The following is a 144,179-nucleotide window of genomic DNA, read 5'->3' on the forward strand; positions in this document are numbered from 1 at the left end:
ACTTCGATTGGCTTTTTCTACAAGGTAACTTTAGTGTGTACGATGTACTTATGCAGCTTTCCATAAAAAACGTCTTGATCTACATTTCATTAAAATCCTCTAAAGGGGACCGGTATTTGCTATCAGTCGGTCTTTAAATGAGTCACAGATCAGAATGCAGCTTTTTTTTCCTCTTAGCTTGTTTATCAGGTTTCCATTATGTTTCCACAAGGGATTAGCTTGCTTCCATTTTAGTGAATAGCGAAAGAGGAACTTCGAAGGAAGGAATACCAACTGTTAAAATATCAGAGTCAATGAGCCAAAGTTCTCCCAGAGAAAATTCCCCGTGAATACGTTTGAAGCTGCTCGGCCTTCCATTAAAAGCCTTTTTTCCATCGCTCTTCGAAAAAACGCTTACATTCATGAAGTTCATACTCTATTACCCAATTTGCAAATGTACAGGTCTAAATGTTTTGCAGATGCATCACGATCAACAACGGCAGAGCCAACATCTCTCAGAAAAAAATACAAAAAATTGGAAAAATAATTCAATTGAAATGGTCTCTGATCAGACCCACTTGTGTTCAAAATCGTTTCTGATCCGACCCAGTTGTACTCGAGCCGTTTATGATCAGAGCCTTTTGTGCTCGAATCTGTTATGATTAGACTCAAGTGCGCTCGTGCGCTCGAAATTGCTCTGTAATTTTGAGGGCAAAATGGTCAGAATTGAACTCGAAATGGACTGATCAGGACAATTTCGAGCGCACACTTCAGCCTGGGATCCATTCACAAAAATTGTGTTGTGCTAATTAACATAATAAATTCATTCAAACCTCTATTATTGTGTCGTAGTACACACGACCGACTAAACCATATCGAAACAAGAATGTAATATTCCAAGTTCCAGTCACAATCAGTAGAAATACGTATATAAGACACATGTTGTAGAATCCCACGACGTCATTGATGTATCCACCAACCACAAAAGCCCCGAATGTTTGACCACATGACAGTGCGAAGTTGAATGAGGAAGCAGACATAGTTTTGACTTGTTCCAAGTCAGTGAAGCCTTCGGAGAGTAATGTTCACGGCGCTTTTTGCATCTAATTTCATTATCAATTTTGTGTTTCCCGAAGCTATTCGAAAAAATTTTTTGATGTGTACAACTTGAGAATGTGGTACCCTTCCCCCTCTATTGTGGTACCCCCCCCCCCCCCATTGTGGTAACCTTCCCCCTCTTTAAAATGAGATTTTTAACTGGAAAGTCACCAAGCGACATTGCTGATTGCAAACTATAGGCTCTGACGAAATATATCAGCTATATACGGAGAAAATGATTAAGTTCAAACTTTTTGGTATTCTTTTGGTTCTGCATTTACAACACATATAATCAAAATTACTTAGTTAGATAATTGAATGATAATTTCGATAACTGCAGATACGACAGATTCATGAACACAAACTATCTGTAATCTGTTCGATTTCTTAGCCTTAATACCGAATGCCCGGGTTGACCTTTCCCGTTAATCCTACAAGGATCATATATGATGTCATATAAATCATAACGTATTTCCTAGTACGATCCTTGTATGGAACTTAAGATATCATATATGATCCTTGCATGAAATCAGGGAAATCATACAAAATCCTAGTGTGACTTTTAAGAAAAAAAACAGAAGAAATGTTCAGGAGCACTCAAAACCCACAATAAATGATTGATGAAAGTTGTATGAAATCAGAGAAATCATATATGATCCTTGTATGATTACTAGGAAATCATATATGATCCTTGTATGATTACCAGGAAATCATATATGATCCTTGTATGATTACCAGGAAATCATGTATGATTTCCTTGTAATCATACAAGGACCTTATATGACCCTTGTACGATTACCAGGAAATCATATATGATTTCCTTGTAACCATACGAGGACAATATATGATCCTTGTAAGATTGCCAGGAAATCAGATATGAGTTCACCATAATCAAAAAGACTCAATGTTGTTTCTTAGTAATCGTGCAAGGATTATTGATAGTCTCTGCTAGGATTGCCAGGAAAAAAGTACATGATTTCCTAGTAATCGTACAAGGATCATATATGATCCTTGTACGATTACCAGGAAATTATATATATTATGTCCTGGTAATCCTAGCAGAGATTCTCAGTACCCCCTGTTCGATTACTTGGAAATCGTTTACTGCCTTGGTATGATGACCACTTAACCTTGCAGGATACTCGTAAGCTAATAACGAAGCCATATGTGATCCCTATGTGAAAGGCTCCAAGGCATAGTAAGTTCAAAATTATCTTAGCCTGTTTAATGATCAGCTCGTCTCTTACAAAAGACTTCGAAAGTGAATCAATTAATTCAACAATGAAATGAAACTTAAACCAAGAGCAATGAAAAAACTATTATTTTTCATAAAAGATGCACCCTTATTTGACTAAAATACAAGGTGTAGTTTTCAAACTGTACTGGTAATCAAAATTTTCAATATATAAAGTTCAGCTACCTAAAAGCCACAATCAGCTTTGCAACCACATTAGGATCACAACGTCCGATCCAAGGAAAACTAATTAGAGTTTGCTTTTGCTTCTCTCAGGAAGAAAGGAAATCAAGCAAGAGGAAATTTGAAAAGTGCAAATAAATGTCTATCAGTTTTGTACTTGTCCAAGCCGCAGTCGGCTTTACTTAATTCTAGTTGTTTAGTGAGTCTCCATAATTGATTTGATTTTTTATCACTTGAGGACTGTCGTTTTCTTTGAAGCCTCAATGGGGTGACTTTTCAGCTTTAGCTATTCAATCATGTTCGAAAACTTTTATGTGAGGTATCAGAAAAACTTTGTCTGCTAAAGCCATGTGAAAGAACTTGTCGCATACAGCTTTAACGTTAACGGATAGCCGTTCCGAAGAATCCTCAACAACGTGATAAGTGTAAACTTCACAGGACGAACCTATTGGAGAAGAATGAGATTTTATCATCTTCATTAGTTCTATTGCCACAAATTCTTCGTCTTGTTCCCTGAAAAAGGCCCGTATCTTACCGCAGAGAAGGTTGCCATCACAACGAGCCGAAGTATAGCAATCTTTTTTGTTAGGCAAAGCTTCAAAGTAGAAAAATTCCAGATGCCTGCTTCGATAAGAAAAAAACTCGCCCAACTTTTCTCAAGTCCTCAGGTACTTCAAAAAATTGCATATAAACATCTGTGCGCAACTTTTCAGCTTGCATTTTTTGGCAAAACGGAGCAAGCTGATCTTCAACAATTGCTGATCGGAAAACTTCTTTGTTTTTCTGGTACCTCTATTATAAAAGTGGCAAGTTATTGACTGTGCCTGTGAACTTTGAGCATAGTAGGTAATTTCCAGATTCAAACATCATGCTTGACGTTGTCCATAGAGGCCCAAAGTTCTGCACTTGCCAAACCATATGTGACAACGAATGAAAATTTGCGGAAAAAACCTGTTCTGTGTACTCATCTTTGGTCTCACGCAAAAATTGATTGATTTGTCATTCGGCCTCTTTGCAAAATCTTGAAGACACCAACAGGAGTCGGATTGCACAGCTCAGCAGCCAGAACCGCTGCGCTCTCACTTCGTTTATAGTTAACCAAAAAGTGCGGGGCCAACATACAGCAACCAGACATTTAGCTGGTTCGCTTTGAAAAATTTCAGATCATCCAGTGGACGAATAGACCTTTTAATTTTTACAGGAGTAGCTAACGTTGCTACTGTATGTTTCAGGCATAGTAATTCACATCTATGAGTTTTCTTTTCAATAACTTCAAGGAGAACCTTAGTCACGCCGAGATAAACCTGATGCATTACATCCAATAGTGCTGTCAAAGGCAGTTTTGGTACAAATTTGAAAAAGGGCTTTTCTCTTTGACACCTTTGAAATGAGCTAGATTGCCGTTTCCAAGAGCTTGCAGATGAGATCTGTGAGTCTCAGGTCTTCTCATTTGGAACTTTTTGATAAAAAAAATATCTTGACTTCCCTATTGCTTGAGTTTCCGTTAAACAGAGTGTGCATCCATACTTAGCTCGACGATGCTGCATGTTGAGCATAGACGCCCTTGCCGGGATATCCGCAACTATTAGAATAATTTTGACAACTAACTTGTACTGGACTTTATTGTACTTAATCGTGAAATGCTGAGAAAGATTTTCTGAAAAATCGCTGACAAGCTTTTCCCAATCGGGTTTAGTTGTTCCACGCCAAAGTGCGTCAAGAAAAAAATTTTTGTATGTAGAACGTTTTATTGGTGGTAGATTGGCAATGGCTAACCAAAATGGCCACAGTTGCAATCGACACGACTTAACAAAGCAAACACCATAGGAATTCAAAATCAAGGAGATTGTCATTAGTTTTTGTTCTGAATTAAAACACGGCTTCACTATCAGGTCAGCCATTTCGTCTCTCGTGGAAGAATACTTGGCTATAATTTCTTTGTTTGAGTTAACTGTTTCATATATCTCTGACTTGAAGTTCAGTATCCTGTATTGACTATCGGGACAAGTCATGAGGAAACCCTCATGCTTGTCTTTCGTTAGATGGAAACGTCTCTTAAGGCTATTGAAACTAGGAATTAGGGCGTCAGGAAAAACTGTTTTCATGAAAGATAACCAGTCTTTGGCCTCCTCATCGGCAGTTCCGTGTTTCGCTAAAATTAGATTCAAACCCGTCAAAAAATTATTTCCTTTCGCTGCAGCACAGTTTTCATTGTCCTCTAAATCACTTGATGACCATCTTCTTTCACTTCGGTACCCACCAAATGTTTCCTCAGCTAATACAATGGGAAAATGTGCAATTGGTGACGGCGGGTGATCACTCAGTGTGTTGTGTGCACCGTCAAAATCATCAATTGCGACACCAGTGCCGACCCCAGATTCATTCTCAAGTGTCGATTCATCATTTTGAATTATATTTTCTTCATTCTCGATTGTAGTTTCATCATTTTCAAAAGTAGTTTCATAGTTATCAGTCGAACTACTGGACTCACTAGCATCAAAATTACGCATCTCCATCATTTTCCGTTTCTTATTCTTTATATCTTCCCGTTTTTTTCTTCTAAAGGTCCTAACAAAGCGCTTTTCAAGGTTAGCAGAAATCAATTGCATCTGCTTGTTGCTAAAAACAACTGGAGGCGCGCCATGCATATCAAAATGAGGACACCTGAATTCCCAGTTTTTAATACCGAAAAAATCTTCTCCGTAGAAAACGGTCAGTTCCTCATTTTTTTCGCGGTTTCTGATAGCTTTTAACTTTACGCATTTTTGTGTTTAAAAAAAGAAGCAACGTACTCCGTGTTGGGTTTGCAGGAGTGATTTGCAAAACTAACAGGCCCAACCATGATTCGGCTCTTTTTTACAAATATCAGTTCCGGCAAAAATAGAAATGGGTGTGAAATTTAGCAAATCCTTATCGTCAACTGTTTGTAATAGTGTATGTAAGCCGGGCAATAAAATATCGCGCTTCCTCGTAATTTTGATACTGTCTTCCAGGCCATAGAACAACCCATACCCCCCGAAACAATCGTGCTCAAAAAATAAAAAAATAACCGGCTTTCAAAGCTTCGTCATAACACGACGAAAGAAGTCGAAAAACTTTGCCGTAATTAGTATCCGTTATAAGCAGCCGCTGGGAAACATCTCGATCAACTTCGTCTACCATTGATTGAACATGTCTATTATTCTTCTCTATAAGCGTGTTCGATATCTGAGCATCACACTGGGCAAAGATTATCGACTTGCTTTTCGTTGCAGCTTCCACATTTATTTAATAAAAGCCTCCACATTCATTTTTATGTAATCAACGCATTTACTGAACAAAAGTTAGGCAGACCTTCGGCGTGGAATAACGTTGAAAAAGCTTCTTTTTTCAGCGCTTATGCACGGGCCAAATTGTCATCTATACTCCGAAATCGTAGATCGAATACGCAAGATTAATTGGATCGAATATTTTATCGCTGGTGCTCAAACAAAAGGTTTAACTCTGAAAATAATATCGAAAGAAAAAAATTTCAAAATCTGGAGTCCTATTAGCCGAACCCAACTCTAAAACGTCTGAATCCTGTTCGTAATTTAATCTCAATCATTGCTCATTTGTCTCAAACCTATTAGACAATTTTCTCAAAACAAAGTCAAAAAACATACCAACAACAAAGATAATCAGCCTAACTAAATGATTGGATTTCCGGTTATTATGACCTGTTTTCCCTTCACAACCAAAAGCTCATGAGAATCAAGTTAATTCAGCATTAAAGTCACATTACATCAAGAGCAATGAACAAATTATTAAACAACAAAAAGCACTGCTTTCAACAAATACTTGAAGCTAACATTTAAGATTTTTGATAAAAAATACCTACTGACTCCTTACGAACACAACTAAGCAGTATTATATGTGTTCAAATCAAATTTTAAACCAAATTTAACAAAAATTTAGAAAATCAAGAAGTCATGGAAGCCGTAAACAGCTGTGCAAAAACTTTGAACTCAAAGTCTGCTCATAGCAAACTACTAAGAACTACTAAGAAACTACTAAGAAAAACATCTGGACGACTGTGCAAAGATACTTTTCAACATTTAAAGAAAACTAAAAGGGAATTTTAGTGAAATATATGACAAATGAATCGAGCTAAAAGTCTGAGTCGGCTGCTCTTGCTTCTCTGAAGCAGTAATCGGGCTCCTTTGGATATTTTTGTCGAACGACTGTTGTGAATTCCAGAGAAAGTTCAACACGTGGTCGCGAGTTCATCTTGCTACGCTGTTGGCCAATCATGTAATTTTGTAGAAGGCAATCTTCGTCCTCGCCAAAAATAGCTTTCGCAAGATCACAACCAAAACGACAGGGGTCACTAACCGCAACAATGTCCAAAAGATTACGACCATTATGAATCACAGCCTTTACATTCTCATTGCTGTATGCCACTTGTCTGCCATAAAGTTCACCTTCAACGACACTCAAAAATTCGGCATTATCCGCTTTCAACTCATGTCGCAGCTGTCTTAATCTGTTTTTGTGCGCCTCAATATGCGTATCAAGACGAACTTCTAATTGCATCAATTTATCCGTTCGCTTTGGGGTTGAAGTCATGCTAGTCAATGGGGCTAGAGTTTTATTCGGCGTTGGAAGAGTAGAATTAATTTCTTGAGTACAAACATAGCTTTGACATTGCGATTCTGGGCCTATATTATGAACTTGAGAGTCTGCGATTTCTCCATCACTTTCAGATTCGGAGCTCGAAATCAACCTTTTACCATCAACTCGTGGCATTTTCAAGTTTCTCAAAAAAAAGTTGGCTTTGCTATCAGACAATCAACGTATGTAGTTTTGAAAAAAGATGTCTATTGACGAAAGACAGAGTTTTGAATTTATAGTATAACTAACACATCTATCGTTAGTGAAAATAGAATGTTCATTAAAGTCTACTCATTTTCTTGTTCGGCCTCTGAATCCCAAGTTATGCAAAGCAACATTATCTGTTTCGAGTTAAAATTGCTTTTGTAACAACAACACTCGATGTGATAAACTCTGCCACCATGCTGTTTTCTTCCAGTTAATCAAAAAAATCCGTTGTTTTGCAAACTTTTTCTAACAAACTGAAAAGTATCCGGTTTAGACAAATTTTTGAGAATAGACCTGAAAGCTGTTAAAAAACAAGCTTTAAAAAAGCAACTCAAACTAAGCGATAGACAAAATATAAAATAGAACTTGAGAAACTGCAAAATAACCGCAACTCTCGAACTGCTTTTAAAATTAGTACAAAATATTATTCTCTTCCAGTATCTCCTCATTTTATCAATTTTACAGCAAACAAACTGAATATAGAACCGAAAAGCCAAAAGCAATAAAACAGCACCTTTCAATTCAGAACAAACTCATGAAAATAAGTAAAAACTAAACACAGACTAACCAGTCAGTTTGCGGCTATGAACAGAACAAACTGCGTGTAGCAAAAATGTATTGTTTAAAAAATATCAGTTTAAACCTGGGCCACAGTCAGCCTAACATACGTCTATTTTCATCGTGGTAAAAGTCAACAAAATAGCATTGCAAATTTAGGATTGAAATTTAATGAAGAGGAAGCGAAATACATTGTTGTTGCAAAACTAATAACGCAAGGCCACAGTCGGCCATACAAGATCTTTATTCGTCATCAGAATTATCATCCGGCTCAACATATTCGTCGATCTCTGAGAGTGATGCATATTTTGTTTTCATATCTGTTCCATATTGATTCGCACCACGAATTGCGTCACGTAGGGCCCTAGCAGCATCTTTTGAGAAAAAACGCCCCACACACTCTTTGAACAGTGCTTCTTTCACGGGATCAGCTGCTTTGCGGCAGTTGTTCTTAGTGACATTTATATCCAAACGATGAGTAATCAAATTGTAGCTGCCAAGATCTGCCGAACGCAGACGGTCCACCAACAGTCGTTAGGGTCATCAGATCGAAGCCGTTGAAATTTAGCGGCGCAGAGTTATCACTCGGCACTGGCATAACAGTCTCCTCGCGCCTTTGCTTTCTCAGAAGATCAGTGAAACGTGCTCGAAAACGGTTGTTCTCGAGGGCAATTTTTCTTGCATTGTCTTCATGTACAACAAGTGGTTGTCTGAATTTCTCATCAAATAGATTGACAAGGTCGTCCGACAAAACTTCAAGGCAATCCGGGTTTGCAGTTTCATTTTCGTCCTCTGTCCCGCGAGTCTCATTGTCGTCAACATCCAAGTCCACACGAGGATCTTCAGTCTCCGGCTGCACGAACTTGATCATCTTCTTTGCCTTAGAAGGACCAGGTTGCGGACTCGGTCTTTTCAGACTAGGCGCCGGCGACGGCTGACTCTCATGGATACTAACGTCACTTAATTGACCACCAGCATCCACCATCTTTTGGTGTGCCTGTCTCATGGCTTCATTTATAAAACCATTGCCGATCACACCAATGAGAGAGCACCCGATCGGTTTTCCTTGGTAGAGGAGATCAACCTTTGACTTTGGGGGTTTATATTGAAGATTTACTTTTTGCCGAGTAGTCATCGTGGTCGGAAACATGACGCTATTGTAAGGTATTACAATCGGCTTAAGGTCACTTTTTTCGCTAAACATCCACCACAAACTTTGAGCGGTGCGCATTAGGTCCTGGTCGAATTCCTCGTAGTTTTGGGATGAATGACCCTTGGTTGTCCTTACCGGTCTTTCCATTACACGTCTAAAGAAAAGCTATAATTATTACAAGTTTTTAAAAGACGGAATCCAGAAAGTTGGCCTATTTCGAACAGTAAACTTATTTTAAATCATCGACTTGAGGGCCTTAAGATACATGACCCGACATAAAGCGAAATATAGAAAAACTTACATATTGGATACAATTGTCAATTTTTAGGCCCATCTAGACTCATATACATTGGCTTATCATAGCTCAGGTTTCGTAAGCATCCCTTTCAAAAAACATATGGAACAATTAACGCCCAGAAAAACCAAGAGAAACCAATATAACTTCTCAGTCAAATTTTCAATAAATGACCCGTTTGTTCTGCACAGCAGCATTTAATAGTCTGGTAGAGAGAAGCCACAACCAGAAAACTCCAAAAAACCTCAATTGCTATCAGATTTGAAGCATTTAAAACATTCAAAGACCTTCTGAAAGAAACGTTTTGGCGAGAGAAACACATCTTTTGACACACCATTGCAAGAAAAAGCTCTATTACCTCCAACCAATTCATAATTTTGTATGGTTGATTCCCCGCAGGGTTCGAAGAGACATAAGGCACTGAAAAGTCAAGTGGTAAGGGAAATTAGGCAGAAACGAACAACAATTGAAGTGAAAAGCTGACCTCATTCAGATAAGTTGCAAAAGAAGAAGATGAAGTACCTGTTGACTCAGATTTCGTATGCACCCTTTTCCATTTACATACCGAAAGATTCACGTCCAGAAAAACCATCAGAAACTAATATAAGTTATCCCAGGTTGGCCTAAAGAGGACAAAATTGCATCTCTCAGACAAAAAAAGCCAATTTCCAAAGAAAAACAGAACTTCTCAGCCAAATTTTCAATACCTGACCCGTTTCTTCTGCACAGCAGCATTGAATAGTCTGGTAGAGAGAAGCTACAACCAGAAAGCCCCGAAATCTTCAATTGCTATCAGATGTGAAGCAATTTAAAACAATCAAAGACCTTCTGAAAGAAACGTTTTGGCGAGAGAAACACATCTTTTGACCAAAACTTGCAAGAAAAACCAGCCCTATTACCTCCAACCAATTCATAATTTTGATAGTTGATTCCCTGCAGGGTTCGAAGAGACATAAGGCACTGAAAAGTCAAGTGGTAAGGGAAATTAGGCAGAAACGAACAACAATTGAAGTGAAAAGCTGACCTCATTCAGACAAGTTGCAAAAGAAGAAGATGAAGTACCTGTTGACTCAGATTTCGTATGCACCCTTTTCCATTTACATACCGAAAGATTCACGTCCAGAAAAACCATCAGAAACTAATATAAGTTATCCCAGGTTGGCCTAAAGAGGACAAAATTGTATCTCTCAGACAAAAAAGGCCAATTTCCAAAGAAAAACAGAACTTTTCTGCCAAATTTTCAATACCAGACCCGTTTCTTCTGCACAGCAGCATTGAATAGTCTGGTAGAGAGAAGCTACAACCAGAAAGCCCCGAAATTATCAATTGCTATCAGATTTGAAGCAATTTAAAACAATCAAAGACCTTCTGAAAGAAACGTTTTGGCGAGAGAAACACATCTTTTGACCCAAACTTGCAAGAAAAACCAGCCCTATTACCTCCAACCAATTCATACTTTTATATAGTTGATTCCCCGCAGGGTTCGAAGACACATAAGGCACTGAAAAGTCAAGTGGTAAGAGAAATTAGGCGGAAACGAACAACAATTGAAGTTAAAAGCTGACCTCATCCAGACAAGTTGCAAAACAAGAAGATGAAGTACCTGTTGACTCAGATTTCGTATGAACCCGTTTCCTATACATACCGAAAGATTGACGCCCAGAAAAACCATCAGAAACTAATATAAGTTATCCCAGGTTGGCCTAAAGAGGACAAAAATGTACCTCTCAGACAAAAAAGGCCAATTTCCAAAGAAAAACAGAACTTCTCAGCCAAATTTTCAATACCTGACCCGTTTCTTCTGCACAGCAGCATTAATAGTCTGGTAGAGAGAAGCTACAACCAGAAAGCCCCAAAATCTTCAATTGCTATCAGATTTGAAGCAATTTAAAACAATCAAAGACCTTCTGAAAGAAACGTTTTGGCGAGAAAAACACATCTTTTGACCCCACCTGGCAAGAAAAACCAGCCCTATTACCTTCATCCAAATTATAATTTTGTATAGTTGATTCCCCGCAGGGTTTGAAGAAACGTAAGGCACTGAAAAGTCAAGTGGTAAGGGAAATTAGGCAAAAACGAACAATAATTGAAGTGAAACGCTGACCTCATTCAGACAAGTTGCAAACCAAGAAGATGAAGTACCTGTTGGCTCAGATTTCGTATGCAACCGTTTCGATTTACAAACCGAACGATTCACCTATAGAAAGACCACCAGAAACCAATATATGTTACCCCAGGTTGTCCTAAAAAAGGACAAAATTGTACCTCTCAGACAAAAAAAGTCCAATTTCCAAAGAAAAACGGAACTTCTCAGCCAAATTTTCAAAACCTGACTCGTTTCTTCTACACAGCAGTATTTACTAATTTTGTAGAGAGAAGCCAAAACCAGAAAGCCCCGAAAAACTTATATTGCTATCAGATTTGAAGCAATTTAAAACATTCAAAGACCTTCTGAAAGAAACGTTTTGGCGAGAAAAACACATCTTTTGACCCCACCTGGCGAGAAAAACCAGCCCTATTACCTTCATCCAAATTATAATTTTGTATACTTGATTCCCCGCAGGGTTCGAAGAGACATAAGGCACTGAAAAGTCAAGTGGTAAAGGAAATTAGGCAAAAACGAACAATAAATGAATTGAAACGCTGACCTCATTCAGACAAATTGCAAACCAAGAAGATGAATTACCTGTTGGCTCATATTTCGTATGCACTCGTTTCCATATACATACCGAACGATTCATGCCCAGAAAAACCACCAGAAACCAATATATGTTACCCCAGGTTGGCCTAAAAAGTGACAAAATTGTACCTCTCAGACAAAAGGGCCAATTTCCGAAGAAAAACGGAACTTCTCAGCCAAATTTTCAAAACCAGACCCGTTTCTTCTGCACAGCAGTGTTTACTAATTTTGTAGAGAGAAGCCATAACCAGAAAACCCCGAAAAACCTATATTGCTATCAGATTTGAAGTAATTTAAAACATTCAAAGACCTTCTGAAAGAAACGTTTTGGCGAGAGAAACACATCTTTTGGATCAAACTTGCAAGAAAAACCAGCCTTATTACCTCCAACCAATTCATAATTTTGAATAGTTGATTCCCCACAGGGTTCGAAGAGACATAAGGCACTGAAAAGGCAAGTGGTAAGGGAAATTAGGCAAAAACGAACAATAAATGAAGTGAAACGCTGACCTCATTCAGACAAGTTGCAAACATAGAAGCTGAAGTACCTGTTGGCTCCGATTTCGTATGCACCAGTTTCCATATACATACCAAACGATTCACGTATAGAAAAACCACCAGAAACCAATATATGTTACCCCAGGTTGGCCTAAAAAGTGACAAAATTGTACCTCTCAGACAAAAGGGCCAATTTCCGAAGAAAAACGGAACTTCTCAGCCAAATTTTCAAAACCTGACCCGTTTCTTCTACACAGCAGTATTTACTAATTTTGAAGAGAGAAGCCAAAACCAGAAAGCCCCGAAAAACTTATATTGCTATCAGATTTGAAGCAATTTAAAACATTCAAAGACCTTCTGAAAGAAACGTTTTGGCGAGAAAAACACATCTTTTGACCCCACCTGGCAAGAAAAACCAGCCTTATTACCTCCAACCAATTCATAATTTTGAATAGTTGATTCCCCGCAGGGTTCGAAGACACATAAGGCACTGAAAAGTCAAGTGGTAAGGGAAATTAGGCGGAAACGAACAACAATTGAAGTTAAAAGCTGACCTCATCCAGACAAGTTGCAAAACAAGAAGATGAAGTACCTGTTGACTCAGATTTCGTATGAACCCGTTTCCTATACATACCGAAAGATTGACGTCCAGAAAAACCATCAGAAACTAATATAAGTTATCCCAGGTTGGCCTAAAGAGGACAAAAATGTACCTCTCAGACAAAAAAGGCCAATTTCCAAAGAAAAACAGAACTTCTCAGCCAAATTTTCAATACCTGACCCGTTTCTTCTGCACAGCAGCATTAATAGTCTGGTAGAGAGAAGCTACAACCAGAAAGCCCCAAAATCTTCAATTGCTATCAGATTTGAAGCAATTTAAAACAATCAAAGACCTTCTGAAAGAAACGTTTTGGCGAGAAAAACACATCTTTTGACCCCACCTGGCAAGAAAAACCAGCCCTATTACCTTCATCCAAATTATAATTTTGTATAGTTGATTCCCCGGAGGGTTTGAAGAAACGTAAGGCACTGAAAAGTCAAGTGGTAAGGGAAATTAGGCAAAAACGAACAATAATTGAAGTGAAACGCTGACCTCATTCAGACAAGTTGCAAACCAAGAAGATGAAGTACCTGTTGGCTCAGATTTCGTATGCAACCGTTTCGATTTACAAACCGAACGATTCACCTATAGAAAGACCACCAGAAACCAATATATGTTACCCCAGGTTGTCCTAAAAAAGGACAAAATTGTACCTCTCAGACAAAAAAAGTCCAATTTCCAAAGAAAAACGGAACTTCTCAGCCAAATTTTCAAAACCTGACCCGTTTCTTCTACACAGCAGTATTTACTAATTTTGTAGAGAGAAGCCAAAACCAGAAAGCCCCGAAAAACTTATATTGCTATCAGATTTGAAGCAATTTAAAACATTCAAAGACCTTCTGAAAGAAACGTTTTGGCGAGAAAAACACATCTTTTGACCCCACCTGGCAAGAAAAACCAGCCCTATTACCTTCATCCAAATTATAATTTTGTATAGTTGATTCCCCGCAGGGTTCGAAGAGACATAAGGCACTGAAAAGTCAAGTGGTAAAGGAAATTAGGCAAAAACGAACAATAAATGAATTGAAACGCTGACCTCATTCAGACAAATTGCAAACCAAGAAGATGAATTACCTGTTGGCTCATATTTCGTATGCACTCGTTTCCATATACATACCGAACGATTCATGCCCAGAAAAACCACCAGAAACCAATATATGTTACCCCAGGTTGGCCTAAAAAGTGACAAAATTGTACCTCTCAGACAAAAGGGCCAATTTCCGAAGAAAAACGGAACTTCTCAGCCAAATTTTCAAAACCAGACCCGTTTCTTCTGCACAGCAGTGTTTACTAATTTTGTAGAGAGAAGCCATAACCAGAAAACCCCGAAAAACCTATATTGCTATCAGATTTGAAGTAATTTAAAACATTCAAAGACCTTCTGAAAGAAACGTTTTGGCGAGAGAAACACATCTTTTGGATCAAACTTGCAAGAAAAACCAGCCTTATTACCTCCAACCAATTCATAATTTTGAATAGTTGATTCCCCACAGGGTTCGAAGAGACATAAGGCACTGAAAAGGCAAGTGGTAAGGGAAATTAGGCAAAAACGAACAATAAATGAAGTGAAACGCTGACCTCATTCAGACAAGTTGCAAACATAGAAGCTGAAGTACCTGTTGGCTCCGATTTCGTATGCACCAGTTTCCATATACATACCAAACGATTCACGTATAGAAAAACCACCAGAAACCAATATATGTTAACCCAGGTTGGCCTAAAAAAGAACAAAATTGTACCTCTCAGACAAAATAAGGCAAATTTCCAAAGAAAAACAGAACTTCTCAGCCAAATTTTCGAAACCTGACCCGTTTCTTCTGCACAGCAGTATTTAATAGTTTTGTAGAGAGAAGCCACATCCAGAAAGCCCCGAAAAACCTATATTGCTATCAGATTTGAAGTAATTTAAAACATTCAAAGACCTTCTGAAAGAAACGTTTTGGCGAGAGAAACACATCTTTTGGATCAAACTTGCAAGAAAAACCAGCCCTATTATCTCCAACCAATTCATAATTTTGCATAGTTGATTCCCCGCAGGGTTCGAAGAGATATAAGGCACTGAAAAGTCAAGTGGTATGGGAAATTAGGCAAAAACGAACAATAATTGAAGTGAAACGCTGACCTCATTCAGACAAGTTGCCAACCAAGAAGATGAAGTACCTGTTGGCTCAGATTTCGTATTCAACCGTTTCCATTTACATACCGAACGATTCACCTATAAAAAAACCACCAGAAACCAATATATGTTACCCCAGGTTGTCCTAAAAAAGGACAAAATTTTACCTCTTACACAAAAAAAGGCCAATTTCCAAAAAAAACAGAACTTCTCAGCCAAATTTTCAAAACCTGACCCATTTTTTCTGTTCAGCAAAATTTAATAGTTTTGTAGAGAGAAGCCACAACCAGAAAGCCCCGAAAAACATATATTGCTATCAGATTTGAAGCAATTTGAAGCATTCAAAGCCCTTCTGAAAGAAACGTTTTGGCAAGAGAAACACATCTTCTGACCCACCCTGGCAAAGAACAGCCCTATTAACTTCAACTAAATTATATTTTTGTATAGTTGATACCCCGCAGGGTTCGAAGAGACATAAGACACTGAAAACTCAAGTGGTATGGGAAATTAGGCAAAACGAACAATAATTGAAGTGAAACGCTGACCTCATTCAGACAAGTTGCAAACCAAGAAGATGAAGTACCTGTTGGCTCAGATTTCGCATGCACCCGTTTCCATATACCTACCGAACGATTTACGTAAAAAAAACCACCAGAAAACGATATATGTTAACCCAGGTTGGCCTAAAAAAGAACAAAATTGTACCTCTCAGACAAAAAAAGGCCAATTTCCAAAGAAAAACAGAACTTCCCAGCCAAATTTTCAAAACCTGACCCGTTTCTTCTGCACAGCAGTATTTAATAGTTTTATAGAGAGAAGCCACAACCAGAAAACCCCGAAAAACTTATATTACTATCAGATTTGAAGCAAATTGAAACATTCAAAACCTTCTGAAAGAAACGTTTTGGCAAGAGAAACACATCCTTTGACCCAAACTTGCAAGAAAAACCAGCCCTATTACCTCTAACCAATTCATAGTTTTACATAGTTGATTCCGCGCAGGGTTCGAAGAGATATAAGTCACTGAAAAGTCAAGTGGTCAGGGAAATTAGGCAAAAACGAACAATAATTGAAGTGAAACGCTGACCTCATTCAGACAAGTTGCAAACCAAGAAGATGAATTACCTGTTGGCTCAGATTTCGTATGCACCCGTTTCCATATACATACCGAACGATTCATGTTCAGGAAAACCACCGGAAATTATTATATGTTACCCCAGGTTGGCCTAAAAAAGGACAAAATTGTACCTCTCAGACAAAAAAAGGCCAATTTCTAAAGAAAAACGTAACTTCTCAGCCAAATTTTCAAAACCTGACCCGTTTCTTCTGCACAGCAGTTTTTAATTGCTTTGTAGAGAAGCCACAACCAGAAAAACTCGAAAAACCTTTATTGCTATCAGATTTGAAGCAATTTGAAACATTCAAAGACCTTCCGAAAGAAACGTTTTGGCGAGAGAAACACATCCTTTGACCCAAACTTGCAAGAAAAACCAGCCCTATTACCTCCAACCAATTCATAATTTTATATATAGTTGATTCCCCGCAGGGTTCGAAGAGATATAAGTCACTGAAAAGTCAAGTGGTAAGGGAAATTAGGCAAAAACGAACAATAATTGAAGTGAAACGCTGACCTCATTCAGACAAGTTGCAAACCAAGAAGATGAATTACCTGTTGGCTCAGATTTCGTATGCACCCGTTTCCATATACATACCGAAAGGTTCATATCCAGAAAAACCACCAGAAACCAATATATGTTACCCCAGGTTGGCCTAAAAAAGGACAAAATTGTACCTCTCAGACAAAAAAAGGCCAATTTCCAAAGAAAAACGGAATTTCTCAGCCAAATTTTCAAAACTTGACCTGTTTCTTCTGCACAGCAGTATTTAATAGTTTTGTAGAGAGAAGAAACAACCATAAAGCCACGAAAAACCCATATTGCTATCAGATTTGAAGAAATTTAAAACATTCAAAGACCTTCCGAAAGAAATGTTTTGGCGAGAGAAACACATCCTTTGACCCAAAATTGCAAGAAAAACCAGCCCTATAACCTCCAACCAATTCAAAATTTTGTATAGTTGATTCCCCGCGGGGTTCGAAGAGATATAAGTCACTGAAAAGTCAAGTGGTAAGGGAAATTAGGCAAAAACGAACAATAATTGAGGTGAAACGCTGACCTCATTCAGACAAGTTGCAAACCAAGAAGATGAAGTACCTGTTGGTTCAGATTTCGTATGCATCCGTTTCCATACACATACCGAACTATTCACGTATAGAAAAACTACCAGAAACCAATATATGTTACCACAGGTTGGCCAAAAAAAGGACAAAATTGTACCTCTCAGACAAAAAAAGCCAATTTCCAAAGAAAAACAGAACTTCTCAGCCAAATTTTCAAAACCTAACCCGTTTCTTCTGCACAGCAGTATTAAATAAATTTGTAGATAGATGCCACAACCAGAAGCCCCGAAAAACCTATATTGCTATCATCTGAAGCAATTTAAAACATTCAAAGACCTTCTGAAAGAAACGTTTTGGCGAGAGAAACAAATCTTTTGACCCAAAATTGCAAGAAAAACCAGCCCTATAACCTCCAACCAATTCAAAATTTTGTATAGTTGATTCCCCGCACGGTTCGAAGAGATATAAGGCACTTAAAAGTCAAGTGGTAAAGGAAATTAGGCAAAAACGAACAATAATTGAGGTGAAACGCTGACCTCATTCAGACAAGTTGCAAACCAAGAAGATGAAGTACCTGTTGGTTCAGATTTCGTATGCATCCGTTTCCATACACATACCGAACGATTCACGTATAGAAAAACTACCAGAAACCAATATATGTTACCCAGGTTGGCCTAAAAAAGGACAAAATTGTACCTCTCAGACAAAAAAAGCCAATTTCCAAAGAAAAACAGAACTTCTCAGCCAAATTTTCAAAACCTAACTCGTTTCTTCTGCACAGCAGTATTAAATAGTTTTGTAGATAGAAAACACAACCAGAAAGCCCCGAATAACCTATATTGCTATCAGATTTGAAGCAATTTAAGACATTCAAAGACCTTCTGAAAGAAACGTTTTGGCGAGAAAAACACATCTTTTGACCCACCCTGGCAAAGTACAGCCCTATTACATTCAACCAAATTATAATTTTGTATAGTTGATTCCCCGCAGGGTTCGAAGAGACATAGGGCACTGAAAAGTCAAGTGGTAAGGGAAATTAGGCAAAAACGAACAATAATTGAGGTGAAACGCTGACCTCATTCAGACAAGTTGCAAACCAAGAAGATGAAGTACCTGTTGGTTCAGATTTCGTATGCATCCGTTTCCATACACATACCGAACGATTCACGTATAGAAAAACTACCAGAAACCAATATATGTTACCACAGGTTGGCCAAAAAAAGGACAAAATTGTACCTCTCAGACAAAAAAAGCCAATTTCCAAAGAAAAACAGAACTTCTCAGCCAAATTTTCAAAACCTAACCCGTTTCTTCTGCACAGCAGTATTAAATAGTTTTGTAGATAGATGCCACAACCAGAAGCCCCGAAAAACCTATATTGCTATCATCTGAAGCAATTTAAAACATTCAAAGACCTTCTGAAAGAAACGTTTTGGCGAGAGAAACAAATCTTTTGACCCAAAATTGCAAGAAAAACCAGCCCTATAACCTCCAACCAATTCAAAATTTTGTATAGTTGATTCCCCGCGGGGTTCGAAGAGATATAAGTCACTGAAAAGTCAAGTGGTAAGGGAAATTAGGCAAAAACGAACAATAATTGAGGTGAAACGCTGACCTCATTCAGACAAGTTGCAAACCAAGAAGATGAAGTACCTGTTGGTTCAGATTTCGTATGCATCCGTTTCCATACACATACCGAACGATTCACGTATAGAAAAACTACCAGAAACCAATATATGTTACCCAGGTTGGCCTAAAAAAGGACAAAATTGTACCTCTCAGACAAAAAAAGCCAATTTCCAAAGAAAAACAGAACTTCTCAGCCAAATTTTCAAAACCTAACTCGTTTCTTCTGCACAGCAGTATTAAATAGTTTTGTAGATAGAAAACACAACCAGAAAGCCCCGAATAACCTATATTGCTATCAGATTTGAAGCAATTTAAGACATTCAAAGACCTTCTGAAAGAAACGTTTTGGCGAGAAAAACACATCTTTTGACCCACCCTGGCAAAGTACAGCCCTATTACATTCAACCAAATTATAATTTTGTATAGTTGATTCCCCGCAGGGTTCGAAGAGACATAGGGCACTGAAAAGTCAAGTGGTAAGGGAAATTAGGCAAAAACGAACAATAATTGAGGTGAAACGCTGACCTCATTCAGACAAGTTGCAAACCAAGAAGATGAAGTACCTGTTGGTTCAGATTTCGTATGCATCCGTTTCCATACACATACCGAACGATTCACGTATAGAAAAACTACCAGAAACCAATATATGTTACCACAGGTTGGCCAAAAAAGGACAAAATTGTACCTCTCAGACAAAAAAAGCCAATTTCCAAAGAAAAACAGAACTTCTCAGCCAAATTTTCAAAACCTAACCCGTTTCTTCTGCACAGCAGTATTAAATAGTTTTGTAGATAGATGCCACAACCAGAAGCCCCGAAAAACCTATATTGCTATCATCTGAAGCAATTTAAAACATTCAAAGACCTTCTGAAAGAAACGTTTTGGCGAGAGAAACAAATCTTTTGACCCAAAATTGCAAGAAAAACCAGCCCTATAACCTCCAACCAATTCAAAATTTTGTATAGTTGATTCCCCGCAGGGTTCGAAGAGATATAAGTCACTGAAAAGTCAAGTGGTAAGGGAAATTAGGCAAAAACGAACAATAATTGAGGTGAAACGCTGACCTCATTCAGACAAGTTGCAAACCAAGAAGATGAAGTACCTGTTGGTTCAGATTTCGTATGCATCCGTTTCCATACACATACCGAACGATTCACGTATAGAAAAACTACCAGAAACCAATATATGTTACCACAGGTTGGCCAAAAAAAGGACAAAATTGTACCTCTCAGACAAAAAAAGCCAATTTCCAAAGAAAAACAGAACTTCTCAGCCAAATTTTCAAAACCTAACCCGTTTCTTCTGCACAGCAGTATTAAATAGTTTTGTAGATAGATGCCACAACCAGAAGCCCCGAAAAACCTATATTGCTATCATCTGAAGCAATTTAAAACATTCAAAGACCTTATGAAAGAAACGTTTTGGCGAGAGAAACAAATCTTTTGACCCAAAATTGCAAGAAAAACCAGCCCTATAACCTCCAACCAATTCAAAATTTTGTATAGTTGATTCCCCGCACGGTTCGAAGAGATATAAGGCACTTAAAAGTCAAGTGGTAAAGGAAATTAGGCAAAATTGAACAATAATTGAAGTGAAACGCTGACCTCATTCAGACAAGTTGCAGACCAAGAAGATGAATTCGTATGCACCCATTTCCATATACATACCGAACGATTCATGTCCAGAAAAACCAACAGAAACCAATATATGTTACCCAGGTTGGCCTAAAAAAGGACAAAATTGTACCTCTCAGACAAAAAAAGCCAATTTCCAAAGAAAAACAGAACTTCTCAGCCAAATTTTCAAAACCTAACTCGTTTCTTGTGCACAGCAGTATTAAATAGTTTTGTAGATAGAAGCCACAACCAGAAAGCCCCGAATAACCTATATTGCTATCAGATTTGAAGCAATTTAAGACATTCAAAGACCTTCTGAAAGAAACGTTTTGGCGAGAAAAACACATCTTTTGACCCACCCTGGCAAAATACAGCCCTATTACATTCAACCAAATTATGATTTTGAATAGTTGATTCCCCGCAGTGTTCGAAGAGACATAGGGCACTGAAAGGTCAAGTGGTAAGGGAAAATAGGCAAAAACGAACAATTTTTGAAGTGAAACGCTGACCTCATTCAGACTAGTTGCAAACCAAGAACATGAAACACCTGGTGGCTCACTGTTCGTATGCACCCGTTTCCATATTTATACCGAACTCTTCACGTCCAGAAAAACCACCAGAAACCAATATATGTAACCCCAGGTTGGCCTAAAAAAGGACAAAATTGTACCTCTCAGACAAAGAAAGGCCAATTTCCAAAGAAAAAAAGAACTTCTCAGACAAATTTTCAAAACGTGACCCGTTTCTTCTGCACAACAGTATTTAATAGTTTTGTAGAGAGAAGCCACAACCAGAAAGCCCCGAAAAACTTATATTGCTATCAGCTTTGAAGCAATTTAAAACATTCAAAGACCTTCTTGAAGAAACGTTTTGGCGAGAGAAACACATCTTTTGACCCAAACTTGCAAAAAAAAACCAGCCCTATTACCTCGAACCAGTTCAAAATTTTGAATAGTTGATTACCTACACGGTTCGAAGAGATATAAGGAACTGAAAAGTCAAGTGGTAAGGGAAATTAGGCAAAAACGAACAATAATTGAAGTGAAACGCTGACCTCATTCAGACAAGTTGCAAACCAAGAAGATGAAGTACCTGTTGGTTCAGATTTCGTATGCATCCGTTTCCATACACATACCGAACGATTCACGTATAGAAAAACTACCAGAAACCAATATATGTTACCACAGGTTGGCCAAAAAAAGGACAAAATTGTACCTCTCAGACAAAAAAAGGCCAATTTCCAAAGAAAAACAGAACTTCTCAGCCAAATTTTCAAAACCTAACCCGTTTCTTCTGCACAGCAGTATTAAATAGTTTTGTAGATAGAAGCCACAACCAGAAAGCCCCGAATAACCTATATTGCCATCAGATTTGAAGCAATTTAAAACATTCAAAGACCTTCTGAAAGAAACGTTTTGGCGAGAAAAACACATCTTTCGACCCACCCTGGCAAAAAACAGCCCTATTACCTTCAACCAAATTATAATTTTGTACAGTTGATTCCCTGCAGGGTTCGAAGAGACATAAGGCACTGAAAAGTCAAGTGGTAAGGGAAATTAGGCAAAAACGAACAATAATTGAAGTGAAACGCTGACCTCATTCAGACAAGTTGCAGACCAAGAAGATGAATTACCTGTTGGCTCAAATTTCGTATGCACCTGTTTCCATATACATACCGAACGATTCACGTCCAGAAAAACCACCAGAAACCAATATATGTAACCCCAGGTTGGCCTAAAAAAGGACAAAATTGTACCTCTCAGACAAAGAAAGGCCAATTTCCAAAGAAAAAAAGAACTTCTCAGACAAATTTTCAAAACGTGACCCGTTTCTTCTGCACAACAGTATTTAATAGTTTTGTAGAGAGAAGCCACAACCAGAAAGCCCCGAAAAACTTATATTGCTATCAGCTTTGAAGCAATTTAAAACATTCAAAGACCTTCTGAAAGAAACGTTTTGGCGAGAGAAACACATCTTTTGACCCAAACTTGCAAAAAAACCAGCCCTATTACCTCGAACCAATTCAAAATTTTGAATAGTTGATTACCCACACGGTTCGAAGAGATATAAGGAACTGAAAAGTCAAGTGGTAAGGGAAATTAGGCAAAAACGAACAATAATTGATTCAGACAAGTTGCAGACCAAGAAGATGAATTACCTGTTGGCTCAGATTTCGTATGCACCCGTTTCCATATACATACCGAACGATTTATGTCCAGAAAAACCATCAGAAACAATTATATGTTACCCCAGGTTGGCCTAAAAAAGGACAAAATTGTACCTCTCAGACAAAAAAAGGCCAATTTCCAAAGAAAAACAGAACTTCTCAGCCAAATTTTCAAAACCTAACCCGTTTCTTCTGCACAGCAGTATTAAATAGTTTTGTAGAGAGAAGCCACAACCAGAAAGCCCCGAATAACCTATATTGCCATCAGATTTGAAGCAATTTAAAACATTCAAATACCTTCTGACAGAAACGTTTTGGCGAGAAAAACACATCTTTCGACCCACCCTGGCAAAAAACAGCCCTATTACCTTCAACCAAATTATAATTTTGTACAGTTGATTCCCTGCAGGGTTCGAAGAGACATAAGGCACTGAAAAGTCAAGTGGTAAGGGAAATTAGGCAAAAACGAACAATAATTGAAGTGAAACGCTGACCTCATTCAGACAAGTTGCAGACCAAGAAGATGAATTACCTGTTGGCTCAAATTTCGTATGCACCTGTTTCCATATACATACCGAACGATTCACGTCCAGAAAAACCACCAGAAACCAATATATGTAACCCCAGGTTGGCCTAAAAAAGGACAAAATTGTACCTCTCAGACAAAGAAAGGCCAATTTCCAAAGAAAAAAAGAACTTCTCAGACAAATTTTCAAAACGTGACCCGTTTCTTCTGCACAACAGTTTTTAATAGTTTTGTAGAGAGAAGCCACAACCAGAAAGCCCCGAAAAACTTATATTGCTATCAGCTTTGAAGCAATTTAAAACATTCAAAGACCTTCTGAAAGAAACGTTTTGGCGAGAGAAACACATCTTTTGACCCAAACTTGCAAAAAAACCAGCCCTATTACCTCGAACCAATTCAAAATTTTGAATAGTTGATTACCCACACGGTTCGAAGAGATATAAGGAACTGAAAAGTCAAGTGGTAAGGGAAATTAGGCAAAAACGAACAAAAATTGATTCAGACAAGTTGCAGACCAAGAAGATGAATTACCTGTTGGCTCAGATTTCGTATGCACCCGTTTCCATATACATACCGAACGATTTATGTCCAGAAAAACCATCAGAAACAATTATATGTTACCCCAGGTTGGCCTAAAAAAGGACAAAATTGTACCTCTCAGACAAAAAAAGGCCAATTTCCAAAGAAAAACAGAACTTCTCAGCCAAATTTTCAAAACCTAACCCGTTTCTTCTGCACAGCAGTATTAAATAGTTTTGTAGAGAGAAGCCACAACCAGAAAGCCCCGAATAACCTATATTGCCATCAGATTTGAAGCAATTTAAAACATTCAAATACCTTCTGACAGAAACGTTTTGGCGAGAAAAACACATCTTTCGACCCACCCTGGCAAAAAACAGCCCTATTACCTTCAACCAAATTATAATTTTGTACAGTTGATTCCCTGCAGGGTTCGAAGAGACATAAGGCACTGAAAAGTCAAGTGGTAAGGGAAATTAGGCAAAAACGAACAATAATTGAAGTGAAAAGCTGACCTCCTTCAGACAAGTTGCAGACCAAGAAGATGAATTACCTGTTGGCTCACATTTCGTATGCACCCGTTTCCATATATATACCGAACGATTCATTTCCAGAAAAACCACCAGAAACAAATATATGTTACCCCAGGTTGGCCTAAAAAAGGGCAAAATTTTACCTCTCAGACAAAAAAAACAATTTCCAAAGAAAAACAGAACTTCTGAGCCAAATTTTCAAAACCTAGCCCGTTTCTTCTGCACAGCAGTATTAAATAGTTTTGTAGAAAGAAGCCACAACCAGAGAGCCCCGAATAACCTATATTGCTATCAGATTTGAAGCAATTTAAAACATTCAAAGACCTTCTGAAAGAAACGTTTTGGCGAGAAAAACACGTCTTTTGACCCACCCTGGCAAAAAAACAGCCCTATTACCGTCATTCAAATTATAATTTTGTATAGTTGATTCCCCGCAGGGTTCGAAGAGACATAAGGCACTGAAAAGTCAAGTGGTAAGGGAAAATAGGCAAAAACGAACAAAAATTGAAGTGAAACGCTGACCTCATTCAGACAAGTTGCAAACCAAGAAGATGAATTACCTGTTGGCTCAGATTTCGTATGCACCCGTTTCCATATACATACCGAACGATTCATGTTCAGGAAAACCACCAGAAACCAATATATGTAACCCCAGGTTGGCCTTAAAAAAGGACAAAATTGTACCCCTCAGACAAAAAAAGGCCAATTTCCAAAGAAAAACAGAACTTCTCAGCCAAATTTTCAACACCTGACCCGTTTCTTCTGCACAGCAGGTTTTAATAGTTTTGTAGAGAGAAGTCACAACCAAAAAGCCCCGAAAAACCTATTTTGCTATCAGATTTGAAGCAATTAAAAACATTCAAAGACATTCTTAAAGAAACGTTTTGGCGAGAAAAACACATCTTTTGACCCACCCTGGCAAACAAACAGCCCTATTACCTTCAACCAAATTATAATTATGTATAGTTGATTCACCGCAGGGTTCAAAGAGACATAAGGCACTGAAAAGTCAAGAGGTAAGGGAAAATAGGCATAAACGAACAATAATTGAAGTGAAACGCTGACCTCATTCAGACTAGTTGCAAACCAAGAAGATGAAGTACCTGTTGGCTCAGTGTTCGTATGCACCCTTTTCCATATACATTACGAACGCTTCACGTCCAGAAAAACCACCAGAAACCAATATATGTAACCCCAGGTTGGCCTAAAAAAGGACAAAATTGTACCTCTCGGACAAAAAAAGGCCAATTTCCAAAGAAAAACAGAACTTCTGAGCCAAATTTTCAAAATATAGCCCATTTCGTCTGCACAGCAGTATTAAATAGTTTTGTAGAGAGAAGCCACAACCAGAAAGCCCCGAATAACCTATATTGCTATCAGATTTGAAGCAATTTAAAACATTCAAAGACCTTCTGAAAGAAACGTTTTGGCGAGAAAAACACATCTTTTGACCCACCCTGGCAAAAAAAACAGCCCTATTACCTTCAGTCAAATTATAATTTTGTATAGTTGATTCCCCGCAGGGTTCGAAGAGACATAAGGCGCTGAAAAGTCAAGTGGTAAGGGAAAGTAGGCAAAAACGAACAATAATTGAAGTGAAACGCTGACCTCATTCAGACTAGTTGCAAACCAAGAAGATGAAGTACCTGTTGGCTCAGTGTTCGTATGCACCCTTTTCCATATACATTACGAACGCTTCACGTCCAGAAAAACCACCAGAAACCAATATATGTAACCCCAGGTTGGCCTAAAAAAGGACAAAATTGTACCTCTCGGACAAAAAAAGGCCAATTTCCAAAGAAAAACAGAACTTCTGAGCAAAATTTTCAAAACCTAGCCCGTTTCTTCTGCACAGCAGTATTAAATAGTTTTGTAGAAAGAAGCCACAACCAGAAAGCCCCGAAAAACCTATATTGCTATCAGATTTGAAGCAATTAAAAACATTCAAAGACCTTCTGAAAGAAACGTTTTGGCGAGAAAAATACATCTTTTGACCCGCCCTGGCAAACAAACAGCCCTATTACCTTCAACCAAATTATAATTATGTATAGTTGATTCACCGCAGGGTTCAAAGAGACATAAGGCACTGAAAAGTCAAGAGGTAAGGGAAAATAGGCATAAACGAACAATAATTGAAGTGAAACGCTGACCTCATTCAGACTAGTTGCAAACCAAGAAGATGAAGTACCTGTTGGCTCATTGTTCGTATGCACCCGTTTCCATATATATACCGAACGATTCATTTCCAGAAAAACCACCAGAAACAAATATATGTTACCCCAGGTTGGCCTAAAAAAGGACAAAATTTTACCTCTCAGACAAAAAAACCAATTTCCAAAGAAAAACAGAACTTCTGAGCCAAATTTTCAAAATATAGCCCGTTTCGTCTGCACAGCAGTATTAAATAGTTTTGTAGAGAGAAGCCACAACCAGAAAGCCCCAAAAAACCTATATTGCTATCAGATTTGAAGCAATTTAAAACATTCAAAGACCTTCTGAAAGAAACGTTTTGGCGAGAAAAACACATCTTTTGACCCACCCTGGCAAAAAAAAACAGCCCTATTACCTTCAGTCAAATTATAATTTTGTATAGTTGATTCCCCGCAGGGTTCGAAGAGACATAAGGCACTGAAAAGTCAAGTGGTAAGGGAAAGTAGGCAAAAACGAACAATAATTGAAGTGAAACGCTGACCTCATTCAGACTAGTTGCAAACCAAGAAGATGAAGTACCTGTTGGCTCAGTGTTCGTATTCACCCGTTTTCATACACATACAGAACGCTTCACTTCCAGAAAAACCACCAGAAACCAATATATGTAACCCCAGGTTGGCCTAAAAAAAGGACAAAATTGTACCTCTCAGACAAAAAAAGGCCAATTTCCAAAGAACAGAATTTATCAGCCAAATTTTCAACACCTGACCCGTTTCTTCTGCACAGCAGTATTAAATAGTTTTGTAGAGAGAAGCCACAACCAGAAAGACCCGAAAAACCTATATTGCTATCAGATTTGAAGCAATTTAAAACATTCAAAGACCTTCTGAAAGAAACGTTTTGGCGAGAAAAACACATCTTTTGACCCACCCTGGCAAAAAAACAACCCTATTACCTTCAACCAAATTATAATTTTGTATAGTTGATTCCCCACAGGGTTCGAAGAGATATAAGGCACTGAAAAGTCAAGAGGTAAGGGAAAATAGGCATAAACGAACAATAATTGAAGTGAAACGCTGACCTCATTCAGACTAGTTGCAAACCAAGAAGATGAAGTACCTGTTGCCTCATTGTTCGTATACACCCGTTTCCATATAAATACCAAACGCTTCACGTCCAGAAAAACCACCAGAAACCAATATATGTAACCCCAGGTTGGCCTAAAAAAGGACGAAATTGTACCTCTCAGACAAAAAAAGGCCAATTTCCAAAGAAAAATAGAACTTTTCAGCCAAATTTTCAAAACCTGACCCGTTTCTTCTGCACAGCAGTATTAAATAGTTTTGTAGAGAGAAGCCAGAACCAGAAAGCCCCGAAAAACTTATATTGCTATCAGATTTGAAGCAATTTGAAACACTCAAAGACCTTCTGAAAGAAAAGTTTTGGCGAGAGAAATAAATCTTTTGACGCAAACTTGCAAGAAAAACCAGCCCTATTACCTCCAACCAATTCATAATGTTGTATAGTTGACTCCCCGCACGGTTCGAAGAGAAATAAGGCACTGAAAAGTCTAGTGGTAAGGGAAAGTAGACAAAAACGAACAATAATTGAAGTGAAACGCTGAACTCATTCAGACAAGTTGCAGACCAAGAAGATGAAATACCTGTTGGCTCAGATTTCTTATGCACCTGTTTCCATATACATACCGAACGATTCATGTCCAGAAAAACCACCAGAAACAAATATATGTTTCCCCAGGTTGGCCTAAAAAGGACAAAATTGTACCTCTCAGACAAAAAAAAGCCAATTTCCAACGAAAAACAGAACTTCTCAGCCAAATTTTCAAAACCTAACTCGTTTCTTCTGCACAGCAGTATTAAATAGTTTTGTAGAGAGAAGCCACAACCAGGAAGCCCCAAATAACCTATATTGCTATCAGATTTGAAGCAATTTAGAACATTCAAAGAACTTCTGAAAGAAACGTTTTCGCGAGAAAAACAAATCTTTTCACCCACCCTGGCAAAACAACAGCCCTATTACCTTCAACCAAATTATAATTTTGTATAATTGATTCCCCGCAGGGTTCGAAGAGACATAAGGCACTGAAAAGTCAGAAGGTAAGGGAAAATAGTCATAAACGAACAATAATTGAAGTGAAACGCTGACCACATTCAGACTAGTTGCAAACCAAGATGAAGTACCTGTTGGCTCATTGTTCGTATGCACCCGTTTCCATATACATACCGAACGCTTCACGTCCAGAAAAACCGCCAGAAACCAATATATGTAACCCCAGGTTGGCCTAAAAAAGGACAAAGTTGTACCTCTCAGACAAAAAAGGCCAATTTCCAAAGAAATTAGAACTTCTCAGCCAAATTTTCAAAACCTGACCCGTTTCTTCTGCACAGCAGTATTAAATAGTTTTGTAGAGAGAAGCCACAACCAGAAAGCCCCGAAAAACCTATATTGCTATCAGATTTGAAGCAATTTAAAACATTCAAAGACCTTCTGAAAGAAACGTTTTGGCGAGAAAAACACATCTTTTGACCCACCCTGGCAAAAAAACAACCCTATTACCTTCAACCAAATTATAATTTTGTATAGTTGATTCCCCGCAGGGTTCGAAGAGATATAAGGCACTGAAAAGTCAAGAGGTAAGGGTAAATAGGCATAAACGAACAATAATTGAAGTGAAACGCTGACCTCATTCAGACTAGTTGCAAACCAAGAAGATGAAGTACCTGTTGGCTCATTGTTCGTATACACCCGTTTCCATATACATACCAAACGCTTCACGTCCAGAAAAACCACCAGAAACCAATATATGTAACCCCAGGTTGGCCTAAAAAAGGACGAAATTGTACCTCTCAGACAAAAAAAGGCCAATTTCCAAAGAAAAATAGAACTTCTCAGCCAAATTTTCAAAACCTGACCCGTTTCTTCTGCACAGCAGTATTAAATAGTTTTGTAGAGAGAAGCCAGAACCAGAAAGCCCCGAAAAACTTATATTGCTATCAGATTTGAAGCAATTTGAAACACTCAAAGACCTTCTGAAAGAAAAGTTTTGGCGAGAGAAATAAATCTTTTGACCCAAACTTGCAAGAAAAACCAGCCCTATTACCTCCAACCAATTCATAATGTTGTATAGTTGACTCCCCGCACGGTTCGAAGAGAAATAAGGCACTGAAAAGTCTAGTGGTAAGGGAAAGTAGGCAAAAACGAACAATAATTGAAGTGAAACGCTGACCTCATTCAGACAAGTTGCAGACCAAGAAGATGAAATACCTGTTGGATCAGATTTCTTATGCACCTGTTTCCAAATACATACCGAACGATTCATGTCCAAAAAAAACCACCAGAAACAAATATATGTTACCCCAGGTTGGCCTAAAAAAGGACAAAATTGTACCTCTCAGACAAAAAAAAGCCAATTTCCAACGAAAAACAGAACTTCTCAGCCAAATTTTCAAAACCTAACTCGTTTCTTCTGCACAGCAGTATTAAATAGTTTTGTAGAGAGAAGCCACAACCAGAAAGCCGCAAATAACCTATATTGCTATCAGATTTGAAGCAATTTAGAACATTCAAAGAACTTCTGAAAGAAACGTTTTGGCGAGAAAAACAAATCTTTTCACCCACCCTGGCAAAAAAACAGCCCTATTACCTTCAACCAAATTATAATTTTGTTTAGTTGATTCCCCGCAGGGTTCGAAGAGACATAAGGCACTGAAAAGTCAAGAGGTAAGGGAAAATAGTCATAAACGAACAATAATTGAAGTGAAACGCTGACCACATTCAGACTAGTTGCAAACCAAGAAGATGAAGTACCTGTTGGCTCATTGTTCGTATGCACCCGTTTCCATATACATATCGAACGCTTCACGTCCAGAAAAACCGCCAGAAACCAATATATGTAACCCCAGGTTGGCCTAAAAAAGGACAAAATTGTACCTCTCAGACAAAAAAGGCCAATTTCCAAAGAAATTAGAACTTATCAGCCAAATTTTCAAAGGCTGACCCGTTTCTTCTGCACAGCAGTATTTAATCGTTTTTTAGAGAGAAGCCGCAACCAGAAAGCCCCGAAAAACCAATATTGCTATCAGATTTGAAGCAATTTGAAACATTCAAAGACCTTCTGAAAGAAACGTTTTGGCGAGAGAAACAAATCTTTTGACCCAAACTTGCAAGAAAAACCAGCCCTATTACCTCCAACCAATTCATAATGTTGCATAGTTGATTCTCCGCACGGTTCGAAGAGATATAAGGCACTGAAAAGTCTAGTGGTAAGGGAAAGTAGGCAAAAACGAACAATAATTGAAGTGAAACGCTGACCTCATTCAGACAAGTTGCAGACCAAGAAGATGAATTACCTGTTGGCTCAAATTTCGTATGCACCTGTTTCCATATACATACCGAACGATTCACGTCCAGAAAAACCACCAGAAACAAATATATGTTACCCCAGGTTGGCCTAAAAAAGGACAAAATTGTACCTCTCAGACAAAAAAAGGCCAATTTCCAACGAAAACAGAACTTCTCAGCCAAATTTTCTAAACCTGACCCGTTTATTCTGCACAGCAGTATTTAATAGTTTTCTAGAGAGAAGCCCCAACCAGAAAGCCCCGAATAACCTATATTGCTATCAGATTCGAAGCAATTTAAAACATTCAAAGAACTACTGAAAGAAACGTTTTGGCGAGAAAAACACATCTTTTGACCCACCCTGGCAAAAAAACAGCCCTATTACCTTCAACCTTAGTATAATTTTGTATAGTTGATTCCCCGCAGGGTTCGAAGAGACATAAGGCTGAAAAGTCAAGTGGTAAGGGAAAATAGGCATAAACGAACAATAATTGAAGTCAAACGCTGACCTCATTCAGACTAGTTGCAAACCAAGAAGATGAAGTACCTGTTGGCTCAGTGTGTTCGTATTCACCCTTTTCCATATACATTACGAACGCTTCACGTCCAGAAAAACCACCAGAAACCAATATATGTAACCCCAGGTTGGCCTAAAAAAGGACAAAATTGTACCTCTCGGACAAAAAAAGGCCAATTTCCAAAGAAAAACAGAACTTCTCAGCCAAATTTTCAAAACCTGACCCGTTTTTTCTGCACAGCAGTATTTAATAGTTTTGTAGAGAGACGCCACAACCAGAAAGCCCCGAAAAACCAATTTTGCTATCAGATTTGAAGCAATTTGAAACATTCAAAGACCTTCTGAAAGAAACGTTTTGGCGAGAGAAACGCATCTTTTGACCCAAACATGCAAGAAAAACCGGCCCTATTACCTCCACCCAATTCAAAATTTTGTATTGTTGATTCCCAGCACGGTTCGAAGAGATATAAGGCACTGAAAAGTCTAATGGCAAGGGAAAGTAGGCAAAAACGAACAATAATTGAAGTGAAACGCTGACCTCATTCAGACAAGTTGCAGACCAAGAAGATGAACTACCTGTTGGCTCAGATTTCCTATGCACCTGTTTCCATATACATACCGAACGATTCATGTCCAGAAAAACCGCCAGAAACCAATATATGTAACCCCAGGTTGGCCTAAAAAAGGACAAAATTGTACCTCTCAGACAAAAAAAAAAGCCAATTTCCAAAGAAAAACAGAACTTCTCAGCCAAATTTTCAAAACCTAACCCCTTTCTTCTGCACAGCAGTACTAAATAGTTTTGTAGAGAGAAGCCACAACCAGAACACCCCGAATAACCTATATTGCTATCAGATTTGAAGCAGTTTAAAACATTCAAAGAACTTCTGAAAGAAACGTTTTGGCGAGAAAAACACATCTTTTGACCCACCCTGGCAAAAAAACAGCCCTATTACCTTCAACCAAATTGTTTTTTTGTATAGTTGATTCCCCGCAGGGTTCGAAGAGACATAAGGCACAGAAAAGTCAAGTGGTAAGGGAAATTAGGCAAAAACCAACAATAATTGAAGTGAAACGCTGACCTCATTCAGACAAGTTGCAAACCAAGAATATGAATTACCTGTTGGCTCAGAGTTCGTATGCCGTCCAGACAAACCACCAGAAACCAATATATGTAACCCCAGGTTGGCCTAAAAAAGGACAAAATTGTACCTCTCAGACAAAAAAAGGCCAATTTCCAAAGAAAAACAGAACTTCTCAGCCAAATTTTCAAAACCTGACCCGTTTCTTCTGCACCGTAGTATTTAATAGTTTTGTAGAGAGAAGCCACAACCAGAAAGCCCCGGAAAACCTATATTGCTATCAGATTTGAAGCAATTTGAAACATTCAAAGACCTTCTGAAAGAAACGTTTTGTCGAGAGAAACACATCTTTTGACCCAAACTTGCAAGAAAAACCAGCCCTTTTACCTCCAACCAATTCATAATTTTGTATAGTTGATTCCCCTCAGGGTTTGAAGAGATATAAGGCACTGAAAGGTCAAGTGGTAAGGGAAATTAGACAAAAACCAGCAAAAATTTAAGTGAAACGCTGACCTCATTCAGACAAGTTGCAAACCAAGAAGATGAATTACCTGTTGGCTCAGATTTCCTATGCAGCCGTTTCCATATACATACCGAACGATTCATGTCCAGAAAAACCACCAGAAACAAATATATGTTACCCCAGGTTGGCCTAAAAAAAGGACAAAATTGTACCTCTCAGACAAAAAAAGGCCAATTTCCAAAGAAAAACAGAACTAATCAGCCAAATTTTCAAAACCTAACCCGTTTTTTCTGCACAGCAGTACTAAATAGTTTTGTAGAGAGAAGCCACAACCAGAAAGCCCCGAATAACCTATATTGCTATCAGATTTGAAGCAATATAAAACATTCAAAGAACTTCTGAAAGAAACGTTTTGGCGAGAAAAACACATCTTTTGACCCACCCTGGCAAAAAACAGACCTATTACCTTCAACCAAATTATAATTTTGTATAGTTGATTCCCCGCAGGGTTCGAAGAGACATAAGGCACTGAAAAGTCGAGTGGTAAGGGAAATTAGGCAAAAACGAACAATAATTGAAGTGAAACGCTGACCTCATTCAAACAAGCTGCAAACCAAGAAGATGAGTTACCTGTTGGCTCAGATTTCGTATGCACCCGTTTCCACATAGATACCGAACTATTCATGTCCAGAAAAACCAACAGAAACCAATATATGTTACCCCAGGTTGGCCTAAAAAAGGACAAAATTGTACCTCTCAGACAAAAAAAAGGACAATTTCCAAAGAAAAACAGAACTTCTCAGCCAAATCTTCAAAACATGACCCGTTTCTTCTGCACAGCAGTATTTAATAGTCTCGTAGATAGACGCCACAACCAGAAAGCCCCGAAAAACCTGAATTGCTATCAGATTTGAAGCAATTTGAAACATTCAAAGACCTTCTGAAAGAAACGTTTTGGCGAGAGAAACACATCTTTTGACCCAAACTTACAAGAAAAACCAGCCCTTTTACCTCCAACCAATTCATAATTTTGTCTAGTTGATTCCCCGCAGGGTTCGAAGAGATATAAGGCACTGAAAAGTCAAGTGGTAATGGAAATTAGGCAAAAACGAACAATAATTGAAGTGAAACGCTGACCTCATTCAGACAAGTTGCAAACCAAGAATATGAATTACCTGTTGGCTCAGATTTCGTATGCCGTCCAGACAAACCACCAGAAACCAATATATGTAACCCCAGGTTGGCCTAAAAAAGGACAAAATTGTACCTCTCAGACAATAAAGGCTATTTTCCAAATAAAAACAGAACTTCTCAGCCAAATTTTCAAAACTTGACCCAATTTTTCTGCACAGCAATTTTTAATAGTTTTGTAGAGAGAAGCCACAACCAGAAAGCCCCAAAAAACCTCTTGCTATCAGATTCGAAGCAATATAAAACATTCAAAGAACTTCTGAAAGAAACGTTTTGGCGAGAAAAACACATCTTTTGACCCACCCTGGCAAAAAACAGACCTATTACCTCCAACCAAATTATAATTTTTTTTAGTTGATTCCCCGCAGGGTTCGAAGAGACAAGGCACTGAAAAGTTAAGCGGTAACGGAAATTAGGCAAAAACGAACAATAATTGAAGTGAAACGCTGACCTCATTCAAACAAGTTGCAAACCAAGAAGAGGAAGTACTTGTTGGCTCAGATTTCGTATGCACCCGTTTCCATATACATTCCGAACGATTCATGTCCTAAAAAACCAACAGAAACCAATATGTGTTACCCCAGGTTGGCCTAAAAAGGACAAAATTGTACCTCTCAGACAAAAAAAGGCCAATTTCCAAAGAAAAACAGAACTTCTCAGCCAAATCTTCAAAACCTGACCCGTTTTTTCTGCACAGCAGTATTTAATAGTCTGGTAGAAAGAAGCCACAACCAGAAAGCTCCGAAAAACTTGATTTGCTATCAGATTTGAAGCAATTTGAAACACTCAAAGACCTTCTGAAAGAAACGTTTTGGCGAGAGAAACAAATCTTTTGACCCAAACTTACAAGAAAAACCAGCCCCATTATCTTCAACCAGTTCATAATTTTGTACAGTTGATTCCCCTCAGGGTTCGAGGAGACATAGGGCACTGAAAAGTCAAGCTGTAAGGGAAATTAGACAAAAACGAACAATAATTGAAGTGAAACGCTGACCTCATTCAGACAAGTTGCAAACCAAGAAGATGAACTACCTGTTGGCTCAGATTTCCTATGCACCTGTTTCCATATACATACCGAACGATTCATGTCCAGAAAAACCGCCAGAAACCAATATATGTAACCCCAGGTTGGCCTAAAAAAGGACAAAATTGTACCTCTCAGACAAAAAAAAGGCCAATTTCCAAAGAAAAACAGAAGTTCTCAATCAAATTTTCAAAACCTGACCCGTTTTTTCTGCACAGCATTATTTAATAGTCTGGAAGATAGAAGCCACAACCCGAAAGCCCCGAAAAACCTGAATTGCTATCACATTTGAAGCAATTTAAAACATTCAAAGACCTTCTGAAAGAAACGAATAGACATAAGGCACTGAAAAGTAAAGTTGTAAGGGAAATTAGGCAAAAACGAACAATAATTGAAGTGAAACGCTGACCTCATTCAGACAAAATGCAAACCAAGAAGATGAAGTACCTGTTGGCTCAGATTTCGTATGCACCCGTTTCCATATACATACCGAACGATTCACGTCAAGAAAAACCACCAGAAACTAATATATGTTACCCCAGGTTGGCCTAAAAATATGACAAAATTGTACCTCTCAGACAAAATAAGGCCAATTTTCTAACGAAAAACAGAACATCTCAGCCAAAAGTTCAAAACCTGACCCGTTTCTTCTGCACAGCAGTATCTAATAGTCTGGTAGATAGAAGCCACAACCAGAAAGCCCCAAAAACCTGAATTGCTATCACATTTGAAGCAATTTAGAACATTCAAAGACCTTCTGAAAGAAACGTTTTTGCGAGAGAAACACATCTTTTGACCCAAACTTGCAAGACAAACCAGCCCTATTATCTCCAACCAATTCATTATTTTGTATAGTTGATTCCCCGGTAGGTTCGAAGAGACATAAGGCACTGAAAAGTCAAGTGGTAAGAGAAATTAGGCAAAAAAGAACAATGATTGAGGTGAAACGCTGACCTCATTCAGACAAGTTGCAAACCGAGAAGATGAAATACCTGTTGGCTCAGATTTCGTATGCACCCGTTTGCATATACATACCCAACGATTCACGTCTAGAAAAACCACCAGAAACCAATATATGTTACCCCAGGTTGTCATAAAAAAGGACAAAATTGTAGCTCTCAGACAAAAAAAAGGCCAATTTCCAAAGAAAAACAGAACTTCTCAGCCAAATTTTCAAAACCTGACCCGTTTCTTCTGCACAGCAGTATTTAATAGTCTGGTAGATAGAAGCCACAACCAGAAAGCCCCAAAAACCTGAATTGCTATCACATTTGAAGCAATTTAGAACATTCAAAGACCTTCTGAAAGAAACGTTTTTGCGAGAGAAACACGTCTTTTGACCCAAACTTGCAAGACAAACCAGCCCTATTATCTCCAACCAATTCATTATTTTGTATAGTTGATTCCCCGGTAGGTTCGAAGAGACATAAGGCACTGAAAAGTCAAGTGGTAAGGGAAATTAGGCAAAAAAGAACAATGATTGAGGTGAAACGCTGACCTCATTCAGACAAGTTGCAAACCGAGAAGATGAAATACCTGTTGGCTCAGATTTCGTATGCACCCGTTTGCATATACATACCCAACGATTCACGTCTAGAAAAACCACCAGAAACCAATATATGTTACCCCAGGTTGTCATAAAAAAGGACAAAATTGTAGCTCTCAGACAAAAAAAAGGCCAATTTCCAAAGAAAAACAGAACTTCTCAGCCAAATTTTCAAAACCTGACCCGTTTTTTCTGCACAGCATTATTTAATAGTCTGGAAGATAGAAGCCACAACCCGAAAGCCCCGAAAAACCTGAATTGCTATCACATTTGAAGCAATTTAAAACATTCAAAGACCTTCTGAAAGAAATGAATAGACATAAGGCACTGAAAAGTAAAGTTGTAAGGGAAATTAGGCAAAAACGAACAATAATTGAAGTGAAACGCTGACCTCATTCAGACAAAATGCAAACCAAAAAGATGAAGTACCTGTTGGCTCAGATTTCGTATGCACCCGTTTCCATATACATACCGAACGATTCACGTCAAGAAAAACCACCAGAAACTAATATATGTTACCCCAGGTTGGCCTAAAAATAAGACAAAATTGTACCTCTCAGACAAAAAAAGGCCAATTTTCTAACGAAAAACAGAACTTCTCAGCCAAATGTTCAAAACCTGACCCGTTTCTTCTGCACAGCAGTATTAAATAGTCTGGAAGATAGAAGCCACAACCAGAAAGCCCCGAAAAACCTGAATTGCTATCAGATTTGAAGCAATTTAAATCATTCAAAGACCTTCTGAAAGAAAACTTTTGGCGAGAGAAACACATCTTTTAACCCAAACTAGCAAGAAAAACCAGCGCTATTACCTACAACCAATTCATAATTTTGTACAGTTGATTCCCCGCAGGGTTCGAGGAGACATAAGGCACTGAAAAGTCAAGTGGTAAGGAAAATTAGGCGAAAACGAACAATAATTGAAGTGAAACGCTGACCTCATTCAGACAAGTTGCAAACCAAGAAGATGAAGTACCTGTTGGCTCAGATTTCGTATGCACCCGTTCTCATATACATATCGAACGATTCACGTCCAGAAAAACCGCCAGAAACCAATATATGTTAACCCAGGTTGTCATAAAAAAGGACAAAATTGCAGCTCTCAGGCAAAAAAAGGCCAATTTCCAAAGAAAAACAGAACTTCTCAGCCAATTTTTCAAAACCTGACCCGTTTTTTCTGCACAGCATTATTTAATAGTCTGGAAGATAGAAGCCACAACCCGAAAGCCCCGAAAAACCTGAATTGCTATCACATTTGAAGCAATTTAAAACATTCAAAGACCTTCTGAAAGAAATGAATAGACATAAGGCACTGAAAAGTAAAGTTGTAAGGGAAATTAGGCAAAAACGAACAATAATTGAAGTGAAACGCTGACCTCATTCAGACAAAATGCAAACCAAAAAGATGAAGTACCTGTTGGCTCAGATTTCGTATGCACCCGTTTCCATATACATACCGAACGATTCACGTCAAGAAAAACCACCAGAAACTAATATATGTTACCCCAGGTTGGCCTAAAAATAAGACAAAATTGTACCTCTCAGACAAAAAAAGGCCAATTTTCTAACGAAAAACAGAACTCCTCAGCCAAATGTTCAAAACCTGACCCGTTTCTTCTGCACAGCAGTATTTAATAGTCTGGTAGATAGAAGCCACAACCAGAAAGCCCCAAAAACCTGAATTGCTATCACATTTGAAGCAATTTAGAACATTCAAAGACCTTCTGAAAGAAACGTTTTTGCGAGAGAAACACATCTTTTGACCCAAACTTGCAAGACAAACCAGCCCTATTATCTCCAACCAATTCATAATTTTGTATAGTTGATTCCCCGGGAGGTTCGAAGAGACATAAGGCACTGAAAAGTCAAGTGGTAAGGGAAATTAGGCAAAAAAGAACAATGATTGAGGTGAAACGCTGACCTCATTCAAACAACTTGCAAACCGAGAAGATGAAATACCTGTTGGCTCAGATTTCGTATGCACCCGTTTGCATATACATACCCAACGATTCACGTCTAGAAAAACCACCAGAAACCAATATATGTTACCCCAGGTTGTCATAAAAAAGGACAAAATTGTAGCTCTCAGACAAAAAAAGGCCAATTTCCAAAGAAAAACAGAACTTCTCAGCCAAATTTTCAAAACCTGACCCGTTTCTTCTGCACAGCAGTATTTAATAGTCTGGTAGATAGAAGCCACAACCAGAAAGCCCCAAAAACCTGAATTGCTATCACATTTGAAGCAATTTAGAACATTCAAAGACCTTCTGAAAGAAACGTTTTTGCGAGAGAAACACATCTTTTGACCCAAACTTGCAAGACAAACCAGCCCTATTATCTCCAACCAATTCATAATTTTGTATAGTTGATTCCCCGGTAGGTTCGAAGAGACATAAGGCACTGAAAAGTCAAGTGGTAAGGGAAATTAGGCAAAAAAGAACAATGATTGAGGTGAAACGCTGACCTCATTCAGACAACTTGCAAACCGAGAAGATGAAATACCTGTTGGCTCAGATTTCGTATGCACCCGTTTGCATATACATACCCAACGATTCACGTCTAGAAAAACCACCAGAAACCAATATATGTTACCCCAGGTTGTCATAAAAAAGGACAAAATTGTAGCTCTCAGACAAAAAAAGGCCAATTTCCAAAGAAAAACAGAACTTCTCAGCCAAATTTTCAAAACCTGACCCGTTTCTTCTGCACAGCAGAATTAAATAGTCTGGAAGATAGAAGCCACAACCAGAAAGCCCCGAAAAACCTGAATTGCTATCAGATTTGAAGCAATTTAAATCATTCAAAGACATTCTGAAAGAAAACTTTTGGCGAGAGAAACACATCTTTTAACCCAAACTGGCAAGAAAAACCAGCCCTATTACCTACAACCAATTCATAATTTTGTACAGTTGATTCCCCGCAGGGTTCGAGGAGACATAAGGCACTGAAAAGTCAAGTGGTAAGGAAAATTAGGCGAAAACGAACAATAATTGAAGTGAAACGCTGACCTCATTCAGACAAGTTGCAAACCAAGAAGATGAAGTACCTGTTGGCTCAGACTTCGTATGCACCCGTTTTCATATACATACCGAGCGATTCACGTCCAGAAAAACCGCCAGAAACCAATATATGTTAACCCAGGTTGTCATAAAAAAGGACAAAATTGCAGCTCTCAGGCAAAAAAAGTCCAATTTCCAAAGAAAAACAGAACTTCTCAGCCAATTTTTCAAAACCTGACCCGTTTTTTCTGCACAGCATTATTTAATAGTCTGGAAGATAGAAGCCACAACCCGAAAGCCCCGAAAAACCTGAATTGCTATCACATTTGAAGCAATTTAAAACATTCAAAGACCTTCTGAAAGAAACGAATAGACATAAGGCACTGAAAAGTCAAGTGGTAAGGAAAATTAGGCGAAAGCGAACAATAATTGAAGTGAAACGCTGACCTCATTCAGACAAGTTGCAAACCAAGAAGATGAAGTACCTGTTGGCTCAGATTTCGTATGCACCCGTTTTCATATACATTCCGAACGATTCACGTCCAGAAAAACCGCCAGAAACCAATATATGTTAACCCAGGTTGTCATAAAAAAGGACAAAATTGCAGCTCTCAGGCAAAAAAAGGCCAATTTCCAAAGAAAAACAGAACTTCTCAGCCAATTTTTCAAAACATGACCCGTTTTTTCTGCACAGCATTATTTAATAGTCTGGAAGATAGAAGCCACAACCAGAAGGCCCCGAAAAACCTGAATTGCTATCACATTTGAAGCAATTTAAAACATTCAAAGACCTTCGGAAAGAAACGTTTTGGCAAGAAAAAAACATCTTTCGACCCACCCTGGCAAAAGACAGCCCTATTACCTTCAACCAAATTATAATTTTGTATAGTTGATTCCCCGCAGGGTTCGAAGAGACATAAGGCACTGAAAAGTCAAGTGGTAAGGGAAATTAGGCAAAAAAGAACAATGATTGATGTGAAACGCTGACCTCATTCAGACAAGTTGCAATCCAAAAACGTGAAATACCATTTGGCTCAGACTTCGTATGCACCCGTTTCCATATACATACCGAACGATTCACGTCTAGAAAAACCACCAGAAACCAATATATGTTACCCCAGGTTGTCATAAAAAAGGACAAAATTGCAGCTCTCAGGCAAAAAAAGGCCAATTTCCAAAGAAAAACAGAACTTCTCAGCTAATTTTTCAAAACCTGACCCGTTTTTTCTGCACAGCAGTATTTAATAGTCTGGAAGATAGAAGCCACAACCAGAAAGCCCAGAAAAAAATTAAACATTTAAAGACCTTCTGAAAGGAACGTTTTGGCGAGAAAAAACCATCTTTTGAACCAAACTTGCAAGACAAACCAGCCCTATTATCTCCAACCAATTCATAATTTTGTATAGTTGATCCCCGGTAGGTTCAAAGATACATAAGGCATTGAAACGTCAAGTGGTAAGGGAAATTAGGCAAAGAAGAACAATGATTGAGGTGAAACGCTGACCTCATTCAGACAAGTTGCAAACCAAGAAGATGAAAAACCTGTTAGCTCAGATTTCGTATGCAGCCGTTTCCATATACATAACGAACGATTCAAGTCCAGAAAAACCCTCAGAAACCAATATATGTTACCCCAGGTTGGCCTAAAAAAAGGGACAAAATTGTACCTCTCAGACAAAAAAGGCCAATTTCCGAAGAAAAACAGAACTTCTCAGCCAAATTTTCAATACCTGACCCGTTTCTTCTGCACAGCAGTATTTAATTGTCTGGTAGATAGGAACCACAACCAGAAAGCCCCGAAAAACCTGAATTGCTGTCAGATTTGAAGCAATTTAAAACATTCAAAGACCTTCTGAATAAACGTTTTGGCGAGAGGAACACATCTTCTGACCCAAATTTGCAAGAAAAACAAGCCCTATTACCTCCAACCAATTTATAATTTTGTAGAGTTGATTCTTCACAGGGTTCGAGGAGACATAAGGCACTGAAAATTCACGTGGTAAGGGAAATTAGGCAAAAACAAACAATAATTGAAATGAAACGCTGACCTCATTCAGACAACTTGCAAACCAAGAAGATGAAGTACCTGTTGGCTCAGATTTCGTATGCACCCGTTTCCATATACATACCGAACAATTCACGTCCAGAAAAACCACCAGAAACCAAAATATGTTACTCTAGGTTGGCCTAAAATAGGACAAAATTGTACCTCTCATACAAAAAAAGGCCAGTTTCCAAAGAAAAACAGATTTTCTCAGCCAAATTTTCCATACCTAACCCGTTTTTTTTTGCAAAGCAGTATTTACTAGTCTGGTAGATAGAAGCCACAACCAGAGAAAGCCCCGAAAAACCTGAATTACCATCAGATTTGAGGCAATTTAAAACATTCAAAGACCTTCGGAAAGAAACGTTTTGGCGAGAGAAACACATCTTTTAACCCAAATTTGCAGGAAAAACCAGCCCTATTATCTCCAACCAATTCATAATTTTGTTCAGTTGGTTCCCCGCAGGGTTCGAAGAGACATAAGGCACTGAAAAGTTAAGTGGTAAGGGAAATTAGGCAAAAACAAACAATAATTGAAGTGAAACGCTGACCTTATTCAGACAAGTTGCAAACCAAGAAAATGAAGTACCTGTTGGCTCAGATTTCGTATGCACCCGTTTCCATATACATATCGAACGATTCACGTCCAGAAAAGCCACCAGAAACCAATATATGTTACCCCAGGTTGGCCTAAAAAAAGGACAAAATTGTACCTCTCAGACAAAAAAAGGCCAATTTCCAAAGAAAAACAAAAGGTCTCAGCCATATTTTCAATACCTGACCCGTTTCTTCTGCACAGCAGTATTTAATAGTCTGATAGATAGAAGCCACAACCAGAAAGCCCCGAAAAACCTGAATTCATATCAGATTTGAAGCAATTTAAAACATTCAAAGACCTTCTGAAAGAAACGTTTTGGCGAGAGAAACACATCTTCTGACACAAACCTGCAATAAAAAGAAAAACCAGCCCTATTACCTCCAACCAATTCATAAGTTTGTACAGTTGATTCCCCGCAGGGTTCGAAGAGACATAAGGCACTGAAAAGTCAAGCGGTAAGGGAAATTAGGCAAAAACGAACAATAATTGAAGTGAAACGTTGACCTCATTCAGACAAGTTGCAAACCAAGAAGATGAAGTACCTGTTGACTCAGATTTTGTATGCACCCGTTTCCATATACATACCGAACGATTCACGTCCAGAAAAATCACCAGAAACCAATATATGTTACGCCAAGTTGGCCTAAAATAGGACAAAATTGTCCCTCTGAGACAAAAAAAGGCCAATTTCCAAAGAAAAACAAAACTTCGCAGCCATATTTTCAATACCTGACCCGTTTTTTCTGCACAGCAGTTTTTAATAGTCTGGTAGATAGAAGCCACAACCAGAAAGCCCCGAGAAACCTGACTTTTTATCAGATTTGAAGCAATTTAAAACATTCAAAGACCTTCTGAAAGAAACGTTTTGGCGAGAGAAATACACCTTTTGACCCACCCATGAAAAAAAAACAGCCCTATTACCTCCAACCAGTACATTAGTTTGTTACTGAATAATTGAATTGCCTTGAGGATCTCAAGGGACCAGAACCGACCTAGTTTCAAAACATAAGTGAAAATGCAAAAAAAACCTCTTACATTTTTTACATCTATTAGGCAATGTTGTACCACAATCGGCACTACTCCTGTTTCTGTGAGAAACGCATGAAAACCCAAAACGTTTGATTGTTAAACATGTTTACTAAACAATCAATCGACAGCACATCACGGAAAGTATTAATAAAGTAAGTAGAAACAGTTTAATGTCAATCAATAATAGCGCTCATTTTACCTCTTTTAGGCAAAGTTGTGCCACATACGGCACTTCAATTATTGATTTGCGGACAATTTAAGTTCAAAGGGCTTGGATTAATGGAAACTTTTACTGATGCTTCAAAACACAAAACATAAAAGAAAAGAAAATGGCAACGTCAATCAGAATAAATAAGGCCTCAATCGGCCCTTCAGTTGACCAAGTTACCTATTGCAGGGCTTCAAAATCGATACGCATCATGCAATCTCTGAACAATTTTGGCCTCCAGGAGCTCCCATAACTTGTCATAATTTTCTAGGTGCACAGTGTCGCGTAGCATTCGGAAGTTGAAGCAACCTCTCATAACAAGCTTGAATCTTTTCAGCAGCCGTTTGTGGGTTAAATCTGTGCCAATTTCGTTGGCATCCCGAGGAATGATGTCGCATGTCAACACCATGACGCCGTAGGACCTTGCATAGGAGAACAATGACTTTATATCATGTACTAAGTCCTTCAATTTAGAGGACGCTGGAGAGCCGTTCTTGCCAGTTATGTCATTTCCTCCAATAAAAATAACAAGTATGTCCAGCTGTCTGACTTCCTGCAAATATCTAGCATTGTTCACAGCTCTTTCACCAACTCTGCCAAAAATGCGATTTTGTGGTTGCATGAAGGGAGAAATTCTATTCAGATGAGAATCGCCTATCAGTCCAACGTTGAAGTTACGTAGCAGGTTATTCATTTCACCTGAAGTTATATAGTGAGTACTAAACATTTGTAATAACACGCAACTAGAAACTTCATTTACTGTTAGCCTACTATCTTCCAGACAGGTCAGGTCGCTGACCTGACTCTAAGAGTGCTGTTTCGACCGATGCAACCTATAGTATCGACCTATCCCCATAATGAGGTGCACAAAACCAGCGGGGGGGGGGGCGTGCCAGAGGCGTCTCAACGGGGCATGAAGGGGGGTGCACCTCATGGGGTGAAATGCCCTCTCCTTAGACTAATAGTAATGTAATAATAAGACATACATTATGCACTTTTTTCAAGCATATTACGTCATTACAAGCCCATAGTAAGGGGGCTGGGGGGGGGGTCATCTGCAAACCCAAAATTGACCCACTGAAACCCAGAAAACACTACATAAACGATATATGGGGAGATTCCTCGTTAGAAATGGAGTCCAATGCGCCTATTCGTGCAACTAAAATTGACATTTTTCGCTATTTCGCAAGTCAAATGACAAAATAGGGCCAGTACGAGTAACGTTTCGCTAAAATTCACCACCTGAACTACGTAAAACTACATACAAAATATATATGGGGAGACTCCCCACTAACTGAGGATTCCAAAACACTAACTTTTATCACACGGGTTACAGGTGTCAAAGGTGTCAAAGGTGTCACCGGATGGTGTCAACCGCTTCATGGGCTAAAACCGAGGGCAAGTTTACTGGCCAATTTCTCCAAAACGACAAACAAAAACAAACGCCCTTGAAAGTTTGTAGCACTGCTTGAGATACGCATCATATTAAAAAGTGAGCTCAATCGGTGCACTCTAGAAGAAGTTATAGCAAAAAGTAGGTACCCTGCCAAATGCCCTAAAAAGCGAGGTGACCGCTGTTCAGAGCCAAATTTGAATGTCTGAACTACATAAAACACCATATAAAATATACATGGGGATACTCCCAACTATCTGGGGACTCTAAAACACCAACATTTGTTCGTTAACTTTCGTGTTTTGTTGTACCGAAATTTGGGTCACTCAAGGGAGCCCGAAAATTCGCCTTTTTTCAAATTTAAACATTAATAACTTTTTTGATTAGGACGATTTGAGAAACCAACCAAAAACTACAAGCAAGAAGGGTTCAGTGCTAACAAAACGGGACCACTCCCGTTTAACTTAGTCCAGAACTTTAGAAAATATTAACAAAATACTGTTTTGTACCCCATTTTTCGGGCTAAAAGCGAAGCCAAAAATCTCCGGAACTGACGTAAAACAAAGTGAAACAGAGTTGCCGCCGTATTTGTGGTTTCGATTCTGGTCCACTTCGACGTTCTGGGTCACGGAAAAAAAATTGCCCACCTCACCATGAAGGTTATGATGTTTTGTGTGTTTTGACATAAAACAACATCCACAGAAATCTGATGAAATTGTGAAAAAAAGAAAAATTGTTGAGTTAACCCCATTTAATGATACAAAATAGCTTCAAGAACTTAAATACTTTTCAGAAAACACAAAAAGCACGCCCGAAAACTTGTTCAATTTGCAAAAAATCACCACTCATTCATTTGGTCAAATGACCTAATTTGACTACCCAATTTCACGTTTCGCTAAAATAGACCGTCAAAACGTCGGAAAAAGGGGTACAATATATATATATATATATATATATATATATAAATATATATATATATATATATATATATATAATATATATAAATATATATATATATATATATATATATATATATATATATATAGTGATACTCCCCATCAAATTAGCAACCTGAAGCACTATAATTTACGAACCGGAGGGATAAATTATTATCTTTTCTATGTCACCGCCGAAATAGCCGAAAATGGGCCAAAATCCAGGTTCGGCCCATGCAGAGCATTAATTGGCCCTTCAACTCAATAAAACCCTATAGAAAATATATATAGGGAAGATCCCAACTATCCAAGGAATCTAAGAAGCCCATATATGTAGGGTTACTTCGCTAGTTTGAGTTAACAAATTTTGGTGACTCCAAAATTAACTCAATTTTCGACTTTTTTGAATTTTGATCTTTAATAACTTTTCTGACATACCAGTTATAAAATCCACTCATCAGGACAATTAAGAAGGGTTCAGTACAACGAAACGCGCCTATGCATGTTGAATTTGATACAATAGTTTTGGAGAAATTATTAAATGAACGAAGCGTACGCCAAATTTTGCGTTATCTAGACACCCAAATTTTTCGCAAATTCTTGCACCACGACAAAATACAGCGTCTCGGATATGATTCTTGGGGCAAACGGAGACAACTGGATGCTTACCGGACACCGAAGACCTCAACAGCGAAGTAGGAAACCAATCTCGCTGTGAAGGCCAGGGTGTTTTGTGAGTTTTGAAAAAGAAAAAGAATTGATTTAACTTTTTTTGTTAGTTTGAATAGCCTCGAGAGCTCAACTGAAAGCTAATTAGGACAATTTCTACGGTTCAGGAACGCTCAAATTGAGAAAAGGACCGAAATTGATACAAAAACAGATCGGAAGTGTTTTTTGCATGTTTAGAGATCAATATGTGTTAATGTCGGCCGACTAAGTAACCAATCTCGATTTTTTAAGTCAGACTAGCTGTAAATGACAAAAAACGATAAAGTTGTTTCAATTTGGTCCAGTAGTTGCGGAGAAAACATCAAAAAACTAAAATGAACTCAGAGACCACATTTTATTCATTTGATGTATTTTTGGCCAAAATTTGTCGAAAAAGCTTCTGTAAAAACTCTAAACTTGTTTATGGACCTCTATTGGTTACATATAATTACAACTAGAATCAGATATCAGCCAACTTGTAGTACAACGATTGACGTAATCTTTAAATTTAGAGTGTTTTCTATGTTTTGAAAATTCTTTTTCTCAGTTTAAACCTGCAAAAACTTTCCCTACGTGTTGTTTAAGAAGAGTTTTGGGAAAACAGAAGAAAATTACACGCAAAGGCATTTTATACGTTGAATAGTCAGTACAATGTCAATTTTACTTGTTGCAACGCACGAACAAAAAGGTTTTTTCTGAAAACACTTCTAAAGTAATTTGTTACGAATAGGGCAAATAATAAGCCATGACGATGTGCAGTCGGCATTTTTTCCGTCGAAATATCATGGATAATTGCAAAAGCCCCTGGCTAAGTAGAATTGGGGACACAGCAAATCTTTAAGACTTTTGAAATATGGAAAACAAAAGAAGATTCAATAGTTCTCTTTCGCTTACAAAATTCAGAATTTAGAAGTAAACTTCGCTTTGTCACTCCCAGACCTGGGTTTTGAATTTATCAGTGACCTTTCCAAAGTTTCTTACTCAGAATTGTCATTCGTAATTGAATTATTGTATTTTTACTGGATAGCATTCATTCGGCTAGAACACTGGAAGGCCTCAACTAAGGTTTAGAGAGCGTTTTTCGAAGTTGGCATTGTAATAAATTTTTTGCCCGGCCTGTTGGTAAATTCAGGACCAAAATTCAAGAAGAAAGCTTTAGCAGAAGTTCAAGGCGTGTACTATTTACAAATTTGATACAATATTTTGGGAGATATGGAAAAAAATCACTTCCGACAACCAATAGATAAAAATCATTTTTGGAGAATTGCTTTGCGATTTTTTCATTTTTCCAAATCAAAATTGCCAACAGGAAAACTTCATATACAATACAAAGCTCTCTTTTGTTGATAATTATACAGTACTGCACGAGCTACTGAAAACACTCAACGTTGTCAACAAACGAGTAACACATTTTTTCAGAAATTGCAATGATGGACCTCTTTCGCATAACGGATTAGGAAAAAAAGCAATAGAAAAACAAAAATTGGTTCACCGGGATAAAAAGAACACAATTAGGCAATTGAGCTTGTTGATCTTGAGATGATTATTTTCGAGTAATCATTACACAATTGAAGCGTACGCGAGTATCGGGCTATTATGACGCACAAAGTTCTCGCAAACTCTTGCAAAACAACTAAAATCTTTGCCTCGTACTTGATAATAGAAGAGTTCAATTCCAACCAGCAGTTGCTGGATGGCAAAAAACATCTACTGCAAAGTTGTAAAAAACGTTGCACCTCGCCATAAAGTTTATGGTGTTTTGAGTGTTTTAATAACAAAAACAAAAACAGGAAATTACTGAAAATAAATGATTGCTGTTTTCGTTGTTTTGGATAGCTTCAGTGAAATCAAGTGATGGCGTTAAAAATTATCTATAATGACAAGTGTGTTTGTTTCAACGAGCCAATAGTCATCTTTTTGTGAATAGTTTTCAAAAGTAATTTGCACGCTAGAATAGGAATACGGCAAAAAGTAAACCATGACGATGTGCAGTTGTTATTTTTTTGTCCAAATATCAAGACTGATCTCAAAACGCCCCTGTCTGAGTACATTTGTGGAAAAGAAAGCGCAGCAACGCTTCAAAAAAGAAAAAACTATTAATTCTATTTCCATACAAAATTCAATACAGAAGTAAAATTCGCTTTGTCACTCCCAGACCTAGGTTTTGAAATAACTAGTGACATCTCGAAAATCTCTTACTCACAATTGCTACTCACATTTGAATTCCTGTAGTTTGACCGGATAAAATTCCATCGGCCAAAACACTGGAAGGCCTCAACTAATGTTTAGAAAGCGTTTTTTGGAGTTGTCATTGTAATAAATTTTTTGTCCGGCCTGTTGGTAAATGCAGGATCAAAATGCAATAAGAATGAATTAAGAACAACTCAATGCGTGTACAATTCACAAATTTGATGCAATACTTCGGAAGATATAAGAAAAAAGTTCCGACGTCTATTACATAAGGAAAAAATGTTCAATTTTCTGAATTGCTCAGTGATAATTTTGCAGTCGGTTGCAGAAATACAGCTTAATTTTGCCAGCTATAAGACTTCATTAACAGGGCAAAATGCTCTTTTGTTGAATTTGATTCAATACTGCGGGGCTATAAGAAATACTCAAAGTTGTCAACTTACGAGAAACAATAAAAAAATATTGCAATAACAGATTGCCAGGAAAAAGAAAACTCAAGATCTCGTCGTTCAGTTGACTCTGGTGTATTTTTTTACCGATTGAGCGTTATTGCTTCTACTATTTGAGTAGTTTACAACGAACTTGCACTTTTCTATGAAACTCGCATGATTACCAGGAAATCATACAAATCATATACGACATTGTATGATTACCGGGAAAAATGAAACTCAAGAACTCATCGATTGAGTGACTCTGGTGTGTTTTTTATTGAAAGAGCTTTATAGTTGTTACGATTGGAGTCCTTTACTCATCTACAGTTAATTTTTTTTGTATGAAACTTGCATGATTACCGGGAAATCATGCAAATCCTATATGACCTTGTATGATTACCGGGAAAAATGAAACTCAAGAACTCATCGTTGGTTGACATTGGTGTGTTTTTTTTTTGATTGAGCGTTATAGCTGTTACGACTAGAGTGGTTTACAACTATTTTTTTTTTGTATGAAACTTGTATGATTACCGGGAAATCATACAAATTATATATGACCTTGTATAATTACCGGGGATCAGATATGACCTTGTATGAAATCAAGGAAAGTTGTATGATGGGCAACCTGGGTGTTTTTTTAAACTTAATACTGAAATGATTTCAATCTAACTGTCTCTAAGTCAATCTCCGGTGAAACCACGACAGATCCCGCAGAAAACTTGAACAAAATATCAGCAAAATGATCAGGCATACCCGGGCACACCAAAATCATATATGATCCAGAATTTGGCTCATTCAAGGTTTCGGTGCGTTCATGTGCTCTTTCAAGAATCCCTAAGAAAAGACCCGTCAAGAACAAAATTGGATATGATCCAGACTTTGGCTGGTTAAAGTTATGAAAAGGTCAAAGTTTAAAAAAGATCCTGCCGAGGACCTTAATATGTCTTCCTAAAATGGATTAGGTTTTCAACGTTTGGTGTAAATTTTGGTCCTTTCTTTTATGATTTGAATCGAGTGCTCTGTTCACAATTTAGAAAACTCTGATCCCAAGAAATTTTGGATAGAGCTTAATTGGAATCAAAAACGCCTGGATCAAATTGTCAGTCGAAAAGGTGTATAAGCGAGCCTTTGGTGTATAAACGAAAAAGTGTATAAACGAGCCCCCGTATTTCCTTTGGCTAAACCAAAAATATGCAATCATTTTTTTGTGGCCCTGGACAGTAAATAGAGCTCTTTAAACAATATTAAATAACTTAGACACTCAAATGGTTTGAAATATTGCATCCTATTGGTTGTTTTACACCTTCGATATGAGTGGTTGATGCTTATGGTTTAAAAACGAAGATTAAAAGTGCATGGTGAGACTATTTTAAATTCAATTAACACTTTTTTCACGAAAGGACTGTAAATTTCCAAATTTTTCTGTGGTAATAGACAATTCTCTTCAATTTTGAATTTCATGGTGGTGCTTTCAAACCAGTGATTTTTGTAATACTGGAAAGATAAAAAGCTCAAAAGACTTATTTGTTCCCAAGCATAAATTCTCACAGATTGCGCTTGAAGGGGAGAGAAATTTTATAAAAACAAATTTTTTAGTTCAAGAGATAATTTATCTTCACGTTACAGCTATTTTCGATAGTATTACCCTTGATTTTCTGGAAATGATCTTCAAAATTATACATATGATCAAATGGTGCGTAGATGTTGTTCTTTGAAACCATCAATAGACAGCAAACGTTTTTTTATACCTTTGAACACAAACGTTCTCAAGAAAATCATTTTTTGCAGGTTTCTTTAGTATTTGTTCTAATCTTTGTCAGTTCCCTTCGTATTTGTTGTAATTTTTGTGACCTTGCTACTTAGTGTTATTAAAGATAGGACACATAGGCTGATTTAATAAGAATGAGTAGATATATTTCATGTTCTCTATAAGCAAATAATTTCTTTTACGATTTCGTCATTAGGATCTTGTAAAAATTTGGTAAATTTTTATGTTTAGACTGTGTCTTTTCTTCTGTTTTTCGAAATCTGACATTTAATCTTGATCCACTATAGGGTATTGGTTTCTGTTGAAAGCATAATTGAACGTACATTGTTTTTTTTAGTCAAAAAATTTTTGGATTCTATGAATGACACTATGCGTTTTTTTTTTTTTGTTTTTTTTTAAAAATTATTTCGAAATTGAACTTTTGCTATAATATTTGTTCGTTTCTTCTTATCATTAAATCTAATTAATGATATGTACTATTGGGTTATCAAGTGGTGGTAATTTGTGAGGATTGTGGTTGCGAGAACATGCATTTTCGTTTAGATGTTTCTAATTTTACCTGCATCTAGTTTTGCTTGTTTTCTAGTATTATCTTTTTTGGTATTTTTCCTAAGTCTCACTCATGAAATGACAATTGGTGTTAATAAGGAGTGGTCAATGATCATTCAGTTTGTTTAACGTCTCTGATTTTATGCTTTGATATTTTTGAAATCGTTTGTCTTGAAAATTATAATTGGTTGTTAAATTTTCGCATTCCATCGTTTTTTTCTACCTGAACATTAGTCTCAAAAAAGACAACCTTCAGCTGTTTTCTATTTTTAGCAAAAAATAGTTTCACCAGAAAATGTTTCATTTGTGTAAAAGATTGCGTATTCTGAAGCAAATAGAATTCTTTTCGAGCTGACTTATGTTCTTTTTGTTGTGCTCAATATTAAATGCCGAGATAGAAGGCTTAGTTTTCAGCTTCTGGTTTCCGCTGGGATTTTTTCTCATCAGCAGAATTTCTCGATGTTATTTTTGACCATAGAACATTGCATCACTAATTCTCAGAGCAATCATACAATAGAACTGATTTGTGTTTTCATCCAGACAGAATTGAGCATTAAAACTTTGAGTTAACTTTTGTTGTTAGTTTTTGGCATTTGCCGTATTACAAAATATTGAGTCTAACAGATTTTAAAAGTATTTTGTTTTGTGATTTTGCAGATGATCATCATGTATCTGTCCAGATTTTACTGACTGCTCTTTTCCATTCCAAATGTCTATTATGTTTACTATCGTTAACCAAGCGCTGTACTATTTGCTTCTAACAACTGCTGCTTTTTTATATTCGCTCAAATCAGCTAAAGGACTAACATCTTTGATTGATCAGTTGAATTTTTTGAACTCTGGAAATCCGCAAATGTAAAAACTGATTAAAGGTTAATTTTACTAAAGCTATTTACTTCAAAAACATTTTTTAACCAATCACTTAAAGAGTTTGAAGATGAAAAATAGTGTTAGATGTGTAATTTTATAGATACAAATGCTAAATCAAAAACATTAAATAATGTTAAAGATACTAAATAACACGAAAACATTTATGATAATTCTGACAGTTGCAATGACTGACTTTTCACTGATAGACCCGAATTTCGGATTGCGTTTTTCGAACTAATTGACAGCTAAAAAATTTAATCAAGCAAGCCTTCTAAAAAAGAACAGATTGCAGCAGTTTTTATCATGAATTATTCGTTCTTTTCTGAACTCCTGAAAAGTAACTTTTTTCTGCTCAAAGTTTACAGGAGGGCCATTTTTGGAGCTAAAGGTGTTGAATAATTTCCATATTCGTTTGAGGTGCAACATAATTTTGTTTTGTTTTTTACCATATTCTTTTTTTTCAAAACATTTTGTTCATTATTTGCTAATATAGTTTAAAGTTAAGTTTCTTTTTGCATTAAATTTCTGTAGAAAAATCATTAGTTGTTTGCAGTAAATTCTGAGGTAATGATTTCCGTTTTGTTGTCTGAGATATCGGGAACTTCAAAGTCTGTAAACTTAATTTTCATATTTTCCTTTCGGGATGTCTCAACAATTGCGTCGCAATTAGCTCCTGGATATTGCGTCATTAAGTTTCTTTTCATTGTGTTCAAACCAAAATTGCAATTGACTGCTCACATTTAGTTTACGATGGTTTTCTCTAATAAACCAAAGAGTAACCAAAATTTGTGCAATTTAAAAAGATATACATATGGAGGGAAATTACAGATGCGCTTACCTTTTCCCTGTTTCTAAAGGCTCAAATAATTATCTTTTAACAAAAGCCAATCATAAGTTTTAACCAACCAAAAATTGTAGAAGAATAATTAAAATTTGTTCTGAGAAAAAAATCAAACCAAATGTGTAACCAGTAAATAAGCGGGCGAGGAAGAATGCACTATGAGTTCACAATTTTCTATAAACGTCACTGAAATCTGAAATTGCTCTCCGCAATTCACTATAACTTTCGTTTGAGTACTACAGAAAATTGACAAAAAATTTATGAACACCATTAACTCAAAAATTGATGAAATCTATCAGAGCTCTTTTTACAGATTACCTCCATTTCCTCGATGTCGTTTCAGAGAAATCAAACAAACTCAAGAAAACGCAGAACAAAATAACGATACTTATGTTTTGAACAGCACTCAATATCAATTTCGTAACAATGGAGAGTTTGAATAAAAACTATAAAACTAAAAGTTTTTCATGAATTTGAACCGTTTTGAGGCACTGCGTGATTTTCAAGGTTTATTCTTTCAAGAAGATGATATTTCCCAATTTGAATAGTGAGTTTGGTGGTGCCGAAATAGGATCAAAGCGTGAGTTGTTTAAGGGGTAACATTTTCTCGTCAGAAACTTAAATTAGTGTAAACAAGGAGGCTCGGTAAGGTGCATTTGCATACAATTTTCCGACCCAGCTCATCCCAATTTTTTTTTACTTTTTTGTCTAATATTTGAAAAAATGTTTGACAATTTTTAGATCTATCAGGAAAAAAACTTCAAAAAAATACAGACAAGTAAATAACAAAATATAAAACACTTTTACGGCAAAAACTCAATATCTAATTTCAAAAGCACTTATTAAAATGTCAAATGCAATCAGATAAAACCTCGAGTATACAAAATCAATCGTCCATGTTAAATGGAAAGAAGATATGTCCTGAATGAGAATAAGTAAAAAGTGGACAAAAACAAGAAAAAGATCAAAGTTTAAAAATCCATTTAATATTCTTAAGCTCATAAAAAACATCAGCTTCAAAATAACAAATTCTAGATAGCTTTCATTTAACTTTTGACAAACAGTAGCACCCATACTTGGTGACATTAGGTCATAGGACAGAACTAAAAAAAACCAAACGTATACAGAAGTACTCCAAAAGTTACAGACGGTTTATGAAGTTACAAATTATTGAAACCATTAGAACCTTAGCTATCAGCTCAGTATTATTGTATTATTACTTCAGTTGTTATTTATTTTATTTCACATAAAAAATACCTGGTAGACTCAATGGGAACTTTTACTAAAGGGTATACCTTAAAGTCCATTTGAAAGAAAGTTACATATAGACCATTCACAAATTTCAATAAAACGGATAGTGTTCAGAATATGAAACGTCTCTTATAACATAAAGACAATAGAGAGGTTAAAACTGGAGTCACAAGAAACAAGAAGGTACCATCGATGAGAATAATTTGAAGATAAACAAGAGAACAGAAAGGGAACAAATCATAAGTATTCTGAGTTTTTTGAAGATGATTAAAATACAAATCTTTAAAAAAAACCGTCGGCTGGCATTTTGATAGTTTCAATAAGGTTACAAAAAAAAAACAAATGAAACCTGTCAAAAATTAGAATAATTCTCATGACCTCAAAAGAACGAATAATGTTCAATTGAGCACCTTTTTGCACTACAATTGAATCCGTCTTCATTGCCGAATTTGAAAAAGCGTATAAAAAGAACCAAAATTTATATCCAAATAATAACAAAATTTTATGGAAACGGGACTTGTCGTGTCAAAACCATTAAAAACATTATTTTCAGAAAAATTTCTACTATGATAATTTTAACTCAAATTGAAGCCAGTGATACATTTCAGTAATCACAGTAAGTCTTACGACCTCATGAAAAAATATAAGCATGCAAAATGAAAAAATTCAATAGAAAAGTGTCAGAAGACCTTAGCCAATGGATGGAACAATAAATTGTTCGCTGAAAATTTTTAAACCTTGTCATTGTCCTGATGAGGTGACGCGACTACAAAAAACCAAAATTAAGCACCAATATCCGATTTTTTAAAAAAATTCATAGTCTCAAAGTCATAACGACAAAATTTAAATATAAAACCACAAACCAGATAGTTATTTTTTGCCAGCTAAATAGAACTTGTAATTAATGAGACCTACTTACAAGTTCACAGGAATAAGCTTAAAATTGAAGTAAAGTTCAAAAGCTTTCATTTATTTTTTGAAAAAAAATTTTCATAATCATACAGCCATTAGGCATTTTCTCAAAGCATTAGCTAGTATCAATTAATTCGTTTTTGGGAAGCCAGTTGCACTTTCAATTAATGTGATTATGTAATACTACTACAAAAAGTGAAAAAATGCAGCCAAATTCCAAAAATTCATTAAAAGTTTACGAAAAAAAATTCGGTTGTTGGTGCTTAATTTTTTGATTTTTTGTAGTCTTTCTATCTATCTAAAGTTCCTATCACTGATCATCTATTAAGAACATCCAATTCTACGCTTTCAAGTTTTTTTCTCATCATAACACATACGACTCTTTACGATTAATATATCGATCGGTGATAATTGGCTGAACAAAAAAAATCATTTGATTAGATCGTCCCTCCCCCCCCCAATGTCTTTATGTCTTTACATGCGGCAATTTGACTTCTGTTTCACTGTTTTTGAGATTCGAGTTTTTTATTCCTAACCATTTTGAGATCTAGCTTTTTGTCTGATCAATGAAAAATTTTTGAATTGTAGTTCAGGACTTGTCCTGCTGTTTTTTCCCTGATTTAAATGTTGCACAAACGATTTGACAGATTCTACTGGACGTAAGCAGGGAAAAGCGGCTGCCAAACGTGAACGAGAGATCAGTTCGAAATCCTATTGCCTAATTTTTATAATTCTCATTTCACTCGGATCCATTTTGTTTACAGGAGCGATCGTTTTTATAGCGACAAATGTGGGGACTGGTGATGACATAATTCGAGATAATCTTGTTCAAAAAACGAACACGCAAAATAATGAACATTCCGATCCAGAGCAGACTCAAGCAGGAAGTTACTATGGTTACGACTATTCGCAATACGATTACTACAGTTCAGGCTATCCATATTATGAAAGTAACGATTATGGTGGAAGCTATTACAGTAACAGTTATGACTACTACGGGTTATTTGGAGGCTGGTCCTGGTAGATGATAGAAGACAACAAAACTGCAGAAAACCGCATTTTAGAATGAACTTAGTTGAGTTCAAAACTTTTTAGAGTAGTAGCAGTAGTTGTATCGCGAAACTAACAAATTTTTATCTGATTAAATTGTTAAATAAATGGTTTTGTACGTAAAAATTGTGGAAAAAAAGTGGTTCAATGGAAGAGAAAACAATTAAATATTTGTTATTTATCATCGTCAGATCGGTGCTTCAAATGATCCGCGGCAATGTGCACTAGAGGAGAGAACTAAAGGAGGAATGAAAGCAGAGGATTTTAATATACTGATTACTATTTCTTTTTAAAATGAAAGTGATTCGATTAATCGGTCGATGATGGTCATTTCATTGGAATTTTTGAATCACAAAATCTATGAGATCAAAAAAGAACCAATTTCATTTTAACAATATCAAATTTTTATTAACACAAGCTATGTACCTCTTCTGGATAATTTAAATCTAAATTCGAAAATAAAGAAAACGCTCTGCAATATTTTTTGTTCTGAATTTGACAAGTTCGTTTTTTTTTAGTTTTCAATGCGTTTACTCAAAATTCCCTTAAGCTTGTTTGTCATACATATCTAGATTGGGACTTTTGAGGAGAACTGCAATCAACCTAAAGTTTTGTTATAAATTAAAAATTATCTCATTTACGAAACATATTTGATTTAGAGCTACTATATCAATTAAGATAGTTTGCAAATCATTTTATTATTCAGACATGCAAGGCAGGCCCTTTGATGGCTGATTTTTATGTCCTGATAAATAGAGCCGCCATTTTTTATTAGTCAGCGAAAAAAAACTGAAACTCAAATCAATTTTTCTTGTATTCTGAAGATGATCATGAGGTCGCACGAGACAATCAAGACCCCCTGTTTGTTATCAAGAGTTAGACTTATCGTCATGAAAAAATTGTATTCATGGAACTCCCATTTATGAAGAATTAAGAAACACAAATCAGTACTGATCACCTCTTATTTCAGGCCTAAAGAATTTTGAAGACATGTTAAGTCTTGATCAAGACATTTCAAGTCTAAGTCAAGTCTTGGCCAAGACTTGGCAGGTCGTGATCATTGTTCAGTTAACAAGCAAAGTATAGTTTTGAATAGAAATTATTTATAATTAAAGCAATTAAAATCAGCTAAAATTGTTTTAAAAAATGTTTTACGAGAAATTTGTTTTCCTGTTAAAATTTTTTTGATTTGAGCATATGCCAACTTAAATTGGTCCATACATTCATTCAAAAGACAAAAATTTTTTGATTGGCAGCAAAAGTGAGGCTAGGACTGGTAACTGTTGACGATATCAGAACTTTTTTTTCTCTATCACGTGAACTTTGAAGAAGTGCTTGCATTTTCTTGTGTTTCTTTTTTGACCTTGAAGTTTTATGGGCAAGCCACTGCAACTTGCGGCATTTTTCTTTCGTTACGAAACGAAAGCAAATAAACTTAAAAAACTTTGCCGAATACTAGACCCAAGACCTTTCAAGTCTTGGCCAAGGATTTCATAAGACTTGTCAATTCTTGGTCAAGACTTTCGCACGACGTGACTGAAGACTTGCCAAAACCTAAGACTTGATTTTAAGCTTATAATGTCTAATAAGCGAAATGATTAAAGCTCCGATACAGTACTGAGCAAAGACAAGCAATTTCACTGAATCAGTACTGCTTAAGACTTGACGTTCAGTCCGGGTTCTCATTTCATACAAACATTTTTTAGGCAATTATATAAACTAGCACGTGCTACTGCTTTTCGGGAAGAATGTTTAGCAATCTATTAATTGGGTTGATATTTAAGTTGTGATGAAATGCAGTTCATAAAACTAATTACTGCTAAGTACTTGCTCATCATTTTTCCGTTCGTGTGAAATTTCGGCATCTTGAAGATAAATTATGTGTTTATTAACAGATTTCTTTTAAAAAGAGGATTGGGTACTTTTTTTAAATTGAACTTCGAGTTTTTTATATTATGTATTATTTTTGTGTTTTCGTCGGCGAAATACATCACAATTCAATCATTTGCTGCATTGAAGCCTATATTTGATATTTATCCATCTAAGAAATTACCCATCTAAGAAAATTTTGAGAGATATTGATTATTTGTCCAATAAATTTAACAGTTTTGAACATAAAACTATTTGTCTTCTCTTAATTATAATGGTTTTCTGAAAATGACAGTTTTGCATTATTGTTTTTCTGTACTAAATTTTGTTACAAGGAAGCGCAATTTTTCCATAAATTTATAGATGTCGATTTTATGTGCAGTGACTGAGTCTTTGCATGCATGCCCTCTAGAAAATTCAATAGAACACATCTGCGTATTAATAGTAGAACAAGTAATTCTTAGTTTTTTTCAAATGCAGTTCTTTGACAGACTTTTAATTCTGAGAAATAATAACTGTTTCTGTATAATTTTTTATTTGAGTTTCTTATCACATGCTGAATTTTAAAACTTGCAAATTTTAGCAGACAAAAAAGAATTATTTCAATTATATTGAAAAAAACTACTAATAAGTTTGATTGCTCATCTTACCGAATTTCATGCTCAAAGAGTTGTCAATGGCGCCAAATATATATTTAAACAAAACCTCAAAACGAATTTTTTTTTCAAATTTTTTTTTAATTTATTCATTATTTTTAAGAATTTACAGCATTTTTGTAGATATGAAAGTGATCTTTCTCAACACATTTAGAACAAACGATAAAAAGCTATCAGCTTGCCTCAAGATTTCGAGCAAAAAAGTTCGCCCAATTTTACTAATGTCAACAAACTCATTTTTTAGATGAAAATTATGGCGGCTCAACAAAAATTATTCCTGTTTTCTCTTTTTTCGGCTTTTTTTAAGAATTTTTAGTTTGTTTGCTGATTTCTTTTTTACAAATTTCTGATTTTTTTCAAATTGAAATTGCTGATTTTTTACAAATTGAAAAGGATTAAGTGAAGATGCAAAAAGAAAATTCTGAACTGTTGCAGTCCCATTTAACACAAATGTCGGTTATTTTTCTTTTGCGTTGTTGGACTTCACATAATCTTTAAGAGTACACAAATTGCAAACCAAATTTCTCAATTTCATTTGCCGATGTTTTTTTCATATTAAGCGTGTTGAACTTTTTCGAATGTCACGTAATATTTCGCCGTTTTAAAATCTTTTTTAAAACGCATTTGATTTGTAGGTAAAAATGGACATCAGGGAATGCACACACGCTGAACTGACATTTTCTGCTCAACTACTTCTTATTTCGCTTTTTGACAAAGTATTGGTTGTACGTGCAGATAAGTTTATAATTCAAATAAAAGCCTTTAATGATTAAGAATTTTACCTTCTCCTCCTCCTCTTTATCATATGATTTCGCCTAATACTTCCCAAGTCCAAAAATAAAAACATTTTGTAAAAATATATAAATTTAGGTAACGCCAAAGTTAATTTACAAAACTTCATTAAAAACGGCATTGGATTGTAATTAAACTAATGTAATTTTTTTTGTTTCTAAACCATTTAATAGTGGTATATATATTTCAAAAATGTCTTCATAAACAATATTTACTTTTTAAAAAAAATGAAAATCTTTACCAATTTTAGAACGAAAAACATAACAAAGGGTGCCGAGGTATTGTGGATTACATAATGAGAAAGCGATTGTACCGTGTAATTGATCATCTATTAGCCTTATTTGTTCAATAATGTAATTGCACTTAATAATTGTTGCCAATTTTAACAGAGTTCTGCAAAAAAAACGTACAAACTTTTGTTATTAGGCAATGTTAGGTACATTTTAACAAAGAAATTTGTTATTTTCTAAATTATTCATGTTTTTGGACAAGGGATTGGCTAGATTAGATTTTCAGTATCTAATAATTTTACAAATAAAACAAAAAATTATTTTGTTAAAAATTGTTGAGTTTTCTAACAGAAACTTATTTGAATAGAGACAAAAACTATTAAGGCTGGTTTGCACTCCGTGTCTTTGCATTCACATTCTTGAACGGCATCTAGAGAGTAAAGTTTTTGTCCCTTTGATAAATTGTGAGAAAATTAGGAAGTAAGGCTTCGTTTTTATCTGAGTTATACATGAGAAAAATCACTCCAATGAAGCAATATTTAATCGCAAAAAATGAACATCGAAATGAACAAAAACTTTGCCCTGCTTCATGAAAAAAGTAGGACATAGGATATCCGGCACTTGAGTACCTTGTAGCGACAAGTCGATTTTGAAGTACCGTCTTTAATTATTTTAATTGGTTTTCGCCTAATTTCCACGGAGAGCTGGTTGAAAATTTCTGCATAATGGCTGCAAAGATTGACTTTGCTTAATGGAACATTCGCCTAACATACCATCGCCCGCTAAAAGTTATTGCATTGTTTGTTTCCGACCAAAAAAATTTACATGGAGTCTTAATATCAATGGTGCAGATCAAGTACTTTTCGGCTATCTTTACAAAAGTTGTCAAAGCAGCCTTCGAACCACGCAATGAAAACCAACTCAGATTGGTTTGAGGCGTCCAGCGCCAAAATCAGTGAATTTGTTTCAGAATGCTCGTGAACATTACAGAAAAACCTTGACGAATTGCTATCTTTTCCAAAATGAGATATCCAGGGTTCAATGTAGAAGACATTATCAACCCATTACATGCTAGTATCATCGCACACCAAGCCACAGTTTCAAGTCCGGGCACCAAATGTGGTAAATACAGGGCAAATGCTACTAAGAGGGTAAAAATTTGGGAAGCAACACCAATAATTGTTCCCATTCCCTTTTCGACAAGAAATCCTATGATTGGACCAGAAATGAAAACGTCGGCCGAGTTGAACATAAAAAGGTAACCAACTTTGGTTTTGTCAACTCCTATGACGTCTTCAAAAAACAGCGAATAAGCTGAGTCGCGTATTCCAGGAATGCAGAATAGTGCCGCTGTAGGGACAATTTCACTCAATGTCGAAAAACGGCACAAATAGCGAATATAATCGGATGGGCGGAATTTGGTCGACGTAGATTGAACTCTGTTAGCTGGTATAGCAAGCCAGCTTAAGGTGAATACTACAAATTCTGTACATCCAATTACCAGAAATGGGCATTTGTATCCCCCCATTGGAATTAGAAGGCTTCCTATGGGAGGGCCCAAGCACAAACCACAACCCACGCCCACTTGGACTCCTGTTGTGATCAAAGAAGCTTTCTCGGGGTACATTCGCACAGCCATGGGTATTGTGGTGCTAAATAGGAAAATAATAAAGGTAAGACTAGAACATAGGTGAACGGATCGAAAACGGGCAGCTGTCATATGATCTTATGACCTATATGATCTGCTTGACCTATATGACGTTTGCTCACTTACATTTCAAAGATTTTAACAGAATGCTTTGGTGAACATATCGATGATGTTTTGTATTTAGAAAAAAATAAGACATCGTTTTAAATATTTCCGGAATTCGTATTTATGGATAATTATGAGTCAGAAACCTAATACTTTTTCTCATTAGAAGAAAGCTGAATTGTTAAAAATTTTTCTCAGCTAAAATTTGTTGCAAATTTTGAAAATTAAAGCAGTGTGCTTTTTCCTCCCTCAGTAGTATCGATAACTGATATTTTCGTATCGAGCCTAACATTTTTTAGTATCGAGCGATTATAGTATCGAGCCTAACAATTTTTTTGTACGTAAACAATAAAGAAAAATTTATATGAATAAAGCGTCTGCAAAACTATTTGCATTTAAAAAGACCTTTTTATCAAACAAAAAGAATTGATTTTTCAAAAGAGACAGAATGAATTCTTTTACATTATTTTTGGACGATACGTAAAAAAATATTTCCCAACTTTTTGCAATCTTTGGCTAAACTTCATACAATTCAAATTTTTACATCTCAAAACCCATCTCTTAATGGAGCAAATTTTTTCCTCTTACCGGCTAAATTTTTCGAAAAGGTTTTTTCTGGAGCACAATTTGGGGATATTTATATTGGTTTAGAAGTTGGATATTGTATGCAATAAGACCTAAAACGTTTTGGAAAATTATCACCCAATGCCTGATAAGTTCTCTGCAATCTCAATGGTCACAATAGGTTCTTGCTCATGACAGTTAAGGCATATCAAAATTGTTTAAAAATTGCAAATTGTTTGAGTTTTTCGCAATTCTTTACAAAATTATATTTCAAAAAATTCTTTTCACAGATAAAAACAAAGCAGCAGTTTTCTCAATCGTTTTTCTCAAACCAAAAAGCGTGTATCGAAGACAGCTTGGGAAATTTTCAATTTATTTGATTTTGAAAGAATGAACATTTCAAACACAAAGGTCATTTTACTATGGATTTTCTTCCCGTGAATAAGTCAAAAAGCAAATACGAAATTGTTGCTGACTGTTTTTGAGAATTTTTGTCTTACTTCGTCCTATCAAGTTAGCAATATCCAACTATGTTTCAATTATAATAGTTTTGATTGGGAATGGTCGTTTTCGGTTCAAACGCTTTGTAATACTTTTATTGCAGAAAACGAAACATTCTATTCATTAAAACTTTCCAATTTCGATTCATGTGACATTTTATAATATTATGGACCCAAGCATACTAAACTAACTATATTTTAATTTTGATTTGATTATTCAGTTTCCTGGCCATTTTTGGACAGATGATCAAACGCTATTCAAGACTCTGCTCCTTCATGAGACCAACAGAAAGCCTCAAAAAAGTTCAGATACTCACAAAAAATTAAGAAATTAAATTTGAAATTTTGGTCTAAAGTTTTCAATACTAACAAAATTACTGCTAAATTTATCGCAACGCTTACAAAATTTTAAAAATCGACGCTTTAAAGAACATAAGATTTTTTTTGTAAAAAATTACTGTTCAGCCCAGTTGAAGTTAAATGGTTATTTTGCAAGATCTTGCCAGTTTCGGGCAGAATCGTGCGGGACGAGTCATCGTCTTGTAAGATTTTCTTCCAAAATCTTGCAAGACATTGTTAGATAGCATTTTGTCTTGTGAATATGCAAATAAATAGAACATGATAGAACAGGATCAAAATGATATGAGAACGTTATTTAAACCATCAGTTTTTTCATTGTGTTAATGATTTACAGCCAAAATAGCATCGATTTTGTTTCTTACAGCGCAAACTGAAATATGAATTTTTGAAAAAGAGAATATATTTTGTTTTGCAAAACAATAGCTGTGAAATACAAAAAAACTGTAAATAAATGATAGTAACAAGTATTAAGATAATAGATCATGAGATACAGATATTGAATATAATTTTTGTTGCAATAAGTTACCCCTAAAAACTCACTCTAGCGTATTTTGAGAAATTGCTGCGCTAAATGGGCGGTAACGCGTCTATAACAACCAATGAGAGCATAGCTCAATATAGTAATGAATTTGCAAGAATTTTGAAGGCTAAACATTTGTACGGTAAGATCTGGCATGATAACCATCTTCTTTCACGATATTGCAAAACAACCATCTGGCATCGACTAGCGTACTAAAATGGAATGCAAATATTGCAATATCTATCGCATCATCTCCGCGTTCAATCATTTCAAAGATATTTTTGTAAATTTTGCAAGATTTTGGTGGAAAAAATATGCTTCTCACAAATGTTGCTGTCATTTCTAAAGTAGCTTCTGATTGAATTTTTTACCTGTACAGCATGGACGCTCCTGCTCCATTTATCATCCGCGTGAACAAACAGAGATAAAAGAAAACATCACCACTGGGCGACTCCGACAGTAGCCCGAAAAACGAGACGGTAACAGAAGACCACAGAGTTCCGGCGACGAAGAAGAATTTTAGAGTTTTTGGAGTCAACAAAGTTGCCACTACAAAGGAGAAGAAGACATTTACGCAGCTGAAGGACCCAACCACGAGGCCTATTTGTGTCTGGGTCAGCCCTAAAATACAAACAAGACGCTGGATTGAAATATTGTAAACATAGATTGAACATTATATTGAACACATAGATTGGATAAAAGCAAAGCTGTTCCTCAATCCTTCATCTTGAAGAAGCATAAATTTTGGGTTCTTGGGTTTGTGATCTTTAAAATAGCAGAAACTAAGCACGGATCGAAAACTCAAAATTTCTGCTATTTTCAAGATCATAGACCGCTGATAAGAGCTTAGAATTGAAGAGATATAATCCCAAGGTTTGTCATTAAAAATTAGAGCAACAAGATCATGCTAAGGCATCTCCAATTTTATAAAAACAGGATGATTTTTGTGTTTGAAGTCCGGGTCAACGTGTGGTGAACGCCAGACACCGCAATAAAAAAAGAGATTAAAGGTAACTGTTTAGAAATTATGTACGATAAGTAGTGAACAAATCGAATGCGTTGAAATAACGTAATTTAGTTGTGAATGTAGTGAAACAATGTAGCTCGACCGCTAATTTTTATCAATGAAATCATTTAAACTTTTCTCTTCGAGGTGTTTATAGAAGGCAAGACGAGACGTTAAACTTTTCAAAGTATATTACCTATCAATAAGCGGGATAAACTTAAGTAATTTAACCGCTAAAATTTAGCGGCGATGTGAAATAAAGTCAGTCGAGGTTTAGGTGCCAGACCTCAGCGACCGCCGATCAGGCCATTTCCAGACTGTGCTCCCTGATCAGACAGTGTCAGACTGAATTGACTTCTGATCAGACGTTGGTGTGACTCAAAAAACGGCGCAATCTTTGTGAAAACTTAGCCACCTCTGATCAGACAATGAGAGACGAAAATGGCCTCTGATCTTGCGACCCAAAACTGTTCAGGGACTTAAGAGCGACCAACACTCCCCCTGATCAGTCAATTCTCTCATCACGTGTTAGAATCACTTAAAATTTGTATAAAATGCGATTCCAAATTATAGTACTCAGCTAATATAAGATAATATTACATCATGATAGTACATCACGTTGAGCTTATTCGTGTGGAAATAAGATATCGACAAGAATAGGATTACTATTTGACAAAGTTAAAGACAAAACATTTTTTTTTCGAAGTGCCTCGAATTTTGTTTTTGAGCTAACAAAAGGTGGAAAAAAACTTTGATCAAATCAATAGGTCACTTATTGCTCTGTGATCAGATTTTGGGGTTTTTTATAATCAAACTGTGTCCAGATTTTGGTCTTTGATCAGATCTTTTTACGACCATTGTGCAGAATATACAGCGATTATAGGAACTTACAAATCCTGTAATTTGGGTCGCACCAGAACGGTAAAAAATATATATTTTTTCTAATTTTTGAATTTCAGGCAGTGCGCTAAGGAAAAGAGCGATATAATAGGGGTTCTGGACTACAAAACAACAGTTTTGGGAGGGAGAAATGAAAGAGATTTTATATGAAGAGCCAAATGTATGTTTTTCGGAGCAATTCAATTTGGTTTTCACTATATATCAGTTCCAATGCTGTATGATGAAACCATGGCCTTCTAAATTTTAATACTAACTTGTTGCTTTTATCCTATTCATAAGAGACTCTTTCTCTATAAAGAGAAGAATAAAAGCGAGAAGGGGTTGAAGACTGGGCTACGATGAAGGAAATTGAAAATAACATTAGATAAAGGGGGCGGTTTTTTGTAACCTTTGCCGCTATTTTGGCATTGAAATGATATGAATCACTGCATTCACTGCGCAAAATTAGGTAATTTTTTTGAAAGTGAAAGAAAAATAACAGTTCATCGTTCATCTATCTGTTGCGAGTTTTTACCTTAAGTTCCCTGAACCGAAAATTTCCAGTTTTGTTTTAAATTTCGGTATACAGTTTGCTTAACACACTAACATCTTGTCTTGTCAGCCTGCTTTGAGTGTAAAATGTTAATTGATACACAATTCACAACCGTTCACAGCTTTTGAGCTCATGATAGTATAGATTTCTTGAGCGGACGACAAAGTGACTAGATGTCAAATGGGTTGGAGTTGGTGTGATCAGATGTCACGTTGTTTGGCATTTTGTCTCTTTGTCGGCATTTTGAAACATACATGTGCGTGTTTTACGCTAAATTGGTAACTCTTTCTATGAGATAAACAATCAGCACATAAAAAAAGATGACACAGGTCCAGAAAATGATGTCTGAGGAAATATTACAGAGCCCAATACAATCTTTTTGTTCCGAAAATACTGACCGAACCAAAACAGAAGCAAATGGAACCGAATTGAAACTCCCGGGCCAAACTGACCTTCTGTCGGACCGTAATATTTAGATAGACAATATTGTACCAAAACTACAAGCTAAAGAAAACTTTATTTGAGAAAAGTTTAGAATATCAATTAAAACATCATTTTGATTTCCAATAAATGGTCTGGTAATTCTATATTTCCTCATGAGCATTTTTAACGTCTGAGAGAGTGATTAAAACGTTTTTCACAAAAGTATGCAGCAACCGTTTTGAGTCAAATTTGCTCCCAAGCTCCCACTGAATTTATCAGGTAAAATGAGAAAAAATCAAGTCACGGAAAAGTTCTTCAATTAAGACAAGCGGCACAGTTTTTTTATTAGTTCAAAATAATGTAATAAAAGTTGTCAAATTTATTATATTTTAAATATTTTAAATATTTTAAATTTATTATATTATTATTATTTGTTAAAAAAGCAATTTGGCATCAAGAGCAACTGAAATATACAAAATACATGAAAATCTTAATAAAAAACAGAGAATTCAACTGAAACAGTTGCCCATATACACATTAAGGTAAGACAACAGAACCAAATCTTTGCGGAAATATGTTCACTTTTGTAACCAAATTCCACTTTTCCTCTCTTAATACACTCTACGTGTGAAACGTACTTGCATACTTTGCGGATGAAAAGTCGATGCCCTATATGGAAAGTTAGTGTTTTCTGCTTTTAAACTGGAGGTTGAAAAGTGGAATCTTCTTTCCGCCACAAAATACTTTTCGCGGAAGCGTATTTCTTCAGATTGCCGTGACTGAATTTCACAAGAATTGGGAGATAATATTGTGTTCTCAAGGACTGGAAGTAAAATTTACTTTTAGAAGAAGCCGAATTATATTTAGGGGATTTGGCTCAAAAAAAATTAGTCTAAAATGTAAGTCTATAATTGACTAACAAGGGAAACATAGTCCACACAACATTAAAACATTAAAAAAATTCAGGGAATTTTTGCAATAAATCATAAATATTTAGCTAGAATTAAAATTCGTGATTTTTCTGCAATTAACGATGACGAAATTTGATCAATCAGCCCCTTAATTGTAGGCATTTAATGTAATAAGATAAAAATGAATTTAAGTGCCATGTAAATGTTAAAAGCATTTCCATCATTGGTATTTCAATTTGAACCCGAAATCTAGTATTTCATGCTCTCTTTGCGACAAACACTTCCAATAAATATTTGATGGGCTTATCTTAATTTTCCCAATTCCCTTCACTTCAAAAAGATAAAAACTGTATTAAAGGCCATTACCACCTCGGGTAACTACAAATACCATTTTTGGAAATATATAACATTTTAGGCTATTTAGTTGCCGTGTTAAAACTACTTACACGACATTTAAGCGTTTTCCACATTGGGCGTCAAAAGACGGTGGAACGCGCCAGCCACATTCTTTGAAACTAGTTTTTTTTTGTTTCAGTAGGCGCTCGTAATGCAGCACAAGAGTTGCCCATGGAATATCGAGGCCAGCCGACCGCTGAACAAAAAATACTGTGTGCATATGATATCGTCTATCGTACTATTTTGAGGGTTGAAAAAAAACACAAACGACTGGAGGCTTCATAAAGTACTTTAGAGACATATTCTGTCTGATATTCAAACGATTTTTTGGGAAAAATCATTCCTGAATGTTTTCCGCATACTTACCTTTATTTTTCGCCAATCTGGGAAAGAAAGGTCCGGGCATTGACATGTTGATACCTTCCAATGTAATAGTTACCAAGCACAAAGTCACCACAAACATTCTTCTGAACTGGGACACATTTTCCAGATTATTTGGAATTACAGGGTCATTTTCGAATAGAGGTGTTTCTTCAGTTATTTGTTGTATCTGTGAATTTGTTCCTTTATCTGCAGGGCGAATTGTGGAAGTATGTTCTTCTTCAGCTTTCATTTCGGATTTTTTCCAAAAAAATTTCTTTCTGTATTGAAGCAATTAAAATAAACAAAAATAAATTATTCAAAAGATGACAAACAAAGTTTGTCGTGTTAGCTCATTTTTTTAATGAAAAAAAATATGTAAAGTCCAATTTCTATGTCCTGATTTTTTTATTGATGCTTTTAATTGTGCTTCAAGAATTGGCTAACAGAACAAAAATTTAGTTCTTTTTCACAAGTTAATATTCAATTGTTAAATACTTTGGGTAATGCTATTAACATCATAATATCAGTCTATTTTTAGCACAGTTAATGTATGAGTGAGTGTACCTGAACTTTAAATTAAATTGTTATTGGCTACTCCGCGTCTTAAGTACTGCTCGCTCTTGTATATAATTCGATATTGCCCCTTAATGGAACTGCCCATTATTTGAAGAAATCCTGCCTTCATATGATAGATGACAATATATTATCTTGAAATCGATTAGATTGTGGATTATAATGATCGCTTAATTGTCAACAAGAATCAGTCGGTAAATACTCACTGTTCAATTCTGTTTGGCTAATAAATTGCTAATAAGAAAGAAAAATGGTAAATTTAAACTCTAAATTGTCGCTCATTTATCTTTGATCCGTTGATTTTCATGATCGTCGTTTCGAACGGTATATTGATAACTTTTCATGCATATATCTGAAATAAAAGAGTCAAAGCCGATGAAAGCTCTAGTATGGAGTATTTCATCATCCAGACTGAGGTCCAGACCAAAATCACCTCCGATGAGACGAGACTAGACCGAAGAAGCATCTCATCAGAAAAGTTCCACACCATTGTTCAGACTTTTGTGCGCTCGAAAAGTTCTCCAGATCTTGTCATTAGAGCGCATGATGCACAGCTGTGCGCTCGAAGGTGATCTGATCGCAGGTCACTTCGGTCTAGAAACCTCGATCTGGGAGGGCATTTGACATTTTTTTTGAAGTAAACTTGTAAATTATTCTGACTATAACCCTCGTGAGAAATATCTACATGCCTTCAAACATAATCATTCATTAGCAGTCATTATTATAATAATTCATTAGCATTCATTAGCAGTCATTATTATAATAATCTTGAAATTGTTGCTGTTTGTTCTCATGGGAAAAAAAGGATTTGAACGCTCCTATTTGTTTGTTAACTGGTATTTTCTTGCGCTGATTGAGTAAAAACTCGGTTAAAATATTTCTAAAACCAGAATTACTGTTTAAAGTTTTTAATGATTGAGATATAATTGAGATAAATCGAGATATAAAAAAACTGATAAGATTCGAGATATCAACCGACTCGGGCAAAAGATTCATTCCTACTCCACCCTTAAAAGTTAAGTTCTATAGATTAATCTATAAAGCTTTTAACTCCTACAGAAAAAAGGCTGGAAAAATCTAAGGGTGAAAAATTGAAGAATCCACTCTAATTACGCTTTTCAATTCAATTTCTGTACAAAGTTCAGTTGGTTGCAAAAATAACAGATCGATGGAGGAAAAAGTACAAAAACTGAGAAAAAATTCCCTTTTTCTGTATCTTACTCGTAATCAAAAATGATTAATTACATTACAACAGGGCAACTGGACACAGTTGAAGACGACAAAGAAATCAATTGGATGCGTCAGTTCAAGGCTAATTAAAAACAAGCTAAATTCTTCAATTCTACTTTTGCTACACTTTTTTTGTAAAAAATCAATGATAAATTCCATTCTTTTCTCTTTGTTAAGCAGTATCAACAGTGAAAAACTTATTGTATTTTCACTTTTCATCTCTTTTGGCAATTATTTAAAAAAATACCAAAAAACTTAGCCCAGGGAAAGGGGTTAACCGAATAATTTGTTTAAGGCAAGAATATGTACATAAAGTTTCAAATTTCCTCTTTCTGTGTTCTTTTGCTCCATTTTTTTACTAAACACTTCGGCTTGGTAAAAATGGTAAAAAAAACCCTAACGATTCGTTTAAATTTAAACGTTCTTTCCATTGTATATTTAAATTTTTAAGAATAACAAATCAATCAAAACGGTTTTAAGAACCCCGGCGATATAATTTGAAAATCGTTGCTCGATACAGATGTTGGTCTGATTAATTTAGGCATTAACCTCAAAGCTGGCAGTTTTAGAGTGTACGCATGTAATGAAACAAAAAATAACACAAGCAAATATATATATATATATATATATATATATATATATATATAATTATATATATATATATATATATATATATATATATATATATAAGTAGTAATATAGTGAGCTACACTCCCCGGGGGGGGGGGGGTGAGGTCCCCCATGTATTAAGATAGGGTATAGCGTATTTTTCGGGATTTTGGTCCTCCCTAACGTATTAAGATAGGGAATGAATTAGCATGTATTAAGATTAGGTATAGCGGCGTTAATGTATTAAGATTGGGTATAGCCGCCATGTATTAAGATTAGTTATAGCCGGCGACATGTATTAAGATTAGTTATATGCGCCGACATGTATTAAGATTAGTAATAGCCGCCGACATGTATTGAGATTAGTAATAGCCGCCGACATGTATTAAGATTAGTAATAGCCGCCGACTTGTATTGAGATTAGTAATAGCCGTCGACATGTATTAAGATTAGTAATAGCCGCTGCCATGTATTAAGAGTAGTATAGTCGGTGCAAATGTGGGGGGTAGGTTCGGAGACGCTCCTGATAGGCTGAAATTTTGAGGGGAAAAATCAATGTTTGTGTAGTTATTAAGTGTTTACTTGAGAACAATAGAATTGGCGTGGGTAATTAATTGCTGTAATTATGTGAGGGGTAATTATGTGACAGGTTGAATTTTGTTTACAACTTTTATGTTATTAAATTGTGAAATTTATTGGTGGGGGTTTTCAATTACCCTAGTTATCTGAGGGGTAATTATGTGACATGTTGAATTTTTGTTTACAAATTTTATGTCAATTGCAAAGATTGTTCACCTAATTGTTTGAATCAATTGTGTAATAAATGTCTTTTGCGCGCTCATTAATTGGAAAAAATTCAATGATAGAAAAAAAATGAATTAAAATTGTATAAAATTACAGACACAGTATAAATGTAATAGAGAATACTAAAGAATTGTGCTATAGTAAAAGCATTTAAGTTATATGATGAGTGGTGCTGTATGAATACCGTCAGACTGAACAATGCGCTTAGGGTAGAAATAGGACAGTCCCTTCTTTGTCTGCTCATACGTAGCAACACAATGGTTTATTGTTCTGAACCCTCTATTTGTTGAAGTAAGATTGATAATTTCATCCATCACACGTCGATATTGCTCCATCGGTCCATCTCCATTCTCTTCTAGTGTTCTTTTATTGAGATCTTTACTGCTGAACTTGTATTTGTCAGACTGTGCATCGTAGCAACAATAAGTTTTGCTACAAAGACAAATCATTTCCGTACATCTGAATTCTTCCTTGAAAAGTCCTGGTTCCCGTTTATCATGCTTCTTATGCTTAGAACAACATGTTCTAGGGAAGAAATTTTGAATAGCATCTGCTTGGAAAGAGTCGTTACAGTCCTGCTTTCTCAATGCTTCCCATACTTGTTTTTTAGCAGGTCGAATACAATCATACAAATTCTCATGAGCTAAGGCTAAATAGAGGGAATCTGTATCCATCTCTAACTCCTCGAATTTATCCACGTCGCAAAATCTGTCAAAGAAGTTATAGTAGAGCTCCAACATACGTAATTTAGCGTACTGAAGTATGAAGAATCCAACTATTATAGGTTCGCGGTGTTCAATTTTTGATTTTGCTAGCTCAACTTCGTAAAGCTCTTTTGAGACCTTGTTCAACCGCTTAAACATTTTCCCATTGATTGCTTTATGCGTCTTCTCATCGTTCAAATATTTGGTTTCTGTATGTTTGCTTCTGTCCATAATCTGATAACCGTAAGAGCTATTACCCAATAATTTCATAGTCTCAGCAACAACGCTGGAATCAGGATTTTCATCTCCACCTCTTCTAGCGTCTACCACTGACTGTACAAAGGTGTTGAAACATTTGCGCGGCGTGTACTGTACAAATCTATAAATTCTTGTACATTTCAGACCGAGGCTGATGTAGAAATTTATTAGGGGAGTAATAATTGTTCCATTTTCCAGATTGAAACTTGAAATTAGCATTCGCTGAGGTTGCTTCAGTAAGTTGTTTTTGACAGCGTAATCTCTCATATAATCCCCAATATCAGCTCGACTAACGTTGAAATTTTTAAAAATAGGCGGGAAATTCGAAAACTTGTACTTCAAACCTGTGGGAACTTCCAAATCACATTGTACGTATCCAAACATCTCCCCATCTCTTATTTTAGCTAGTAAAGACTCTTGCTTCAAAGGTAATTTGAAAGGAAAGTTCTTTCTCACGTGATTTCTGACATTTTCTTCTTCTTTAACACTTTCCCACCATTTACACTCCCAGATTTCAACAATCTTATATCCTTTACTTTTTAAGTAATCTCTTCTCAATTCATCATGTTCTCTTTTTCTAATCCCTCTCTGTGTTTCGTCTTCCGAGAGACTTGCTTTAGCTTCCTGACAAGGACAGAAATGAAAGTAACAACCCATGGCTTCAAACACCGTATTACAATGTGTGCAAAATCCGTCTACGCTAAAACAATCAATCTTCTTCTGTTTTCCGGTTGTGTAGTAGCTCTCAATTTTACATTCGGAACGTTGTGATTGAAGATATGACATAACCATGTTCTCAAATGTTCGAGATCTGTTTGTTCAAGCCCTGAATTTTTGAGAATCTGTATCAAATTCCCATCGAGTGTAAAGTCCAGTGGGCATTTCTTGACACATTGAAAAGGGATAGAGTTGGCTAGCGTCAATACCTACGATAGACTTGCAAAGGTTTTCAGAGTTTCGTATGAAGGTCTGATCAACTACTGCTTTTCTAGTAAAAACAATAGATGGACCACCAGTCACATCCTCACGTATTTTGTCATGTAAATCTTTGTCAGCTTCAACAAATGGAAAAAACTTGTGGTTTGTTGACTTGTGAAGACAGATATTAGCCAAGTTCGGAAGTGTACATCCGAGTTTCAACATATCGATACCCTTGTTGTGATAAAACTCCATCATTTTTTGCATTGCCTCCAGTGTTGGAACAACATCCTTGTTGTTGTACCACTTGACAAAATCTCTGAATGTAGCCATTTTTTCTTGCTCCCAGACCACTTTCAGGTAATTGTAATTGTCAATTCCAGATGGAGGAACATTTTTCAACCTCAACTTTTTTAATGACTCTTGTTGAGAAAATCCACTGTTAAGCAATTTAGTGAAATCAGTAAATTTCTTCTCCAGTGGATTATAGTTTCTCAGTTTGCTAAAGAAACGGTCGTAAGGAGGGAGAAAAGTTGCATCGAGCTTTTCGGGAGAGTCAAACCACTCATAGGGGAAGAATCCTTTGGTCTCATTTGTCTTGTATGCTTTAAGGAAAGAATCAAGTGATGTAGCTCCACCGAGAAAGTTGAGGATATCGAGAAATTGTACATCACCAAACTTAAGAGAAACAAAGTGATTTGCTTTTTTAATAACAGTAGGTTGAATGTCGCGCTCATGAATAAGATAGGGTAGGAGATAGGACTTAATGAGATTTAAATCATATTTTCCACTATTGAATCCGAACACAGGTAAAGTGTTCACATAACGCTCAAAGTGCTGCTGTAAGTCCAAAAGCTGGTTTTTCTGCATTTGGAGAAATTGCGTAGACATATCAGCTTCATCATCTTCTTCGGTACGTTCATCTTCACACTCAAATGTTGAAGCGTTTTGATCCTTTCTTTTAATTAAATTTTCGCCAATTGCGTTAACTCGTGCTCTGATTACTGCTTCAATAGAGGAAAACTTTGTCCACATTTCAGTTTTACTTTTGTTTGCTAAGTCTTCAATAGCTTCAACAAAAGATATAATGAGAGCTTTCGGATCTTTATCGCATAGGAAGACAGGTTCATCAATTAAATTGGAGGAAATAGAGACAGAGATTGGTTCATGCTTTCCAATCCAAGTGGTTGTGTTTGTATCTTTTAATTGGTCGGAGGGTACACATATCGATTCAAAGTCAAGAATAGCCAAGTTCTTGAACAATTTTTGATCTTCGTTGTAGGAAATTCCAAATCCGTCAAGCTTATCAAATAAGGTCTCGCGCAATGTATACACACTCTTTGGGTAAACATGCTGTACTCTATCTTTACACGTTTTAACATGGCGGTTGAAATTTCCCGCTTTCTGAATGAACGTATCGCAACTGGGACAACGGAATCGTTTAAAGAATGTGTTGATATCATCTACATAGCATATGTGGTTGTTGTAACGTAATAAATTAATATTTTTCTCATACATTTCAATACTTCTCCTCGCAAGTTCACCAACAAAATCTCCATCTACAATGTCAATATCGTAAATAAATATGTTGTGCTTTATCGCATTTTCAACAAATACAAGATGATCGATCGATACCCCTCTGAAATTGATTGCGTCTTGTCCAGATTCGTGGAGTAATGCACTAAACAAATTTTTTGCATTGATCTCAAGCTCCGATGATCCATATAAGTGAACAGCTATAGCTCGGAATAAGCAAAGATAATCTTTGTAAGTATCACCATAGCCATTCGATACGAGACAATTCACATCTGGTCGTCTGAGTAACTGTTCAGGAAGAACAGCATCGATACATCCCATTGGAATGGATTTTAGGAGAGCGCAAAATATTGTTACATTTGTAGTCAGAGCAAATCGCCATTTTGTATTCTCCCGCTCCTGAGCACACGTCTCCACTAAATCCATCTTTTCAATCCTGTCCTGAAGAGAGACTAAGTCTCCTTTGGAACAGAGTAGATGAGATTTCTCGAAGAAAGTGTTGTTCTCGTGAGCGTAGAAGTATCGATACTCGTCCGTATCCACATTTCTTAATATAAATCCTAGAGCTAAGTTGACTTTGGCTGCACAGTTGAGTTTTTCGAATACTTCTTTCAACTTTTTATTAATTTCATGAGGATCGAGCTTGGACAGCTTGAAATTGAACACTTGATGTCTTCCATTTTCCATCTCAGTATCGTCAAAAAAGTGCTGGCAAGCACTAAGTTCTTGTTGTAGCTGCTCGTTGTCCTTTTCCAGCTCCTCTGATTCTAGAACTTCTTTAAGCTTTTCACTCGATTCTGTTCCAACTTTTGTTGAAGTTCCATGCTTTCTCCTCTTGTGTTGTTGAAGAGAATAGAAACTCGGAAACTCCTCCAAGCATACAGTACACATAGTGCTTAGCTTTGTATCCTTAGGAGCGTGATGCTTAGCAATGTGGTAATTCATGTCTTCTTTCTTCTTTGTACTGAAATGTGGACATTTGGGACAAAATAGAGTCCCACTATCACAAGACTGCTTGTGTCTTGCCATATTCTTCTTCACCACCATTTTGTTGCACTTTGTGCATTTCACTGGGAGATTTCTATCGAGAGAAGGCATTGTTTTGGTACAAGATGAAACAAATTCGGGTATCGTGACGAGCAACTAATTGTGACAATAACAAAGTGAGAATGAAAGAAATTATTTTGGTACATTTAGGGAACGCAGCTATGACGCATCACTCCATATATGGAAAGTTATCATTTCCATTTTAAGAAGCTTGTTGTCATAACCGAACATTCTAGAACATAATGAATAAACCAATCAGATTCTTCCATTTACAAATACCTTTAATAATTAAGAACACTCTTTTTAAATATGTGAATTCATTCCTTGGAGTAAACTCAAAAATAGCAAATCATTCTTATATATCTTCTTAATCATTTCTTTTACATTTTATATAAGTTTTCATATTTCATCCAGCCATAATCCAAAAACAGACTCACAACAAATTCAAACAAATTGTTCCAATCTTAACAAACTCTGTGATTCAAATTTGTGTCTATCCGCAATTGACAGAATTCGGTGCTTGCAAACAAATCTAGTCCTATTGAAAATTGAAATTAGCACATGAATGTGCTTTTACAACAATGTTAAAGATGTCGAAAACAAATATTCATCCATACTTCACGAACAAATATTTACTTTACAACTTAACGTTATTGTCTTGGAACCTCTCAACCAATCGAAATCCCGTGTTAAAGAAATTATTCTGAAGATTAACGATTTTATTTTGTGTAATTGTTTCTTAATTTTAATTTTCTTTTACATAAACAGAGTATTGCGTGAAATTTTGCTCACTTGCGAAAAATGTTAATCAAAAATCATTTACAGTTGTTGGAAAAAATATATAAGAGGAAAGAAGGAATTGCCGATGCTTACAAAGTTGACGAGATTGATGTTGATTCCTATTTTTTCTACAATTTCTTGGACATTTGCGTTCAGAATGACAGAATAATCCGATTTAGTAAAGGATTCGAATATGCAACATTTTCCATTAAAAAATTCAAATATGATGATTATATAACGAAACAATCATTTGATTTATCGTCAGAGCTACACATTAACAAGTACAAAATTTTATTTATTTTGATTTCTGTTCCCGAAATTTTAGAACAGTACAGAAATCTAGCACAAGCGAACTGTATTCCAATTCCTGACCCCATAGCAATCACTTCATCTGTACAAAGCGCGTTGTTTTTTCATTATTATACAGATTACAATTCTGAAGGAGTAAAAATTCGATTTGGAATTCGGCTCCCAAATATATATATATACAAAAGTTCTGTTCCAAAAATGGAATACTTTCCGAGATTGATTTAAAATTTAACGAAGTTGAACAAATTTATCAGAGCTTAACATTTTTGGTAAATTATGTCACTTCGTTCCCAATGAGCTATCCTTATTTAGTAAACAAGTAGTCGTATCATGTGATACATGTATTATCCAAAAACCATATTTGGTTTCTATTCACGCATTGATGTTCCTGCTTCGTATACGAGCATCATTTTATAACAACTTCTTCCATATTTGGATACATTAAATGATTTCCATTTCCTGTTTCGGTTACTAACGTCAGTTTTTCTACAAAATATTTCCTTCTTTGGTTACTTTGTTCTTATTGGACGGAATTCACTATAAATTTAGACTTAGGAGCGACAAAGTTAGACTTCATCATTCTCTTTCATTTCCTCAAAATTAATTTCACCTCTGTTCCTCATCGTCCTGCTAACTATTCTTCAAAACTTTATACAATTGAGTTCCTACATTCACATTCTTCTTATCTACAGATCTTACTTCAGTTGTAACGTTTATCTGTTTCTAACTTAGATATTCTTTTTGTCCTACCATAAAGTGAAATTTGTTGTTTTCTAACTTACTCTCTACTTGACAGTTTTCAATACGTTCATTTACAAACTGCTTTTGTTTCTAAAAAATCCACTTCTATCAACTCATCTGAACAAAATGGAGTTTACTGTGCAAAACAACAGTCTTCTGTACTCATTTTCCTTCAGTGAGGAGACTGCTCGGATAAGTATTAAAGAATTATCAAACGGATTATATGAGACTGTAATGACTTTACCCATCACTGTGTGGCATATTATTGAACACCAGCGACAACAGTTCGACACCTATCATCAGGGTCAGGTTCCAATTACGGAGAATCAGCTTGGAACTCAAGCGATGGGACACGAGGTTGCTGTTATTAGTGGGCACCACTATCCCCACGTTGCTGGGACAGAATTTCCACCTACCTACGTCGCTGGCAACATTCAATATACTTTCCCTTGGGAAGAAGGGCAAATTCCCAACTCTTGGTTCTCTAGCCCGGATGTAAATCAAGTTTTGAGTTCAGTGGAGGAGTCAGGGAATTTGCTTCAAACTGTGTCAAGCTTTGATGGGAGCGAGCTAAGTGTTGATACTAGCACTTGGACAGCAAATGAACAGCAGAACTTTGATCCGGCACAGTACTATGGTTCTACTGATATGTCGACTACTCCATCAATGACAACACCTTCCATGGAGGATGGAACGGCGCACAATCCAATTTTGCTGACTGATGAAAATTCAACAACTTCAATCAGCGTTCAACCGACTGATCCTCCAGTAATATTTGAACGTTCTAGACCTTTTGGGAATGAGATTCAAAACTTACCAGAGTATGTTGTGAGAACTCTGTTTGAATAGATTCGAGTTGGTACAATTTTGCAGCTTGATTTGTTATCGTTCTTAACGGAAAAGTTGTATGTTGATTTAAACATTTTCCTGGTGATGTATTTAAACATTCTTTATAATATAATTTTTCTCATGTGAGCTTTCTTTTCGAAACCAGTTCACAAGGATATAATCAAACAAAATTTTGAATTTTGAAACTTCGTTACAAAACTTGATATTTAACGGAAATAGCATTATCAAAACTCGACATTTAACAAAAGTTTTTGATCAAAAATTTGATATTTAAGAAAAAAAACTGAGCAGAAATTTGATTTCTAAGAAAAAAACCTGTATGAAAACTCGATTTTTAAGTTGTTATAGAAAAAGAAAACTTGTCATTTTACAAATTAAAAATCTCTTCCTTTTTTGCGTTAAATTATACCGTAAACTTGTGAAAATCAGGAAAAAATTTGCGCTTTATTGTATCCAATTGGAAACTGTTTTTTGATATTTAAACAAAAAGATTGAATGAAAACTCGACATTTAACAAAAATTTCGTTGAGAAAACTCGACTTTTATTAAAATAAATTGTTCCAAAACCCAACAGTTAACAAAAATTTTTGTGAGAAAACTCGACTTTTAAAAGAATAATTTGTTACAAAACTTGACATTTAACAGATTAGAGGTATCAATTTAAACATTTAAGAAAAAGATTGTAAAAAAAAGAGAAATTGAATTTTCTTGATTTTTAAACCAAACATAAAACTGATACTATGTAAATAATTGTGATGCAATTACAAATTTATTACTTTCTAGTTTCAAGATATAACAGAGAATTATCAATTAAGCCATGGCCGTCTAACAAACAGTCAACAATTTTTATCAATTCACCCTCATATTTTGAGTTTTTAAGAGATTGAATTCTGTCCAGAAAAGAAGATCCCATTGTTTGTGTGCTTACATTTCTTTGTTCAGCGCGCAGTAGATGTCTCTTGAACTTCTTTCTACTCAATCTTTTTTTAGACACACTAGGTAACTTCTCAACATATTTGTTCTCATAATTGTGTTGTACTGCTCTGTCTAACTGAGTAAAGACAAGTCCCAATTCTTCCAAAATATTGCCAAAAAATTGATGTTTATATAATGTATATAAACAATCAACTGTCTGATATAAATAGGAGAGATCTTCCAGTTTTTGAAGCAAGTCTCCGATGGAGAAAGAAATGAGAACAACGTGATATCGACAGGTTTTCAGGGGACAGAAACTGTTGTGTGAAGCAAAAACATATTCACTTGTAAGAATATATGGTCTATAATCTTTGACAGATACAGAGATAAACAACGCCTTTTCACAGAATTTTTTGTAAAAGTGTGGTAAAACCTGAAACATAACTGCTGCCATTCTGTAATATTATTTAGTTCTAAAGAAATTGATTTCCTTATTTGAACTTAAATTCCAAACAAGGAAACTAATTTATTTATTATAAATAAAACCAAATTCCAAATAAGGAAATCAACTTATAAATTATAAAGGAATTCAAATTCCAAATAAGGAAACCAATGAAATTGTTATGTGCAATTTAAAATCTCATTTGAACTATGAATCAATTCAAGAAACAGCGGATTAATAAATTTCGATGTTTTACTTGTTCAAAATATTTTCGTCACTACTTCTCTCTAATGCAACACAGACGTGCTAAACACAAAGACTCTTTTTCTATAATGATTCAAAAGTTTTCTTTATTGAAAATTTCTGATTAGAAATCCTTTTAAGGAAGAATTCTAAATAGACACATTTTTCTCTTCCTTTTTAGGAAATTGTGCGAAAACAATGATGTCATTAGCATAAAAGGAAATTCTACGTTGTAGAGGCCCTTAATTTTTTAAGCAAATCATTTAATCAACTTCTCGCAGCTTACTCAAGTTACGTAAATGTCTCTCTCCAAAGTATCTCCTTGTTACTCGAGCGCTCCATCAATGTTTACAGATTCACAACCTAAATTGGGTACTGATTCCGTCCCACTTTATATTGACTTTGGTTCTCATCCAAACAGATTTGGGAGATTTACTGTGTCCCAAATATTTAGAAATGGACAAAATTACTCGGAACCAACTTTTCAAGTCTTTAAAAAAGATAAATGTGGAACATTTGAAAAGTACCAACAACTGAGAATTGGAGATTACGAATTCAAGAAATTTTGTCTTCTGAAGAACGATCTGCTGAATGGAGACTGGGAAATTCGAGAAAATCCAGCTCAAATTGAGAAGAACCCAAAAATGGAAGACGTGCTGCAACAATGTCACAAAGCAAGAGAGATCAGCATTGGAAAAAATCGAAGACTCTACGTTACCTTTATACAGTACGTTCAGGACAATCCAGCTTCAGTTTATGTCCAGATCCGACTATTTTGTCGCAAAGAGAGCAATGAGTTCAAGCAAGTGACTTACGTCAGCTATAAAATGGAAGAATTCAAGGAACTCATTGAAAATCTTAAAGACTTCTCTAATATTGAACAATGTACATTTCAATAACTACTGCTGCGCAATATTATGATGTTTTTTATATTGAATGATGAATATTTGGTGATTATATGTATTTGACTTTCAGTAAACATTTTTTCATTTGAAACTTTTTTCTTCTTAGAATGAGTTGGGATATTGGATGCTCTAGAAACATTTTCTTAAGTCTCAGAGATAAATCAAAAGTTTTTCACGTCAGGTTACATCACGAGCTTAAAAGGTATTCATATACAGTTCTTGAAGCGCAAAATTTTCCCAATTTGGATAATTTAGACGTAGAGTCCCAAATTTCTGAATTCAAGTGGGTTATTCATAATGGGCTGCGCAGAACAACTCTAACATATCGTTCTGACAAACAAGAAATTTCCATTTCTCAACATCGCTGGAACGGATATCAGTGGAGTTTTCTTACAAAAATTGATTTGAAAAAAGAGGAGTATAAAAATCTAGTAGATCATCTACCAACACTTCTTTCCTATATAGAAAATTACAAAAAGACTTGCATTATTTTGGACGAAACAACTCAGAGTTAATGAATATTGTTACTCTGGTAAACATTTTCAATTGATACGGAAGCATACTTTCAATGTTCCCTACGAACGAAAAACGTAAAAACTGTTTTCTCGCAGCGTGTAAAATTTGGGACCGAAACGTCGATTTGGACGAAATTGATCAAAAGTTTCCTCACGGAGGAAGAATTGGATATGGAAACTCTCTTTTGGACTTTTTCTTAGCTAGATCAAAAATTTTTCGTCTACATGCAATTTTACATGATTCTGCTGGAGCTGTGAAAACAACAACAGACGAAGGACCAGGTTATTGTTACATGCTGCCGCAATTACCCAGCTCCTGTCTTCTAGGTCATATAACTGGATTATTCTTTTGTCTCCACATCAAAGTTTGTCATCCTCATATTTTTAAAATACTAGATTGTTAATCATTTGTCAATTATCTCAGCTAAAAAGAGGATGACTCTCGTTGTGTTTGATATTGAGTGCTTGGAGGGAACAGTTGTCAAGGAGCTGCGAATTTTCAAGGACGGAATTGTGTTAGGATATACATTCCTCCCACCGAATGACTACAAGCCAACATTTCAAGCAAAGTGGAACACAAAGAATTTACATGGAATAAACTGGAATAATGGAAAAGTTGATTACTCAGATCTTCCAACCATAATTCATCAACATTGTTCTCCTACAACCGAATACTTTGCCAAAGGATTGGAGAAATGTAAAATCCTATCCAATTATTTGTGTAAGGATGTGGAAAATTTGGACGACTTTGGATGTCCAAAAGCCTCTAAGTTGATTTCCAACGAAGATACAATCTGGGAATGTAGTAACTACCCCTACCGACACAAGAAAACATTGCACTGTGCAGAGAAGAAAGCTTATGCTTATGGAACTTGGGTTCTTAATTTTTTTGACAAAATTTAATATTTGTAAAAATTTTTATATACTTTGATTGTAATGTATCATATTGTCTTTTAATTAATTTTTAAAATCATTTTTTTCGCCTACAAATCATAGAAAAGTTGCTTCAAAAATGAGAAAGTTGAACAAATTTTGTCCTAGCGTAACACAGTTATTCTTCGTTTCAATTCTGTCGTTTTTCTTAATTTTGAATTTATTCTCCTTTTTTATGCTTTCTGTTATTAATTCCTGTGAAGAGACAGTGTTTTGGCTGACGCTGTTGTTTGTTTCTTTTTTATGTTTAGAAGCTTATCTCATTTTTTTATTTATTTACATCACAATTCAGTTGAAACATTTTCTCTATCGTCTCAATGATTACGTTTAAATGACTGAGCATACAGATAAAGGATTAAATTTGGGTAATTTTGTCTTTGATGATAATAATCAGGAACGACAATCATGGAAATGTTTTGGACAGACTTGTAATAGGTCTCTAGTCGTTTTTCTGTCCCAATTTTTTGTTATACTCGTAATTCTGGTCTGTTGTATAGTACGAATAACATTGGCAACAACGTGTGAAGAAACAACAGTTTGGATTGCAATCCTTTCTAGTACAGTTGGTTATATTTTACCTTCACCTAAATTATGAACAAGATAATTTCCACAAAAGAACGAATTTTTATTTCATTGGTTGGTCCAAGCGGATCCGGGAAATCTCATCTTATACATGAATGGTTAACAATTGGAACTTTTCAACCAGAGTTCGACAAAATTTACTACTTCTATCAACATTATCAATCTCTTTATGGTTTAATGTCTAAAGATGTTAAAAATATTGAGTTCATAGAAGGAGTTGACTTTGAGTTTATTCAAAACCTCCCAAATAACGGAACAAAGTATCTGTTAATTTTTGACGACTCTTGTGAGGAGATTTCCAGTTCTAAAGATTTCGTTAAAATTGCAACAGCTGGAAGACATAAAGGACTCAGCACAATATACATCAAACACAATTTATTTCATCAGAGTAGATTAGGAAGAGATATAGAGTTACAAAATACTCATATCGTCTTGTTCAAATCTCCTAGAGATGTACTGCAAATAAACACTCTGAGCCAACAGTTGGGATTAGGTTCACAATTAAAAGATTGGTATACCAAAGCAACTTCTAATCCTTATGGTCATTTACTTATTGATTTAACTCCCAAAACAGTCGACTCTCTTCGATTTTGTACAAATAGTGGATCGATTCCTTCAATTTTTTTCCTTCCACAACATAAACAGCAGACCACAATTTTGAGTGATGAGCACACAACATCTCTCTACTCTGACAACGTTCCAAAGTTATTCCCGGAACTTCAAAAGAACTTACCTAAAAAATTGTCCGAAAGAATTTATTCAGTTCCTAAACGAGTGCAGCGTAAACATGCTCAGAGGAGAACTGCAAGATATTCAAAAACGAGACGTAAAAAAGTATCAAGACGAAATTCATCAGCTTGTTCTAAAAAGAACTGGAATAAATAAAAGGAGAGCAATTTTAAGTTCAAGGAAAGGAATAGAACTTATATCAATTCTAACTCCGTCTATCATTAACCGTCTTTCTTGAAATGGAACAGTTTGTTTTGATTCCTCAACAGCTTTACGAACAAAAATTCAAATTACATGTGTATAAATTGGACGAGAGTGAGGAAAAAGTTAACTTCGTTCCACAAAATTTAGATTCTCTTCACAAGGACATCACCACTAACACAAAATCATTCAAAAACGAGTCAGTTGTAGATCAAATACTCAAATGTCCTTGAATCAAGCTGTCCCTCAGTGACTCCATTTTACTGGATGGAAGAGATACAAATGTAGCATTTACCGATTTTATTTACGCATTGAAGAGAAAAAATATTGCATTTCCTGATATATATTACACAATACTTGATGCTACAAGGATAAGTCCGAGCAAAATTGTAAACAAGGATGCCAAAAGCGAAGACAGAGGGAGTTGGATCCCTTTCAAAATCTGAAAAAGCGAAACTTCAACGATTATACAAAGAAGGAAAAGCTGCATTTGGATCGGTTAGAAATCTTCAAAAAGCGAGCGGTTTATCAAGAGGCAAGGTTATTTCCTTTCTCCACACTAAAAGTTCCTATACAAAATACCGTCAAGCAAATCGACATTTTAGACGATTACCTGCATTTGCAAAGCGGATAAATGAAATTTGGTGTCTTGATTTAGCTTTTATGGACAAATTGTCAGAGTTTAATAACGGAGTAAAGTATCTATTAATCTGCGTTGATGTATTTTCTCGTTTTGTCCGTGTTCAACCAATGAAATCAAAGTATTCTACAGATGCTGTAGCAGCTTTCAAAAAAATGCTACGAAAAAACAACATCCCACAAAAAGTATGGGTTGATCAAGGAACAGAGTTTGGTGGCGAATTTCGGAAATTTTGTGGAGAAAAGAAAATTAAAATTTATTCAACGAGAAGTGAAACAAAAGCTGCCGTAGCTGAGAGAGCTATCAGATCTTTGAAAAACATTATTTATCGCTTCATGGAAGAAAACGGGCATAAGTACCTTGTAAAAATGGGATCTTTCCTAAATACAATGAATAGTAGAGTAAATAGATCTACAGGTAAAGCTCCAAAAGAGGTAAAAAACAAAGACTTTTTATCAATTTTTTACAAAAATCCGATCAGACAATACAAAAAACCTCGGTTTAAAGTAGGGGATAAAGTACGAATTTCGAAATACGATATTCCTTTTAGAAAAGGATACAAGTCACAGTTCACGAGTGAAATCTTTGAAATTGTTAAGATTGCTACGTACAAACCTCCAACATACAACCTCAAGGGAGAGCAGGGTGATGAAATACTAGGAAAATTTTATGAACAAGAGCTCTCAAAGTGTATCATTTAGTGATGAAATCTTTTACGGTAGAGCTGGTCTCCAACGCATCCTTTGATTGTTATCCAAATAATACATTGAGTTCTTTTACCAATTTCCTTCCCGAACAGATTAACTTTGAAGGAGAATGGGAGGTGGCAATAACCGAACTATCATATCCATCTTTGTACCAGAATATTACAGATGGAAAATTTTTCTATCTAGATGCTGCAACTCCAGATACAAAACCTTCCGATTATTATACAATTGATGCAGGACTATATCCATCAATATCTGATATTGTGAACGAAATGAACAAACAAATTCAGGAAAGAGAAAAGTATGAGAAAACCCCAATCAAATTAAAAGTCAACAGAATTACACAGAGAATATCCTTAAGCCTTCCTAATGAAAACTCGTTACTATTTATCTTCAGTACTGATCTCTGTCACGTATTTGGGTGTGAGGAAGCTGTTTACGGAATGGGTGTTTTTATGAGTGGTGCTGGACCACATTTTCCTAAATTTCCCTATGATATTGTTCGAATTCATACTCTCATGATATACAGCGATATTGTTGAATACAATATTGTAGGTGATACAAAAGCCGCGCTTTTGAGATGTATTCCGTTTATTTCTAAAATTAAGAATGGAGACATAATATCTACTGGACAATATATGAATTATCAAAACTTCCCAAATCTACAATTTAAAAAAATTCTTAAAAATTCTTTCCACAGCATTAAACTTGAGCTCCGCGACTCATACGGTGAAAAAGTTCCCTTCAATTCAGTAGGTGTAACAAGAGCTGTATTGATGTTCAGAAGAGCTTCAGACAATCATTTTTAAAATTAAGTTTACAAAAAATGGTTGCAGACAGTGATTTACCGTATTTTCGTGGTTATTCAAAACAAAGGGGAAGAGGATTTGGAGCTTTAGCACAAACAATTGGGAGAACTGCAATTCCTTTTTTGAGACGATATGTTGTACCAGCAGCTAAAAGAGTTGGTGCTGACTTGATTGAATTAGCTGCGCCAGAAATCGGAAATGTATTAGCTGGAAGGAAAAAGTTCAAATCTGCAGCCACAGATGTTGGAAAGAAAACTTTACGTAAACAACTAGGAGGAGGAAAACAAAGAAAACGACGTATTATTCGAAAACGCTCGCCAAAAATCAGTCGACGTCGTCGAACTAGGAGGGATACTTTTACCAAACTAAAATGAATACCAGATCAACAAATGACAGTAATTTCCGTTATGGACACTTTACAAATTCTTGCTTGGAGATTTTTGACAAAATTCCGGTTTTGGAACCAATTGAATCATCCCATATTCAAGAAGTTTATCCCAGCACTTCATTGGATGAAAGCAGCATTGAATTTGAATTTGAAACAGATAGAAGTATTTATCTCGATATGAGAGATATTCATTTACAAATTAAAGTTGGATTACAAAAGGGAAGATTATTTGACGATTTCATGAAAAAAGAGGAGCATGGAAAACCAGATATGGGTATGACTTTCACTGATGATGATTTACAATATTTGACTCATGTCAACAACTTGTTACACTCTCTTTTCTCCAACTGCGAAGTGTATTTAAACAATCAACAAGTGTACAACTCTAACGGACTCTATGGCCACAAAGCTCTGATATCCAATGAATTCAATGCTTCTACAATGAATAATGAAGGAATTTTGGCTTGTCATGGATACGAATTTGAGAAAGATCCTAGTGATTATGAAAAAAGTCCGTTCATAGATAGGGAAGAAGAGCTTTTGTTGAAAGATGGGGTTACCTTATATGGTAAACTTGCAATCGACTTATTTCAATGTGAAAAATTATTACTTCCAAATACAAAAATTAGACTCAAATTGATTAGAGCGAGACCAAATTTTTACATGATTTCCTACAATCCACATGTTTCCCTTAGAGTTCTTGACTGTTCACTTTTTACGAGACGTGTTGTCGTTAATGAGGTCTATCACCAGACAATCAAGTATCAACTAACACATCAACCAGCTTGCTATAATTTTATGGAGACAATTGCGCGAACATTTATTGTTCCTTCTGGACAAAATCAATTTATTCAGGAAAATGTTTTCAATAATGCCCCAATCAGACGAATTGCAATAGCAATGAACACTAATTCAGCATTCACCGGACATTTTCAAGAAAATCCTTTTCATTATCGAAAGTTTGGACTGCGGGAGCTGAGAATTGTTCGAGGGGGGAGAGCTGTTGTCTCAATTGATACAACCAACAATTGTAGAGCTTATGTTACAACAATGAAGGCAATGAACTTCAACGAAGAAATTCCTGCGTTACCGAATGATTTCTTCACAGATCATTATGTGCTTGTATTCGATCTCACATCACTCCAAGATGCTGGTGAAAATGTTCATTATCCTGAACTCAGTGGGGAAAGTCTTCGTTTAGAAATGTTCTTTGAACGTCCGCTAACCAATGTTACCGAGTTAATTGTTCTCGGAGAACGAATCTCAACAGTTAAAGTTGATCAGTTTGGAACAGTTGCTAAGAATGTCTGAAGAACTCTGCATTAATCAAGATTTTTTAATTTTCTTCTCAATTTTTTATGGTTTTTATATTATTGCCTTCTGCGTTGGAACATTTGTTGGATATGTACTTTCATCGCCCAGTTGCAACCCTTTCCACACTATAATATCAAGATAGGGAATGGATGAAAATTGGGGTAGACCTACTCCAAACTTATATGTATACCTTATTTGTGCAGTATTCCTGGGACTTTTAATCATCATTATTATCTTTCATCCCGATGTCACAGGTAATAGTGAAGACAGAGTAAGTAAATCTACAGGAGATCTGATACGTAAAATTCCCCAATCTAAAGATTGTTGCTTTATTGAAAAGAACGAATCATTTCAACTTGATTGTAATGTGAGAAATCCCTGTTCAAACGGAGCTTGCGAATTGAAACAGAAGATTATTTGTCATGGATAATCAATCTCTTCAACAAATTATTGAACGCATTCCTGAGCTAAAATTCAAATACATTGGATCGTTTCCAGCAGATTTCATTCCAAATTTACCCAAATTCAGCTTTGCAATCATTAACACTGCTTCGAGTAAAGAATTCGGTGAACATTGGATATTGATTGCTCGACTCAACAGAAGTTACTATTATGCGGATTCTCTGGCTCGATCAGTAACACATTACAAATTTTTAGGTAAAAAGTACCAAAAAATAATACATCGACCACTTCAGAAGATGCAAAATTTGTGTGGATTCTACGCAATTTTTGCAGCATTTCAAATATTTAAGTTTTTCCAAACCAACTTGAACAATATTCATGATGTACACGTGTTAAATTATATAAGTTACTATATGTAGTAGTGTTCATTTTGGTATTTAGTAAGCTGAAGTTAATAAAGTCGATAGTATATGTTTCTCGTAACTGTTTCTCGTGAGTTTTCTAAACTTTTTTTATCGAACTTTATTAACCACTCGGCTAAGTGTACCTTGATGTTCATTGAAATTTATACAATTTATTGTAAATGATTGAAAAATTTTGTATTTTGATGCTCATAATTTGTACTGTGTCTGTCATTTTATACTATTTTAATTCATTTTTTTCTTTTATTTAACATCTTTTTTCAAATAATGTACAAAAAATAATGCATATATGCATGTAATTAGCAAGATGGCGCAGTGGGAGCGCGCTGGGCCCATAACCCAGAGGACGGTAGATCAAAACTACCTCTTGCTATCTTGACTTTTTCCAATTAATGAGCGCGCAAAAGACATTTGTTACACAATTGATTCAAACAATTAGGGGAACAATCTTTGCAATTGACCTAAAATTTGTAAACAAAAATTCAACATGTCACATAATTACCCCTCAGATAACTAGGGTAATTGAAAACCCCCACCAATTAATTTCACAATTTAATAACATAAAAGTTGTAAACAAAATTCAACCTGTCACATAATTACCCCTCACATAATTACAGCAATTAATTACCCACGCCAATTCGATTGTTCTCAAGTAAACACTTAATAACTACACAAACATTGATTTTTCCCCTCAAAATTTCAGCCTATCAGGAGCGTCTCCGAACCTGATTGGCTGAATTTCAGCCAATCAGGAGCGTCTCCGAACCTACCCCCCACCTTTGCACCGACTATACTAATCTTAATGCATGTCGGCGCATATAACTAATCTTAATACATGTCGCCGGCTATATCTAATCTTAATACATGGCGGCTATACCCAATCTTAATACATTAACGCCGCTATACCTAATCTTAATACATGCTAATTCATTCCCTATCTTAATACGTTAGGGAGGACCCAAATCCCGAAAAATACGCTAAATCCTATCTTAATACATGGGGGACCTCACCCCCCCCCCCCGGGGAGTGTAGCTCACTATATTACTACTTATATATTTATATATATATATATATATATATATATATATATATATAAATATATATAAATATTAAAAAAAATTTTTAACATAAATTCACGTTTCAGTTCAACTAAATAGACTGCCCCGTGGTCCCTCTAAGCCAGACAAAATTAATGCACTTAGCGATACCATAAAGTTATTGTACAGTTTTATTCAGAAAATTATATTTAAAGTTGTAATTAGACTTATTTTCATCAGCAAAGCTGACCAAACGCTTATGACTCGATTTTCGTTGGCCAGATTAAATGTTGGAAATAAAGCTCGAATAAATATGTTTTAAGATAAAAAATGACATTAGTTCAAATAAGTTTTATCTCAAATTTTTGACAAAAAGTATTGAAAAACATTTATATAATTAAGATCAACCTTTCAACTATGAAAAAAATATGACACCCAACTAAAAGAAAGAACAAAGTGTAAGAGAGAAACATTTAAATAGTTTTCTATATTAGCAGATGCCGTGAACCAAAGTTGCTACCTGCCGTCAATAGACCTGAATCTTGATAGCGATCATATAATGACCAAATTTGTCAACTCAGGTTTAAATCTTTATGAAAAATTATGCCTAAAAATTTCAAAAAGAATATCAAAATTGTGATTCGAAAAAAATTCAAAAATAAGATCAAAACAGAAGACCAATTTTGAGAGCTGCCAGATTGCAAAAATTAACATAAAAATTGCCAGAGTTCAAAAAATGATTGAAATTAGATTAGATGAATAAATAATGGATCCAACAAGTTATGTGCACCTTCAAAAGAGTGATATCACTAATTCCGCAGTTGTTAACCAATTTCAGCTATTTTTTCTTATCGGTTTAAAAAGAATTTCAAAAACTTTTATCCTCGACAGGAATTAGAAGCAGTTCATTGCAAAATGTTGAAAGAAATGAAAGCGTTATACAGCGTCGTCATCTGCTTGAAGTCAAAACAATAAAAACAACAATTTAAATGCATGATTTTAAGAAAGTTCACTTGTTTTACTATTTTAACTTTAATTCAGTATAATTACTCATTTGGTTTTTGCTGCTTCAACTTTCTTTGACAGTGTTATTGTGTCTGTCGAAAACATGTATATTTTAATTTTTTCGTTTTTGAACAAATCTAGAAGTATCGCAATATAATTTGAAGTAAATAAACTTCATTATTTTAAAAGCTAAATAGCTAGTAAAGTGAGAGCAGTTTCTGTAATTTTGTCACCTAAACTTTTTCTAGAGAGGTTGAAAAAATGTAAAACTCTGTTCTCTTCAGCAATCAAGTCAGGTCAACGCGGACTTTCCATTCAGACAATTTTTTGTGTTGTTCCAAAAACTATATTTCGGCCGAAATTGTGAAGCAATTCCACCGTAAAGCAAACACAATTTCTAAAATGTGCACATTACAGTCAACAAATTGGAGTTTTTAAAAAATTCTTACAAATTTTAGTTTCTGGACAAGCACAAGTTGATTCCCTTTTATTATCATTGTTACTGGCTGAACATTTGAAACTTCTCTCCATAAACATATGCAGAGAAAGTTCTCTGAATAATACGCTGAAGAACAAAAATGACCAACTTCTGCAAGAGGTGCACCGCAACTCCGTTAAAAATTGTGTGGATATAATTTCGAACTTAATGGCAAAAAATTTCAAACGAGTTTGGCTAATTTACTCGCCGATCCATTGTAGGGCATGCTGAGTATTTCTTGTAAAGTCTCATCAAGTTTAGACTCATTTTTGAAATAAATATATGCGCTCAAAATGCGGTGGGTGACACCTCGACCCGCTGGTTCGAATTAAAAAAAAATAATTATTTTGTGCAACTTTACTCAAAATGAGAAACAAGGCGTGGGTTCCAATATAATTGTTGTTTGCTATTTTGACATTGCTCATGTATAACCTGTAATAAAATCTATATCTTGTAATCTATATATAATGTAAATCTTGCAGGCACAACTTTTTACCCGAGAGCATCTAATTTCAAGATCGCTAGCAAGATGCGCTTAAATTTTTGAGCTCATTGATCACTTGGGTTCTATCACCGAACCCAAACAACAGTTTGCTTCGCCTTATTAATCCACAAATCAAACTAGAGAAAAACAACCAGGCAATTGAAGAAGGTTGTCACTATAGATGCTGTTTGATTCGAACAGACGCGAATTTGATAGATGTGATTGTGTTTTGCTAAGTGAACAATTGTTTGGATGGCATTAACTGTAATTTACTAGGACTTTTTGATCTAATGAAAGGCAAAACGAAGGTGACAAGTTAGATGAGTAAAACAAAAGGAAAAGTTACTTAATATGGAATATCAATATCTTAGGAAACGTCAGATCTCACTTTTCTTGTAGGATCTGACTAGAAAAGTTCATCATGCGTGTACACTTCTATAAAAATAAAGCGGTTAGTAGGTGAAAAAAATCACTAAATTCAATCAATTCAATACAAAGCGAAATGATGGATGCAAATTTCCTGCATTAGAGGTGTTGCGACTTTTGAACTCAAATGGGCAAACGTCTTCTTCGTAGAAAGTCTTAACTTGGGTGAACACTCTAGAAAGAGTGCTTAGGCAAACTTGAGCTCGTCAGTTTTCGACATTTTTGTGTCCATTCAAAAATTTTTGTGCGCTCAATGATCACTATGATCAGACTTTCGTTCATTCAAAATGGCCTATGTCCAGACTTTCATCTGTTCCTTTTTCTTCCAGGCCGTGTAATTTTGAACGCACGACGGTCGCCCCCTGTTGCGTTCATTTTGGTCTGAATATATCAATTTTCCGTCTGGCACCTCAACCTGGGAACGGACTTGACTGCTATTTGAGAAAGAACGTCAGTTCCTGTCAAGTTAGCATCTGATCGAACGCAAAATTCAGTTTTCGCATCTCATAAAAATCTGTTCATTTTGTTTAGCCTTCAATTCAAATAATAGATTATTAGGGCTAATTGATAGCAACATATTTATTAAGTTTGTCAGTAGGGGTCAGAAAAATGAAAACTATCTTGAAAATGCGCTTTAACGCGCTGCATATTTTAGGATTCCCTGCATAAGATACTTTATTGATCGTTCAAACACTTATTGCAGCCTTAAAACTCAAATTTTGCGTGCTGTTTTACTGAAAATCTTTGATAATTTTATCTGAACGCTCTTGGTAGGTCATTTTGTGAGATTATGTTGTTCACATTTTCAAGCAAATGTGTAAGAATATCAGACAGTGAAGGAAACTACTCTGAAATATCTGAGAAAAGAATGAATTTGCAGATGGGATGACACTTTTCAGCAATTTTCATAGCTGTAATTTCATAAGTTTATTTATGAATACAGTTACGGAATTTTTTAGCGCTTCATTTTATAAACGGATTTTGAGACATTTCTTTAAAATTTTGGTTATAAATTCATTGTATTTGGACTTTAATCTGATCGATTGACTCTGATACAAGATAGATAAGATCGGGTTTTGAATGTCACTTCATTAAAATTTGAAGCTGTGAGTTTCCCCAGAATGAAGTTATCTAATTTCGTAATCTCCTGTAAAAGGTCGCCAATCATCATTCTTTGATCCCTTGTATATTCAGAGCTGGAGCCGAACAGTCTATTTGAAGCCTTCATTCGTATTATTAGTATTTGCAATCATTGATCGAACATATGTACGCAGTATACCTGTGAAAATAAAAGACAAGACTGATATTGTTAAGAATCAAAGGGTGAATTTAATCAATACAAACAGTTACAGATTTAAAAGAGATCAAAGTTCGAAAAGAGGTTAATCAGCCGCCAAAACCGATTTGCTAAGACAGTTTGAGTTCTACTTGTCCAACGAATGCGCAAAAAAATATTTAAAAAAGCGGAAAGTAACTGATTCAAAAATCAGCGTTTATCTTTATAAGTGGTATTTTCAGTGGGAAACAAACCAAGGCATCCAGTGTACAATTGCTTGGTGACTGTGACCTATTTGCGAGGGTTTGAATTACCAAATAAGTAGACTTTGAGAAGAAGTAAAAAGCATCACTTGACAGGTCTAGTGACCTCCTGATGTCCTTTCGAGTTTTGTTTTGTTGTTTGTAAATTTATAAATGCAAGCAATGGAATGAACTCGAAAACTAATTTATTATTATTATTATTATTATTATTATTATTATTATTATTATTATTATTATTATTTGTGCTCAAAATGTGTAGTCACTTTGGAAATATTTCTGACTCACTTGCGCTCTTGGTTCAGACATACTATCTCGCATAATTAAGGCTGTCGTGTAAGTTCTATTGCAGAAGTGCACGTATGCGTTTGAGTATGTCTGATTGGAGTCCTTTTCGGTATCGGGCTGTAACCTGGGAATACTTTATAAAAATAGTAAAAATTGCATTAGATTATTTAACCGGAAGTTGAACTTAACCAGAAGCCGAAAATAATCAACCTATCTTGGTTGTCCCAAGAAAAAAATGCATTTTGTTTTTGAAACTAAAAATAAGGACTTAGTTGTTTGTAAAGTGTTGTATCTTATCTTGAAGTCTGGCAACCGACCGTCCTTCCGCCTAGAGCAAGTTACCGGGCGGAAGTCCAAGAAGATCTTTCTCAGGAAAAGAGGCTTCTTGTTGAAGCAAGTGTAATTCTTGTGTCACCGTTTTTCATTTTGCGTAACCACTTTTCACGACAAAAATTTGTTAATGAAATTGTGTAAAATCATGTCGAAAAGCACGAATTTTGTCGCTAATAATCAAGGAAGAACGTAACCCATATCCGCGAATTTGAGCAGGCAATTAGCCTAAAGTTTTATGACCCAAATTTTTCTAAACATTACTAGAGCCTAATGCAAAAGTTTAATTGTTCTTTTGTGGCTTAATTGTTCCACACTAAGTATTGCGAGGTACTTTTTTTCTGAAATTAACCAGCAACTAGGCTTCCTTTCATTACGATCCCACTGGCGCAATTGCTGTCATTAGATATTGCCATCGCGGACAAAGATGACGTTTTGAAATTGCCAACTTCTAGCGCGGAATTAAGTGACAATATTGTGGAAAAGAGCACCAAAGTTTTGATGCTCTGCCAAAAACAGGAATAGTGACAATTTATGACGGAAGCTGAGTACGCACAAAGTTTTTTGTATCAAAGAACAACTCAAAAATCATCTGTACAGTAAGATTGTGCATCAGTTGGTCCAACTTGGAACTCAAATCGCGATTGAATGTTCCTTTAGACTGAAAGACTGATCCTGTAGTTATATCTTTAAAAATGCTTATAGTTGCTCAGGACTTATATAATTCGTTCATTTTCCGTCCACAGAATCTCACATATTTTTGTATTTGTGCGTCACATTTGATCTTTTGTCTTACGTCTCTTCTTCTAAACTATGAATTTGCTGTATCGAATCAATCATGTAAAGGTTTGCAAAATTGTTTCGGCGCAAAAAGATGTTTGAACAGTTTTACACCGCAGACGTGATTTTGTTTATAAAAATCAAATGAAAATTTCGAACCTTTTAATATTGGCCTGTCAGGTTCCTCTGGAAACGTTACAAAATTGGCAAGAACTCTGGTTTTTTTCTTTGCCTGGATAACATTTTAGCAATCTGAGTGTTACACTGTCAAATGTTGACGTATTTTTTCATGTAAGTTTTTTGTTAGTAAAAATGTGGAAAAAAAGCTGTAAAAGTCACTCTTCAGACCGGTCATTACCTTATTATCATGACATAAACAAATAATTTGAGTTTTACAAACTATTTTAATTAAATTGCTGTTTCTGTCTGCATCTAGGCGGCTGACCTTCCGTGTAGTACGAATGCATCAGCTCAGTTTCAAAACGTGTGAAATATTCCTCAGCATTCGTCTTCGCCTTCCTAATTCTTTCTCGGACATGAGTCATTAATAGATCTCAGCAAACAAAACCCTCATCAAGTTTTGTTTTATTTATCTTCGTTTCCTATACCTATTTTAGCCACCTATCGCTATTTTTTTATCCAAGCAAAATTGTTATCGGTTTATTCGGACACTAGCATAACTGAACTTGAATATTGGGGGGATTTTAGTCTAAACCTTATATTTTCTGTAGCAATCACTTACCAATAGCATCTAATTTGTAGAACTGCTTATTTGATTTGACCCAAATTCTTTGGAGCTTTTGGAAAGTATTCTATCTTCTTCTTTCCACTTTTCAAGTTCTCTTCTCTATCACACCGATGCACCAGATTTTTTCAAGTAGTATTAAAAAAATGATGGGGGCCTTGACAGGGAGGTGGAGGGGGATACTTTTTGAAAATGTCCAACATTCCCCTTATTGAGATTCTTGTCACTTTCAATACGATTTATTACTTTTTAGTATCAAGGATCAGTGGTCCCAAACCGCTTTGCTCTCAAAGCCTCGATTTTGAATTACGAGTTATTGTGTTTTTTCGACAAGTTAAAGTTTCTTTTCATAACTTTTCTTATTCTTCATTTAAACAAACGGTGTGAAGATCAGTTTTTTGCAGTATGACCTGGGTGAACAAAATGCTATTAAGGATGAAAGAAACTTAAATTCTCTAGGTAAACAATATTAGCCAGCAGAAACTATAGCCTTCAACTACTCATTGCGGTTTTTTATTTTAATATGTGGTGAAAACATTTGTTTTAATGACCAATCTTTATTTGATGAGGCACTTTATCAATGTTCATACTGCCTTTTGAACATTTTTTGTTTTCATGAGAGTGCATGAACAGAGTTTTAAAAGTTTAAGCAAATTTTTGTTTTCAATTGAGTTTATTTCTAAGAATAAATTAGGGTCACATTCTGACTGCAAAAAAGAAATTCTTCGAGAACATCCACTGAATTTCATGCAATGCTGGAAACTCGACTTCTACTTTTTTAATTAGAGTTGACCTCAATATGCGTGCAAAACAATCTGAAACAAACTGTCGAAGTTGCGGAATTTTTTTAATCAATTTTTCATTTTTTGCAATTGTTTGAATAGCAAATTGTTGAGAAACTCAAGGACTTAACATTCTGGAAAACTAAATTTTTTCCGGAAAAATTTTTGCCAGCACCCAGTCTCGTAATATTTGATCTAAACGAACTTGATCAATGCTCTTTCTAACTTGAAAGCGAGGTTTTTTTCTTCTCATGAGTCTCTATGAACAGGGTATTGACGGTTGCTTGTGCATTTTGTGTAGGGATATTCAAATGGTTTAATATATAAAATCTGGATTACCTTTTAAAATCTTTTATATCAATCAATTAAGATTGGCATCATTTTGCTCAACAGATGGTTTTTGGAATCTCAATTGGCATTCATTCTGCACTACCAACTACTGAGATGGAGTGTTCTTGAAAATAGGTTCAGTACCCTAATGAACTTTAGTGGATCTATTGTGTCCCCCCCCAGCTTTGTGAGCATAAATTTTTTATGGTCCCCATGACGCACATGCTATTTTCTTACATAGTAACGTGCCATATAACAACATAGCGTTTGTAACTGGGGGGTCAAAAAAAACACTGGGGGCGAAACAGAATAGATCCGAACTTGTTAAATTTCTGAACCGTCCCACTCATGCTCGTTCTTTCTTTTGAATCTTTTACTGCCAGGTGACTTCACATTGTCAATTACGCATGCTATCTCTAAAAAGTTTTTTGTGTCTTTTTTCATGTTATCACCTAATTTCCAGCGCTTTTGTGGTAAAATGATTCCTAGTTTAAAAGAAGAGAGGCAACCGATTAAAGTGCCCACATTGCAGAACATGTAATCAATACGTATCTCTTTTGCTTATGCTTCTTTTCAAAACGAGGTTTAGGCATTTTGAAAAGATTATGGTATTTTGGCTTTTAAAAAGTTTGCGTGAACCTGTTCGTGAAATTTTCAATTCTTCTTGTTTTTTCGTAGTCATTTGTTTTATTTCGTAGTTTTTTGACTCAACCACATTAGTGACATGTCCAATTGATTTCCTAAGCAGTAAAAATTTAATGGTTTTAATATTTTTAGTTGAAAGCTTTTGGTTGTTGTTAAATTGTATGAAAGGTCGTATATTCTTCGGATGAAAACCAATGTAGTCTTTATTGGTGTTCCATCAATTAAATAACTGTGATTTGACTTTGTTGCTACAAATTTACACAAATTTTTTCGGATTTTTTCTGATTTTTCAGGATAGTTTTTGTTGTCGCGTCCGATTACCAAATTACAGACATATTATTTAATGTCTTATACCACAACAGTGGCATTGAAAGAAGATGCAATTGATTTTAAATAATATTTAAAGCAAGAAAATTGTGATATTATAGGCTTCGAATGCGTTTTCGAGTCATATTTCTTTGTTTTTTTTAAGTTTGTCTGTGTTCCTTTTTTTGTCTTATGCAATTGATAATGAAAAATCTCACTGGCTTTTTTATCGATAAATCAAGCCACGTAATTATTTCTGTTTAAAGCTAATTATTTGAAATTAATCTCTTCTAAAAATTACAAAGCTATTTCTTAACTTTGTCCTTTCGGTTTTTGCTACTTTTTAAAAATTATGTTTTTTCGGCCTCAAAACTTTCTGCGTAAAATTGTTCGTGAATTTTTCAATTCAATTGGTTTTTGAAGTTATTTCGAGTTTTCTGACTCAGTGACATTAATGAAATGTCCAACTGCTTTTCTAAGCAGTGAAACTTTAATCGTTTTAATATTTTTAGGTGAAAGCTTTTGGTTGTAAGTAAATTGTATGAAGGATCGTATTTTTTTCACATGAAATCGAATGTAGTCTTTATTGGTGTTTTATCAATTAAGTAACTGCATTTTGATTTTGATAATGCAATTTTACACAAGTTTATTATTATTATTTTCCAGTTTTTTTAGGTGTGATGATTTCCAAGACACATCAAGAAACTTAGAAGTTTTCTTTATTAAAGTTTCAAAGAACGAAAGAAGAACTTACCTGACGAACTTTATTGCTGTGTCGATATGTAATGGCAAAAAAACTAAACTCAATTCTAATTTTGTTTTGGCAGTATCATTATCTTATTGACCTATCAATCATATGTCAGAAGCAAATTCTCCCACCAACAGAAACCTGATTTTATCATCCACCGACCTCCAACTAATGAACTCGATTGTACCCAAGCCATATATGATTCTCATGAAATGTTGATGAAAATAGAAAATCACCTCCGGGATTCGGAGTTAAGATCTATTCACATGCCAATCATGTAAAACTTTTTTAGCTAATCTAAATTTTCTCTGTATATTTTCGCATAGATAACCACTATAAATACAAGCTAATTTTAGTATATTTTCAGTTCAAAATTTAATTTAAAATTCAACTTATTGAATTCTTTGACCCGTGTTATCGACCACGACAATGATGTCCAGACCAGCTACAGACAGACAAATTTTGGATCTACAGAATGCAGAATCAGCTACTGCGTGGATTATGTCTTTTGTGGCGAAATGTCGCGCAGAGAAGAAAGAGGACAAGGTCAACAACGACGGTACTGTACAGGACCTACAGGTAACCAATCTCTTCCTTAGTATGTGCGGGCAAGATGCAATTATTAAACTTAGGATCCTAATGAGTCCTAGGAATTTGAGAGACACTCCGTATAAAGACATCAGATTGGCGATTCAAAACTATATTTCTCCTGAAGAGAGAGTAGTAACGGCAGAAAGGGCTAAATTTCTGTCCGTTATACAAGGTGTAGGGGAGTCAGACGACGACTTCCTAGCACGTCTTAGAGAAGAAGCACGCTATTGTGACTTCGAAAAATTGAAAACGAAGAGGAGTTGGTAAAAATAAAGTTTATCTCAGGTTTGAGGGACCCTGAAGCAAAACTTAGACTACTAGACGGTATTAAAGCAAAACCAGCAATGTCGGTTACTGAAATGACCGCGAGTTTACAGTTCAGAAGTCAAGCAATGGCTTTTGCAAGTTCTTCATCAGGTAATAAGCCCTTTACGGTGAAAGAAGAAGTTGGGTTCAACTTCAAAAAGACTTTTCGAAAACCAAACGAAAAAATTACGGCTAATAAAAGCAACAACATGTGCACTAGGTGTGAAGATAAGCCACACTCTAGTAGACCTTGTCCAGCGCTAAATAAGAAATGCAACACCCGTGAAAAGGTGGGACACTTCTCAAAAATGTGTAGAAGCAAACCCCAACCAAATTCAGGTAAGTACAATAAACAGAATAATTTTTGCGAAGAAGAAAATGTTTCTTCGGAGCAAGCATCTCCGGCATCGGAGATGGGAATGTTTTTTACTAAAGAACAAATCTTTAGCATGTCTGTGACATGGTAATATATCTCAATAAATAACTGCAAAGTAAAAATGCAGGTAGACACAGGTGCAGATAGCACAGTGATATCATCAAAAATATGGACTGAGCTTGGTAAACCTCAGTTGGATGGTAAGATAAGACATCTTGAAGCTTATGATGGTCATCAATTAACGCTTCTGGGATCACTTACTTGTGACGTTGAGTGGAACGGAAGCAGGCTCACTCAAAAACAACTTGCATTTGTGCAGTCTGATAAAGAATTTGGACTACTTGGTAGAGACCTTCTACGCAAGCACGGCGTTAACAACATCACAGCCGAGCACCTACCTGCTGTGAAGGGTTACAAAGCTCATGTGAAGTTGATACCAGGAACACAGCCAATGTTCTGCAAAGACAGAAAAATACCTCAACCTCTTCAAGACAAGGTCACAGAGAAGCTGGAACAAATGGTCAGACAAGGCATCCTTGAACCGGTACAGCCAGGAGGAGTCACTAATGCATCTCCAGTGGTGTGGCAGAGAAAGAAGAGTGGAGAACTGAGACTTAGCGTGGACTTGAAAGTGCACATCAATGGCAACGTCATGGATGAGGACTACCCAATACCGGTCATGGAGACGATCTTCCACAACCTACATGGGGCCTCATACTTTGGCAAAATTGATCTCTCAGATGCCTACTATCAAATTGAACTTGACGAAGAAGCTAAAGATATATGCACAATCAACACATCTCAGGGACTGTTCAAGATGTGCCGACTACCTCAGGGATTGAAAAACTCTTCTTCAATCTTCCAGAATTGCATCGAATCAACACTCAAAGGAATTAAAAGTGTTGTGATCTCTCAAGACGATGTATTGGTGTATGGAACTACCAAGGAGCAGTTCGACAAGAGAATGCTTGCAGTAAAGAGTCGACTACGTGAGAAAAACTTTACTATTAATGAGAAAAAATCCAACTCAAAACCAGTCGATAGCGTTAGCTTTTTGGGATACTCCATTTCAAAGGAGGGAATAGCACCAGATCCCAAACATGTTGAAAAAATAAAAAATGCAAAAGCACCAACTAACAATAAACAACTCGAATCGTTTGTTGGGCTAGCTAATTTTTACGGAAGAATGATTCCTGATTTTGCAACCTAAATGCTACCCTTAAATAACATGAAAAATAGCGATTTGTCATGGCGCAAAATTCAAAAAAAAGCCTTTGAAGACATAAAAAATGAATTATGTGCTAACCCACTAGTACAGCCATATAGTCTACAAAAAAAAGCAACAGTTACTACTGACACCTCTGAGAAAGCCATTGGCGGGGTTCTTTCGCAAGAAGGACATCCAATCATATATGTATCGAGAAAATCGACTCCAGCGGAGCAAGACTACTCGAACATAGAGCGGGAAGCACTGGTAATTGTGTTTGTGGTCACAAGACTAAAACAATTCCATCTTGGAAGACGATTTACCCTACAGACTGACCACAAACCACTCAAATATCTCTTTGCACCAGACGAGGAGATCCCGAAGACAGCATCAGCGAGAATCACGAGATGGGCAATAGCTCTAATGGGTTTCGACTATGAGTTGAGGTAAACACCAGGAGAGCAGACACCTCATGCATATGCTTTGAGCAGAATGGATTTTGGCGAAGACGAATCGGACAACGATCGAGTGTGCTTCGCAATCAATAACATCTACTTCGCCCAGAGTGATTTGGTGACCCAAGCAGAAATCAAAACTGAACTTGGAACAAACAGACTCTTCCAGGATATAATGAAACGAATCAAAAGCGGCAATTGGAAATAATGTTCAGAAGCGGAAAAAGGATTCGAACAACAGAAAGATGCACTTATTTTACATAATGGAATCATCTTCAGAGGTGTTGTTCCTTTCATTCCACCCAAACTACGACACTTGGTTTTGGAAAAAACGCATGAGACATATCCCGGAAAGAATGCAACTGAGGCATCAGTCAGAATGATAGCATGGTGGTCTGGCATTACCCAAGACGTTCAACACTTTGTTAGTAAATGTAAGAACTGTCAATTGAACAGGCCTAGCCTGGGAAAAACGGTCTCTACGTGGCCAGAAGCCGACGTTTGGGAACGGCCCACATGGACTGGGGTTATGTTAAGGACCAAGGCAATATCTTAGTAATTGTTGACGCGGGTTCTGGTTGGATAGAGGCCTTCCCCGCGGGAAGTAGAACATCAGAGTCAGTTAAAATATATCTTAGTCAGATCTTTGCAAGATTCGGAATACCAAAAACTTTAGTTTCTGATAATGGTCCTGAATTTGTAAGTGGTGACCTTAAACAGTGGTGTGAATCACTGGGAATTAAGAAAATGGAATCACCCGTCTATCATCCAAGAGCTAATGGACTAGCTGAAAGAGCAGTTCAGACAGTGAAGCGGGCACTCCAAGCGTGGAGTCCCAACCTTAATGTGTCATTTGGAGCATTCTTGCAAAGGGCATTGATGACACATCGCAACACTTCAAAGACGAGGAGCAAAACTCCAGTTGAACTCTTGTTGGGACGCAGAGTGAGACTACCAGCAATAGCAGATTTCGACTTGTGCGAACCCATTCTATTCAAGGCCAACGAAAACACAAAGACAGTTCCTGCTACCTTCATCATCAGGAAGGGCTTGAACACATCTTTCATACAGCCCGAAAACTCAGCACGGACTATTCTAGTGAGCGACAACCAAATTACGAAACTAGACGAGGACAATGTGAAAATTGAGCCAACTGTGGAGGAGACCATATCTCAATCAAAACAACAACTTCAGAGTACAGATGTGGGACCTTCATTTCAAGATGAAGCTTCTGCAGCTACATCATCTGCAGAGCACCAACAACCAGAAACCTCAGAGCCTCCACGAACATCAACAAGAAACAGAAAACAACCCGACAGATTTGGAGAACCTATACCCACAAACTTGCTTAAAAAAGGAGGAAGGATGTGATGATTTCCAAGAAACATCAAGAATCTTAGATGTTTTCTTTATTAAAGTTTCAAAGAACGAAAGAAGAACTTACCTGACGAACTTTATTGCTGTGTCGATAAGTAATGGCCACAAAACTAAACTCAATTCTAATTTTGTTTTGGCACTATCATTATCTTATTGACCTATCAATCATATGTCAGAAGCAAATTATCCCACCAACAGAAACCGGATTTTAACATCCACCGCCCTCCAACTAATGAACTCGATTGTACCCAAGCCATATATGATTCTCACGAAATGTTGATGAAAATAGAAAATCACCTCCGGGATTCGGAGTTAAGATCTATTCACATGCCAATCATGTAAAATATTTTTAGCTAATCTAAATTTTCTCTGTATATTTTCGCATAGATAACCACTATAAATACAAGCTAGTTTTTGTATATTTTCAGTTCAAAATTTAATTTAAAATTCAACTTATTGAATTCTTTGACCCGTGTTATCGACCACGACATTAGGATTATTTTTGGTAATTTGTCCGATTACCAAAATAATGACACATTAATTGAAGTCTCGTATCACAATCGTGGCGTTGAAGCAAGATGCAATTATATTTATTAATATCTAAAGCAAAACATTTGTAATATTTTAGGCCTCGAAATCGTTTTCGTGTTCATTTTTCATGTATTTTGATTTTTCTATCTGTTTTTTATTCGTCCCATGCAATTCTGGATAATAAAAACTCTCAATGGCTTTGTATGGATTTAAAAATTAAACAGTTTATAGCTTATAATTGTTAAACATAATCGTTTTCAAATAGTATAAAACTATTTCCTAACTTCGCTCTTCCGATTTTTTCTACTTGTTAAATGTTCTTTGGCTTCTAAACTGTTTGCTAAAACAATTCGTGAATTTTTCATTATACTTGTTTTTGACTTTACTTTGTAGTCCTTTGACTTAGTCACATTGATGAAATGTCCAATCGAATTTCGAAGCAGTAAAACTTCAATCGGTTTTATATTTTTAGTTAAAACCATTTGGTTGTTATTACTTTGTATGAAAGGCGTACTATTTTTCACTCGAAATCAAATGTAGTCTTTATTGCTGTTTTATCAATTAAAAATAACTGTGTTTGACTTTGTTACTACGATTTTGCATAAATTTTTTTGGTTTTTTTCTAATTTTTCAGGGTTTTTTGGTGTCCTGTCGGGTTACCAAATTAAGGACACATTTATTAAAGTCGTATATCACAAAAGTATCGTTGGAGAATGACGCTGTTGATTTTTTTTAATATTTAAAGCGTGAAGGTTGTTAAATTATAGATTCCGAAAGCGTTTTCGTCTCAAATTCTCATAATTTTTTAAAATTTTTGCCTGTGTTTGTCTTTTTGTCCTATGCATTTGTGGATTATGAAAAAGCTCTCTGGCTTTGTAGCTGTATATGGATGTATGAATGTATAAATTAAGCCATTTTATTTATTCCGTTTATAGCTAATTATGTGAAATTGATCGTTTTCAAAAAGTATAAAGCTATTTCCTAGCTTTGCCCTTTCGGTTTTGTCGACCTGTCAAAGATTATGGTCCTTTGACATCTAATCTGTTTGCTTGAAACTGTGGGTGATTATATCAATTTTTTATTTTTTGACGTTAATTCGTAGTCTTTTGTCTTACTCACATTAATGACATGTCCAAAATATTTCCTGGTCAACAAAAATAAATTCAATTTAATATTTTTATTTGACAGTTTGCTGTAACACTGTATAAAATGTCGTTTTAATTTTCACTTGAATTCCGATGTAGCCTTTAATGCTGTTTTATCAATTAAATATATGTGTTTTGACTTTGGTACTGAAATTTTAAACAGAGTTTTTGAGATGTTTTCCAATTTTTGAGTTTATTTTTGATGTCTTGTCCGATTACCAAATTGACTACGCATTATTGAAAGTCTTATATCGAAAAAGTGGCGTTGAAGAAAGACGCGCTTGATTTTCTTCAGTGTTTAAAGCCGGATGATTTTGATATTATATGATTCGAAAGCGTTTTCGTGTTAAAATTTTTGGTTTTTTTTTTTTACTTTTCTGTGTTTGTTACTTTGTCTTATGCAATTTAAGATAATGCAAAATCTCACTGGCTTTGTTAGGATTTATAGATTCAGCCCCTAGTTATTTTAAAATTAGCTAATTATTTGAAATTAATTATTTCTAAAAAGTATAAAGCTTTTTCTTAACTTGGCCCTTTCGGCTTGATAAATATTATGGTTCTTTGACTTCAAAACTGTTTGCGTAAAACTGTTGGTGAATTTTTTTAATTCTTCTTGTTTTTGACGTTATTTTGTAGTCTTTTGACTTAGTTTTTTTAATGATATGCCCAACTAATTTCTTGAGCATTTAAAATTTAGTTATTTTAAAATTCTTAGTGGGAAGTTTTTTGGTTGTTTTTTCTACATTGTATGAAAGGTCGTATTATGAAATCGAAAGCAGTCTATATTGCTGTTTTATCAATTAAATAACTGTGTTTTTAATGTTTCGTGTCCGATTACCAAATTATTGACACAGTAAATAAAGTCTTATATCACAATAGTGGCGCTGAAGGAAGATGCAATGATTTAATTTAATAATTAAAGCAACCAGATAGTGATATTACAGGCTGCGGAAACATTTTCGTGTTATTTTTTTTGTTTTTTTCTAAGTTTCAGGATATTGGAAAATTTCACTGGCTTTGTATGGATGTACAAATTAAGGAACTTTTTTATTTTGTTTATAGCTAATTATTTGAAACTAATCCTATAAAGCTAACTTTTAATTTTGAGCTTTTTTCTTTTTTTTTCTACTTGTTAGATGATAAGATTCTTTGGTTTCTAAACGTCCTAAACTGTTTGCGTAAATTTGCTCGTGAATTTTTCAAATTAACTTGTTTTTGACGTTATTTTGTATTTTTTTGACTCAGTCACATTAATGACGTGTCCACATGATTTCCTAAGCAGTAGAAAATTAATCGTTTTAATATTTTTAATTCAAAATTTTTAGTTTTCCTTACATTGTATGAAAGGCGGTATTATTTGTTATTTTCATTCTAATGTAGTCTTTATTGATCTATTGATGTCTTATGAATTCTACAACTGTGTTCAAACTTTATTACTACCATTTTACATACTTTTTTGGATGTTTTCCAAATTTTTCAGGTTTCCTTTTTTGGTGGGTTGTCCGATTAACAATTTTTTGACAAATTAAATAACGTCTATATTACAATGATGGCGTTGAAGGAAGGTGCAATTGATTTTTATTCAATATTTAAAGCAAGAAAATTGTGATAATATAAGCTTCGAAATTGTTTTCTTGCTCCAATTTATTTCATTTTGAATTTTTTCTCTGTGTTTGCTTTTCTGTCTTATGCAATTCTGGATGAAGAAAGATCTCACTGGATTTGCATGGATGTGTATATTGAGCCACTTCATTGTTTCAGTTTATAGCTGCTACTTATTTGAAATTGATCGCTGTCAAAAAATATTAAACAATGTCTTAACTTTGCTCTTTCCGTTTTCTTCTACTTATTAAATGTTGTCCATAACGACAAGTCTCATATCCTTTATGTTGAAATTCGAGTCAATTTGTTGAGTCAAGTTTTTATCTGATGCTGTTTTGAATTTGTTTTTAAATTTTTGTGATAAAAGTGGGCATTGAATTTCACCGTCGTTTTTTTGGTTTCCTTCTTTGTCTTGTCTCTGAGTTTCCTAAATGGCTGGTATCATCGGCCTTCTCATGAGGCTTTTTCATAATTCTATAATTGTTTGAGTTTGAAGCAAGTTTTTATATATCAATAAATATCTTTTCCTCACTTCGTGGTCAATTAAGTGCAAAACGAGGTTGAGCGGGTCAAGAACATTAGGGTTGAACGCACCTTACTGAGTATTATTTTGTTTTATTTTCAACCAAACTTATGTTATCAATATTTTTATAGATATGTAAATTGTAACCCAATTTAAAACTTTTCTCGCAATTAAATTATTGCTTTTATTCAAAATCCTCCTCAATCCTATTTCCTCTCTCTCTCTCTCTCTCTCTCTCTCTCTCAAAACAAATCTTCTCTTTTTCTGTTTTCCTTGCAGTTGTTTTAAACTGCTCCCCTTTTTCAACCTGCAATAGAAAGTGTACATTTAGTGAAAATCAAAACCAGCCCTAAAGAGCTACAAATTTTTCTCTGTTTTCTGTACGATGCGTAAAAATGATGAAAGTTTTACTGAAGAGAAAAAACCGGCCTTGCATTTATGTTTCACAATTTGATAAAAAATTACAACAATTATCAGATACATTCATCTGCACCATTAATCGGGTCGGGAACTTTGCAATAAATTAACCTCAATTAAAATTTTATTCGGTGGTATGTTTACTTCCAATATGTTTACTCCATTATGTTTAATGTTCGCAACCAACAGTTTTGAATAACTCTGAAAAACTGCGAAGCTATGTTTTTTGGCAAAAAAACCTTTAAACAACTACAATTTTCTCACTCTGAGAACCAACTGATCCACTTGAGCTTTCTCCCTCTTAATTTTGATTGAGGAACCGCTGTTCTTCGGCTTTGTAGGTCTCTCTCTAAGACCCGCTCTCTTGCGTCAGATGGTTTTTCTTGTGCTTAAGGTTGCTCAACCTTATCAATTTTTTGGTAGTTTTAGTTTTACTGAGGAGAAAAAACCGGCCTTGCATTTATGTTTCACAATTTGATAAAAATTACAACAATTATCAGATACATTCATCTGCACCATTAATCGGGTCGGGAACTTTGCAATAAATTAACCTCAATTAAAATTTTATTCGGTGGTATGTTTACTTCCAATATGTTTACTCCATTATGTTTAGTGTTCGCAACCAACAGTTTTGAATAACTCTGAAAAACTGCGAAGCTATGTTTTTTTGGCAAAAAAACCTTTAAACAACTACAATTTTTTCACTCTGAGAACCAACTGATCCACTTGAGCTTTCTCCCTCTTAATTTTGATTGAGGAACCGCTGTTCTTCGGCTTTGTAGGTCTCTCTCTAAGACCCACTCTCTTGCGTCAGTTGGTTTTACTTGTGCTTAAGGTTGCTCAACCTTATCAATTTTTTGGTAGTTTTAGTTTTACTGAGGAGAAAAAACCGGCCTTGCATTTATGTTTCACAATTTGATAAAAATTACAACAATTATCAGATACATTCATCTGCACCATTAATCGGGTCGGGAACTTTGCAATAAATTAACCTCAATTAAAATTTTATTCGGTGGTATGTTTACTTCCAATATGTTTACTCCATTATGTTTAATGTTCGCAACCAACAGTTTTGAATAACTCTGAAAAACTGCGAAGCTATGTTTTTTGGCAAAAAAACCTTTAAACAACTAAAATTTTCTCACTCTGAGAACCAACTGATCCACTTGAGCTTTCTCCCTCTTAATTTTGAGTGAGGAACCGCTGTTCTTCGGCTTTGTAGGTCTCTCTCTAAGACCCGCTCTCTTGCGTCAGATGGTTTCTCTTGTGCTTAAGGTTGCTCAACCTTATCAATTTTTTGGTAGTTTTAGTTTTACTGAGGAGAAAAAACCGGCCTTGCATTTATGTTTCACAATTTGATAAAAAATTACAACAATTATCAGATACATTCATCTGCACCATTAATCGGGTCGGGAACTTTGCAATAAATTAACCTCAATTAAAATTTTATTCGGTGGTATGTTTACTTCCAATATGTTTACTCCATTATGTTTAATGTTCGCAACCAACAGTTTTGAATAACTCTGAAAAACTGCGAAGCTATAATTTTTGGCAAAAAAACCTTTAAACAACTACAATTTTCTCACTCTGAGAACCAACTGATCCACTTGAGCTTTCTCCCTCTTAATTTTGAGTGAGGAACCGCTGTTCTTCGGCTTTGTAGGTCTCTCTCTAAGACCCGCTCTCTTGCGTCAGATGGTTTCTCTTGTGCTTAAGGTTGCTCAACCTTATCAATTTTTTGGTAGTTTTAGTTTTACTGAGGAGAAAAAACCGGCCTTGCATTTATGTTTCACAATTTGATAAAAAATTACAACAATTATCAGATACATTCATCTGCACCATTAATCGGGTCGGGAACTTTGCAATAAATTAACCTCAATTAAAATTTTATTCGGTGGTATGTTTACTTCCAATATGTTTACTCCATTATGTTTAATGTTCGCAACCAACAGTTTTGAATAACTCTGAAAAACTGCGAAGCTATAATTTTTGGCAAAAAAACCTTTAAACAACTACAATTTTCTCACTCTGAGAACCAACTGATCCACTTGAGCTTTCTCCCTCTTAATTTTGATTGGGGAACCGCTGTTCTTTGGCTTTGTAGGTCTCTCTCTAAGAGCCGCTCTCTTGCGTCAGATGGTTTTTCTTGTGCTTAAGGTTGCTCAACCTTATCAATTTTTTGGTAGTTTTAGTTTTACTGAGGAGAAAAAACCGGCCTTGCATTTATGTTTCACAATTTGATAAAAAATTACAACAATTATCAGATACATTCATCTGCACCATTAATCGGGTCGGGAACTTTGCAATAAATTAACCTCAATTAAAATTTTATTCGGTGGTATGTTTACTTGTAGATTCCGAAAGTGTAGTTATTTTATATCATACCCAACAGTAATATCATCAGTATTTGTTTTTGGGCTCTTATATGATCTTTACTAGTACTATCTTGTGAACTTAAAAGAACAGTAATTCTTGTTAATCAGGGATCTAATCGTTCAATTTTATACACGCTCAAAAGACAATGGCAATAATATAGCGTGTCCAAAAAAGTTGCAAACGTTTCAAGAATTTTGAGCACGAGTTCAAGGGTCAAAGTTCAGTTTCAAAAGGTTAATAAAGCAAATGAAATGGAGCTACAGGAAAAAGATTTGACATTCAAATCTTCAAATTGATGCTCAATAATTGCATGTTTTGCTATTTTCCGAACGACCGATCAATCCAAACTTATAGTACAGACTGTAGTTGAATGAAATATTTCAACGTTCAATTATTCAGATAAATACCACGATAATTAGTGTGAGTTGTACAAAGAGTGAAGAGGTTATAATAGTGTACATATTAAAAAATCAAGCTGAAATGTTTGGGTTAAAAGTTCTCACATATTCAGCTCCATAGCTTCGCTGATCAATGTTTTTACAAATAAACACGTATTTTGTGCGTATTAAATGATTAACTGTAGCCTCTCCAAATAAGTGAATTCACCTTTCTAAGGGAAATTTTCTGACTGCTATACATAAAATACGATTCTATACCATTCTACACATCCTGAAACAATCCGAAATTTTCTGTGGGGCTAGTTAAATTCCCTATATGTTCCTCAAAATCAGGGCGTGGTTGGAGTATAATTAGCTTTAGTTAGACTGCTGTCATTTTCCTTAAAATAAAAAAAAATAGGTTGTTGACAACCGGGAAAAATTGTGTTACTTCTAATGCTTATATGATCATTTTTGATAACGGTTTTGTCGAATGAGTTTATCGGATTCTTCAATCACACTTTCGTCGCCAACTGAGAGGAGTCCTTTCTTGTTGCCAATCACATGCTCTTCTGCAACCTGTTCAAACAATCAATTTGATCAGCTTTTGTTGCCATAGCAAACAACAGTTACATAATACCTCATCGATAATGTGACATGCTAACGCCCGCTGAATGCTACGAAAATCATAATACTACGAAAAATACTACAAACGCCCGCTGAATGAAACAAATATGAAATTCTGTTTTGGGATTAAATTTTTTACCGCCTGTTTTCCCGCTATTGTTGATGAATAATGGCTTGAAAAAAGGTGTGGAAAAGTAATCTAATCAGCTACAGTGGCGTACGTTATACATCTATGTGCTCTCTCGGGATCTTTGAACAGCTATACTTCGCCTCGGAACTCGATAACTTCCCGACTGTAAAGACTACTTACTAATTTCTATGAACCAAATTAAACTTTGCGTTTTAGATTAAAAAACTTTGAAATAAGTAAGAAAATTCTCAAAATTTTAACTCAAACGTAAAAACAAATGTCAGTGACGATTAAATCCGATTACAATTATGTGCAGGTAAGTGTATAATTAGCTAGAAAAAAGTGCAATAGCGTAACACGATTCTAAGTTGGTGAAATTCTGTTTCCAAATTTTGGAATCGAGTCACCAGTGACGCGGGGATTCTGTTTTTTAGAATTTTGTAATTTTGTCGTTAGATGGTTTCTAGCTGGGGACTGGCTAGCGCCCAAAACACTATCAAAATTCTGAAAGATTTGTTTGGTGGTTCCTCTTGTTGTAGGGAGTGTACTGTATTGTCCCCAAAAAATATTGCTCTCTCGGCTGGTAGAAAACTACACTCTTGGTAATTGAATAAATATTGAAAATGTGTACTACCAGCAACAAGTAATGTTTTAGCCAGAGACAGATAATTGATTCAAATCAACAGTCAAAAGGAATTTTTCTATTAAATCTAATCGATGATCCACACTAAATCAAACCAATTCAATCACTCTATCCGCAATTATTCACAAATCAGTCAATTTTTTTTCTATCCCAGATAACTGAAAAAAATTCTGCCAGTTGCTATGTTATTGGCCAAAAATTTTTAATCTTCGCAACCAACAGTTTTGAATAACTCTGAAAAACTGCAAAGCTATGTTCTTTCGCAAAAAAACCTTTAAACAACTACAATTTTCTCACTCTGAGAACCAACTGCTCCACTTGACCTTTCTCCCTCTTAATTTTGATTGAGGAACCGCTGTTCTTCGGCTTCGTAGGTCTCTCTCTAAGACCCGCTCTCTTGCGTCAGATGGTTTTTCTTGTGCTTAAGGTTGCTCAACCTTATCAATTTTTTGCAGCAAAACGTAACGACTCGTTCCATTTAGAACATTTTGACCTAGCGCATTAGTGCAATCGTGAACGTAAGTGTTTAGTCACACGATGCAATTTATCTTAAGTAGTGTTTGCTCAAGACCGGAATTTCGCGAACAACTCGCTTTGATAAGTTCAAGATCCTACAAAAGTTGTGTTTCATGTTCTACAGTTCTTATACAAGTAGATGCATTCTAATTTATCCTTTTCATGTTACTGATACTTCTCTGATTTAGCCCATGAAGACATCTGCTCTTCTGTGGATCTAACAATGTTTGTTCTAACCAACTTTTAACTGTTTTTTATAATCACAATGTCGATAAAAATCAGGGAAAACAAAGATCTTTCTGCCTTATCATTGTAGAATATTGGTTAGTGTTATTATCTTAAAACTGAACTGTAACTAGTTTGCGTTCTTCATGTTTGACTTTTGTTTTCAAGTGGATAATTTGACTCTAGTAAAAGTTTTGCTTCTTTCATGAAAAAGCTTTAAAAGAATCAGTTATCGCGTTTTTTTTTTGTTGGTTTAAAAATCCAAAATGAACGTTTCCCGCTACTGGAAAAAGCCCGTTGTTCTTTTTATTCCGTATGCAATTGTCCATGAAATCACCAGCTAAAATTTGAGGTCAATCTGACTAGAGGAAGTGGGTTTTGGGGACTTGCGGGTGGTGGTGAAATTATGGACGCTTAATATTCTAGCGTTCGAGTTTCTCTCTATCAGAATTTTCTTCAAAAGCCCCTTAGCTCTTTTGGACTTATCAATCTTTTCTCATGAATACTTCGCAGCAATAATTAGTCCTATCTCAAACTCGAACTCACTTCAAAGCTCGTTATTTCCACTAAAAATTCTCTTTTGCAAGTTTTTGACCTTTTTATTCTCCATTACTTTAGTTGTTGCTTTTTCTTGACAATATTGATTACTTCCATTGTATAATTATCAAAAAACTATAGTATTTTTGCTTTTTCTAAGCTCGAGTTTCAAGTAGTCACTTTGGTTCTCCCAAAGTTTCCCTGACAAAATTGACATTCGTGACAAAATTTGAATGTAAGAACACAAAAATTATTTGAATTATTTACTCAGAAATATTTCCCATGTGCCCCCTAATCACACATTCACTTCTCAATTGTCACGGCACTGGATGTTCCTTGTGATTAACCAAAGACTTTTCATCCAAAGCTTCAACTATATAAACAAACAAACAAAAGTTCGATTTAGTTTCTTTTCTTAGTTTCAATTCTTCAGTCATTTCCTTTCAACCAACCTTCTGATCTATTTAATTGCGTTTTGATATCAAATCCGTCTAGTTATTATACAAAGAAACAAAAAACTTGCCGATTTAAACCATAAATGAATCTATTGAGTTATCAAATTTCTTTTTTCCTACCATCCCTACCAAAAATAAAAACAATTGGTAAGTGTAATTTTTACCATACAATACGCTTTACTTTTTCACACAATGAAATCAAGGACAAATACTTTTCTCTGCTTCTCCTTGTTTTCTAATTTCCATGCTAGGGGAAATCTTTAGGGGCAAATAAACATCTTGGAAAAATTCAATAAATTTGGTCGACAAATCCTTCAAAGCATCTTTTGTTTTTCTCCTTTCTTTAAGCAGTAATTTTTTTAACATAGTCATTATATCCTTCTTGAAAACACTAACTGCTACCCCCATACTTGTGGTTGCTTATAGAGAATAAATACTCCCTTTTGTTACACCAAGATGGTTTTTAGAGGGTGCAAATTTGGTGTTTAGGAGAAACTCATTTTTAAATATCAATGTTTTTCCATAGCTCTTCAATTCATTTTTTCTGCCGTAATCATACTTTTTTCCTTTCGTTTAATGACCTCTGAGTATAATTCTGACTATGTCTGAAAACTTGACAACTTTGGAAAGCTAGTCTCCTTTTTGTTAACTTAACAAACAATTAATCAATTCGCTCATACTTACATCGCTCAAGTCCTTTTGCTTAGTCAATATGCTCAAGATTAGCTCCTAAACTCTGCAAACTAATTAACAACTCAAAGTTTCAATGTCATGTAGTTTCAATGAAGCTCCATGAATTATACATTTTTGAACGTACGGCATTGCCCCGAAATTCGGATAACTCATTTTAGCAATTTTTTACAGAGGATATTGCGTGAAATCCGCAATTTATCTTAGCCAAATTACACGAGGACAAATTGAATCATCTGCAACAACTCAGATCTGTCTTTGTTATTTAAATTCTCGGAATTAATTTTAACAAAAATTACTGATTAAAAAATTATCGTTTTCTCTGAAATGACCTTGAGAATGTTCAGAACGTTTTCTTGCATGATATAAATTTGTCTGTATTTCGTGTTACCTGTTTTTCAAAAACAAATGATCATTATCATAACCGCTATCTCAATTTTTACGCCCATTTTTAGATACTAGGGTTTCATTCATATCAAATGTTGCCTTGTGTGTAGTTCCTAATACTCTGCAGTAGAATCAACACATTTGAAAAACTTTTTCATATTATTATAAAAAGGGACAGAATTACATGTACATGCAATTGGGGACAAAAATGTATTTTGCACATTTGTTTAACAGTTTAATAGTCAGAAAAAACACGATTTTTCAATTTGTCACTGAAATTCAATAAATTATCTCAAACTGCCGACTCGAAAAAAGTTTTGCCAGAAATGAGTATTTATTTAATGGGAAGAAATTTGCTGTTATCATCAGACGACATCAACTATTGCTTTTAAAAATTTAACGCAGTTTGATTAGTATAAAATATGATGAGTATCATTTTGGCATTTGAATGTCTGTCATTTTCTATCCAGAACTAAACGGACACTTTAGTTTCCTTCAGAAAACTAAAAAATTTTTTAAATCAAAACCAAAGCTGGCAGATTTTTTAAAAGAATTAAATAATCTCGGAAAACAAAAATTGCATATTTGCAAATTTTATTCCAAATAATGCAGAACTTGGTCTCTAAAAAATGCAAATCTGGATAATTATTTTTTCATTATGCATCAGATTTCTCGTGTTCCTTCAGCGTAAGGATATGTTTCGTTTCTGAAGGTTGAACGGCAATATACTCTTCGTGTCTACAAGAGAGAAATATGAGTTCAGAACTAAGAATTGTCCCTATGATACCGTAGTAACTCTCAAAGACGGATCTGATATTTTTAATGCATATCGTTGACTAATTTAAAGAAAAAACAAATTCCAATATAATATTTTGAAAAAAATGGAGAGTTAAAATCACGCTATAAAGTTATCAATGCTTGATTTGATTGCGTCTTTCGACTAACATTCCTATAATTTACCTATGCGAAAAATCTTCTGTGCTTCCCGACAAAATAATTGATCGATTTAGTTCTTTGCTGCTTCAAATTGTTCATAGCTGCTTCAAATTTTGCGTTGCACTTGTTTGCAAGGGATTCAATAATTACCAAAAATAAGAGTCATTATTTTTATTTTGCGCAAGCTGCAGTTGTTTTTCAATGTTCAATATCTTTGGTTGTCTTCATTATGAGCCGGTTACATTCACCAATCCCTCAACGGACAATAGTTGGACATTAGTCCAGAATACAGAACAAAAAGGACGAAAAATTCAAACGAATTGATCGGAATATTTGGTTTTTAGGGCAAGAAATCCTCTTTTTAATCGTTAGAGTTTCAATCATATCTGTATGCTGCCTTGTGTGCTCTCAATATGAAGGATGGAAGTTTTTGCAAAATTTTACTAAACCATTTAAAAAAATGAGCAGATTTTTAAATTATTAGCGAATTGTCATTTAATAGTCATAAATTATGCGGTTTGCAATTTGTTACCTAAATGTAATAGAAGATCCCTAGCAGCAAGTTTGCGTTAGTTCAGGAAGAGGGATTTAATTGATTAACAGGAATTAATTCGCAGTTTTCATCGGACTACAACAAATACTATTTTTTAAATTATTGACACACTTTGGCAAGTATAACATATGGTGGGGATCTTTGTGAAAAATGAAATTCGATCGACATCTTTTCTCTAGCTATGGGGACCCTTCAGTGTTTCAGAATAATGAGATTATAAATTAAAATTTTGTGCAAAATGTTTAAGCTAATTACTTTCATTCAAGACGCTCAGTTTACAAGTCAGTACTTATTTTGCACAAGATCCAGTTTCCTTTCAATTGTCAATATGTTTAAGGACGTCATATTTGTATCGTTTTACTTCATTACCAAATTGATTGGACCATTGGTTCAGCGCTGGGTCCTGAAGACTGAACAAAACGACAAAAATTTGAGCAAAATGCTGTGCAGTTTAGGTTATAAACGTAAGAAATCCTCCATATGTTCTGTCTGCAACGTTATAGAATTTCGCTTTGATTTTGAAAAATTAGATATGTTTGGTTTTTAAGCGTAAAAAAACTTCGGTATGTTTGGCTCAAAATGTAGAAAACTGTATGATTTCTTCCATTTAAATAGTTGAGTTCTTTGTTAATAATATAGTTCTTGATACTGTTTTCTACCCAGCAGTTTCCAACATTTCCACTTTTTTACATTAAAAACCGACAAACATATCAACGATATGGAAGAAAAAAGTAGGAGTTTTGTATTTTTTAGAGTAATTCTAGAGTAGGGCACCGGCTGACCTGCAATGCAATATTTTTGGGACTAAATTGACGAGCAGTCTGATTTATTTACATATAAAGAATAGTTTTCGTTTGTTACACCCCACGTCAGAAAGTTTTGCAACCTTCAGCCACAGAGCACGTAGAATTCCCAGGTTGAGGTCTTATCAAATTACTATCCTGGCCAGTTTTGCCTATGAAAACATCCAGGCAGACCGAAATCACCTACGATCCAGGCTTTGACTCGATCAAAGTTTCGGCGCGTTCGTGTGATCATTCAAAAATCGTTATGAAAAGAACCCTTCAGATCAAAATGCGATGTGATTGAGACTTTGGATCGTTCAATGTATGAAACGACTCAAGCAGACCGAAAACGTTCAGGATCCAGAGTTTGCCGCGCGGGGTGTCATCAATAATATGTACCAATTAACATAGCCCTGGGCCACAGACGGAACAGAACTTTTTCAAGAATATGGCCTGAAATTATTATCGTTTGATAATTGCGCGTGCAACTTTAAAGTTTCTATAGATATTTAGGCAACAACATTTTTTTGTTGAGTAGCTACAATTGGCTGCACAAATTGTGATTATTAAAATTAATTCTTTGCGCGAAAAAATATCTTTCGAAAATTGAAAAATTGAAATTTTTTGAAAACAAAGAATAATGCGGCGAATAATAGTATAAGAACAGAGTAATGGATGACTTAGAAACAATCTAGCTAAAGTAACCATGAGCTAAGTTGAGTTTTTCAGAGATGAAAAACAATTGTTTCTGAAAAACTCTGCTTTCGGTTCAGTGTACCTATAGCCTTTTTTTCATAACACCTCTATTAATAATCAATAATGTACCTGACCTCTATGTTGGTATCGTAGTAGAGGCGACCCACAAGCCCATACCGGAATAAAAATGTAACATTCCAAATGGCAGTTATGCTCAACATGCCTACGTAAAAGAGACACATGTTGTAAAATCCCATGACGTCATTGACATATCCACCAATCACAAATGCCCCGAAAGTTCGCCCGATTGACAAGGCGAGGTTGAATGATGATGATGATATTGTTTTGACTTGTTGCAGATTTGTGAATCCTTCACTCGAAAATGTTCTCATCAATTTTTTATCCAACTCTGTTTGTAATGCACTTGAAAAATTTTGCTATTCTCTAAAACCAATTGAATTCAAGTTAATTTGTCACAATTTAATTTGTAACATCCTTGAATTTAAGTGCACTTTTTATGGTGTAGTGCAATGCACAGCCTTTTGCTTTTTGACACTCTTTAGATCTTTCCAATGGTAGAGGTGCCATTCAGAAAAACAACCAGCATTCGGGACTAGTTTCAAGCACAAGTCCTTTTTCAGATTATAATCAGTCAAATGTTCTCTTTCAAAAGTTATGATTTTTTAAGCTTTCTCATATACAACGTCAATTTGGTGACCTATGGCTGAATTTTGTATGAACATTTTAAACTCGATAGCGTCAATCCAGTGAGTGATTTGTCGTTTATTTTATCTGGAAAATCCATCTAAATGTTTAATCAACGATCTTTCGGAAATATTTGAATTAGAGTAATAAGTATACAACAACAGCGCAAAAAACATGCCGGGCGATAAAAAATTACTGAATCAATTCATTGCCAGTATTCTTTTTTTCTTTTCATCAACTTGAAAAGGCCAAAAAATGCAAGTACTTTGAAAGAATTCAAAAAATATTTTCCAAAAAAAAAATATTATACGTTACTGCAATTTTTTCGTTTTGCAAACCTTTGATGATGATGCACTGTTATATTTTATCAGTCGGTATGCGGCGAATAATTTGATTTGAAAAAATGCAACGTGCCTCGACGATTAAAAACCATAGCATTTTCAGTTGTTTCACGCCTACTAATTATTATAACTAAAACCAACTCATTCATTTCAAGCAATCTATCGTAAGGCACTCTTAAATACGTTCGAAACCTCTAAGTTTCTGTTGTAATTTCTTTATAGTCTTACAAGAAAACACATTACGTCACATAACCTTCATTCATAAGTAGACATCATTCAAGTGCAAAAAGCTCCTTCAGTTAGCGTAAAACCTAATTTCTCACATTTCTTCAATAATTTTTTTAAATTAAGACCTATTTCTGAAACTTGTTTAAAGGCCAACAAATGGGTTGGCGCTAATCCGCAACCTATTGAGTCGATCCTATTGAGTCAATGCTAGGTAGCTTATGCAAATATTTAGCAATTAGGTTTTCTTTCATTTCTTTAATTGACACGTTGTTATTAGTTGTCGAGCGAACACTTAGAAATTCAAGTTCATTTCCTCGGCACAAAGTTCATTTTGGCAGTTTTTGCTAGATAATCTAATTTAATGAAACAAATTTTGATATGATCATTGCTATACCGACAACTTTTACTTGATTCGTTCAAAAAATACGATACAGCTTGACCTCTTCTCTTTTAAAAAAAATTCTGGTTCTTGTCAAATAGACACAAAATATTGGGTGTTCTATTGTGTGTGTATGCGTGCGTGCATGTGTGTTTTGTATGGGTGTTGTGTGTCTCTGTGTGTTTTTGTGTGGGTTTGTAGTTTGCGTATGTTGTTTCGGCTGTATAGTTTGTTTTTTCTTTGATGTTTGCAGTAATGAGCGAAAATTCATTGGAATAATGCACAGAACTTGCTGAAAACAGCTGAACATTCATTCGTTTTTGTGCTATTCCTTCCTTGTTTTCGTTTCGGCCTTGTCTCTTAAACCTAATTTTCTGATGTATTACTCCCCTCTTTTTCGACTACGCCCTTGCTTCCTTGGATAACGTATTTCATGTGCGTAAAAATGCAAATAAAATAACTGACTTTTTGTTTGTGCCCCCCATGAAATGTGAGCTCAAGCCATTTAGGAAATGCTCTAAAAATTTTGTAAGAATTTAGCTGAAAACCACTAAATTCTCATTATTTTATCTCATTTCAACGCATTTAATAAATTTAATTTGCATTTTGAGCATTTTGAACATAACTATTTGGATGTTCCCCCACTAAAAACCCCTCCCTAACCCCCCCCCCCCCACCCCCACCACCACCACCACCAAATGAAATTGCAGTTCACCATTATTATATATTTTTTGGTATAGGGGGGGCACAATGGGAAAGACTGAAAAATTTGTTGAATATGCATGCCCTGACACCCGCATCCGGGGCGTCGAAAAAAGTCCGGCCTAAGAAACAATCTCAATTGAAACAGTTAAAAACTTATGTGAACATTTTTCCACAGTAAAACCTTGTCGAATTGCAATCTTTTCCATAAGAAGGAACCCTGGATTCATCGTGGAAGATAATGTCAGCCCATTACATGCTAATATGACTGCACACCAAGCCACTGTCTCAAGTTGGGGCACCAAATGGGGTAAATAGAGGGCAAAAGCCACTAGAAGTGTGAAACCTTGAAAGATCACTGCAATAATTGAGCCAAACCCAAGTCCGACAAGAAAACCTATGATCGGACCCGACACGAAAACATCCGCAGAGTTCAGCATGAAAATATACCCAATTTTAGTATGTTCAAGGCCCAAAGTGTTTTCCAGATAAAGAGCGTAAGCTGTATCTCGAATTGCAGGAATACAAAGCAAAGTTGCTAAAGGGATAATTTCACTCAAAGCTGACCAATGAAACAAATATCGAAGATAGTCTGAAGACTTAAAACTTGAGTTTGTTTGCACACTGTTACTCGGTATTAGGAAAAAACTGAATACGAAAACTACGAATTCAGTTAAGCCAGTAACTAGAAATGGACACTTATAGCCTCCAATTGGTAAAAGAAGGCTTCCGAGAGGGGGACCGAAACATACGCCACATCCGGCACATATCTGGACGCCAGTTGTGATCAAAGCCGCCTTTTTTGGGTACATCTGTACGGCTATTGGAATTGAAGTGCTAAACAGTAAAGAAGCGTTTTTCAGACCAGAACGCGAGAATTTTTTTACTTTAATGCAAACATCGGTTCAATCTCCTGCACGGAAATAATTTGAACACAGATACAGTTTATTTCATCGTAAGGTTGAAAAATACTATTTGTCATGCAGACTCAAATCATTTCAAAACCCTTATTAAATTAGGAACAAAAGCATTGTAAAAGTGCATTTTTGGTGAAAAATAGCAGTTTATTTTAATGTATTTTGCGGTGAAATTTCATTAACCATCGATCTTCTTACAAACCATTCAGTCTGTTCTGAAAAGTTATTTTCAAATATCTAACTCAATTTGGCAATTCAAAGACTAAAAGTTAACATTATCAGTTGGCCTAGCAATTAAATTTATGTTTTAATCCAAATTGTATTTAAAACAATTTAAAAAAATATAAAATGAAAAAGTTGGAGACAATATTAAAGTTCAAAATAATTTTTTAAAAATTAAGAAGAAAGGAGAGCATCGGTGTCCTCGTTATTTTTATTGCCATATGTTTTGTAGAGGATTGTATTTCATTTTTCTAAACTTTTCAAATGGTTGGTTAGTCAACTTCAATTTATTTCTATTTCGCCTTATTTTATTCCTTTTTGTTATTGCTGCAACAAACATGATCAGATGAGAGCTATTTTCTTAGTAATGACAATTGAATCAAATTACATTAAATTAAATTGGTTTTCAGAAGCTAAGGACATGTTAACCACTCAACACAAACACATCACTCAGTTCCAACAGGTCATCAATAGGCTTCAAAGAAGCCTGGTCTAGTGATACCTTGAAGCAGTTTAAAGGTACTTGACCGGCAGTAAAATTTCTTCAAATGTAACAAAATTCCACTATTTGACAAAAAAACGAAACTAAAAAAACCAACAAAAAACATAAATAAAGAACAGTAAAATTTTGAAAGTAGTTCAGCATTGCCTTGAATTAAACATTGGACACACATAGAGATAAAATTTTCCAGTTTTTTCTATTCGTTGCTTTTATACTTTCTGCAAAGTTGGGATCGTAGCTAAGCATGCTGTTGAGAAATTTCCTATCCCTTACGCCAATAGATTTAGAGCTACAACCAGTTGCGTTATTAGATGGTTTGATGGATCTACATGTACTTCTCAATTTTTATACCTTCTCAAGTTCAACACAAGTTATTGTTGTTTGATTCTCCTCCAGTGGGCTCTCTTTTCTCAAAACAATGACTAATAAATTTAAGATTTCATTCAGATTCAGTTCCTTTACAGTTAGAATCTGATTGTGTTACCTCACACTACGAACCGAATCGCGTTTTCTCAAACCGCTTATAATTCTAACCAAATAACTCAGTTTAGATTCCAGGGGCTCTAGGGCTGTTATGCACGCCGTGCCATACAAAAGCACAGCATATTGAACAATTGGTTGTACATACAGCTTATAGTAAAAAAATAACGGTGAAAAACTCAGCAATTTTCTCAAGCGATAAAACGAACTTATGAACTTAATCAATTTTTCAGTTAGGCATTGATCCGGCTCTTTAAATTTCAAATGTTTGTCAACAAAAACTCTAAAGCACTTTGTAGGGTATTCGTTCAATAATACCACCATATATTTTGATCGGTGGAATAGTAGCTTGATTGCTCCTGTTACGTCTACTAAAAATAAATTCAACTGCTTTTTTTACAATTTATTGTCATGGATTTGTTATTCAACCAACCGACAACGTCGTTAACACGTTAATGGTAGTATATATTTTTGTTGATTTCCTTTTTTCGGAAGACCTGTGTCATCGGTGAATAGAAAAATGTCAAGATCATTGGAAAATTGTGTGACCTCATTTATATATAAAACGAAAAGTAAAGGCCTCAGAACTGAACCATGTGGCACCCCAAATTCAATAGTTTTCCATGTTGATAGTTGGTTGCCTATTTTAACTCTTTGACTTCTGCTTGATAGATAGGAAGACAGCAATTCTTTTTTCGGCCCTCTGAAGCCCAGATCAAGAAGTACATTAAACAGACGTTTATGGTTCACAGTATCAAAAGCTTTTCGCAAATCCAAAAAAGTTGCTCTTTTTGATGGTTTTTTGTGAGCATTAAATAGTACTATGAGCACGGGAACCAGCAAAAAATCTACGTTTCTGAGAATACAATTATTAACACAGCAAAGATCTTGTTCAAACTTGTTCGGCAATTTCTGAATTATTTTTGACAAAAATGATTGGTTTACAAAGCTTAGTACCATTGAGTGTATTTCTCTATTTGATCTCAATATTTGGTTTTAACTTGTGGAAGTAGATGTTAACTCAGATCCAACTGCAGAAAAACAACTGTTGAACAACCCGGCAGATCTCCTGTTGACGCCTGAGGTGGATTGCGAGTTTCCTTCAACTTCACGAATTGACTGAAAGAGTTTTTCTTAGTTTTTGCAACTTATTTATCTGATTTTTCTTTTTTTTACTTGATTCAGATTTGTCAAGTAGGAAAATTTGGTAGAGGATGCTTTTCAGTGAAGCTAAGTTTTTAACTTCGTTATCCAACCAACTTTGTTTGCAGTTGGTTTGTTTGGATACTTTAGTTCGAAAAAACTGATTTATTGCATCCACCAAAAACTTATGAAATTTTATTATGTCCTCATTTAAATCAACATCACCGTAGCTAGCGTTCATCAGGAAATTTTCCTAAAACCTGATTTAGTTTAAAATCCAATTGTTCCAAAATTTGACGAACCACCAAGTGTTTTCCAGAGCCTCGCAGTGAACTGTTGTTCTGTATCTGATTGTAGTTTGCAATTAATTTTAACGTGGAATAAAACCGTGTAATGGTCAGTGAAAGTAGTCTTGATGATAGAGGTCTCAATTTCATGACTACAAAAAGCTACATGAATGCTGCTTTTGCTGGTGGAAGTCTCCCTTGTGCTGCCAATTGTTTGACAATTACGCAAGTCAAACGCGTAGAGGACATTTTTTAATTTGCTGCATGGTTTGTTATGGTCAATAATAAGACAACCACATAGAAAATGCATATCACCAGGTTTTATTTCAACTTTTTCGAAGTAATTATGAAGTACTTCTCTACAATTTTTTAAGGATGTTGTCGGTTTCATGTATTTGTTTGTGACTAGGAGACTCCTTTTTTTGACCTTAAGTTGTTTAGACGAAATTGTTTCTTTAGCTATATACTTTATGCCATTTAATATTTTTATTGTATGTAGAATGCAACTCCACTTCCTTTTGTTTCTCTGTTACATGCAATTAATTTTTGATAGCCATGTATTTCAAAACAATTTGTGTCGCAGTTGTCATTGAGCCACGTTAAACATATTACTACAGGTCTAACGTCTAATGCTGATACAATTACAACAAATTCATCAAAATTTTTACGTATTGATCTAATATTTTGAAGAAGAATTATTCCTTCATTTGCGCTCACAATTACGTATTTGGACATTAAGACAAAATTTCTGTTGTTATGTTTTAACCCTAATTTGCCAAACAAACATAGACAAGAATTCTCATACTTAAAAAAATCCCATCCAAAAAGAAAATAAAAAAGTTAGTTACTGAAAATTGTTATCAGACAAACTTTTTTCCCGAAAGCTGCGAATATCGCATGCCTTCAGTCAATTAAAAACGTAAAAAATAGAAACTTCTTATACGCAACGAAAAAGGTTCAACTCCTGCGTACATCGCATGAAGAGAACCCCGCCACTGAAATTAATAAAAGTTAAACATCGACCTAATAGGACAAAAACATCAAAAAGAGAAAAGCTGCTTTCAGAGGTGCGAATATCACACGCTTTGAAATCAAAAGAAGAAAAAAGAAAAGCTGATCCTCGATTACTTGTTTTTAAATGATCAGAGGGGGAACTGATTCACGGCTCCACTTAATGTTTTAATTAGGTATTAAATTTATTATTGGAAGTAAGGGGCAGATAATAGCAAAACACAAATCATTATGTCCGTAGCAAAGTTGTTTTTTTCGCTTTTTTGACAATCAGTTTTACTGAACTGAAAAAACGGAAATCGAGAACAGAATCTCATTCTAATCACGGTATGAAAAATCAATTGCAGCCAATTGTCTGATTGCAGCAAATATATTCCTTACTGATGAGTTTTATAAGATCATATACTACTCCGACAAATTTACGTAATCCAAACTCAACAAAATTTTAGATCGTTATCAGTGCCGAATAATCCGATTTTTGTTTCCAATAAAGCATCTAAATTGAATTTTGAATGTCACTTTAAACAGTTAGTAGTCTTTATTCAATTTTTTCTGTCTTTCAAAGAAAATGTTTTGGAATTTTTTCCTGTCAGTATTTATAATTAACATTTTTGCACATGTTTTGGAATATACTTCTATGCAAAATTTTGAATACTGTTGAAATCATAGTCGGTATTAAACTAAATTTAGTCCCAGAAAGAGACGCTCAAAAAGTAATTTGTAAAAAAACGTACATTTTTTGTTTGCAGATTAGCGGTGTATTTTCTTAAATTTAAATTCCGATCCATTTCAAAATAATTTTGAAAAATTCTGAAATTTAGGCCTTGCAGTAGCAACCTAATGTTCATTATTGTACCCTCTTGTCCTTAAAAAGAGGAAAAAATTATATTCCTAACGCTACCGAGTAAATTGAAACAATAAAAGATATCATGAGATATCATGAGAATTTTTGTGCGTGTAATAGACAAATTGCTGAGAGTATTTGTTCTAAATGCATTATATGTAATTTTTTTTCTGAGAAACAGTAAGCCGATTTTCCATTAAATATAACATCAAGTATGGCTGAAAATCTTTCACTTTTCCCAATAGTTTTCCGTTTTGTAACGATTTAGATTGGTGACCGATCTTAGACAAAGACCTGTTCAAATAAGTTGCTAAATTTTCAGTTTTGATGCTGTTTGCTTTTTTGCCTTGACGTTACGAAATTTAGCTTCCTTGACTTTACGATTAAAGAATAGTTGGCTCTATGATTTATGTACAGCTATACGAATTTAATTGCTAAAGTTATTCTTACCTTATATCTAAAAGGCGGATATTGTGAAGAATTGGAGCCAAAGGCTCACACTTGGGCTGCAATTGTCTACGATTATCTAAAAGTTTCAAATATTGTTGTAACTTTTAATTTTTTTTCCAAATTTCACTTCTTCCGACACAATTTATTTGAAAAATTGTTTTTAACTTTTGAACGATACTCCAAGGGTTGCTTAAGTCAGCTGTTAAATATTGGCAATCATATTTTATAAAAGTGTTTCTAGAGTTGCTAAAAAATGAGGTATGCAAGATACTTGTTGCCTAGTATTGATATTGTCCCGCCGTTACGCTCATTGATTCTTCTAATAGTTACCATGAATTGTAACTGTTTTTATTAACCAAAACTTGTCTGTCGCAAACACAATTATTTTAATCCGTACATTTTCTTGCAAACATTGAAATCACCTTTACCAGCCTATTGGATCCATAGTTTGTTTTTCCGAATAGTTTCCTTATTAAAAAGAAACATTACTCTTCAGAATTTATAATTTAAAGTTTATTACTGTTTAAAAATGCTGACAATAAACGTAATAACGCTTAAAATCCAAAAAGATAAAAGTGTTATGACTGACGTCAAGCAAGTATAGTAATTGTTGCATAAGTTTTCAACGCAAATTTCTACTTGAGTAGTTAACAATTACCTATACAACATTGCAGCTCCCGCCCCATTGACCATGCGCGTGATCAAACACGAGTAGAAAAATGCAACACCACTCGGGGACTCGGACAACAGTCCGAAAGATGACACCGTTACAGAAGACAGCAGGGTTCCAGCGACGAAGAAAAACTTGATATTCCATGATGACGCTAACGAGGCAACCACAAATGAGAAGCAGAGATTGAACATGTCGAAAGATCCAACGACCAGTCCTATTTGGGTTTGGCTGAGGCCTAAAACATTATGTTGCGACACGTTGAGAACAAATGCTATGAATCGCAGAATGGTGCAGTTTTATATATTTTTTTGTTTTTCCACAACTTTCGGTAGAAAGGCAACTTTTTCACAATTGAGTCTTGTGTTGGTAATTTATCGATAAATTTTTAATTTAATACTTTCATGCAAGAGCCATGCTCAGATTTTGCTGTTTTCAGTAGTGACAAAAAATTATTTCAAAATTATAGTGCAAAATTAACTTTAGCTGAAACGAAAATAATATTTTGTATGATTCAACAAGATTCCTGTCAAGTGGATTTTGCAGGATCCTGCAAGATGAAGGCTCAGCTTGCAAAACTTTGGATATTGCAATAGATAAACGATTTTTCTGGAAAAAGTTCTGCGAATTGGACAAAATGTAAGCAAAACCATTCATCCAAAACCATTCGTTTTCCTGAAGTTGCAAAAAAAATAAAACCCAAATCTTACGCTCAATGTCATCGGTTTGCGGTTTAACTTATCTACGAAAGAGGAAAATTCAACCTCTCATCATTATTTAAAATTTGCAGTACTTAAATACTGAATCGAAGTTCTGCAGGCTGAATCTTTACAGAACACAATTTTATACACCGAGAGGATATCAAATGAATATGTGCAATTCCATTTGTTGACTAGAAGTAAGCGCAGAAAAAATATCATGTTATCAATTATTCCAAAGTACAAGCTGCCTTTACCTAAAATGAAAAGGTTTTAATAACTGGTCGAGTATAAAACTTGTTTTAAATAAACCATCATTCCTATGTTTGAGGATTTAGTTATGAAAAAAACTCTGCATGAAACTGAAATGGACCTCAGTGTTATAATACCTGCTATTTTTTTCGAACTTGAATACTTAAAATACACGGCTTCTTAGTAACTGAAACCCGAAACAAAGTTTTTCTGCTGCGACTCTATCATACGGGTAGGATATTGCGAACAAAATCCCATACCGTATTAAGTTTAAAATTTAATCTTCACTCCTAATTTAGTTCATAATTTTGATCTGCATTTTTTGCTCATTTTAGTAGACAGCAAACTGTCTATTCGCGTCGTAATCAATTTGAAGTTCCTGCTGTTTCGTTTGATCAACTTATGATCAGTTTCATCTCCTTTTAAGATTTAATTTGTAAATATTTTATTCTCTCGTTTTCACTGCTACAATTCAGTTGCTAATCTAAATTTCGCCAATCGCTCTTCAAAATAGAGATCGCAATTCTATCTAGTTATTGGCGACGCGAACTCCAACTACACTTTAAGAAATTTCAAAATCGATTTGCCAGAAGTAACAAACGCGGCGCAAATTCCATCGCTTAATGTACAGATCGCATTTGCAGAGCAATTAGATCAAATATTAAATTAATCAGCATAACAAAATGGAGGAAATTGGAGTTGTCTGTGGAGACAAATCTAGGGACATATGTGATCAGAAAACTATATCTCTCCTATTTCTTTGTATAGGGACCGATGAACGCCAAATCTTTAAAAGTGAGCATCCGCATTTTCTGAAGGAAAAAGAACCAATTAAGGAATTGTGGAAAATCATGGACAACTCTTTCATCAGAGCGCGCAACATCACACACGGCAGATTCGCCCTTTTTTCCAGACAACAGAAAGGAGAATCTGCCAAAAATTTTTGATGGACGTTTGATTAAACAGGCTGTAAATTGTACTCTCAGTGATGAAGAGACTCCCTTCAATCACGACACTTTCATGCTAAACATGCTGGATTATGAGACGCAACAGAAGCTCCTCAAAGAAACAGAAACACCTATTAAAGCTTTGGAAACAGCTATCCATATGGAAATGGGTTCACAGAACCAACAGAAAATTAAGCAAAACCTAAACAATGGCAATACTCAATCGGTAAACATTGTCAATAAACGTCAAAGTCGTAATCGCAACACAAACTTTCAATAACAAAAGTTGAAATCCTAACGGGAATGCTTCAGCCGAAACAGATAAAAAAAATTAAGGCCGCAACTGTGGACAACGTTGGAACTACAATCATTGACAAAGTTGCCCTGCAAAAGGTAAAAATTGTAATAATTTCGGAATCCCTAACAATTTTGCAAAGATGTGCAGAAAAAGAAAACGCACACAAAACCAAACACTACCACCAAAACAAACTTATGTCAACCAAAAGGAAAAAAAACTCGGGAAATAAATTGACGATAAGAAATCGGTTAACTACATCACTAGTTATAGAAAAATATCTGAACAGGTGTATTACTCTACACACGATAGCGATTCAGATAACTACATTGCAGCTATTTCAAATGAAACAAAAAACGAGTTAGCGCCTCTTAACGCAAAAAATTAGTTTGGTAACATCTATTCAATATCAATGGTTGACTCAGGTACTGTCTGCGATATAATCACCAAAGGTCTTGCGAAGGACACACCGAAAACTGAACCTACAGTCCAACGGACCAATTCAACAAACGAAAAAGACTCGAAAATTTTCTCCAATGAACCTATCAAAGTCCTCGGAAAACTAGCCACTACCGTCACATACAATAACTGGACTCGTGACAATGCATTCTTTACAGTAGTAGACAATGGCCAGAAGAACATCAGAGTACGGGACCCATTTCACAACCTTGGATTAGCAGTTGTGCAATAACAAATAAAAAGGGGTAAATTGGTTTATAATAAACATGGATCTATATGCAAAAATAAGCAGACAATAGCGTCGCAGTTTTCTGATCCAATTTCACGATTCGGATTATCAAACATAAAAATCGTCAAATGAAAATTTCAACAAAAATACACCGCAAAGCATCATAAACATTGGCTCATGCTTATACCACCTACAGTTACTGACGAACTCAGCAGATTGCAAAAAAATGGTCATATCGAGAAACTAACAAGTTGGGTCATTTTCTCTAACTTTGAATAACGTAAAGAAAGATCAATCAAAGAAACTAGCGTTCGATTGTACAATGCAATTTACACACTCAAAAATACAACATAGGTGTTGCACCGCAATCTACACTTACTAAGACAGGCAAATTACAACTTAAAAATAATCCACTAGTACGGCATATAACAAACTCAAAACCTTCACGGTCAACCGCTACTCAATTAACCTTCTCCAACAATTGTATTATGCAAAACTCAAATACGTCATTTGCATCGCAATTGCCATTACCACATTTACAAACTCAATTTGCTCTACTAATTACGCCTCCGAATCATACACATTCCATTACAGAAATCAGTGCAATTGTCTCCTAAATCCAGACAGTAAAGAATGCGAACAACTTCAATAATTATGCCAAATAAGCACAATTTGACACAAAATAAACAAATGAAAACAAATTCCCAAATTAAGAACAAAAGCTAAAATTTTGAACTATAAAAACAAAGTACTCAAATCAAACTTGTCTTTTGGCCATAACTATTTCAGAAATAACACCTCAAAAACAATTTTGAAATCATCACAATCGAAAGTATCTCGAGGAAGATCTTTCAAAATTCCGACTCCAACCCGAACTAGATTCACATTCTCCAATAACTCACCTACTAAGACACACTACGGGACCAACAACCACTTCACTACTGACACTACGCAACCAACCAACACCCTCGTTGCCACGGAAGAACAACACCTCGCAGATACCAATTACAAAATAATCAAAAAGAGTTCTTTACAATCCTCACCGGAAAAGACGCCATTTGAAAAAAGTCAGGGATTGTGTGTTGCGCAAAGACAAAGCCCGTCTCAAGGAAATCACTCCCTACATACACTTATATTGGACGGACTTGAGTTTTAGGAACGGATGTCTTTGTCGAGACGAAAGAATTGCCATCCAGAAAGCAATTAAAGAGGCCGTGCTGGAAGATAAACACTCAACGCACCCAGGCAATTTTGCAATGCTTTCGTTGGCGCGAAACATCTGGTGGCCGTACATACAATGCGATATCCTAGCAAATCTAGTGAGTGCAAAACATGCACCCTTATTGGTAAAAATTTGAAACCAGTGATTCCGCGTAGCAAATAATCTGCTTTAACTAAATGTAAAGAGCTGAACGAAGAAATACAAATAGATTTTAGCTCCCTACTCTAAATGAAAAGGGAATAGAACAAAACTTTATAATAGCCAATGAGAGACACTCTAATTATCCCACAAGAGAAAGAGTAAACTATGCTTCAAGCCTAAAAGTCATCAAAATTCTACATAAATGCATATCTAATCACGGTGTTCTAGAGTCTATTAGATTATACCAAGCTAAGTGTTTAACACAAAAATGTTTGAAGAACTCTGCAGGGAAAAAAATAATGAACCTTATTATGCACCAGTGAACAACCAAAGGGCAATCCGACTTGTTGAACGTCTTACTCCAAAAGAAAAAGATAATTAACCTGCTCGAAAGCACGTCTAATTCAAATATTTACTTTTCAAAATGCTTTACATTCAGTTATACAAAAGTTAAAATTAATCAAACAAAAAAACCAAAAAGGTAACCCTATTTGAGAGAAACATTGGTTGAAAATGTAATACAGCAGACTCCAATCATAGATGTAACAGACCTTTAACGGCTTAGTTACAATAAATAACAGAAAAAAGTTTAGACAAAGATACGGTACCTGGACTTTCATTTCTCAGAGGTGAGCAGTGGGCCGATGCTGGAATGTGTAGCGGCCTAAAATTTGAGAGGGCCATTTGCGCCGGTTTGTGAACAATGAGAAAAAGAGCAGAGCAACGAGACTCTCATAATGTGGTCAGAGGAGATTTCACGCCCAATACCACGAGCGGCGAGGAGCTTGCAACTAAACGCCCCATACCACAAACTGCGAGGAGCTTGCAAGTGAAGATTGCACGAAACAATCACGCAAACAAACTTCAGAAGCAAAATTTAGTTAGACGAACTGTATGAGGTACTTGCACCTGGCAGCACTGTATGCAAAGTAAATCCTACAACTAACATAAGTATGGAACCCAACAAAACAAAAGTGCGATTCAGAAACTCATACATCGCCAAACTGGGGACAAAAGGAGAACGAAATACAACATTAGCCCATCATGCAGACAGACGGCCTCCAAAAGTCAATAAGAAAACGCTCAAACCAATAATAATCAATCAGAAGAAGGGCCGACGACGTCAATCTTATTTCTTCAGCACGCTCCTGCATTTCTACTACTAGCAATGTTGCACGAGCATTCAAATTGCAGATTCCTAAAAGGAACCCTAAGTACGATGAACCCTTCAAGGTTAGGCCTGATTTAGCTCAAGTTCTCCACTTCAGCCAATCGTCGCACCACCAACACAGCCAACAATTTCGTCGTCATCTGAGCCGCAATTGACTCCTATTTTGCAAAAAAAAATAAGAGATCGGCCCCCACAAGCGATACTTCTGATTCGGAAACGTTGTCTGTTAGAAGAAGTAAACGTCAAAACAAGAAATCTACCAACCGAAAATCTACCACCGCAATTGAGCGAAATACTAAATCAACAAGCATAACAGACTCCAAGCGTTTCAGTGAAATTTGGCCGATCGATATTTATGACTGAAGAATAGATGAGTGGTGTCATGAAAAAACCAATCGAACGTAGACCTGCAAAAAAACTTTCAAAGGTCAACGCTTTGCAGTTTTCTAGGTTGAAAAAACTTTGCCCACTTTTGCCAAATTACCCAAATTATGTTTAATTTTGTTATAACTTTTGATCAAACTTACATGTTTTTGATATTATCAGTTAGGAAAACATTAGCAACAATTTTGTGTAGCTAATAACCGCGTGACCCTATAACGAGATTATTATTTGTTTAATGTTGTTTTTACACTCGAAAGATTTTGGAGTTTATTGAAGGGCCAATTTTGTAAACCTGACATTCATTCCAAGTTTTAACGTCAATAAATTCAAGTTGAAGCAGTAAGTTTGGTAAGGCTAGAATAGTATAGGAATCAAAAATGGGTGATTGCCAAACGCGCAATTTATTACAAACTGCTTTTCAAGGGGCATGAGAAAAAAGGTCTTTACAAACTTTCAGTTTTTAAAGACCTTTTTTCAGCAGCTATTTAACTACTGTTTTGTAAGTTTCTTGTCTCTTCGAATTGTTAAAGCACTTTTGAAGCGGATATGTGTTCTGTTGAAGCATAGATGCAGTTGTTTTTGATTTGACTAACGGATAGCGAAGTTTTTTTTAATTCTATGACTCTATACGTTTTAATAAAATAAAATAAAAAAAAAATTCCAGTTTTTGGCGTTTAAGGTTATGTTTAATGTCTTGTCGCCTGGAGTTTTTAACAGAAAGTCTCATTAAAGGTTTACAAAAACTTGAGTGCACCTTAAAATAGTTGACGTCGAACAGTATACAAGAGTATGGGTTTTCAAAAAAATGAAAACTTTTGATTTTTGCCTGTAGTTTGTTTTCACTGAGGTCTGATTACAAATTTCAACTATTCAGGGGGCAAATGGTCTCTATAAAAAGGCCTAACTGACGTTTTATAGATTTTTCGGTGATTAATTGTCGGTTTGTGTCTTTAACAATATGCGTTTTTCTTAAGTTTTGTGAACTTTCAAGTTCTGATATAGCATAATTTTGTTTGCTTTCGTATGTGTAAATCTCAGCGGTGATGATAAGCAAATCAACAAAAAGAGTTTACCCTATTATTTTATGGCAACCAAAAACAACAAAACACTGGGCTGTGACAATCTGCCAGGAGAAACTAACGATGGTTGAGTCGGACTGTTGAGCTATCATTTTTCCGCATTATCCAAAGTATGCACACATCAGGTATAATTTTACCAATTTTTTCCTAAAAGTCCCGTATTTTAGATCTGCCCAAAAAACCAAGTACATCTAAATGTGAAGAGCATAAAATAATAACCGATAAGCCTTACTTCCATAATATTGCTCAATAAAATCTTGAAATGAATAGCTCCTACCCTCAAAAATTAACAAAAGAACGAATTGCAGTATGGTTTTCTTCCAAGACGTGGTATAGTGGAAGCTATAACAGCTCTTAAAACAGTAATTATGAGCTACATAGACCGAAATGAAAAACTGTTCATTATCGTTGTCAACTTCACCAAAGCATTCGACGAAGTAGACCACCCTAAGCTATTCAAAGTCCTAGAAATACAGGGGATCTATGTCTAAGTACAGAACAAGTATAGCTGTAATGCAAAAGTATCCAAAACAAAGAGAGTTGAAACTAGAAAGAGGTGTCCTACAAGGCTGCATTTTGTCACCGGTCCTCTTTAACGGCTACCCAGACCATGCCATTAGCCGACTGCAATCAAAACCAGGTGGGGGTCACGTGAGTGACACAGTCCTGAACAGAATTTTGTTTGCTGACGATACGGTTCCATTGGCCACGTCTGAGAAAGCTCTACAAGCCCTTGTTGACCAAGTGCATGAAATTGGGAAGGCGTACACAACGGAATTAGTGTTAAGAAAACGATGTCTATGAAAATAAAATTCCCGGACTCCAGGGCGGCAGATAAGCTTGAGTTACGATTCGGCAAAGAACCTGTTAATAAATTCTCTTTCTTCCGCTACCTAGGATTGAACCGCTACGCGGATTTCGCTGAAGTTGACGCCATAAAAGCAATGGACAAAGAAAATTCCTTTGAAAAGAAAGATATACTTCTTAAGGAGCTCCGCTTCACAAACACGCTGCGACTCTTGAAGAGGTACGTATTGAGTGGGTTGAGATGCAGTATAAAAACTTGGTCCACGATTCTTGCGATCAGGTACAAAGAGATCGCTTTTGAGATTTGATGCTACAATTCGTTGCATTCTAAAGATTCCGCACACAGTCCGTAAAAACCAACGTAGAAGTCCTGGCGGAAATATTTAACACACCACAACTCCTGACAGGCATAAAGGAACCAAGAATGGCGTGTGTTGAACATGTGCAACGATTATCTTCTGGAATTGCGATGAGAAACCTTCAAACAAGCACACTTCTCCAGAACACTGTAGTAGTGGATAAAACAGGGCTTCCAGCCACCAGCCAACTTGATCCATTTCCCCTCGTAAAACTCGGGGAAATGAACCAAGCTGTCTGCTAACTGGAAGCCCTGTTTTATCCACTACTACAAAAAACGAAAATTGGCCAAAATAAGCCAAACCCTCATGTTTACACATACCACTAAAATAAAAATTGGTAAAAAAAAATAAGGCAAACCCGCATACTCGCGCATACCATGCGCACCGCATTGTTGCGCATTGTCTCCCTACTCAGAATAATGTGCTAGCATTAGGATATGCGCTTATCACTTAATTTTTTCGAAAATTTTATTATAATTATATTTCTGGCTTGTCGGTGAAGCCGTTTCACGGATCAGGGAACCTGCTTCGCAGATAATTGTATTAAAAAAAAGATTATAGATAAAGCTATGGATAAAGCTTGAGATAAGGCTATGGATAAGGCTAAAATTAATGCTTGAGATAAGGCTAGAGATAAGGTTAACCTTCTAATAATTTATCTACATCTACCTCTTTGGCTATCAATTTACAATATAATAGATAATATTTATAATACTCTGATTCTTCTTTAACAGGATGAATACCCTTAGTTAGATCTATATTCTTATGAGAATTTTTTATATGGCTCCTTAACCCACTAAAACTAATAATCGAAGGACAATATTCACACTTAACTTATGTTGTATTACATTCTTTACATATTGTTTTCTTTTTTATCAAAACATTTTTTTGTTTTATAACTCATTACATCTATTACAAATTTTATTTGTTATATCAAATTCTATATGAGGACTCTCGCCATTAGCCCTACAATTGCTTTGCATTTTAGAATCAGTGAAACTGCTTCGCAGATTAGAATTAGAATTGAAATCAGAATTAGAATTAGAATTAGAATAAGAAATAGAATCAGAATTAGAAATAGAATTAGAATAAGACTTAGAATTAGAATTAGGATCAGTGAAACCGCTTCGCAGATTAGAATCAAAATTAGAATTAGAGCTAAAGATAGAGCTAGAGCTAGAGCTCGAGCTAGAGCTAGAGCTAAAGATAGAGCTAAAATTAGAGCTAGAGCTAGAGCTAGAACACTTTGAAGCAATACCTCTTAACTTAGAAGATACTTCTTCCACGCAATTACATCTTATTGTTTGATTACTAAATGTACACTTACTATTTTTATCTTTATGTTCTATTTTGTAATGAAAAAGCAAATTGTGTGGGGTGCCACATCCATAATTACAATCTAAACATTTCATATGCATTATTTATAAGAAATTAAATTATATTCTATTAATAAACTCTTATATCAAATAAAACTTGAAATTATAATTAGAAACTTTTTATCTAATCGAAATTAAAATGATATTAATAAACTCATATAATCAATTATAACTAGCCATAATTCCAAGTAAACTTCTAGCATGATCTTTAGAGAAGGCAAACTTAGCTAATATTTCCATACCCAACTTATTAAGTGTATTAAATTTATATCTTATATCTACAATCTTTTCATTACTCAATTCAGTTTCATCACTAATAAAATTTATAATTTCATCTTTAATATTTTGAATATTAATATATAGATTATTTAAATTATCTCTACCCCTTTTGTTTAGAGCTTCAGTATCTTCGTCTGTGCATTCATATTCATCTAGTTGGATTGATTTACTAGACAAACTATCTTGTTCATGGGGCATCGCCGATGCTTCGCCATACTCTTGATATGAAATTGGTGATCCCAATCCATAATTCAATAATGCGCCCGTTCTATTTATCAAATGACTTGCATGTGCTGTCACTTGTGCTGCAGTTCTTACTGCTGGATCGGGTTTAATACAATTATATATCATAAAGAATGAAGCTATAATTCCACTTATGACCGATAATGTCTTTATACCATCAACTTTAACTGTTTCTATAGTGAGAACATCATTCTGAATTTTAATATTTCTTGAAGCAAGAAGTTTATTAAAATAGATCTGATAGTTATCTGCATTAATAGTATTTCTAGCTGTAGCATTAACCATTAGTGGTTTCATATATGCTATAAATTTTTCTATCTCATTGTTCTCTGGTTCATTTTTTAAACTAAGAGCTTTCAAGTCCATAAAACTAATTCTCGAGTCATATATCATAGTTCTGTTTTTATCAATAATAATAAAAGTACGCTCTTTAATTTTATACTTAATCATACCATAACGAAGTTCATCAGCCTTTCCATTTGTACAAATATAATAGGAATTATTTAATTCACTAATTATTTCATGGAATTAATGATCAAAATTAAATGTTTTATTAAAATCTTTAAATAGATCTGGGCCATTATAAGTTGTTATAAGAATATCACAATTCATTCTGGACATATTATCTATCTAAGCTGGTTTATTACACATTACAATCTTTTGAATTTTATTATGGCTTCCTTCTGTAAAATAATATTTTATATGGCGACTAAACTCACTAGCCATATCATCAAGAACAAATATACTATTTTTTAATTTGTCTATATTTTTAATTGTAATCATATTTATATCACCCATTTCAAATCCAACATAGGGAACACCAGTCTCGCGATTAATCCAATCCTTTTCATCTTTAAATACTTTTATTATGGGTCTTTGACCATCTGCGGAGCAGGTTCCCTGATGCTCTGCCAAGTTTTTGTTATCTTGACCTTGCTCTATAACGTTTTTGTCAACTTGACCTTGCTCTATAATGTTTTTGTCAATTTGAACATGCTCTATAATATTTTCGTCATCTTGTTCCTGATCCTGATCAGGCTTCAGCGATGAATTGCCATTTAAGTATAACTTTAAATATTGTCTAACAAAATAAGTCTTCCCCGTACCAGTAGCACCATAAATAATAGTATGTAATGGCGACTTTTCAAATTCAAATCTAAGTGCTCCTCTGTTTATGAACCCGCCAAAATTTTCGTCTAGTTTTGTGTATTTACTTGGCATCGAATCATTTATTAAATAACAAACCGCTACCACTAACAAGAGTATAAGAATTAAAGAGCCTTTCTCCGTTTTTATGAATAAAATGTAGACTTATAATCAGAATTATAATAAGAATTAGATTTATAATTAGAATTAGATTAATAATTAGAATTAGAATTAAAATTATACTTACAATTAAACATTTATATTTACTATAAAAAAATGCTTATTCTAATTTTCGAAGAATTCAATAATGAATTTGGTTTTAATAATGAACCACTGATTAATATCAGAATTAAAGATATAGGTAAAGATATAAGTCTAACTCCAATAGAAATATTAATGAGAGATGAAAAACCAGATAACATTAATGACAACAACTTCAACATTATTGTTAATTTACATCCGACTGATGGCACTCACTGGGTTTTAGTTTTAAGAAGGGGAGGTGGAAAAATTTATTGCTTTGACAGTTTTAGTGTTGACACCCCACCATTATTCTTAGAAGAATATGTTGATCTAGGTTCTAATGAAAGAATACAAGAATATGATGAATATTATTTGGGGCTTTTTGTTTATATATGATCTATCATATTGATAATGGTTTTATAATAAAGAGAGCTTTGGATATTCTAGTTAATCAAGTTTAATGTCCTGAAGGATATAAAAAGTGTCTATGTTTGAGTTGTACAGTTAAAATTAGTAGTAATCAGCGAAGCTGCTTCGCAGATGATAATAATAAAGATAATGATAAAGGTAATGTCAATCTGGGATCCGGATTCGCAGATGGTAATAGTAAACAAGAATCCCCTGCTGTCATCAGATGGCTAAGTGTGGTCGGAGACCCATGATAATGATATATTTACTAGAATCAAACAAAGAGATAAAGCCTGTTCACAATGTGGATGTGGATGTGGTAATAGCTCTGGAATTGTTGGTGTGAGAAAGTTGGTGAGTCGTACTCCAAAAAATAGTGTAAATAAATTATTAATCGATGTTAATGGAAGTCTTCAATCACGGTTAACTGATAGTAATATAACAGTCTATGCCTCATTCTCAGAAATTCTCAGATTATATTATCTGGTCTTAGTGAATGTGGAGAGACAGTCTTATAAAGAATCTATTTAAACCTGGCATACAATTTGATAGGTTATATCTCATTGGTCCTACTGGTAGTCAATATAAGGATTTAGAGTATAAAGATGGTAAGGAACCCGCGAAGCATATTATATTTAAAAAAGATATAAAAGAATTACCCCACCCTGATAAACTACCGAAGATTATAAAGAAACTCATGATGTTTGATGATATTATAGCTAAGGAACCAATTAATAATGAATACTTTTGTATGGCTAGACATTAAAATTGTGATATGACGTGTTTTAAAAAAATATATTCTAAGATAGACAGAATAGATAGACAGAATCTTAGAGAGAACTGCAATCTATTTATTTTCTTTGAACAAACGGGCAAAGCCGTCACTGCTATATATTATGATCACTTTACTGGATCTCAACTTAGTTATAATGATTTTAGTAATATATGTGAAAAGGTATGGTCTAGTCCATATAATTACATTGTCATTAATAAATCTAAAAATAGATATAATTGCGGTAAACTAAGAATAAATTGGGATTGGAGAGTTTTATAGTTAAGTATAAGTATAATTATGAGTATAAGTCTAAGTATAAGTCTTTATATATGACTTAGCCTAAGTATAAGTCTTTATTTATGACTAAGTATAAGTATAAGTCTTTATTTATGACTAAGTCTAAGAGTAAGTCTGAGCATAAGTCTTTATTTATGACTAAGTCTATGTCTAAGTCTAAATCTAAGTCTATATCAGATGCAAAGTAAAACACAATACATCCATATTGAAGTCTATGGGTCTTCCATGCACATCTTCAATATGAAATTCAATATATTCTATTCTATCCTTTGTTACATTTTGATATAAGATATTAGTTGGTATAATATTTATCAGGTAACCTGGAGGTTCAGTTAGAGTAAGAGTGTATGGTATATCCGTGTTATTGCCATTATCTTTAACACCAGATATAAAATTACATTGAATATTAATAGTTCTAAAACATAATATCAATAATCTTTTGAGATGCATATTTACCTTTTTTATAAACTATTTTTCTAAATCCTAGTAATGAGGCTATTGCGTTCTCTACATCAAAGCTAATTGCTCTTTGTTTTATTTACATTAAACATTTCATCGTATTCTTATCAGCTTCTATTATAACATTACCATAAGTTTCTTCTTTTATTAATTCTGCTATGTCAATAAACTCATATGCTCCTGGTGTAATAGTTGAATATAGCAATGGGATTCCTTTATATATATATAATTAAGGATAGATGTAGTATTTGAGACAGTGTTATTCTTATTGTTGGAGCTAAGAGGTTCTGCTATCGGCGAAGCCGGTCCCCGGATTGGCGAAGCCAGTTCCCGGATTGCTTCGCCTTCTATAACAGTACTAGCATATAAGAATTGATTATTTCTCCTATTCACATTAAACACCGAGTTATAAACTGATAATCTAATTAAACATAATTTTGTTGTATTAAGTATAGGTTCATTAAAGTTAAACTTTTCTGTTGGTTTTATCATTCTAAAGTTAAGTGTATGTTCTTCTTTAGTTTTAGTTAAAGCATCATGTCTCTTTTGTATTTCCCATAATATTAAACTGTCAGTCATTTTTTTACTTATAAAAATGGACTTTAATTTGGATACAATTATGGTTATAATAATGACATACACAAAAGTAAGATAATAAAATATAAACCAAATAATCTAGCAACGATGAATACAGATAATACCAATATTAAATCATTCTCAATAGAGAAGAGAATCATTTAAATATACATGATTCATATCTAGTAATAGCGTTTGTTGTATCAGATGATGCTGGCGGTGTATTTGCTAATGATTCTAATATCAGATTAGTTAATTCTTGTATGATGGCATTGTTTAGTTCAACTAAGCCTGAAACTAGTGGTGGAAGGACTATTGAAAATATAGATCCTTGTCATCCTAATCTATTGATGTAAAAGCTATTAACTAGTACCGATGATGACTATAAGGGTGGGTTTTTTAGAAATCAAGGTATAAGGGATAGTTAACTCAAAGGTGATCATGCTGCTGTAGAAAGAGGTCATATGTATATGATGGTTAAGATGAGAGATCTATTTGGTTTTGTAAATAATTTACAGAAGATTATATATGGACTAGGATTTAAACTAATATTGAAAAGAAACAATTATGATAGAGCTCTATATAGAATTAATGCTGGTGCTGGTGCAATAGCTAATGATGGTAATATTGAAATTTGAGATATATCATCGTGTATACCTAGTATTGATCCTAGTAATGATAATTGAATTATTGTACAGAAAGGATTAAATAAAAAGAATAATATAAACTTCAGTTTTTATTAAAGAAAAACATTTTACAAGAATGTGCACAATGCCACTAACTTCTTATTTGATCTTGGAATGGAAAATGGTATGGAAAGACCACAGGTATTTCAATACATAATAATCGGGTTTGAAAATAATAATGTTAATGAACAAATTCATGATGCAAGTACATTTCCTATAATGAATGTTAATGATTGTTATTCTAAGATTGGTAGTGAGTTTTATCCTGAGGATGGAATGAATATAATTTTTGGCGCTAATAATTATAACGAGTCTTTTGAAGAGATTGTCAATTTTATTAAAGATTACAGTGGATTACCTCATAATATTAAACCATATATAAATCATAGAACATTCAAAAGTAGTTATAGAATATTTGTATTTGATACTAGACTCATATAGGCCCACAACCAAAACAACTTGATTTTGAATTGAGTGTTGCAGTTGCAGATGTTATATGTCATGCAATAGTAATAACTAGAAAAGTTATTAGTGTTAATAGCGATGGTAATAAGATGGTTGATGTAATCTCGTAGAGATTAATGGCCAAAGGCCTATTATATCTGAGCCAAGACATTAGATATTATTTTAGTCATTATCTTAATCAAACTATTTCCTACTAGTCTTAACAAAACCTTTAGCATAAATAATATCAAATTTCTTTTTATTCTCTAGAGATAGACCTCTAGCTTCACGCTTAGTCTTGGGCTTAGGTAATGGCTTAATCTCATCTTTAGGCTTTGGCTCAGCCTTAGGCTTAGGTACTGGCTGAGAGATTACACTTTTTAACTTCCAGTTTTTTTTATATATAAAAATGAATAGCTTTAGTAGGTTTAAAACTAATTCTTATTGCGTTGGTGGTAGACATTATAGTGGTACTAATAATATAAGAAGGGTTGCCTTAGCATGCCTTAGCATTGTAATTGTGTTAAGCGTAGAAGGAATAAGTCAATGACAGTATCTGATGCGACAATAGAATGAAAAATTTCTTCAAAAGTGTTGGTAGAGCAACAGTTAACTTTGGAAAGAAAGTTGCTAATAACCCAGTAAGAACATTAGAAATAGCAAGTAAAATAGGAAGGGCAGCTGCAAGTAGAAACCCTAAAGCAGCGCTAGCAGCTACACCTAATTTAATTAAATTTGCAACTACTGGTGAATGTATAAGAGTAGTATAGAAAGGTAGAGGGTCATATTTAGGTACTAAGAAGAGAAAATTAATTCTATTAGAGTTTAAAGATTAGAACTTAAATATAACTATATTAGAGTTTAAATATAACTATATTAGAGTTTGAATATAAATATGGGTATAACTATGATTATAACTATGACTAGGAGTATGGCTATATCTACATCTCACGGAAAATATTAATACTAAATTAATTTTACTAAATACATTATTATAACTGAACAATAACAAATTCAATTAAAAAAAACACTCAGCTTGTTTTTCTTGTTCTTCTTATAATCCTCATAAACCTTTACAAATTCATTATACTCATCATTATCTATTTTATTATCCTTCATTGATTTGGCATATAGTCTATTAAACTTGTCACTAAACTGTTTATTTAAAATATATATTTGTGAATACTTTATAATTTTATTTCCTATTTTAGTATTAATTGTTTTTGATAATGAACCACAAACAGTTGCCGTAGCAAAAGCTGTTGGTATAGAATAAGGTGATCCTATACCTGTTAATGCAACTGATGTTGATGTTTCAGTTGTTGCTCTAGATGATAAAACTATTTCTGTTATCTCAGCTACGTAAAAATAATTCTTATATCTACCTAACTTCTTATTATAGTTGTTAGTTTCAGCTTCTTAATAATTTCCAATGTCTTTTATAATGTTAATATTGTTATTACATATTTTATTAGCTAGGATTTTATCAATTATGTATCGTTCTGAGAAGGACGTAATCCGGGAAGCGGCTTGGCTGATATTGGAGTAAAGTAAGGGAGCATTGGGTTTAGTTTCTTCCAATTTAATTAACTAAAGTTTTTTGCTTTAGTCATAGTCATAGTCTTAGTCATCGTCATAGGTATAGATATAGATAAAATTATAGTCATAGATATAGTTAAAATCATAATCATAATTATAGATACAATTATGATTATAGATAAAATTATAATCATAGATAAAGATATAATCCTAACTATATAAAATAACTCTCAATCTCATTCATTATATCATCATCATTAAAATCATAATGCATCTCTAGTCTTGCTTGTTCTTTGTTGTCTACTAACTTACTTTCTAATAATATAGCTATTATATATTGTACTACTGTATCTTTATTCTTTAGAAGGGCTTCAGCAACAGCAGAATTAGTCTTTTAATTAACTTCTCTAAATTCTTCTAGACCAGTAGTGAACATATCATCTGGGTGAATATTAGTATAATTCTGATTAAACTTATTATTATCAATCTCTAGTTTTAATTGATTATACTTAGAGATGGTATCACTAGCAACTCTAATACAAAAGTTAACAGCTTTTATAACTTCATTTGCAGATTTAATAAACTCGTTAATTAGCTCTTCATTAATTTGTATTTTGTTTAGTTGTAAGCTTTTAGTTGTAACTTTATTAAAGTCACCCTTTCTTAGTTAAGTTATATTTCTATTTAAAATGTCTATTTTATTAGAAGCGGATAACAAGTTTTTGTCACAAAACTCTTTTAACAACATCTTTTTCATCTATGGGTGGGTGTACATTTGTAATTTTATAGGCATCCTTCATGTCAATGTCATTGTTATCTTCTAAGAATAATTGACGAGCCTTACTTGGTGTTAAGTTATTTTTTACTGATTGTTAAATTGCTTGGTAAAATCTGTTTCTTGTCATCTTTGTATTTGTTTACATATAATTAGACTTATAATCAGTCCTATAATTAAGTTTATACTTAGACTTATAATTAGACTTATAATTAGACTTATAATTAGATTTATAAATAGACTTATAATCAGTGTTATAATTAGACTTAGACTTATAATTAGATTTATAATTAGACTTATAATTAGTGTTATAATTATACTTAGACTTATAATTAGATTTATACTTAGATTTAGACTTAGACTTAAAACAGACTTAGACTTATAATTAGACTAATAATTAGACTTATAATTAGATTTAGACTTAGACTTAGACTTATGAACTAAGGTAAATGTTTAATGATTCCAAAACCTTATTATTAGATTCAAAATCAAACTCGAATTTTAATAGTTTCTTTTCATAATATTTACCTTCTATTATCGCTCCATTAATATCTTCTATTTGATATGTTGGTGGTAGGGTTTTTAGAATTTCATTCACTTTAAACAGTTCTCTATTCCAATTAGAAGTGTATCCTTTAGAAACAATGTTACGTTTGTCAGCATTCCTGACATAATCACCGATTTTAGGTTTGGGTGTTGCTTTGGTAGAATTAACATTTAGTATTTAGCTTTATCAGGATTATTAGAAGCATCAACGGGTGTCATATTATTAGTAGATTGAATGTTATTGTTATAAGTTATTACTGCATCATTTAATATTTTTACCCAATTA

General features: G+C 35.0%; 2 protein-coding genes and 1 non-coding gene across 3 annotated transcripts in view; 1 reads left to right on the forward strand and 2 right to left on the reverse strand.

Annotated features, from left to right (window-relative positions):
* Positions 1 to 806: 806 nt before the first annotated feature.
* Positions 807 to 68,814, reverse strand: LOC142350469 (MFS-type transporter SLC18B1-like). Its single transcript, XM_075402320.1, has 4 exons — positions 68,293 to 68,814; positions 64,130 to 64,379; positions 61,058 to 61,713; positions 807 to 1,048 (listed from the first exon to the last, which is right to left on the reverse strand). The coding sequence occupies exons 1-4, from the start codon at positions 68,537 to 68,539 to the stop codon at positions 807 to 809; spliced, it is 1,395 nt and encodes a 464-aa protein (XP_075258435.1). The 5' UTR covers positions 68,540 to 68,814.
* Positions 68,815 to 89,095: 20,281 nt separating this feature from the next.
* Positions 89,096 to 89,167, forward strand: Trnam-cau (transfer RNA methionine (anticodon CAU)). The gene has a single exon. It is a non-coding gene; the product is annotated as a tRNA-Met (tRNA).
* Positions 89,168 to 110,373: 21,206 nt separating this feature from the next.
* LOC142350702 (MFS-type transporter SLC18B1-like) overlaps positions 110,374 to 144,179 on the reverse strand; it is a 53,484-nt gene continuing 19,678 nt past the window's right edge. The window contains exons 2-5 of the mRNA XM_075402634.1: positions 126,047 to 126,296; positions 119,717 to 120,369; positions 117,312 to 117,547; positions 110,374 to 110,576 (exon numbers count right to left, since the gene is read on the reverse strand). Of these exons, the coding sequence (XP_075258749.1) occupies positions 110,466 to 110,576; positions 117,312 to 117,547; positions 119,717 to 120,369; positions 126,047 to 126,296 (1,250 nt within the window). The 3' untranslated portion in view covers positions 110,374 to 110,465. The remainder of the gene's footprint in view (positions 110,577 to 117,311; positions 117,548 to 119,716; positions 120,370 to 126,046; positions 126,297 to 144,179) is intronic.

This window comes from Convolutriloba macropyga, chromosome 12 (genome assembly GCF_964194025.1).
Source record: "Convolutriloba macropyga chromosome 12, txConMacr16.3, whole genome shotgun sequence".
In the NCBI taxonomy this organism is placed as follows: domain Eukaryota; kingdom Metazoa; phylum Xenacoelomorpha; order Acoela; family Convolutidae; genus Convolutriloba; species Convolutriloba macropyga.

What these genes read in the sequence shown, in the direction of transcription:
- LOC142350469 (XM_075402320.1), bottom strand. Translation starts at nt 68,539, where the DNA reads ATGAAAGCTGAAGAAGAACATACTTCCACAATTCGCCCTGCAGATAAA. An exon ending in CAGATTGGCGAAAAATAAAG is followed by an intron (nt 64,380 to 68,292) that starts GTAAGTATGCGG and finishes TTTGTATTTTAG; the next exon opens with GGCTGACCCAGACACAAATA. An exon ending in AAAGATAGCAATTCGTCAAG is followed by an intron (nt 1,049 to 61,057) that starts GTTTTTCTGTAA and finishes TACTCTCCGAAG; the next exon opens with GCTTCACTGACTTGGAACAA.